This window comes from Microcebus murinus, chromosome 4 (assembly GCF_040939455.1).
Source record: "Microcebus murinus isolate Inina chromosome 4, M.murinus_Inina_mat1.0, whole genome shotgun sequence".
NCBI lineage: Eukaryota > Metazoa > Chordata > Mammalia > Primates > Cheirogaleidae > Microcebus > Microcebus murinus.
Window position 1 is genome coordinate 3853976 of NC_134107.1, and position 121896 is coordinate 3975871.

At 58.0% G+C, this 121896-nt stretch overlaps 7 protein-coding genes across 11 annotated transcripts in view; 3 read left to right on the forward strand and 4 right to left on the reverse strand.

Moving 5' to 3' along the window:
- The window catches only part of RFXANK (regulatory factor X associated ankyrin containing protein), a 6567-nt gene extending 4740 nt beyond the window's left edge, over positions 1–1827 (forward strand). For all 3 annotated transcript variants that reach the window (XM_076001566.1, XM_020283847.2, XM_076001567.1), the window contains exons 8-9: positions 266–346; positions 1608–1827. In XM_076001566.1, the coding sequence (XP_075857681.1) occupies positions 266–346; positions 1608–1678 (152 nt within the window). In that variant the 3' untranslated portion in view covers positions 1679–1827. The remainder of the gene's footprint in view (positions 1–265; positions 347–1607) is intronic.
- NR2C2AP (nuclear receptor 2C2 associated protein) lies at positions 968–3261 on the reverse strand. The gene is made up of 5 exons (XM_076001568.1): positions 2970–3261; positions 2775–2865; positions 2464–2569; positions 2310–2378; positions 968–1994 (listed from the first exon to the last, which is right to left on the reverse strand). The coding sequence occupies exons 1-5, from the start codon at positions 3005–3007 to the stop codon at positions 1876–1878; spliced, it is 423 nt and encodes a 140-aa protein (XP_075857683.1). The 5' UTR covers positions 3008–3261; the 3' UTR covers positions 968–1875.
- A 5973-nt stretch (positions 3262–9234) lies between these two features.
- Positions 9235–41598, forward strand: NCAN (neurocan). The gene is made up of 15 exons (XM_076001569.1): positions 9235–9317; positions 13551–13630; positions 14877–15278; positions 19026–19200; positions 19298–19425; positions 19888–20181; positions 22349–22909; positions 23116–24489; positions 27526–27642; positions 29566–29679; positions 30901–31059; positions 33589–33671; positions 35653–35797; positions 37541–37723; positions 38784–41598. The coding sequence occupies exons 2-15, from the start codon at positions 13558–13560 to the stop codon at positions 38915–38917; spliced, it is 3942 nt and encodes a 1313-aa protein (XP_075857684.1). The 5' UTR covers positions 9235–9317; positions 13551–13557; the 3' UTR covers positions 38918–41598.
- A 3183-nt stretch (positions 41599–44781) lies between these two features.
- HAPLN4 (hyaluronan and proteoglycan link protein 4) lies at positions 44782–52381 on the reverse strand. The gene is made up of 5 exons (XM_020283841.2): positions 52304–52381; positions 50888–50993; positions 50277–50639; positions 48013–48345; positions 44782–47357 (listed from the first exon to the last, which is right to left on the reverse strand). Exons 1-5 carry the CDS (start codon positions 52304–52306, stop codon positions 46966–46968), a joined length of 1197 nt encoding a protein of 398 aa, XP_020139430.2. The 5' UTR covers positions 52307–52381; the 3' UTR covers positions 44782–46965.
- A 1754-nt stretch (positions 52382–54135) lies between these two features.
- TM6SF2 (transmembrane 6 superfamily member 2) lies at positions 54136–62345 on the reverse strand. The gene is made up of 10 exons (XM_020283842.2): positions 62167–62345; positions 60819–60922; positions 59040–59137; positions 58857–58960; positions 58417–58499; positions 57672–57796; positions 57377–57478; positions 56651–56743; positions 55923–56042; positions 54136–54638 (listed from the first exon to the last, which is right to left on the reverse strand). Exons 1-10 carry the CDS (start codon positions 62259–62261, stop codon positions 54429–54431), a joined length of 1134 nt encoding a protein of 377 aa, XP_020139431.2. The 5' UTR covers positions 62262–62345; the 3' UTR covers positions 54136–54428.
- A 2776-nt stretch (positions 62346–65121) lies between these two features.
- Positions 65122–93988, reverse strand: SUGP1 (SURP and G-patch domain containing 1). The gene is made up of 14 exons (XM_076001570.1): positions 93883–93988; positions 92074–92245; positions 87467–87570; positions 85109–85336; positions 82990–83113; positions 82580–82680; positions 81345–81468; positions 77357–77712; positions 69782–69888; positions 68995–69172; positions 68492–68598; positions 67290–67435; positions 66051–66180; positions 65122–65289 (listed from the first exon to the last, which is right to left on the reverse strand). Exons 1-14 carry the CDS (start codon positions 93914–93916, stop codon positions 65263–65265), a joined length of 1938 nt encoding a protein of 645 aa, XP_075857685.1. The 5' UTR covers positions 93917–93988; the 3' UTR covers positions 65122–65262.
- Positions 93989–94224: 236 nt separating this feature from the next.
- On the forward strand, positions 94225–120561 carry MAU2 (MAU2 sister chromatid cohesion factor). Of its 3 annotated transcripts, none has more exons than XM_012741444.3 (19): positions 94225–94558; positions 102951–102968; positions 103364–103429; positions 104463–104558; positions 106095–106189; positions 108217–108244; positions 108507–108662; positions 109840–109986; positions 110069–110159; positions 111440–111543; positions 112099–112176; positions 112550–112615; positions 114422–114508; positions 115709–115758; positions 116102–116179; positions 116274–116385; positions 117544–117634; positions 118321–118448; positions 118765–120561. In XM_012741444.3, exons 1-19 carry the CDS (start codon positions 94283–94285, stop codon positions 118837–118839), a joined length of 1842 nt encoding a protein of 613 aa, XP_012596898.1. In that variant the 5' UTR covers positions 94225–94282; the 3' UTR covers positions 118840–120561. The 3 variants fall into 3 exon arrangements, with proteins under 3 accessions (XP_012596898.1, XP_012596899.1, XP_012596900.1); XM_012741445.3 differs by having other exon boundaries at positions 114422–114505; XM_012741446.3 differs by having other exon boundaries at positions 110093–110159.
- The last annotated feature ends 1335 nt before the right edge of the window (positions 120562–121896 follow it).

Below are 121896 nucleotides of genomic sequence, written 5' to 3' on the forward strand. Positions count from 1 at the left end.
GGGCACGTGGGGACAGGAAATGGCAGGGCAGCACAAGGGTCTGGCCAAGGGGTTGAACACCTCCACCCTCCATGCCTCGGGGACCCTGGACCCACAGTCTGCAGAGGAGACTGAGCCTTGGAGGGGCGGGTCTCTTGTCCAAGGCCACACGGGCAAAGGGCAGGCCCACGGCTGCATCGTGAGGGGTGAGATCACGGGGTCTCCCAAGTCCCCAGGTCCCATTCTGGGCTCGCTCGGCCCCCCTTTCCCCGCTTCTGCTTTGCAGCCCGAGGCGCCGACCTCACCACCGAGGCCGACTCAGGCTACACCCCGATGGACCTCGCCGTGGCCTTGGGATACCGGAAAGGTTGGCCTGAGCCCCACGGAGCAGCAGTGGGGTGCCATAAGCAGGGGGCCACCCGGGGGTACACGGGACATGCCCCTCAGTGGGCAGACGCTGGCAGCAGGAGTGTTCGTGTTAGCTGGCGTTAAGCACCACCGTGTACTTTGCCTGGGCGTGTCCCATTCCTGGCTTTCGGGGCTCCCCATGGGCTGGGGTAGGGAGGCAGTGTGTGTCACTGACTAGGGCCGTGAGAGGCCCAAAGGAGGCCCCAGCCCAGCCTCAGGATCAAGGAGGACTGGGGAACCAGCGGGGCATCCAGGTGGGAGGACAGCACCTGCAGAGGCCTCGCAGGGTGAGGGCCCCGAGAGGGAGGCAGCTGGGCCACACCGGCCAACCCTCTCCATGGCGGGAGGTGGCTTTGAGCAGGTGGGTTTGACCCCCTGCTTCTTCCTTCATAGTGGGACCTCAGTTTTCCCATCTATAAAATGGGGAGCTCCTAACAGAAGTGACTCCCTGGGGTCATGGAGGGATTAAGGGCTCAGGGAATATCCCCCTCCTTTCTTTGGAGTTTTATTCAATTTGGGACAGAAATCATTCCTTGCCACCCCTCTCTCATCTTTTCATAAAAGTCACAGTTCACCAATATTGTTTGGTAGGGAGTATTTTTATAACCCTGAAAACCCCCACAAAAATGCATTTTTAAAAACTCATGAGGGCCGGGTGCGGTGGCTCACGCCTGTAATCCTAGCACTCTGGGAGGCCGAGGCAGGAGGATCGCTCAAGGTCAGGAGTTCAAGACCAGCCTGAGCAAGAGCGAGACCCTGTCTCTACTAAAAATAGAAAGAAGTTAATTGGCTAACTAAAAATATATAGAAAAGATTAGCCAGGCATGGTGGCACATGCCTGTAGTCCCAGCTACTCAGGAGGCTGAGGCAGGAAGATCGCTTGAGCCCAGGAGTTTGAGGTTGCTGTGAGCTAGGCTGATGCCACGGCACTCTAGCCCGGGCAACAGAATGAGTTCTGTCTCAAAAAAAACAAAACAAACAAACAAAAAAACCCCACAACTCATGGGAAGCTGAGCTTCCTGGGATGGGACCTCGGTCCTCCCAGCTTTGCTTGGGAGGGGCATGGATCCCCTGGTCTATGGAGTGGGTCCTCCATCCAGGTGCCAGGGCCGGGAGGCCCCTGTTCGTCCCCTGAGGGGAGAGAGTGCGGGCAGGCCCGTGCCTCTGCAGAACGCGAGTTCAAGCTCACGGCCACCCTTTTCCCTTGCCCCACCCTCTAGTGCAACAGGTGATCGAGAACCACATCCTCAAACTCTTCCAGAGCAACCTGGTGCCCGCGGACCCCAAGTGAAGGCCGCCTGCTGGGAACTCAGACACTCAGGGAACAAAACCGTGGACTCAGAGCTGGGGGCACCCAGAACCGGCTTCAGAGGCAGCTCTCGGACAGGCGGTGGGAGGGGACCTTCCCGACAGGAACCAATAAACCTTCTGTGCAGCGGAGCTCGGAGGAGGACTTTGCTGTGTTTCCCCGAGGGCTTCCCGGAGATCTCACACCTCCTTCTCCCCCAGCACCCGCAGGTGGTAGATGACCAGGCGGCCAAAAAAGTCAGTGGCGTCCTCAAACGTCACTTTCAGCCGGTCCGCCTCAGCAGCCGGCACGGGGAAGGTGTGAGCACGGACAGTCAAGGGAAAACGGGCGGCTTTTTGCTTCTCACCCACCAACCTCGACCCTTCCCAGACCCAGACCAGGCAAGATGCCACCAATGTGCTGGGTGACTTGTGCAAGCTGTGGGCCCCTCTGAGCCTCTCACACAAAACAGGCGGTCACTGCCCTCGTTTTTTTTTTTTTTTTTTTTTTACAGATGGAGGCCTAGGGGTCACTCGTTAAAGGTCACACACACCAGAGTTCCCACTCAGGTCTGGGCGAGCCCAGAGCTTTCAGAAGCCCGGGCTACCCTACCCGCAAAGGCCAGGGCAGGATATCTGAAGCGAGTTGTTGTCCTCGGGGTAGAAATCCACAATCTTGCTCAGAGCTCCGCTCCCCTGTGAGCCTGCAGCAGGGAAAGAGTCGGACAGTGAGCGAGCGTGCAAGGTGCCCCCCCAGAACCCCCACCTCCTCCCAGGGCCTGCCGGTACCTTCTAGGCAGCCCCGGCGGCTGGAGAAGCCCCCCTGGAACTGGATTTGAAGCTGGGAGACACGGATGCGCTGGGGGAACTCCAATATCACCCACTGAGAGGGGCCCTGGAAGCAGACAGGGAAACTGAGGCCCACAGTCCAGGCTCAGAGCGCCTGCCACTTTTCTCTCTCTCATTCACTCAGCACATGAGGGGCAAAGGGGGGGCATTCGGCACACGTTCCTCCCCTGGCCCCCCGGAAGTCCTCGAGGCACCCTGGCCTCCTGAATGTGATTCACAACACGGACGTAGGGGCCGGGGAGGCCCCTTACCTGATCCGAGTTCCAGCACGTCTCCTCGTCCTGATCGAACAGGTGCTTCTTTCCAAACTGCCGGGTGTTGCGGTTCAGCACCGAACTCACCCTAGGGGGCACCCCGGGGTCCAGGCGAGAAGGAGGGGTGCTGAGCCCGGCCTCATTAGGGCCCTGCCCGCGCCGGGCCCCCGAACCCCGGGACGGACTCCTCACCTGCTCACGGTCCCCGGGCAAACCAGAGAGTGGGCCATCGCGGCTGCACAGAGCTCTCAGGCGGCGCTGGGCTCGGGTTCGAGTCCCGACAGCCGCCGGGCCTGCACGTGCCTGGCCCGCACGTGCTCACCGCGGCACTCTGGGCTCGCACGAGCCCCCTCGGCGCCCAGGACGCAAGTTCCCCGCCGGCTTGGGGGCGGCGGCTCCCGGCCCGAGCCTCCGCTTCTCAGCCAACGACACACAGCTCTGGGAACCGGAACCCGGAACCGCGTGGGCGCGGCGCATGCGCGGTGCACTCAGGCCCCGCCCCGCAGCCTGCTCCCGGGGCGGGGCTTGGCTTTTTTACCCCGCCCCTTCACGCCCGCTTCTTAAAGGGCCCGGGTTCAGTGATTGAGTTTTCTTTTTTTTTTTGAGACAGAGTCTTGCTTTGTTGCCCAGGCTAGAGTGAGTGCCGTGGCGTCAGCCTCGCTCACAGCAACCTCAATCTCCTGGGCTCAAGCGATCCTCCTGCCTCAGCCTCCCGAGTAGCTGGGACTACAGGCACGCCACCATGCCCGGCTCATTTTTCTACATATATTAGTTGGCCAATTAATTTCTTTCTATAGTAGAGACGAGGTCTCGCTCTTGCTCAGGCTGGTTTCGAACTCCTGACCTTGAGCAATCCGCCCGTCTCGGCCTCCCAGAGAGCTAGGATTACAGGCGTGAGCCACCCGGCCTCTTTTTTTTTTTTTTTTTGAGACAGAGTCTCACTTTGCTGCCCAGGCTGGAGTGAGTGCCGTGGCGTCAGCCTCGCTCACAGCAACCTCAGACTCCTGGGCTCAGGCCATCCTCCTGCCTCAGCCTCCCGAGTAGCTGGGACTACAGGCACGCGCCGCCATGCCCGGCTCATTTTTTCTATATGTATTAGTTGGCCAATTAATTTCTTTCTATTTATAGTAGCAACAGGGTCTTGCTCTTGCTCAGGCTGGTTTCGAACTCCTGACCTTGAGCAATCCTCCCGTCTCGGCCTCCCAGAGAGCTAGGATTACAGGTGTGAGCCACCGCCCCCGGCCTCGAATCCATTTCCTAGCTGCTAATGCAACCTAGGACCCTTGAGCCTCCTTGCCTCCCAGAGCCCAAAGCAAAAGACAGATGTGGTAAAAGGCCGTGATGTTGGGAATATCAATCTCCTTTGTAATTTGCTGGGGCGCAGAAGGCCCGTGCTCCAAATCTGTCTCTCCCAGAAAATGCTGCCTAGGACCTCAAGGAAGGCTTCCTGGAGGAGGGGGGCATGCAGGTGGGTTTTGAAGCATGAACAGGAGTTTGCCAAGCCAGATCGCACAAAACCTCAGATACCAGGCTAAAAACTTGGTTCAGTGATCCCGCTAGACAGCTCCTGCCGCCCTCTAGTGTCACACCCTTGTGCTTGGCCTGGTGCTGGGTGATGCTGAAGATGGCGAGAGACCTCAGCTCCAGCCCCGTCCCTGAGTGAGGAGCCCCCAGTCTGGGCAAGACAGAGACAGTCACACATTCCACACCCCACGGGGTGAGGGCTGAACCGCAGGAAGAGATACAGCCGGCGGAGCAGGCGTTCTACCTGGACAAGGTTGTCCTGGGAGAGGAGATTTTAGACCTGCACCTTTATTGCGTTGGCAGAAATTCACCAGGGCAAGAAAATATGCAGGCAGGGAGAACAGCAAAAGCAGAGGTCTAGTTGGGTGAAAGACCATGAATTCGAATGAAATATGTGGAGCCATATCCTGCTTGGCCAGGCGGTGGGGGAAGGTGTTTGAGAAAGGGCGGGACACCCTCTGATCTGCATGAATGGAGGGCTCCAGGCAGAGCAGCCACTGGCAGGAGGCTGCCGTTCCTGGCTTCAGCTGAATGATCTGGCATCGAGCCCCTTTCTTCAAGGGCTGGGGGAACGGTCCTCCTGGCATCCTACTAGCGTCTGCCCGAACCCCCTCCGGGAGGGGGCCTGGCGGGGAAACTGGGTCACCCACAGAAAGGCTGCCGCATGAGCCCCTGCCTGCCAGGACGTTGTGCATTCAGACGCAGTCCTGGTGCCATCCAGCTCTGTGCTGGTCTCAGGGATGGGACTGGAGGTGACAGGGAACACCCCACCCTCACCCTCACCCCCAGAGAAAGTTAGGAAGAGCATGGACCCTGGGGAGCCCAGATCTGGTTCGAATCCAGGCTGGACCGCTCACGGGCTGTGTGGACTTAGACAAACATCTTGACCTCTCTCTGAGCCTCACTTTCCTCATCTGCGAAGTGTGGGGGGGTTCTATTTACGGGGCTGCTGGAGGATTCAGTGGGCTCTTTGGGTTGACACGTAGCAACAGTGGCTGGCATTTGTCGAGAGCCCACCGGGTGTCTGACTAGAAGCCACATTTTCTTCTCCACCCATTGGCTCGTTAAACCTGCCCTGGCTGGTCCCTGTCACCCCTACTTTGTAGCCGAGGACCCAGCGGCTTGGCAAAGGGCCCCCAGTGAGGATGTGCATGGTCCCAGGGCTCGCCACCCCACTCCTGGCCTTGGCGTGGGGCCGCCTTGCCCACTGGGACTCGGCCAGCTCCATACTGTCTTCCCGCCTCCTCACCCCACTGGCGCCGGCATGAAAGGGCCTCCTGTCTCTCCGGGGAATTAGCGGCTCCGGGCTCCCAGCGGGGCGGCCAGAAGTGGTCCATTCATTCTCCCGAGTGAGCAGAGACTAGGAACTCCCAACCCCACCCCAGGGGATGGGGCAGGGAGAGCTCTAGAAGCTCTGAAAAGCAGCTCCTCTGGTTTGCTGGGGGAAACTGAGGCAGGGAACAGCAAAGTCATTTAGCCATGGTCACCTAGGGGGACTGGGATGCAAACCCTAGTCTGACTCTAGAGTTTTCCCCGAACCCACACCGAGTTCTGCATTTTTCAGGGGAGAAATTGGAGACTCAGGGAGGGCCAGGGACTCGCTGAAGTCCCCGGCAAGTTTGGGGGGTGGGGACTCTCTCTGCATTGGCCGTCTCTGGGGAAGCCGCCCCACCCATGCAGAAAACATGCTTCTGTTGTCTGGGAGCAGGACAGGGAAAGGCTTTGAGCCTGGGGAACGGGTGTAAGGGTTTCCCCGACATCTCAGCCTGAGGCGACTGCACGGGAGGGAGGGTGTTGCAGGATCCCCCAAGCCTGGAACCCCCAATTGGGCAGGTCTGAGTCTGATTTCTCTGCCAGGGTGCACCTGGATCCAGCAGGCCCAGCTCAGAGTAGGGTGCCTTTGGCCATGCCACGAGCATGACTTGTGCGTGGCCTGGCCAGGTGTGATGGGGCGTGTGGTCAGGTGTGGTCTTGTGTGGCCAGGTGTGATTGTACTCATGGCTAGGTGTGGTTTTGTGTGGCCAGGTGCTGTGGTATGCGTGGTCAGGTGTGGTTTTGTGTGGCCAGGTGTGGTGGTACGTGTGGTCAGGTGTGGTTTTGTATGGCCAGGTGTGGTGGTGCATGTGGTCAGATGTGATCTTGTGTGGCCAGGTGTGATGGCACGTGTGGTCAGATGTGGTCTTGTGTGGCCAGGTGTGATGGCGCGTGTGGTCAGGTGTGGTTTTGTGTGGCCAGGTGCCGTGGTACGCGTGGTCAGGTATGGTTTTGTGTGGCCAGGTGTGGTGGTACTCGTGGTCAGGTGTGGTTTTGTGTGGCCAGGTGTGGTGGTACGCGTGGTCAGGTGTGGTTTTGTGCGGCTGGTGAGACTGTGGCCCAGTAAGGTTGTACGTGAGCTGACGGTGCTATTGCTGTGGCTGCAGTGTGACCGTTTGTCAGTGGTGGTTGGTGACATTGTGCGTGGTTTGTCCATGTGTCACTTTGGGTTTGTTCTGAGGCACCTTGGGGGACACCGTCCACTCCTGAGACGAACCTGTCCTGGAAGGCCCAGCCTCCCTGCCCCAGCTCTGGCCCACCGGCCCCTCCCCCACTGGCATTGGCCCCTGCCCCGGGGCCCCAGTGTTGGGGGGTGGGGTGGGGACAGAGAAGGCACTCAGGGTTGGGGTTGGGGGGGCTTGCCCAATCCCAGCTCAGGCCTATAAATAGCTCTTTGAGCCCCGCAGATTCCCAGGCAAGGGTGCCTCATTCAGTCCCCTGGCAACACCCCGCCCCCCGGGCCCGGGGCCAGCCCCTCTAAGCTGAGCCCTGGCACCAGCTAGGGGAGATGGGGGGCGGGGTGTTTGGGGGGTAATCGGGGGTGGGGGCCAGCTCTGTGGCCACAAACCTGCACTCCCACCAGGTCCCTACACATGCTGGGCAACCTCAAGGGCTGGTGGTCCCATGGCCAGGAGCCTCAGTTTCCCCAGAAAACTGTAAAATGAGCAGCAGCCCCTGCCTATGTGTTAACTTCCCATTTCATTCTCCCAGCCACCTGTAAGATGGGGACGGTTAATTATCCCCATTTCAGACGGGGAAACCAAGGCACAGAAAGACCAGATGGCTCAGCCAGAGCCACACCGTTAGGAGGGACCCGGAGGGGATGCGAACTGGATTTGTGGGGGCCGAACCGCTCCGTTCCCACGCACACAAGCCACACGGCCACCGCCACCACCCTCGTGCCAGCCTGGATGGCCAGCCGTCAGTCACACCCTCCCTGGGTGCTGGTGACACAGCTGTCACGCGCAGTCACTCCCGTCGGCCTCAAACACACTCACAGACGCAAGCCTCCAGGTGGGGGTGGCAGGGAGCCTCCCGCCGGCCTCAGCCAAGACTACGGGAGGGAAAACAGGGGAAGGGGCCACTTCTCCAGGTTTTTTTCCCCTCCTCATTTACATTTTTTTATTGTGATAAAACCTACATAAGCTTTATTTTTTTTGAGACAGAGTCTCACTCTGTTGCCCGGGCTAGAGTGAGCGCTGTGGCATCAGCCTGACTCACAGCAGCCTCAGACTCCTGGGCTCAAGCGATCCTCCTGCCTCAGCCTCCCGAGTAGCCGGGACTACAGGCACGCGCCACCACGCCCGGCTCATTTTTTTCTATATATTTTTAGTTGGCCAACTAATTTCTATTTTTAGTAGAGATGGGGTCTTGCTCTTGCTCAGGCTGGTCTGGAACTCCTGAGCTCAAACGATCCTCCCACCTCGGCCTCCCAGAGTGCTAGGATGACAGGTGAGAGCCACCGCGCCCGGTCCACACATGAGCTGAAAAGACTGGGGTCTTCCCTGGAAGATACACCTATACTCTTGCCCAAAGCAAAAATGTTCCTGTGCCAACGACAGCCCCAGGTCTTTAGCCTGTGCTCCGTCCGTGCTGATTGGACAAAGGTGAGTGAATAAATGATGTCATCTGGCTGGAGCTGCTGGACACGTCTTGCAGAGTGAGACACACCTGGGCTCCCACCCTGCTGCCTCTCGCCAGCCGTGTGGCCAGGCAATCTTGCCATCTTCTCTGAGCCTGTTTCCTATAAACAGTCATGGCAGGCCGGGCGCGGTGGCTCACGCCTGTAATCCTAGCACTCTGGGAGGCCGAGGCCGGAGGATCGCTCGAGGTCAGGAGTTCGAAACCAGCCTCAGCAAGAGCAAAACCCCGTCTCTACTAAAAAATAGAAAGAAATTAATTGGCCAACTAAAGCATATATAGAAAAAACTTACCCAGGCATGGCGGCACGTGCCTGTAGTCCCGGCTACTCGGGAGGCTGAGGCAGGAGGATCGCTTGAGCCCAGGAGTCTGAGGTTGCTGTGAGCTAGGCTGACACCACGGCACTCACTCTAGCCTGGACAACACAGTGAGAGTCTGTCTCAAAAAAAAAAAAAGCTTATACTCTGTCTCAAAAAAAAAAAAAAAAAAAAAAAAAGATGCGATGGAAGAAGTCTTTGGAAAAATAAATTAAAATTAGAAAGAAAATATAAAATTATTTTTATAAATTAAAAAAAAAAAGAAAAAGAAAAAAAAAAACAGCAGCTCAAAGGTGAGCCCTGGAGAGCAGGCAGGCCTGGGTTAGAGTCCCAGTCCGCCCTTCCCTCTTGCGTGACCTTGGGAAGCGACTTTACCTCCTTGGGGCTCAGTTTCCCCACCTGTGAAATGGGGACACTTGGCGCGCTGGGGACACCTGGCGCCGTCCCGGGGCGAGGAGGACGGGGGAGGGGAGGCGGGCAGGTCAGGCACAGTCTTCCCCCGGGCGGGGCGAGTGTCGGAGAAGCGGGGGAGGATTTGGGGCTGGGGTAGCCCCTTCCTCGCGCAGCCCGAGGCCGCTGGCTGGCGGGGGCGCATGCGCACAGCGGCCCCGCGGCCCCTTTATAAGCGCCGAGGCGGCGCTGGCGCGAGCGGAGCGCAGGGGCTGGACCCGGCGCGGAGCGAGCGGAGCCCGGGCGTCCTTTGTGCCGGGCGGTTGCCCCGGGATGCGTCCGAACTAGCAGCCAGGTGGGGGGGTCCGCCGTGGGGAGGGGACCGCGTCGGGGGAGAAAACCTAGGGATTGGGGACACGGCCTGGGATTGGGGCGGGGGCCTGGGATCAGGGAGAAGCCCCCAGAAAGAGGAGGGGGCTGATGGGGGAGGGGAGCCCCAGGCTGGGGAGGGGGCACCAAGTGGGGGGGGGCTTGGGGATGTCAGGGGGACACGCATTTGGGGGGCAAGGTTGTCCAAGCGATGCGGAGACAACCCCAAGCGGGGCGGGGGGGGGGAGGCTGGGCTGGAGGTTGGTCTCGGGATTGGGGAGGGGGCGATGGGAACCTGGGCTAGGGGAGGAGCACCCCGAGTTTGGAGAGAAGAGGAGGACACCCAGATGCTGGGCGTGGGATCCCAGAGCAGGGCGCACGCCCGCGTCTCAGCTGAGACACCCCAGGATTTTAAGTGGGGATTCCCAATTTGCAGGTGAATGGAGGAATCCTGGCTGGACCGCAGTGGGGAGGGGGCCCCCCCAGATCAGCCCGAGCCCAGTGGAGGGGGGTCTGTGCTGAAAGTGAATGGCCATGTGGAGACGGCACCCTGCTGTCTCCCTGTCCTTTGGGGCCATGTCCTGTCACCACATCCCGACTCAGGGGGGAGGCTCCGGGGGCCCCCATCCCAAGGTGGTCCCCGTCTGCTCCCTCGACCTGGAGTTGAGGTGCTGCCCCTTTTCCCAGGGAGCACACTGGCTGTCCCAGGTGAACACTGGGTGGGGGCCCCCTGGGACCCCCAGTTATGGATCCCAGGACCCATGAGGGACACCAGCCCAGAGAGGCGGGCTGCCCCCTCCCCGCACCTCCACATCTGCCCACACCCTCAGAGCATGGCACAGACCCTCCCCTCACCCCTTCAGCTCCCTCTGTCCCTAGGGGCGCATGAGGAAGCCCTGGGTTGGTTTGGGGACACAGACGTAGGGGGCTGGAACCCCAGGCCCAGCCTGGGCAGGAGCGCGCAGGGCTTTGTTCCTCTCCAGCAGCCTGGGTGGGAAACAGCCAGGACCGCTGAGGAGGAGAGGGTTGGAGGGTTGGCGCTGGGCCCCAGCGGGGGGCGGGGGGCAGAGCAGGGAGGGAGGGGCGGGCGCACCCTGGGACCCCAGAAACCAGCAGCCTCAATGGCTCGTGGACATTCCCAAATGGAATTTCCCCCTCAACGAGGCAGGCGGCTTTTTGTGTGTGTGTGTCTGCCCTGGGCAGGCAGGCAGGGGAGGGGAGTGTGCCCAGGGGTGCCCGGGGTCCCCCGTGAGTCTGATGCCACTGCGGTCGGTCGTGCCTTTGTCAGAAAACTTGTGCGGGGGGCCACATCGCCGTGTGGCAGAACGACGAGTGCCGGTCGGTCGGTCACCGGGCCCACATGCGTCCATCCCGGTTTGTGCCGGGGCTGGCACCGCCGTGTTAAGTGTGAATCCGAATGAGGAGCGGTGTCTGTCGGCAATCGGTTCTGGGGGGGGGGGTGTTTCACGTGGGGTCGCCCAGAGACTGTGGGTGTGTGTCTTTGTGCGGGAGCCGCGCTGCCTGCCTGGCGAGTGCTCACACTGACTCCCTTTGTTAATGTCGCCGTGGATCTGTGTGAGTGTGAGTCTCCCCCGGGCTCCGTGTCTGGGGTGTGTGCCTGCGTGTGTGCGTGTCCTCCGTGTGTGCATGTGTGGGGCCAGGGTCCTTTCCCTGTGATCGGCACTGTGGTCCCTGGGCTTGGGGGTGTAGAACGTGGTCTGTGCATGCAGAGTCGGGGAGCTTTATGGGGACAGGTTGGGCAGGGGTCGAAGTCCCCCAGGGGGCAGCCTGGGGTGATGCTTTGCCGAGCCCGTGACTTCATGACTTCCTTTCTGCCCCCAGGAGTTCCACGTTCACACCCGTGCACACTGGCACACGGCCGAAGGCCAGAGACACACACGTGGGGCGCACGGCCCCTGCCGAGGGGGCACTCAGACCCACACATCCGGGAATCACGCCGGGTGCCCCCTGCACTCCACCCAGTGCATGGGCTCTGTCAGCCCACACACGCCACGAGGCACAACTGCATGCATGCCCGTGCCTGGACACGGCACCGGAGACACACGCGCCCGGTCACAAACACACAGAAACCGTCTGCTGGCAACTCACCCGCACTCAGCGCCCACCCAGACAAGAGGTGGGAGTGAAGGAGGAGAGACACACACACACACTCTCTCACATCAATCTGGGCCGCCCCTCCCCCAGCAACCCAAAAGGCCCCTGTTTGCATATGCATGAGGCTCCTGCATTATTCATGAGGGGACGGGCCCTAGACAGCTGTGTAAATGCTCACCTCTGGCAGCCCTGGGGAGGAGGTATTTTAAGAGACGGGTGTGGGCGTGTGAGGGTGCAAGTGGAAGGCCGTGGGAGGGTGTGTGCGGGGCGGGGAGGGGTTGCACCTGAAACCGTGTCTGTCACCATGTTGGACCACCTCACTCCGCCGGTATATTTTTAGTTGCCTACGCGAGGCTTTGTGCATAAAGAGCTGTTTTTAAATTTAACATTTCCAGGACTTTACAAGTCTTAGGTCATTTCATCCTCACAGCAGCCCTATAAGGTACTTGCAGGATCACCTCCATTTTACAGGTGGGGAAACTGAGGCACGGGCCTATTAAAGCAGCTCATCCAGGAGTAGAGGCAGGGCTGTCTGGATGTAGTCTGAGCTCTTAACCATATGGGGTATGTGTGTGTGTGTGTAAGAATTCTCTGGCCTCGTCCCATCCTAAGCCCCTGTCGTGAGCAGGGGCAACCCAGAGTCCTGTCCCGGCCTGGAGCAGCCATCAGGAGGCCCCACACTAGTGCAGGGTTCCCAGGGGAAGAATTGAGGACAGCCCGGGATATAGGCAGACGCTGCCGAGGTTTACAGGTTGATAGGTTGGGGACACCGGCCCAAGGCCTGGCCTGGCCTGGCCCTCAGCCCTGCTGTGCAGCCTAAGGCAAACCACCAGCCCTCTCTGGGCCCCGCCCCGAGGCACTGTGTCAGCAGGCAGGAGGCAGGGACAGACCCAGTGGGCTGTGCGGTGGCCCGCGTTGAAACCTCACAGTTCAGCACCACGGACAGGTCTCTGGCCGGACTCCCAGCTGGGGACTCAGAGCTGGGAAGGACAGCTGTCCCCACAGCTCCCCATTCCAGACACTCTCCAAACCCCGCTCCTCCGGGCTGTTTCCTTATGGGAGCAGGGTGCAAGGGCGGGATTTGCAGATGATGTTCTCATTTCCCATCTGTGCCCACCACCTGACCTCCGGTAAGAAGAACCACCCAGAAGGGTGGGAGGCTTTGGGGAGGGGCCCCCTCCCCAGGATTTCTGGTCTCTGGAAGAATGTGAAGTCCGGAAAGGCAATGCTGTATCTCGGCGCCTGGGAAACGGGCTTTGCTCACAGGAAGCTCTCCGTAACTGCCCACTCTATGCCCAGGGGTCACGGCCCCGATGGAGAACTGGACCTGCAGTTGAAATTTCTCCAGGGGCCTAGGAAAAATCTTCTTCAGGCCGTGTGAAGTCCGAAGGGAGGGTTGGGGGGGGCCAGGGCGAGGCCCCTTCCTCCAGCTGGGAGTTGGCAGCTCCTCAAAAATCCCAGAAACCAAGAATAGAATCTTGGTGACAACCAAATCCTGGAATTGAGGCTGAGAATCGTGTCAGTCAGCAAACCCAGACTACAGGCTGGCTCGGAGGCCAGCCTGCTGCCTGGACGGGGGACCCTGGGACGGAGACCACTGGCCGCTGCCCTGCAGGAGGCCCCGGTCTGATGGCGGGGAGGCTGACTTGGAAAAAAAAATGGGATCTCAGTCTTGGCTGTGTCAAGGTCAACAGTAATAATAGCAACCGATAAAATGTGCTCCTTCATGCCAGGCAGTTAGTTCTAAGCATTTTATATGTATTGACTCATTCCGCCCGGCTACCTGCTGTTATCCCCGTGTGACCCAGGAAGAAAGTGGGGCACAGAGAAGTTAAGCTGCTTGCCCAGGGTCACACAGCAAGGAACAGGTGGCCAGCCGACCCGGCTCCGATTCACTCCAGCACCCAGGCTTTGCTGCTTAGATCCTGAAGTCCAGTGGCCCTGGATTCAAATCCTTGCGCACTTGCTCCGTGACCTTGAACGATACACTAGCCTCTCTGATCCTTGGTTTCCTGACCTTTGTGTGTGTGGGGGGTGGTTCGACTACCCGAGAGGGCTCTGCCTCAGCTCACCCCTCCCTCCCTCCCTCTCCGTTTTGTTCCAGGTCCAGGATGGGGACCGTGTTTGTCTGGGCCTTGGGCCTTTTGATGCTTCAGAGACTGTTCTTTGTGGCCGGGGAACAGGGTGAGTTAGCTTGCGGGGAGGGGACGGATCGGGGCCTGGGAGGTGGCCACGCGGTGGGGCAGCTTTTTAACTCCAGAGACTTCTCCTGCCGGTCCCCCGGGTTGGTTTAGAGAGCAAAATGAGAACGGATGAAAAAGGCCTTTGAACAGTCAGAGGAGAACGAGATACCTGAGAGGTTATTTTTAGTCGCTGTCGGCAGAAGCTGGAGGTTCCCGCCTCTCACCGTTTGCTGAGATGAGCTGAAGAGAGAGAAAGAGAGAGGGAGAGAGAAAAGTGGGGGGGGGGAGAAGGAGAGAGAGAGAAGTGACACAGCAACAGGCTTAGTCTAAAAGAGAAAAGAAACAAAGCAAAAAATAAGAGAGAGAAATGAGAAGAGTGTGAAGATTGATTAATGATGTCTGCCAAGGAAGGGGCAATGGGAATGAAGGTATGTGTGTCTCCCCTGGCATCTCTGCAATAGTGTCAAGAGCCCAGGCTTTAGAAATCCCTCACTGATTTGCTCAGTGGCCTTAGGCAAATACAATTCTCTCTCTGAGCCTCTGTTCCCTCAACTCCCCCCAAAAGAGAATGAGACATTGCTACTGTGCAGATGGTTACGAAAACTAAACAAGGTCAGGTGTGGTGGCTCATACCTGCAATCCTAGCATTCCAGGAGGCCGAGGTGGGAGGATCACTGGACACCAGGAGTTCCAGCCCAGCCGGGCAACATAGCAGAGACCCCCATCTCTACAAAATATTTACAAAAACGGCCAGGGGTAATCACACACGCCGGGCAACATAGCGGAGACCCCCGTCTCTACAAAACATTTACAAAAACAGCCAGGGGTAATCACACACGCCTGTAGACCCAGCTAGTTGGGAGGCTGAGGCAGGAGGATCGCCTGAGCCCAGGAGTTTGAGGCTGCAGTGAGCTACGGTCGTGCCACGGCACTCCAGCCTGGGCAACAGAGCAAGACCCTGTCTCTCTCTCTCTTTTATTTTGCTCAAAAAAAAAAAGAGAGAGAGAGAGAGAGAGAGAGAAAGAAAAGGACAATCAAATGGGCTGATTTACAGGCTGTAAAATGCCTGTTATTGCTATAAAGAAGGTACTCCACACACACCATTTCCCTTCCATGGGACGCTTGTTGCTTGACTTTTGGAGAAACAGGCTCAGAGAAGGAAAGTGACTTTCCCGTAGTTGTACAGTGAGGGAAACAGCGGTCGCTCTTGCATCTGAGTCGCCTTCTCTCTGCCTTCCCCACCCCAGGCACACGGGACGCCTCGGAGGCTGCTGAGAAGGGGCTCCGCATGGAGAAGGTGGGGTCCGGGCCGGTGCGGGCCGCGCTGGCCGAGCTGGTGGCCCTGCCCTGCCTCTTCACCCTGCAGCCCCGGCCAGGCGCCGCCCGGGACGCCCCTCGGATCAAGTGGACCAAGGTGCGGGCCGCCTCGGGCCAGCGGCAGGACTTGCCCATCCTGGTGGCCAAGGACAATGTGGTGCGGGTGGCCAAGGGCTGGCAGGGACGAGTGTCACTGCCCGCCTACCCCCGGCGCCGAGCCAACGCCACGCTGCTGCTGGGGCCGCTGCGGGCCAGCGACTCGGGGCTCTACCGCTGCCAGGTGGTGAGGGGCATCGAGGACGAGCAGGACCTGGTGCCCCTGGAGGTGACGGGTCAGTTGGGACCAGGGAGGGGCTGAGGCCGGGAGGGGGAGGCCCTGAGCCTAGAGCCCACCCACTGAGTGTCACCTCAGAAACCACTCCCTGAACAGGGAATCCTTTGCAATCCACCTGATAAAGTCGTGAAGCCTATATATATACTCACCCGTACTAGCCTATATATATATATATATATATTTTTTTTTTTTTTTTGAGACAGAGTCTCACTCTGTTGCCCAGGCTAGAGTGAGTGCCATGGCGTCAGCCTAGCTCACAGCAAACTCCAACTCCTGGCCTCAAGCGATCCTCCTGCCTCAGCCTCCCGAGTAGCTGGGACTACAGGCATGCGCCACCATGCCCGGCTAATTTTTTCTATATGTAGTAGTTGTCCAATTAATTTCTTTCTATTTATAGTAGAGACGGGGTCTCGCTCTTGCTCAGGCTGGTCTCGAACTCCTGACCTCGAGCTATCCGCCTGCCTCGGCCTCCCAGAGTCTAGCCTATTTTTTAACGCTTCTCTTTTTTAACCAAGAGGGAGCACCCTCCAGCACAGTCTCCTGTGTGTCACAATATCTAGGCAGGATTTTGTAAGTTTTCTTTAAAAGTCAATTTTTACAGTTACCTAATTTTACACAACACAATGGATATTGGCTTTCTATTTAAAACAGGAATACTTAGCCGGGCTTGGTGGCTCATGCCTGAAGTCCTAGCGCTTTGGGAGGCTGAGGGGGGAGGATCACTTGAGGTCAGAAATTTGAGACCAGCCTGAGCAAGAGCGAGACCCCATTTCTACCAAAAGAAGGGGAAAGAAAGAGAGAGAAAGAGAGAAAAAGAAAGAAAGAAAGAAAGAAAGAAAGAGAGAAAGAAAGAAAGAAGGAAAGAAGGAAAGAAAGAAAGAAAGAAAGAAAGAAAGAAAGAAAGAAAGAAAGAAAGAAAGAAAGAAAGAAAGAAAGAAAGAAAGAGAGAAAGACAAGAGAAGAAAAGAGAAAAATTAGCCGGGCGTGGTGGCACATGCTTGTAGCCCTAGCTATTCAGGAGGCTGAGGCAGGAGGATCGCTTGAGCCCAGGAGTTTGAGGTTGCAGTGAGCTATGATGATGCCACTGCACTCTAGCCGGGGCAACAGAGTGAGACCCTGTCTCAAAAAAATAAAAATAGGAATACCCCAGTGGTAAGGGGAGGAATAGAAAAAAATAATAATAAAATAGGAATACAATTTTTTCCATTTTTATTTATTTTTTTCCTAATTCCTGGTTAAGTTCACACAAATTTCCATTTAAAATAAATTTGTTTAAGCTTTTTATAAGTGAGCAATTTTTAAAAAGCAGTTGGGGCCGGGCGCTGTGGCTCACGCCTGTAATCCTAGCTCTTGGGAGGCCGAGGCAGGCGGATTGCTCAAGGTCAGGAGTTCAAAACCAGCCTGAGCAAGAGCGAGACCCCGTCTCTACTACAAATAGAAAGAAATTAATTGGCCAACTGATATATATATAAAAAATTAGCCGGGCATGGTGGCGCATGCCTGTAGTCCCAGCTACCCGGGAGGCTGAGGCAGAAGGATCACTCGAGCCCAGGAGTTTGAGGTTGCTGTGAGCTAGGCTGACGCCACGGCACTCACTCTAGCCTGGGCAACAAAGCGAGACTCTGTCTCAAAAAAAAAAAAAAAAAAAAAAAGCAGTTGGATTGAAAATATATATTAAGGGCCACAAGCAGTGGCTCATGCCTGTAATCCCAGCACTTTGGGAGGCTGAGGCATAAGGCCAGGAGTTTGAGACCAGTCTGGGCAATATAGAGGGGGCAAAAAATTAGCCGGGCGTGGTGGTGCATGCCTGTAGTCCCAGCTACTCAGGAGGCTGAGGTGGGAGGATCGCTCCCAGGAGTTCAAGGCTCTGCTGAACTCCAGCCTGGCTGACAGAGTGAGACTCCATCTCTCTCTCTCTCTCTCTCTCTATATATATATATATAGAGAGAGAGAGAGATAGATGTATAGATATATAGATATATATATATAGATGTATATATATATATACACACATATACATTTTTCTAATACCTCTTTATCCAATTCTTTCATTAAATTATTCCTGTTGAAATACTCAGTACAATTTCTGTTTTCCTAACTGAACAAGGTGGACAAGGTAAAAATTAAAAAATTAATGATTAAAGCAGTCTAGGACAGGGTGTGGCACACAAGCGATGCTCAATACATTTTTTTTTTTTTTTTGAGACAGTCTCACTTTGTTGCCTAGGCTAGAGTGAGTGCCGTGGCATCAGCCTAGCTCACAGCAACCTCCAACTCCTGGGCTCAAGTGATGCTTCTGCCTCAGCCTCCCAAGTAGCTGGGACTACAGGCATGTACCGCCATGCCTGGCTAATTTTTTCTATATATATTAGTTGGCCAATTAATTTCTCTCTATTTATAGTAGAGATAGGGTCTCGCTCTTGCTCAGGCTGGTTTCGAACTCCTGACCTTGAGCGATGTGCCAGCCTCGGCCTCGGCCTCCCAGAGTGCTAGGATTATAGGTGTGAGCCACAGCGCCTGGCTGCTCAATACATTTTTAATGTGTGACTCAATGAATGGATTGTGGTATGGAAAACATCCCGTGGACTTGGAACTCTATTCCCATAATTTATGTTGACCTTGGCCAAGTCCCTACACTCCCTGTCCTGGCCTTAATCCACTCCCCCCAAACTGTGAACTGGGGACATAAATGGTGTTGCATCCCATATTTTATGAGGTCCACCAATTATCCCCGTTCAAAGGCCTCATTTCCCAAAACTGATAAAACTCAAAGAAAACCTGATTAGTGGTGAAAGAAGTAAATTCCACCTCTAGATTTGTTCCATTTCCTTCATTAAGCCAAACATATATTGAACACCTACCACAAGTGGTAGTGACAGGGTCTTGCTATGTTGCCCAGGCTGGTCTCAAATTCCTGGCCTCAAGCAAACCTTTCACCTTGGCCTCCCAAAGCTCTGGAATTATAGCCATTAGCCACTGTGCCCAGCCTTCTCGGTCCTGATTAGATGGAGCAAAATGTTTAATTCTTTTTTTTTTTTTTTTGAGACAGAGTCTCGCTTTGTTGCCCAGGCTAGAGTGAGTGCCGTGGCATCAGCCTAGCTCACAGCAACCTCAAACTCCTGGGCTCAAGCAATCCTGCTGCCTCAGCCTCCCGAGTAGCTGGGACTACAGGCATGCGCCACCATGCCCGGCTCATTTTTTCTATATATATATATTAGTTGGCCAATTAATTTCTTTCTAATTTTATAGTAGAGATGGGGTCTCGCTCTTGCTCAGGCTGCTTTCGAACTCCTGACCTCGAGCAATCCGCCCGCCTCGGTCTCCCAGAGCGCTAGGATTACAGGCGTGAGCCACCGCGCCCGGCCCAAAATGTTTAATTCTTTTATGTTGCTTAGCCATTTCTTTCATGCGTAAATCAGAATTTGAGTCGCAGTGAGCCTGTTACCGGTGCTTCAAATCCTGGCTTCCATGTCAACTCCTCCAGGAAGCCTCCTAGCCCTTTGTGGCCACTGTTATCAGTTTCCTCATCTGTGAAATGGGGACATGTGGCTCTCACTCCCTACCATCACCCTAGCACTGTGTCTGGTGCCGGGTAAATGGGCGTGGTACAAGGCAACTGTAGGGCTATTATTAGGGGTCTATTATTAGGAGACTGGAGGGGGGGGTCATCCTGTAAGAGGGAGGTCTCTATTCTTGAATATTCTGGCGTAAGTTTGACCCTCCCATCCTGGATGTTCCCCCACAGGCGTTGTGTTCCACTACCGGGCAGCCCGGGACCGCTATGTGCTGAGCTTCGCTGAGGCCCAGGAGGCCTGCAGGCTCAGCTCGGCCACCATCGCGGCCCCTCGGCACCTGCAGGCTGCCTTCGAGGACGGCTTCGACAACTGTGATGCTGGCTGGCTCTCTGACCGCACCGTTCGGTGAGGGGGGTACACAGGGTGAGGAGATGGAGGAAGGAAGTTCCCTGGGGGCTCCAGGAGCACACCTGTGAGCCGGACCCTCGCCTTGTGTGGTCAGGTACCCTATCACCCAGTCCCGCCCTGGTTGCTATGGCGACCGCAGCAGCCTCCCAGGGGTTCGGAGCTATGGGAGGCGCAACCCACAGGAACTCTACGATGTGTACTGCTTTGCCCGGGAGCTGGGGGGTAAGTCTGAAGTTGGCAGGACCCTGACCTCCGCCCCTCTCCCTGAGCCCCTGTCACTCTCCGCAGCTCCCATCCCTCCCTAGGTCCTTATGCAACTCTGCTCAGTCTCCTCCTCTCTGAACCTGCAGCCAGCCTCCTCTGAGCTTTCCATCACTCCCGGAGCGCCTGTCCCCTGCCTGTCCCCTGCCAGCCACCCTCCCCCTCCCTGTCCCTCTTCTCCCTCTCTGATCCCCCTGACCAAGCCCTTCCCTCTTTCTCTGAAGCCTGACTCATTTGTAAAAAGAGGCCAAAGCCTCCTCTTGCTCGCTCTGCGTGATGCCCGGCTGCTGCTGTCACCGCCTCCGTTGAACTGCCCCCCAAACCCGGCCGGGCTGGGACCGTTTGGAGGGAGAGCCCCCTTTCCCGGGTTCCCAGGGAGGGTCCCCCAGGCCTCCCTAACCTCCGCCCCGCACCCTCCCGCAGGCGAGGTCTTCTACGTGGGCCCCGCCCGCCGCCTGACCCTGGCGGGCGCGCGCGCCCAGTGCCGCCGCCAGGGCGCCACCCTGGCCTCGGTGGGGCAGCTGCACCTGGCCTGGCACGAGGGCCTGGATCAGTGCGACCCGGGCTGGCTGGCCGACGGCAGCGTGCGCTACCCGATCCAGACGCCGCGCCGGCGCTGCGGGGGCCCGACGCCAGGGGTGCGCACCGTGTACCGCTTCGCCAACCGGACCGGCTTCCCCGCGCCCGCCGCGCGCTTCGACGCCTACTGCTTCCGAGGTGCGTGCGCGGCGCTCGGGGCGCGGGAGGCCACGGCCCGGAGTGCACGTGCGCCCGTGGCCACGCCCTCAGGCCGTTCGCTTTGGTGAAAGCCACGCCCCCAAGAAACGTGCGTCGTGATAGGCCACGCCCGTGAGGCCACGCCCCCGAGAAACATGTTTTGTGGTAGGCCACGCCCCATGGAGACCACGCCCCCATAGGACAGTCTTTGTGATAGGCCACACCCCCTAGAAACGTGCTTTGTGATAGGCCACGCCCCCCCCCGCGAGACAGGCTTTGTGATAGGCCACAGCCCCGTGGAGGCCACGCCCCAGGAGAAGTCTTTGTGATAGGCGACGCCCCCACGAAACCTGCTTTGTGATAGGCCACGCCCCCCACCCGCGAGACACGCTTTGTGATAGGCCACGCCCGTGAGGCCACGCCCCTGAGAAACATGTTTTGTGGTAGGCCACGCCCATGGAGACCACGCCCCCATAGGACAGGCTTTGTGGTAGGCCACACCCCCTAGAAACGTGCTTTGTGATAGGCCACGCCCGCAAGGCCACGCCCCCTAGAGACGTGCTTTGTGATAGGCCACGCCCCCCCGCGAGACAGGCTTTGTGATAGGCCACACACACACCCCCCGTGGAGGAGGCCACGCCCCACGAGAAGTCTTTGTGATAGGCCACGCCCCCACCCGCGAGACACGCTTTGTGATAGGCCGCGCCTGTGAGGCCACGCCCCCGAGAAACATGCTTTGTGATAGGCCACGACCAGGAGAGGCGGGCTTTACCATAGGCCACGCCCTTGTTGAAGACCACACCCCCCTGTAGGGGTCTTTCCCTAGGAGCTGGTCCCAGGGGAGGGACAGGGCTCTGGCTGGAGGCCAAACTCTGGCGCGGGGAGTCATATTTACCGGGTGGGCTTTGTCTCCTGAGGTCCTGGGGCTTGCTAACCCTAAAAGACACGCCCCTGGGCGGGGCATATTCTACGTGGGCGGGGCATATTCTACCTGGAGCCACGCCCATGAGCGCACGCCCTGTAGAAGGGGGAATGCCTCCACGTGCCCTGGACAGGTGGCCACACCAGAAATGACACTGGCCGTGGTGCGGGGGAGGCGGGGCACAGCTTTGGAAGCTGCAAACCTCAGCTCCAAGGAGCCAGGTCCTCTGTGTGAGCTGCCTGCTGCCCTGGGTGGAAAGGAAAAAGGAAACGCCTCCTCCCGCAGCAGGGAGGATCCAGGCCCAAGTGTAGCAGAGCCGTCCCTCAGGCTAAGCTGAGCCAAACTGTCTCTTTTTTTTTTTTTTGAGAGTCTTGCTCTGTTACCCAGACTAGAGTCCCTTGGCGTCAGCCTTGTCTTGTTCACAGCAACCTCCAACTCCTGGGCTCAAGCGATCCTCCTGCCTCAGCCTCCGGAGTAGCTGGGACTACAGGCATGCGCCACCATGCCCGGCTCATTTTCTCTATATATTTTTAGTTGTCCAGCTGATTTCTTTCTATTTATAGTGGAGACGGGGTCTCGCTCTTGCTCAGGCTGGTCTCGAACTCCTGAGCTCAAACGATCCTCCTGCCTCGGCCTCCCAGAGTGCTGGGATGACAGGCGTGAGCCACCGCGCCCTGGCCGCCCCGAACTGTCTCTTGACTCCTCAGTGGGATCAGTTGACTCCAACCCTGGGAGTGGGCTCAGTCCAGCCCCGGCCGGAACAGTGGCCAGTGATAACTTTGCACCTCTTTTCTCAGGCTGGGGGAGTCTCGGAAACCACCGAGAGAGACAGAGACAGAGACAGAGACACAGAGAGACAGAGAGAGACATATACACACAGAGACAGAGAAAGAGAGACAGAGAGACACACACACATACAGAGACAGAGACACACAGAGACAGAGACAGAGAGAGAGACATACACACACAAAGACAGAGAGACAGAGAGAGACACACACACAGAGACAGAGAGAGACACACACAGAGAGACACAGAGAGAGAGAGACAGAGAGACAAAGAGAGAGACAGACACAGAGAGAGAGACAGAGACAGAGACGCAGAGACAGAGAGAGAGAGAGAGAGAGAGACGGGGAGGGGGTGCATGGAAGCTCTGTGCTGCAGCATTCTGGAATGTGTGTAGATTTCAAGCAGAACTTCCCGGGCAGTCCCTGGGCCTAACACAACCTCTTCTGCTCTGTCCCACAGCTCATCACCCCACCCCGCAACACGGAGACCCAGAGGCCCCGTCATCTGGGGACGAAGGGGAGATCCTGTCGGCAGAGGGGCCCCCCGTCCGAGAATCAGGGACGGACCTGGGGGGAGAAGAGGCGGTCACTCCCGACTTCCAGGAGCCTCTGGTGTCCAGCGGGGAAGCAGAGCCCCTGATCTTGGCAGAGAAGCAGGAGACTCAAGAGACCCCCCGCCCTCCCCCCGGGGACCCCACGCCGGCCTCGTGGCCCACCGAGGAAGCGTGGCTGAGCACGGTGGCCCCCAGCCCCAGCAGCACGGAGGCGGCCCCAGCCGGGCCCACGCCCGGGAGGAAGGGGCGCTTCAGAGGCCTGAACGGGCGCCACTTCCAGCAGCAGGAGCCGCCAGAGGGAGGGCTGCAAGGGGGGCTCCCGGCCAGCACCCAGCCCCCCACCCCAGAGGCCGCGGGGAATCTCGTGGAACCCCCCTCAGCCCCCGGAGCCACAGAGGCCTTGGGGAGCGGCCGGAACGGGAGCCACTGGCCGGATCTGACCAATGAGGTGGACATGCCTGCAGCTGGTGAGTGGGACCCGTGGGGGCGGGTTCCTGCCCGAGGATCTGGAGCTGGGAGGGGGCGATATGGCCACAGTCGGGACAGGGGAGGAAGCTCTGAACGCCAGCTGGGTCCCTGGCCTTGGAAGCCAGGCCCAGAGCGGAGGAGGGGACGATGAACAGAGAAGGGTGCCGAGAGACAGTCACAGTCATGGTGGTTGATGTCGTTGCAGGTGCCCCTGGTGGCGGGAGCTCCCCAGAGCCCTGGCTGTGGCCTCCGACTGTCATCCCTCCCAGCATCCCTGGCCCGGAGCTGCAGAAAGCCACGGGCCCCCGCGCCAGGCCGGCTAACCCAGACCTGCCCTGGTCTCCCTCAGAGACCACCGTCCCCGCTCCCAGCCCCTCCGAGGGCCCCAGCCCTGCCCCTTGGGAAGTGTCCCCCAAAAGCACGTCCCCGGACCTCCCTATCATCGCGATGCTGCGAGCCCCCAAGGAGTGGCTCCTGCCACACCCTACCCCCGTCTCCGCCGAGGCCAGTGGGGTCGAGGGGCGCGGCGAGGCCGTGGCCACTGCCCTGCTGTCCCCGGCCCCCTCCTTGGGCCTGCTGGGACAGGGTGGAGAGGTCAGGAGCACGGCACTGGACAGCCACGGGGAGGGAAGTCCCACGGCCCCCTCGGGGGCAGTCTCGGATACAAGAGCTGGGGCCAGCTCCGATGCCCCCAGGGAGGACTTTGGAGGAATCGGGGAGACCAGCCCAACTTGGCCCCCCAACGCCGAGCACCCCAGATCCAGCCCCTGGGCTTCCGTGGACAGGACCGGAGTGGCGGGTGTTGCCTCCACTGAGCCCGTGGGCGTCAGAGGCACCTTGGGGCCTGAGTCTGGGGCCTCCGACACAGCAGACAGCCCCGCTCCCAGCCCCCGGGCCACTGCTGACGGGGCGCAGAGCCCCCGGCCCTCAGCCCACAGCAAAGGACTGGATGCCAGCTCTCCGCCTGCACCCTCGGGGGGTCTCGGGGTCCTCTCGGTGCCCGGAGTCACCTCGAGTTTGCAGCCTTGGGCTGCGACAGGCGAAGGAGCCACGCTGGGTCCCAGGGAGTCCATGGCCACGGCGGGCTCCAGCCAGGCTGGTGGAATTTGGGAACCCGGGTCCCGGGTGTCTGAAGGAGACGAAAGGCCCACCTTGGCCCCTCAGGTGGCTGTGGAGACAGGCATGAGGATGTCCCCCACGTCCCTGGACCAGGGGGACGGGTTTGGGCTCCTGGCCACGTCCACGCTGGCCTCCTCCAGCTCCCAGCCCCTCCTGGAGCTCCGGCCAGAGGCCCAGGGGACCCCGGGAGCTCCAGCCCTCCCGCAGCAGGGCAGCCCCCTGGGGACGCCGGGTCTTCCTCCTTGGACGCCAACCGCAGCCAGCGTGGACGAGGCTGCCTCAGTTTCCTCGGGGGAGCCCACAGCGCCTTGGGACTCCGCCGGCACCCTGCTGCCCGTCTCCCTGGGCGCAGAGGAGTTTGCGCTGGGGGTTCTGAGCGGCAGCCCCTTCTGGGAAGAGGCGGCGAGTGGAGAGGAGCTGGCACTGCCGGGGAGCCCTGCGGATGGGAGCGCCGGGAACCGTAAGTTCCACGGCCCCATCCAGCTCGCTGCTGCGGTCAGGGCCTGGGGACAAGGCCTGGGGCGGCCAGGAGCAGGGAGGGAGGGTTGGGGTCCCGGGGCTCTGGGAGGCAAGAGCTCCAGATGGAAGCCGGGCACGGTGGCTCACGCCTGCAATCCTAGCTCTCTGGGAGGCCGAGGCGGGAGGATCACTAGAGGTCAGGAGTTCAAGACCAGCCTGAGCAAGAGCGAGACCCTGTCTTTACTAAAAATAGAAAGAAATTAATTGGCCAACTAATATATATAATAGAAAAAATGAGCCGGGCATGGTGGCGCATGCCTGTAGTCCCAGCTACTCGGGAGGCTGAGGCAGGAGGATCGCTTGAGCCCAGGAGTCTGAGGTTGCTGTGAGCGAGGCTGACGCCACGGCACTCACTCTAGCCCGGGCAACAGAGCAAGATGCTGTCTCAAAGAAAAAAGAAAAAACAACATGCATGAAGTCCTGGGAGGTGGTGGGCTTGGCCAGGGAAGGGCTGTAGGAAGTCTGCCCGTGAAGGGTGAACAGGGGGTCAATGTCAAAAGGTCAATGTCAAAAGAAACAGAGAAGGGGCTGCAGAGTGCTGGGAGGGAAACCGCTGGGGGGTGGGAGGACACGGGGCTGCAGGGGCACCTGGCGCCAGGGCTGGGTGTGTCCTGGCGTTGCCAGAGTCCTGGCTCCAGACTGAGCTGGTGGGGCGGCGGCGCTGGGGAGACCCGGGGGCCTCCCCGCCAGCCTGTCCGCCACCACCGCCTGCCACCGCTGCCCGCCACCACCACCTGCCACCACTGCCACCCGCCACCACCGCCTGCCACCGCTGCCCGCCACCACCGCCTGCCACCGCTTGCAGCAGAAATGCTAACGACGCCAAAAATAAACGCAGCGCCAGCGAGCGGCTGAATCACCGCCAGTCCGTGGGCAGGTGTTGGCAGCGCCGGGCACCTGGCGGGGCTCACGCGCCCCGTCCCGCGGGCCCCACGCGAGTGCGCGCGCACGTGCCCGCCCTGGTGCGGCCACACGCCCCGTCCCGCGGCGGCCCCACGCGAGTGCGCGCGCACGTGCCCGCCCTGGTGCGGCCACGCGCCCTGTCCCGCGGGCCCCACGCGAGTGCGCGCGCACGTGCCCGCCCTGGTGCGGCCACACGCCCCGTCCCGCGGCGGCCCCACGCGAGTGCGCGCGCACGTGCCCGCCCTGGTGCGGCCACGCGCCCCGTCCCGCGGGCCCCACGCGAGTGCGCGCGCACGTGCCCGCCCTGGTGCGGCCACGCGCCCCGTCCCGCGGCGGCCCCACGCGAGTGCGCGCGCAGGTGCCCGCCCTGGTGCGGCCACGCGCCTCGTCCCGCGGCGGCCCCACGCGAGTGCGCGCGCACGTGCCCGCCCTGGTACGGCCACGCGCCCCGCCACCAGACACCCCCCACACACAGGCCTCGGCTGCCACCCTCCTCCCGTTTAGCAAGCAATTATGGAGCACCTGCTGTGTTCCTGGCCCCAGCTGAAAACAAATCCCCTGTCCTCTGAAAGCTGACATTCTAGAACAACACGGCAGAGCTTTCTCCGTGATGGAAATGTTCTCTGTCTACACTGCCTAACTTGAAATGCAGCTAGTATGACCGAAGAACCGTGTTTTTTACTTTCGTTTCTTTCATTTATTTATTTATTTATTTTGAGATGGCGTCTCGCTCTGTTGCCCAGGCTAGAGTGAGTGCCGTGGCGTCAGCCTCACTCACAGCAACCTCCAACTCCTGGGCTCAAGCGATCCTCCTGCCTCAGCCTCCCGAGTAGCTGGGACTACAGGCATGCGCCACCATGCCCGGCTAATTTTTTTTACATATTTTCAGTTGGCCAATTAATTTCTTTCTGTTTTTAGTAGAGACGGGGTCTCGCTCTTGCACAGGCTGGTCTTGAACTCCCGACCTCAAGCAATCCTCCCGCCTTGGCCTCCCAGAGAGCTAGGATTAAACCACCGCGCCCGGCCGTTTTATTTTTATTTATTTATTTTTTTCAGACAGAGTCTCACTCTGTTGCCCGGGCTAGAGTGAGTGCCGTGGCGTCAGCCTTGCTCACAGCAACCTCAGACTCCTGGGCTCAAACGATCCTCCTGCCTCAGCCTCCCGAGTAGCTGGGACTACAGGCATGCGCCACCATGCCCGGCTAATTTTTTTCTATTTTTGGTAGACATGGGGGTCTTGCTGTTGCTCAGGCTGGTCTTGAACTCTTGAGCTCCAGTGATCCTCCTGCCTTGGCCTCCCAGAGTGCTAGAATTACAGACGGGAGCCACTGCGCCCGGCCCACCTCAATTTCTTGTGAGGCCCGAGACGGAGACAAAACAGAAACAGATTCTAGCTCATAGCGACTAAAGCGAGCCAGGCTTTGACTCTGGCTGCTGCTGGCTTTTGGGCCATCCTGCTGTGTGACCTAGAGCCAGGCCCTGCCTTCTCTGGGCCTTGGTCTTTGTGTCTGTGCAGTGGGCTGGTCAGATGCTGTCCTGGCAAGGGACTGGCGCCAGCGGGGTAGGGTGGGGATTCTTGCCCTCCCCTGCCCCGGCTGCGGGAAGGGGTTTCTTCAAAGGGGTGGAGACCGGCCAGACGCGGTGGTCCACGCCTGTCGTGCCAGCACTCTGGGAGGCCGAGGCCGGCGGATTGCTCGAGTTCAGGAGTTCGAGGCCAGCCTGAGCAAGAGCGAGACCCCGTCTCTACTATAAATAGAAAGAAATTAATTGGCCAACTAATATATATAGAAAAAAATGAGCCGGGCACGGTGGTGCATGCCTGTAGTCCCAACTACTTGGGAGGCTGAGGCAAGAGGATCGCTTGAGCCCAGGAGTGTGAGGTTGCTGTGAGCGAGGCTGACACCACGACACTCACTCTAGCCTGGGCAACACAGTGAGACTCTGTCTCCAAAAAAACAAACAAGAAACAGAGACAGGATGCATGGCAGGAGTTTGGGGGCCTGAGGTCTGGATTCTGGGAAGGCCAGTGACCCGGTGGCCTGACGCCTCCACTCTTCACCCATCTGTCCTTCAGTCCCGTCGGATCCCTGTGAGAACAACCCCTGCCTGCACGGGGGGACCTGCAACGCCAACGGCACCGTGTACCGCTGCAGCTGTGGCCAGGGCTTCGCTGGGGAGAACTGCGAGATCGGTGAGTGCCCCAACCGGGACCTGAGCCTAGATTTGCCTGACTCCAGACGCCTGCTTCCCCTTCCCCAGCTGAATCCGCCCGTCTGACTCCATAGTCCATAGGTATAGTCACTGTGCTCCCCTATCTCTCCACACCATAACCACTAAGGTTGCATCAAAAGAGGTTGAGCCATCAGAAAAAAGGAGGTGATGGTTCCCATTTGCCCCAGTGCTGTCCATACCCCACCTGGAACCTCATGTCCACTCCTGCACCCCAAATTGGGAGAAGTGCAACAATGAGTAGAGCATGTCCAGAACCAAACAGCTGAGCTCTCTTTGTGGGGGCCCAGGCTCTGGTATGTGCTCCCCATCACTACCAGGCACGGGGGTGGGGAGGGGAACAAAAAGGAATGAAATGGCTGAGACTCCTCCCAGAAAAGGGCCCCAGGGGACCCTACCTTCTCCTGGATGGGCAGGAATACAATAAGCACAGCCACCAGAATTATCGGGCTCTAGCCCCAAAGGCCGACACAGGAAACACTACAAATGACAAAATTATAACAACAAATATAAATAACATAATTTCTTGGGTTTTGTGCATCGACTTCTTTTTTCTTTTTGAGACAGAGTCTCACTTTGTTGCCCAGGCTAGAGTGAGTCCCATGGCATCAGGCTAGCTCACAGCAACCTCAAACTCCTGGGCTCAAGCCATCCTCCTGCCTCAGCCTCCCGAGTAGCTGGGACTACAGACATGCGCCACCATGCCTGGCTAATTTTTTCTATATATATATTAGTTGGCCAATTAATTTGTTTCTATTTATAGTAGAGACAGGGTCTCGCTCTTGCTCAGGCTGGTTTCGAACTCCTGACCTCGAGCGATCCGCCCACCTCGGCCTCCCAGAGTGCTAGGATTACAGGCGTGAGCCACCGCGCCCGGCCTGCATCGACTTTTTGACTTGACTCCTTGACTTCACAACTTCACAACTACACAACTAATTATAGCATTATCACAATAAATGTAAATGACATAATTTCGTGAGCTGTTCTGTTGATTTGCCACTCACAACCACCCCTGAGAAGGTGCCATTATTACCATCACTTTCTTTCTTTCTTTTTTTTTTGGAGACAGAGTCTCACTCTGTTGCCCAGGCTAGAGTGAGTGCCGAGGCGTCAGCCTAGCTCACAGCAACCTCAAACTCCTGGGCTCAAGCGATCCTCCTGCCTCAGCCTCCCGAGTAGCTGGGACTACAGGCATGTGCCACCATGCCCAGCTAATTTTTTGTATATATTTTTAGTTGGCCAATTAATTTCTTTCTATTTTTGGTAGAGATGGGGGTCTCGCTCTTGCTCAGGCTGGTCTCGGACTCCTGAGCTCCAGCGATCCTCCCACCTCGGCCTCCCAGAGTGCTGGGATGACAGGCGTGAGCCACCGCACCTGGCCTATCATCACTTTCAAAAATATCAACCGAGTCTCAGGGACGGGGAGTGACTTGCCCAGTATCAGACATGCCTCAGGCACTGTCCCTCGTGGATTGGCAGAAGAGGAGCCCGACCGAATATCCAGCTCTTCCTGCAAACAGCTGTGTGACTCTACCAAGTCCCTCCAAACGCCTAAAAGAGGCTTTGGCTTCAGCCTTCCATGGGCCTGTTTTCTAGAGTGCAGCCTTCACTTTTCTGGGTCCAGGTGGAACATTCTCTGCGTCGCATCCTGGCCCTCGGCTGCCCCAGCCGCACCTGCTCTCCTTAACCCCAACTTAGGTCAATTGTGTGAGGCTGCACCCCCTTGGCTGCAGGGTCCCTGGGCCGGCTGTGCAGACCAAGACGGCCACGCTGGGGCCCCGCGTGGACGGTGGGGTCACGGGGACCCCGTCTTCTGCCCGCTCCCCTGCGACTCGGGGCTCAGGGCCGGGGGAGGCTGTTCCCTGACCCGGCCCCTCTCTGCCAGACCTGGACGACTGCCTGTGCAGCCCCTGTGAGAACGGAGGCACCTGCATCGACGAGGTCAACGGCTTTGTCTGCCTTTGCCTTCCCAGCTACGGGGGCACCCTCTGCGAGAAAGGTGGGTGTCCGCCCCCCCCCCCCCCGAAACGGCAGCAGGGGTGTGGTCGGAGGCTACTAGCTCCCTCCACACGCTCCAGGTCTCTGTCTCTGGTTCCTTACACCAGGCAAATTATTTTTCGGAGGTAAAATGCACATGACATAGAATTAACCGTTTTATTTTTTATTTTTATTTATTTATTTATTTTTTGGAGACAGAGTCTCACTCTGTCGCCCGTGCTAGAGTGCCGTGGCGTCAGCCTCGCTCACAGCAACCTCAGACTCCTGGGCTCGAGCGATCCTCCTGCCTCAGCCTCCCGAGTAGCTGGGACTACAGGCATGCGCCACCATGCCCGGCTCATTTTTTCTATATATTTTCAGTTGGCCAATTAATTTCTTTCTATTTTTAGTAGAGACCGGGTCTTGCTCTTGCTCAGGCTGGTCTTGAACTCATGACCTCGAGCGATCCTCCCGCCTCGGCCTCCCAGAGAGCTAGGATTAAACTACCGCACCCAGCCTTTTTATTTTTATTTTTATTTTGAGACAGAGTCTCACTTTGTTGCCCAGGCTAGAGTGAGTGCCATGGCGTCAGTCTAGCTCACAGCAACCTCCAACTCCTGGGCTCAAGCGATCCTCCTGCCTCAGCCTCCCGAGTAGCCGGGACTACAGGCACTCGCCACCACGCCGGGCTAATTTTTTTTTCTATGTATTTTTAATAAGCCCATTAATTTCTTCCTATATTTGGTGGAGACGGGGGTCTCGCTCTTGCTCAGGCTGGTCTGGAACTCCTGAGCTCGAGCGATCCTCCCGCCTGGGCCTCCCAGAGTGCCGGGATCACAGGCGTGAGCCGCCGCGCCTGGCCCGTATGTCTTCTTTGGAGAGATGAGCATGCGAGCCCTTTGCTATGGAGGGGGATTTCAGGCCTTCCTGCGCTCCTTCGGCTCCACACAGAGGGTGTGACCCCCCCAGAATCAGAGAAGGAAACTCCCACTTTGGAATGGGAAGGGGTGCAGCGTAATGACCTGCCGGTGGAGTCTCTCCCAGCAACAAGGAAAAGCCGTCAGCATGGGAGCTAAAAGGATTGGGGGGTGGGGACGGCTGGGGACACAGACCCCAGGGAGGAGGGACCTGGCTTGGGGAGACCTTGGATTGGGTCCCCTCTCTGGGGGGCTGGCTCAGCTCACGCCTGGCGGGCCTCGGGCCGGGGCCAGCCCCCCGCTCCACGCTCCTATCCCACCCCTAGACACGGAGGGCTGTGACCGGGGCTGGCACAAGTTCCAGGGACACTGCTACCGCTATTTCGCACACCGGCGGGCATGGGAGGACGCCGAGAGGGACTGCCGCCACCGCGCCGGCCATCTGACCAGCGTCCACTCGCCCGAGGAGCACAGCTTCATTAACAGTAGGCACTCTGGGTCTCGGGTCACCAACCAGCGGGGCGGGACGGGGTGGCACTAACAGTCCCTTCACCCCGGCATCCCCCACCCCGGCCCCGAAGAGGCCGCCCTTCCAAATCTGTGCTTGTTCATGCAAGCCCTACTTCTTTTCTTTGTTTTTCTTTTTTGAGACAGAGTCTCACTCTGTCACCCGGGCTAGAGTGCCGTGGCATCAGCCTCACTCACAGCAACCTCAGACTCCTGGGCTCCAGCAATCCTCCTGCCTCAGCCTCCTGAGTAGCTGGGACGACAGGCACATGCCACCATGCCCGGCTAATTTTTTCTTTTCTTTCTTTCTTTTTTTTTTGAGACTCTGTTGCTCTGGCTAGAGTGAGTGCCATGGTGTCAGCCTCACTCACAGCAACCTCAGACTCCTGGGCTCCAGCGATCCTCCTGCCTCAGCCTCCAGAGTAGCTGGGACGACAGGCACGCGCCACCATGCCTGGCTAATCTTTTCTATATATTTTTAGTTGGCCAATTAATGTCTTTCTATTTTTTAGTAGAGACGGGGTCTTGCTCTTGCTCAGGCTGGTTTCGAACTCCTGACCTTGAGCGATCCTCCCGCCTTGGCCTCCCAGAGTGCTGGGATTACAGGCCTGAGCCACCACGCTGGGCCCAAGCCCTGCTTCTTACCTTATCTGTGGGTTCATTTGTTCATTCACACATTCCCTTTGTACATTCATTCGCCAACTATTTACTGAGCACTAGGCGAGTGCCAGCCACTCCTCACGGAGCGAGTGACCCGTTCTTCCAGGGAATGTAGACAAACAAGTAAATATCTAAGTAAATAAGTCTATGCCGTAATCGGGCTGGGTGCCGCGGCTCACGCCTGTAATCCTAGCACTCTGGGAGGCCAAGGCGGGCCACCAATGTGTGCTGGTTGGGGGTGTCTCGAAAACTTTCAGACTTCCTCTGCTCTTGTTCAAAAACATATTCCCTCGGGCCGGGTGCAGTGGCTCACGCCTGTCATCCCAGCACTCTGGGAGGCCGAGGCGGGCGGATTGCTGGAGGTCAGGAGTTTCCGAAACCAGCCTGAGACCCCGTCTCTACTATAAATAGAAAGAAATTAGCTGGCCAACTAATATATATAGAAAAAATGAGCCGGGCATGGTGGCGCATGCCTGCAGTCCCGGCCACTCGGGAGGCTGAGGCAGGAGGATTGCTTGAGCCCAGGAGCCTGAGGTTGCTGTGAGCGAGGCTGAGGCCACGGCACTCACTCTGGCCTGGGCAACAGAGCGAGACTCTGCCTCAAAATAAATAAATAAATAAAATGGATAAATAAGTCTAATGCGGTAATCGAATGGGTCCTCGGAGTGCTGGTCACAGAACAGGGCCAGGGGACGCGGCAGGGTGACGGGGCAGAGCACCTGTGACGAGTGGGAGGGAATTGGGGGTGCGAGCTCTGCAGAGACCTGGGGAGAGAGCAGGTGTCCAGTCAGCTACACCTGGCGTTTATCGATCTGGTCGTTAGCCCTTGGCCCACCCGCTCATTCAGGTCCCCCGTCCCGCCCCTGGTGTATCCTGTCCTTCCTCGGGTCCCTGGTTCCCTCCTTTCTCTTTCTCCAATGTGCTCCGCCCTGTCACCTCTGTCTCCTCCCTCCCTCCCTGCCTGCCTGTCCCTTGCCCGTTTCTGCAAAGATGCGGCCGCCGTGCCCGGGTGTGCTCCTTCCTCTGCCCGCCGCGCGGTGCCGGGCCGGGCGGCATTGCAGCCCTGTCCCTGCGGGTCCGCCCTCTCCCCGCGAGAGGAGGGCGAGGGTGCCGCCTCCAGCCCACGCGGAGGCTGGGGAGGAGGCTCCCGGCCTCCCCTCCCTCCGCTCCTGTCTGGCTCCAGTCCTCGGCTGGGGGAGGGGCTCTGGGTACCCCGCCCCCCTCTATCCCTTTCCCTCCCCCAAGTGGTGGCCACGCCCAGGCTGGGGGAGGGTCTCTGGGTACCCCGCCCCCCTCTCTATCACTTTCCCTTCCCCAACTGCTGCCCACGCCCAGGCTGGGGGAGGGGCTCTGGGTACCCCGCCCCCCATCCCTTTCCCTCCCCCAAGTGGTGGCCACGTCCAGGCTGGGGGAGGGGCTCTAGGTACCCCGCCCCCTCTCTATCCCTTTCCCTCCCCAGAACCGCTGGCCACGCCCAGGCTGGGGGAGGGGCTCCTGGTACCCCGCCCCCCTCTATCCCTTTCCCTCCCCCAAGTGGTGGCCACGCCCAGGCTGGGGGAGGGGCTCTGGGTACCCCGCCCCCCTCTCTATCCCTTTCCCTCCCCCGAACTGGTGGCCACGGCCAGGCTGGGGGAGGGGCTGGGGCTCCCCTCCCCCACGCGGAGCCCGAGAGAGGGGCTCGGTGTCCTCCCCCCTACCGCACCCCTGCTCCCGCCCTCCCCCTTTCATTCTCACCCCATGCCCTTCCCCCCAAGGGGATAAGTCCTCCCCCACCCCCCCACCCCTACCTGCAGCGGGGACAGGGACAGATCAATGGACCACCGCTACTCCCATCCCCCGCCCCGCAGGCTTTGGGCATGAAAACACCTGGATCGGCCTCAACGACAGGATCGTGGAGAGGGATTTCCAGTGGACGGACAACACGGGGCTGGTGAGTGGCGGCGGCTGGCCCTGGCACGCTGGACTCAGTTTACCCTTTTGTGCAAAACACCTGCCGTTTGGCCATCAAAGGTCCCAGTGCCTCTGAGATGCTGAAGTTCGCAAAGGAGGGTCAGCGAATCCCAAATCTTCGCCCCTGGCTTCCCCCTGCCTGGTCAATGAACCACCTCCAGTTGCTGAGGCTACTGGGGTCTCTCCCGCCTCCCCTTGGTCACTCTGCCCAGTCCCCAGCCCTGGTCACTCCCATATTCCTGTTTCTCTATGTCCCCTGCCTGCCCAGCCTCCACCCCTCACTTGGACCCCTGCAGCCGTCGCCACAGGGCCACTTGCTACCTACACTCTTCCTCCTCTCCCCAAGCCAGGGAGATGTTTTTTAAAAAATTGAGGTGAGGCCAGGCGCGGTGGCTCACGCCTGTCATCCCAGCACTCTGGGAGGCCGAGGTGGGAGGATCGCTCGAGGTCAGGAGTTCGAAACCAGCCTGAGCAAGAGCGAGACTCTGTCTCAAAAAAAAAATTTTTTGAGGTGAAATTCATATAACATAAAATTAATGATTATAAAGTCAACAATTCAGTGGCATTTAGGACATACATAATGTGCAACTCTCAGAACATTGCCATCACCCCAAAAGGGGACCCCATACATGGGGACCTTTTAAAAACCATACATCATGGCCAGCCACAGTGGTGCACACCTGGTATCCCATCAACTCAGTAGGTTGGGGTGGGAGGATGGCTTGAGTCCAGGAGTTTGAGACCAGCCTGGGCAACATAGTGAGACACCTTTTCTACCAAACATAAAAGCAAAAAAATTAGCTAGGCATGGCGGTCACACCTGTTAGTCCCAGCTACTATGGAGGCTGAGGTGGGAGGATGGCTTGAGCCCAGGAGTCTGGGGGTGCTGTGAGCTAGGACTGCACCACTGTACTCTATCCAGGGCGACAGAGCAAGATTCTTATCTCAAAAATAAAAAATAAAAATAATAATAGATCAAGGTACGCCAGGGGCTGGGAGCAGAGGAGAATGGGGATTTGGTAGTACTTAATGGGGACAGAGTTTCTGTTTGTCACGATGAGAAAGTTCTGGAAACAGTAGTGATGATCACACAACATTGTGAATGTAACTAATGCCAATGAACTGTACGCTTAAAATGGTTAGAATGGTGAATTTTGTGCTATATATATTTTGCCACGATTTTTTTTTCTTTTCTTTTTTTTTTTTGAGACAGAGTCTCACTTTGTTGTCCAGGCTAGAGTGAGTGCCGTGGCATCAGCCTCGCTCACAACAACCTCAATCTCCTGGGCTCAAGCGATCCTCCTGCCTCAGCCTCCCGAGTAGCTGGGACAACAGGCATGTGCCACCATGCCCGGCTCATTTTGTCTATATATATCAATTGGCCAATTAATTTCTTTCTATTTATAGTAGAGACGGGGTCTCGCTCTTGCTCAGGCTGGTCTCGAACTCCTGACCTTGAGCGATCCGCCCGCCTCGGCCTCCCAGAGAGCTAGGATTACAGGCCTGAGCCACCGCGCCCGGCCTTTTGCCAGGATTTTTAAAACTCCACCTCCTCTCTCTGCCATGAGATCTGGCCTCTGCCCACTTTCTGAACACACCCCAACTCTGCCAAGCAGCCTTAGCCCCACTGGTCTCCATTCAGTTCCTCAAACAGGACAAGCCCCGTCTTGCCTCTGAGCCTTTGCTCTCACCGTTCCCTTTGCTGGGAACTCTGTTCCCTGTCTGGATCCTTCCTGTTCTTCAGTCCTCAGCTCTCCTGCTGCCTCCTCTGGGAAGCCCTCCTAGACTTCCAGGCCGGGGTCACCTTTTGTTCACCTGTGGATCTCACAGGGATCCGTTGTAGAGAATGGATGAGTCTGTGGGGTTTGGCCCCCGGGGAGGGAGTCCCGGGGTGGGCAGTGCCAGACTTGGGCTGGGGCAGGGGCTCCCCCGAACATCTCCCCGGCTCCCCGTTCCTGCAGCAATACGAGAACTGGCGGGAGAACCAGCCGGACAATTTCTTCGCGGGCGGGGAGGACTGCGTGGTGATGGTGGCCCACGAGAGCGGGCGCTGGAACGACGTCCCCTGCAACTACAACCTCCCCTACGTCTGCAAGAAGGGCACAGGTAGGCCCCTTTCCCGCCTGCCTGCCCCGCACGTTGGTGGGTTCGTGTTTCCATGTGTCAGCACACGCCAGCCCAGCGGCTCTCACTTCCCGCCACTGCCTGAGCGTGGCCGTTCCCTCCTCCCTTGCCAGAGTTGCACGTTCTAAGCTTTTTGTTCTTTGTTCATCTCAGTGGTGAAAAAAACGTGTCTCTCTCATTGTTATCTTAGTCTGCACATCTTTAAGGATGAGATTAACCAATGGCTCCTATGTGGACAGGCTATTTGTACGTACTTGTGTTCCTGTCACCTGCCAGCTCATCTCTTTTGCCTAATTTTCTTTTCTTTCTTTCTTTCTTTTTTTTTTTTTTTTTTTTTTGAGACAGTCTCACTCTGTTGCCCAGGCTAGAGTGAGTGCCGTGGTGTCAGCCTCACTCACAGCAACTTTCAACTCCTGGGCTCAAGCAATCCTGCTGCCTCAGCCTCCCGAGTAGCTGGGACTACAGGCATGCAGCACCATGTCCCGCTAATTTTTGTATATAAGCAATTTTTTCTATATAAGCAATCCGCCCGCCTCGGCCTCCCAGAGTGTTAGGATTACAGGCGTGAGCCACCGCGCCCGGCCTTGCCTAATTTTCTATCAGCCCATTGATCTTATTGATTTCTAAGAGTTCTTTACATATGGAGAAATCCTTTGTGTACATTGTCATGTCCACCTTTCTCTTGTACTTTAGTTCATTCTGCTTACATTTCTTTTTCCTTTTTGGGGGGACAGAGTCTCACTCTGTTGCCCAGACTAGAGTGCCGTGGCGTCAGCCTAGCTAACAGCAACCTCAGACTCCTGGGCTCAAGCGATCCTCCTGCCTCAGCCTCCCGAGTAGCTGGGACTACAGGCATGGATTACCATGCCTGGCTAATTTTTTCTATGTATTTTTAGTCGGCCAACTAATTTCTTTCTATTTTTAGTAGAGATGGGGTCTTGCTCTTGCTCAGGCTGGTTTTGAACTCCTGACCTTGAGTGATTTTCCCACCTCATCCTTGCAGAGTGCTGGGATGACAGGCGTGAGCCACCGCGCCCGGCCAGTCCTGCTTCTATTTCTTTGTCAATTTTCATGTCCTGATTTTCCTTTCCATTTGTTCAGATAATTATTCTTGCCTTGCATCTCCTTCTATCCCTTTGTGCCCCGTGCTTGGCATGACATTCGGGAGAGAGCTATGTCCAGAGGGTTCCTGCCCGTAAGGGGCTCCTGATTTGGGTGGAAGAGACAGAGACAGACACAGTCACTTCTAGCCCCGTGAGATCAGAGCTGGGCAGAGGCAGGGACTTGCTGACCTGCTACGGGGACGCATCACTCCCAACCACACATAAGACTAGATTGGTGGCCGGGCGCGGTGGCTCAAGCCTGTCATCCTAGCACTCTGGGAGGCCGAGGGGGGCAGATCGCTCAAGGTCAGGAGTTCAAAACCAGCCGGAGCAAGAGCGAGACCCCCGTCTCTGCTATAAAATAGAAATAAATTAATTGGCCAACTAATATATATGGAAAAAATTAGCCGGGCATGGTGGCGCATGCTTGTAGTTCCAGCTACTTGGGAGGCTGAGGCAGGAGGATCGCTTGAGCCCAGGAGTCTGAGGTTGCTGTGAGGGAGGCTGACGCCACGGCACTCACTCTAGCCTGGGCAACAAAGCGAGACTCTGTCTCAAAAAAAAGGACTGGATTAGCCGCAGACATGGCCACTCCCCTAACTGGAGATTCCTCTGTCCCCAGTGCTGTGTGGTCCCCCTCCCGCAGTGGAGAATGCCTCACTCATCGGCGCCCGCAAGGCCAAGTACAACGTCCACGCCACGGCACGCTACCAGTGCGAGGAAGGGTTTGCCCAGCACCATGTGGCCACCGTCCGGTGCCGGAGCAATGGCAAGTGGGACAGGCCCCAAATTGTCTGCACCAAACGTAAGTGGAAACCCCCACACAGGTTTCCAGCTATTCGTCGTTTCCGATTGAAACATCCTATCGGGGCCGGGCGTGGTGGCTCCCGCTGGTCATCCCGGCACTCTGGCAGGCCCAGGTGGGCGGTTCACTCGAGGTCTGGAGTTCGAGACCAGCCTGAGCAAGAGCGAGACCCCGTCTCTACTAAAAATAGAAACAAATTAACTGGCCAACTAAAAATACATAGAGAGGCCGGGCGCGGTGGCTCACGCCTGTAATCCTATCTCTCTGGGAGGCCGAGGTGGGTGGATTGCTCCAGGTCAGGAGTTCAAAACCAGCCTGAGCAAGAGTGAGACCCCCATCTCTACTATAAATAGAAAGAAATTAATTGGCCAAATAATATATATAGAAAAAATTAGCCGGGCATGGTGGCGCATGCCTGTAGTCCCAGCTACTCGGGAGGCTGAGCCAGGAGGATCATTTGAGCCCAGGAGTCTGAGGTTGCTGTGAGCTAGGCTGACGCCACGGCACTCACTCTAGCCTGGGCAACAAAGCGAGACTCTGTCTCAAAAAATAAGTAAGTAAATAAATAAAAATACATGGAGGCCGGGCACGGTGGCTCACGCCTGTAATCCTAGCTCTTTGGGTGGCCGAGGCAAGGGGATGGCTATCAAGGTCAGGAGTTTGAAACCAGCCTGAGCAAGAGCGGCGAGACCCCGTCTCTACTAAAAATAGAAAGAAATTAATTGGCCAACTAATATATAGAGATGAGCCGGGCGTGGTGGCACATGCCTGTAGTCCCAGCTACTCTGGAGGCTGAGGCAGGAGGATTGCTTGAGCCCAGGAGTCTAAGGTTGCTGTGAGCGAGGCTGACGCCAGGGCACTCTAGCCCAGGCGACAAAGACTCTGTCTCAGTAAAAAACAAACAAACAAACAGGTCCTATGACTACACGCGTCCATTGGCTTAACGCGACAGAGTCAAACAGCCTGCCCCAAGGCAGCCCACTGCATCAGGCCAGGCCCCTCTGGCCACCCTTTCACACCCCTTCCCTGTCTTCCTCCTCCTCCTCCTCCTCCTTTGCAGCCAGACGGTCACACCGGACTCGGCGCCACCACCACCGCCACCACCGCCACCACCACAAATCCCGCAAGGAGCGCAGGAAACACAAGAGACACCCGGGAGAGGACTGGGACAAGGACGAGGGGAATTTCTGCTGAGGAACCAGGCACAGGAAAGCACAGCCCCCACCCCGCACCCTTTCTGGAACCTTCTCCCGGGGAGACGGAGCCCAGAGGGAAGCAAGAGGATCCGGAAGCCCCCGGCCCCGAGCCGCACCCCCCAACACACACATAATCCTTTGTAAAAAGCTCCTGTCTCTCCTTTCTAACGCACACGAGGTTCGCACACCAGGTCCTCCGGGCAGGCAGAGCCAGGTCCGAACGGCCCCCTCCCGCGAGGCTGAAACCCGGCAGCGCCTCCGGCTAGGGAAGCACAGTCAGCCGGCGGCCAGCTGTCCAGATAAGGCTTTGATCCGTGCACGATGAGCAAGTCTCTTGGGATTCACGCCGAGCGTCTGCTCTGCCCGACAGCAGCGGCCCAGGCTCGGTGGACGCCGGCTGTCCGGAGTCCAGGACGAAGGCTTTGTTCACACGCGAGGCCGCTCGCCTTGCGGGGAGAATGGCCGCACGGAAGCACGCCGCTGGGGCTGGACTGCTCTTCCTTCACCCCGGACTTCTCCAGCCCCCCGCGGCAGTCTTCGGTCTTGGCGGACACACACGGTGTTTTGGCGCTCCCGCACGGACTACTGAATCTTAGGGGTGTTTCTAGTGTTTCCAGGACAGCCCCCCTCCACGCCCGCAGAGCTGGGGGTGAAAATAACTGGGCAGCATGTGGGTGGTGGGGGGAGAGCCTGCCGCTCACCAAGTCTGGTCGAGCACTGAGATTTGGGGGAGGGGGGGGTCCGCGTGGCTGACGGATCTCTCCCACGCACGGATGACAGATGTCTTTAGGGCCAGGTGAGGCTAGACTTCTTCCCCCTCCATCTCTCAGGGAGACAAAGACCTCGTTCCTGGGCCAGGGAGATGCCAAGTTTTCTATTCCAGCGCCTGTGCCCATCCCTGAAGCAGACATCGGTAGTTCCCCTGCCCTGGCTCCCTCGCCTGTCCCCGCCCTACCCCTCTCTCCAGCCACTGCCTGGTGGACTAGAAACACATAAAACTTGAAGTAGTGACGCTGACCTGCGGTCATATTGTAGAGAGATGAGCAAGGTTAAAACTGAAACACACACACACATGCACATACGCACTGAGTTTTCTCTTGTAGCTTTTAATGTTTTGTTTAAGTGGGAGAGCGCTCACCTTGTCTTCCTTCCTCCAAATCTGCAAGTTGCAAAACGCCTCCCCACACCAGAGGTCAGGGTCTAGTTCCCTGGTCTCTGGCAGGAAAGATCCCCAGTTTTCCCCTCCATGTCTGTTACCCACGCCGAACCCCTCCCTCCAGTCTGGGGAAAGTCTGTGGATTAGCACCGAAAACCCCCACGGTGGAGAATGAGCCCCGGCAGCAAAGAAAGATAAGCAAATACGTCACCCTCCACCTAGGGGCTCAGTAAGGAAAGAAACGTGGGCCAGGGCCTGGTGGCTCACGCCTGTCATCCCAGCACCCTGCGAGGCCAAGGCGGGAGGATCGCGCTCAAGGTCAGGAGTTCAAAACCAGCCTGAGCAAGAGCGAGACCCCGTCTCTACTAAAAATAGAAAGAAATTAATTGGCCGACTAAAAATATATAGATAAAAAAATGAGCCGGGCGTGGTGGTGCATGCCTGTAGTCCCAGCTACTCTGGAGGCTGAGGCAGGAGGATCACTTGAGCCCAGGAGTCTGAGGTTGCTGTGAGCGAGGCTGACGCCACAGCACTCTAGCCTGGGCAGCAGAGTGAGACTCTGTCTCAAAACAAAAAAAGAAAAGGAAAGGAAAGAAAAGAAAAGAAAAGAGAAAAGGAAAGAAAGGAAAAAAGAAAAGAAAAGAAAAGAGAAAAGAAAAGAGTTAGCTGAGCCTAGATCCCCCATGGGAAGTCCCCCCACGGTTGACAGCAATAGAACAGATACCACGCTAGGGACTTGCACACGATCTCCGTGAATTTTCCCAATAACGCAGTGACATCTTTGGGTCCGTTATTTTCCCACTTTACACACATGGAAACCGAGGCTCGGCTATAAGGGAGAGGCAGGGGTTTGAGGTCCCAGCCAAGACAGGAGTAAGGACTTGCTCCCGCTTTGCTCTGGACTTGGAGGGAAGAGTTGGAAGGGTGACTGCGCTCGCTGTGCCCCCCGGCCGCCCCTCACACACACACACACACCCACACACAGATTTAGGGCGTGGTTGAGTGTGCAGAGTGGACCCCTGAATCCTCATCTTCAATCTCTCCTGCTACAGTCGTTATGCACCCTACGGTTATGGCTGAGAAAACCCAGGGATGTAGGTTTGTTTGGCTTCTTACGTTGATAACTCTTCTTAGTTTAAAATAATAATAATATCTTCATTCACCCATGTCCCAAAAAGTCTTTCCTGTGTTGGGGGGAGGAGATACTGAGGACACAGCTTCTTGGTGGAGAGAGGGGGGCATCTTGGTGTATGTTTCCTGTCCTCGGACCCCCTCAGCCCCTTGCCCTGCCCCCACCCCAGCTCCACGATGGGAGTGGGCTCCGGTCTTTTCTGAAGTGGGCAGTTTGTCTTTTGGCCTTTCCCTCCGGGACACACGTGTGTGTTCGCGTGTGCCAGGTGCGTGGCACGCGTGTGTGCGTGCCCGCGCGCACGTGCAGAACAGCTTTGGGTTCCGGTATTGCCGTGAGCCGCAGTGTTCTGTGGGTCTGTGCTATCTGACACTGTGGACATTAATGTACTTCTTGGACGTTTTAATAAAAATTTTTTAACAGTTCGACCTGCCTGTCGCCCTCCTGACCCACCTTCCTTCCTTTATCCAAATTCACTCGGCAAGTATTTACCGAGTGGCCATGACAGAGCTGGGTGCTGGGGAGATCGTGGGGAACGGGACAGATTTGGTTCCTGGGGCTGGGCAGGGAAGGCTTTCCATAGGAAGGGGACAGGATCTAAAGGAAGAGCAGCATTAACTGGATGAGGAGGCGAAGAAAGGCAGAGTTTCAGGCAGAGGGAGAAGCAAAGCCCTCTTGCAGAAGGGAACGTGATTCGTCTGAGTCCATAGTGGCTGAAGCAGAGGGATGGAGACAGAGTGGAAGGAGATGAGGTCAGAGAGGCAGGGAATGGACCACTCGGGGCCATGCGAGCTGTCATGAAGAGTTTCGGCTTTAGGCCGGGCGCGGTGGCTCACGCCTGTAATCCCAGCACTCTGGGAGGCCGAGGCGGGCGGATTGCTCCAGGTCAGGAGTTCGAAACCAGCCTGAGCAAGAGCGAGACCCGTCTCTACTATAAATACAAAGAAATTAATTGGCCAACTAACATATATAGAAAAAGTCAGCCGGGCATGGTGGCGCATGCCTGTAGTCCCAGCTACTCGGGAGGCTGAGGCAGGAGGATCGCTTGAGCCCAGGAGTTTGAGGCTGCAGCGAGCTATGATGACGCCACTGCACTCCAGCCCGGGTGACAGAGTGAGAGCCCATCTCAAAAAATAAATAAAAAATTACGGAAGAGTTATTTAAAGGTGTATATGGTGCACTGATGTTCATAGCAGCATTATTCACAATAGGCAAAAGGTAGAAACAATCCAAACATTCATCGACAGATGAATGGATTGAAAAAATGTGGCATAGGCCGGGCACGGTGGCTCACACCTGTAATCCTAGCTCTCTGAGAGGCCGAAGCGGGCGGATTGTTTGATCTCAGGATTTCGAAACCAACCTGAGCAAGAGTGAGACCCCGTCTCTACCATAAATAGAAAGAAATTAATTGGCCAATTAATATATATAGAAAAAATTAGCCGGGCATGGTGGCACATGCCTGTAGTCCCAGCTACTCGGGAGGCTGGGGCAGGAGGATTGCTTGAGCCCAGGAGTCTGAGGTTGCTGTGAGCGAGGCTGATGCCATGGCACTCACTCTAGCCTGGGCAACAAAGTGAGACTCTGTCTCAAAAAAAAAAAAAAAATTGTGGCATATACACACCATGACCATGGAATATTATTTATAACAGGGAACAAAGTCGTGGTACTTGCTACAACATAGACGAACCTTGAAAACATGACGCTAAGTGAAAGAAGCCAGACACAAGGCCACATATTCACATATTGCATGATGCTATTTATATGAAATATCAAGAATAGGCAAATCCATAGAGACAGGAAGTAGATTAGCAGTTGCCAGGGGCTGAGGGAGGGAGGAATAGGGAATGATTGCTTAATGGGTATGGGATTTTCTTTTGGGGTGATGAAAATATCTTGGAACTAGAGAGAGGCAGTGGTTTTACAGTATTGGGAAATGTACTAACTGCCCCCAAATTGTTCACTTGAAAATGATTAATTTTATATCATGCTTTTTATATTAGCATAGTTTCATGTTATGTTATGTGTTTGTATTAAAATGGTGAATTTTGTTATTATTTTTAGAGGCAGTGTCTCGCTCTGTCTCTCAGGCACGTGTGCAGTGGTGCAATCACAGCTCAATGGGGCCTCGATCTCCTGGGCTCAAGTGATCCTCCTGCCTCTGCCTCCTGAGTAGCTTGGACTACAGGTGCATGCCAGCACACCCAGCTAATTTTTAAATATTTTGTAGAGCTGGTGGTCTCACTATGTTGCCCAGGCTGATCTTGAACTCCTGGCCTCAAGTGATCCTCCTGCCTCAGCCTCCCAAAGTGCTGGGATGGCGGGTATGAGCCACTGTGCCCAGCCAAAATAGTGAATTTTATGTCACATGAGTTTTACCACAATATAAGAAAGTATAGGTTGCACACTATCATTTGTGTAAAAAAATGGGGAGGAGAAGTATGCACGCATATTTGTTTGAATGAAAATATAACATCTCTGGAAGGACATGTAAGAAATGGGATATTTCTGGGATGTGAACTGGGTGGTGGAGGACAGGAGAGAGACAGGAATGTTTTTCCGAATATCTGGCTTCAGGAAGAGTTCTGCTCAGGTTGCCATTCCTTAGCTGTCCCCAGACTGTCCTTGGAGATATCCACTCTGACGGAATAGAGACCTCAGCTGAAAGGAGGTTCCATTCCTTTGGTCAAACCAGTCCACTAAAATCCCAGGGCCTGAGTCTCATTGGTCTTCTTTGGCCCATGCCTACTCCTGGGCCAATCAGGGTTGCCCAAGAAGATGAGTCACAGTACTTCATTGGCTGAGCCAGAAGTGGGTGGAGTCAGGCCCACTGCCCCTCATGGGAAGAGAAGAGGGAAATTTACATACTCAGGGGAAAACCAGGGAGCTGGAATCCACAGAAGGGAGAAATGATATTGGCAAAAAGGCAGATGGAAGAGATCCCATGCACTTATCTCCGGAAACATGCCCCTTACCATTTTCCCTATTTAAAGAAGCTGGGGCCCAGCTGGAGACCTTGGTAGCCTCACCAAGGGGCTGGACCCCTGCTTCAGACGAGGGATTTGAGTTTCTAGATGCCGCTGGGCAGGATGGCTCATGTAATCCCAGCACTTTGGGAGGCTGAGGCAGGAAGATCGCTTGAGGCCAGGAGTTTGAGAACCCCTCTTGCAGGTGGTATTGAAGGATGAGTGGTCACATTAAGGACTCCTGCAACCTCACCAGGACTTCACACTTTTTTTCTTATCTTGCTTTGTTTGTATTCTAGAAACTCGGATTGCTCTTCAGTCCCCACCACCCCGACACCCCCACGAGAGGGAAAGTGTGTGTGCAATCTCATTGCCTTTCTGGTGCATTGTCCATGACCTAGTCAGGACAGGGTTGATAAGGGGTGGACCCACGGGGGTGGCGAGAGAAAGAGAGAGAGAGAGAGAGAAAGAGAGAGAGAGATTGGGGGACAGGGGAGGGGCCTGAGGAATGAGGGGTGCCGCTTTGCCACCGAATCAAAACCAAGCACCCCCAGCTGCTAAACATTTTGTCCACCGAAGTGCATTTGTAAAGTAATTACTCACTGGCTGCCTCGTTTTCTCATTCATCAAAAGAAACAAGGATTTATTAAGCCCCTGCCGTGTGCTTTGCACTCACAGGGCCCTCAGAACAGCCCTGGTGCACAGGAGGGAACAGGCTCACAGGAGTTTTGTCACTTGGTCACACAGTGAGCAAGAAGAGACAGGATTCGAACCCAAGCCCCCCTGGTTCCAAACCTCAAGAGATGGGTTACCAAGAGATGGGTGTGACTGTAAGGAGGGGTCCAGGAGGGACTCCATGCTCCCCCAGGCAGGACCTCGGAGCCGGGGTTCCCTGCGGCTGGGGTGGCCTTGTCCGCGGACCATCTCCCGTGAGCTGGCTGTCAACCCCGGGGAGTCTGGCCGGGTCCTGACCTCTTGGCGCAAATCGCCCCTTAGAACCCAGTGGACTGTGAAGTTGAGGAAACATGCCACCCCTCCCAGGTCTCTAAGGAGAAAAGTGTGGGTGGGAGTCGGGGAAGGAAGGAGGAACTCAGTGAGGACGAGGACGAGGTCTCAGAGAGCAAGGGGGACCTCAGTGCTTGCACGACGCGAAGGGCTGGGGCGCGCCATGGCCTCAGTGTCCCCGTCCACAGGGCGACGGTGTAAGTGCCCGGGTGTTGCAAGGGCGTTTCGTGCACAGCTGCGGTCTGGCGTGTGGCTGGCGTGCAAATGGAAGGGGGCCAGTGGCTCTGAAGGCCAGCCCTGTCTGGGAATGCTGTCCAGGCTGAGCCCATCTGGGGAAGGGGCAGCCATCAGGCCCCAGACGGGGCACAGGAGGCAGCCCAGTGGGAGACACCAGGGACACTGGGCCCACGGTGAGACGTTCCTGAGAGCTGGGAGGTCGGTTGTCATGGGGACAACACTGACAGTCTCTATGGCGACAGCTTGGCAGGGCTGGGCCCCATCCTCCACAAGAAAAAGCCTAGGGGGACAGGTGTTCTGTTACCTCAGACACCAGAGTCTGGTCTCCATGGCAACGGCTGTGGGGTCCAAGCTGCCCTCCAAAGGGGCGGAGCTTGGGAGATGGCCTGGAACTCCAGCTGGCCCCTGGAAAGGGGCAGCCTGTTTCCATGGTGACAGCGGGAGAACTGAATGTCGGGTCGCCCTGGGGACAGCTAGGGGGTAGGGTGATCTCCCTGGTGGTCAGTCAGGGTGGGGACACCCAGAAGTAGAGTTGTAGGTCTCTGGCCTGCAGGGCTGGGTGAGATGGGAATTACTTGGTATCCATGGTTACAGCTGGAGGAAGGAGGCACCATCTCCGTGGATGTGACTGACTTGGGAAGGGGTGTGTGATTCTAGGTGACAGGTAGAAGCTGGACTGGTCACCATGGTGACAGTGGTAAACCAGCGCAGCTGGCCTCCATAAGGAGGAACATGGGTCTTATGGTCCCTGGGCCTCAGGAGATGGTCTCTTTGGTGACAGCCAGGGAGGGGCTGTCCGGGGCGGGGCGGGTCTGCCCTCCCTCCAGAGAAGTACTTGAGGGGCAGGGATGGCCGCTACATGCCAGCCGGCTGGGGCGTCACCATCTGCCTTTGAGGTGACAGATGAGACTATTCTCCCACGAAACTGGAGGAGTGGGGCTGTCCTCCACAGCCACGTAGGGATGGATTTCTGTCACCCGAAAAACTTCAGGGGACTCTCAGGGAGAAGGGGAGAATGGCAATACCCAGTCCCCAAGTCTCCCTGAGGGACAGGAAGGGCCTGAGCCCAGAGTCTCCACGTGACCACGGGGGTGTGAACCCTGAGGCTTCCACAGTCTCTCCAGGTGGTGGTGGGGCCGGTGTCCCGGTGACCGCCAGGGACCCGCTTTCAGTGTCCAGGGAGACGCAGAGGGGGCGCGGCCAGTCTCCAGACAATCCCGGGGGGTCCAGCCTCCAGGAGGCCGCAGGGGGGCAGTTCGTCTGATGCCAGGTGGTCCTGGGAGGAGACTGCGGGGCTCCTGCGGTCCTCAGGGCAGGTGGCCCTTCTCCTGGCGAAAGTCGGGGCAGGGGCAAAATCCGCCGTCCAGAAGAGACGGGGCTTGGCCAGTCTCCAAGGGATTCCAGGGTAACTAGTCCGCCAGGACTGGCCAGTCTCAAGAAACGCTAGGGGCGTGGTGAGTTTCTGAGGGACCACAGGGCATGCGGCCAGCCTCCAGGAACCCCAGGAAACTAGACCAGCGGCCAAGCGCCCCAGCCGCCTGCCTGCTCCTGCGCTAGACGCGCAGCGGGGTCCAGGCAGCTGGGTCGCGCGCGCCCCCTGCCCACCCGCCACCACCGGCCCAGCCCCAGCCCCAGCCCCCAGGTGCGGGGTCCGGGGCGCCGGGCGCGCGGTAGCAGTAGACGCCAAAGAGGCGCCGGGCGGCGTCCGGGAAGCCGAGGCTGCGCACGCCGGGCCGGCGGCCTCCGCAGCGCGCGCGTGGGTTCACGATGGGGTAGCGCGCGCTGCCGTCGGCCAGCCAGCCCGCGGTGCAGCGGTCCAGCAGCTGCAGCTTCCACGCGGCGAACAGCTGCCCCACCTTGGCCACCGCCGCGCCCCGGGCGGCGCACGCGCGCGCGGCTCCCGCGAAGGGCACCGGCCGCAGCGGCTTCAGGAAGAACACGCGGCCTGAGGGGTGGGAGGGGGCGGGTTGCGGGTTGTTAGGACCGCTGCCCGGACTGGCCTCCGGGTCCGGGACGCCCCCCAGCCCCAGCCACGCATCGGGGCTCCGGTGCAGCCCGGGACCCCATCTGGAGCCAGGGCACCGTTGGTGCCAGGCGTTTTTTTGTTTGTTTGTTTTTGGACACAGAGTCTCACTGCGTAGCCCGGGCTAGAGTGCCGTGGCATCAGCCTCGCTCACAGCAACCTCCAACTCCTGGGCTCAAGCGATCCTCCTGCCTCAGCCTCCCGAGTAGCTGGGACTACAGGCATGCGCCACCATGCCTGGCTAATTTTTTTCTATATATATTAGTTGGCCAATTAATTTCTTTCTATTTTTAGTAGAGCCAGGGTCTCGCTCTTGCTCAGGCTGGTTTCCAACTCCTGACCTTGAGCGATCCGCCCGCCTCGGCCTCCCAGAGAGCTAGGATTACAAGCGTGAGCCACCGCGCCTGGCCCTGTGCCTGGCGATTTTTGACTGCTGCGCTGCGGCAGTCTGGGGAGAGGGATCTCCGGTTTCCAATCGCCCGGGGCTGGGTGGGGAAGGAGGGCCCCGGGTCGCGGGCTGGAGGGAGGGCGGGGTGGGGGTGGGGCCGAGACCCGTCTGGGGGCGGGGCCTACGCACCCGGGAGGTTGGACGTGAAGCAGAAGGCGTCGTAGCGTTCCCCCGCGTTATGGCGATACCCGTAGTTGCGCACGCCCCCGTTGGCGCCTCCGCTGGCCCCGGCGCTCCCGGCGCCGCCCAGGCCGCCGCAGGGCTCCCGGGGCTGGCTCACCGGGTACTGCACGGAGCCGTCGCGCAGCCAGCCCGCGTTGCACCAGTCCAGGCCGTCGCGCCAGGCCGCGTGCAGCTGCTCAGCGGAGGCCAGGATGCCGTCCTGCTCTGCGCAGGCGCGCTGCGCCTCCGCGAAGGTCAGCTTGTAGCGGCCTCCTCGGGGGTGGTAGGGAAAGACCACGCCTGCGGATGGGGGGGCGCCCGGAGATCAGCTGGGGCGTCCCAGCCCGTCCCCATCCACCTGATAGCCGGGGTGCCTGCCACGTGACTTTTCAAGCTGGACATTCTGATCTATCCCTCCCGTTGGCCTCAGACCTGACCATGCACCTCCCCAGCTCATACCCCTGTGGCTGGCCCCCTTTGCCTTAAGCTTGGGATTCACTTGACCTGTCTCCTTAGCATACTTAATCTTGTCCACCCCTCTTCCACCGCTGGAGACCTTTGCTCGTGTTTTTTCCAGTCTATTCCACCCGTTGAACTCCTATTCATCCTTCAAAACCCAGCTCCCAAACTCTCCTCCATTCAGTCTGCCCTGCCTCTGACATTCCCCCAGGACTGGGTCTTTATCCCTCTAGTCCAGTCCTGAGCCCACACAGCTGCGAATGTCTGCATCCAGCGCTGACTCCCGCAGACTGGGAGCCCCTGGAAGAAGACCCCATTAATCTACCTCAGCATTGCCCAAGGCGGTACCCATTGGTGTCCCTTCCACCTTCCGTTTCCAGGAGTCTGGATCTTGTCCCTCATTGGGCTCACAGTCAGCTCAGCTCCAGAGTATTCCGTGTGTCTGTGTTTGAGGGCCGGGGCTTGGGGTGAGCTGGGACACTCAGCAGACCCAGGACAGAGGCAGGCAGGGGCCAGGCCCAGAGCCAGAGCCAACAGACGGGGGACCGAATCCCGGCTCTGCCTCTCACTAGCACGCGCCCCGGGCAGGGCTCTAGCCTCTCCGAGCCAGTCGCCCACTTGCTGGTAATAGCGTCTCCCTGGGAGTCTGGGGAAAATTAAATGAGACTCCAGAGAGCCGAGCGCCTGTCCCATTGAAAACGCTCTTTATGGCCGGGCTTGGTGGCTCACGCCCGTCATCCTAGCTCTCTGGGAGGCCGAGGCGGGTGGATCGTTTGAGTTCAGGAGTTCAAAACCAGCCTGAGCAAGAGCAAGACCCTGTCTCTACTATAAATAGAAATCAATTGGCCAACTAATACACATAGAAAAAATTAGCCGGGCATGGTGGCGCATGCCTGTCGTCCCAGCTACTCAGGAGGCTGAGGCAGGAGGATCGCTTGAGCCCAGGAGTTGGAGGTTGCTGTGAGCTAGGCTGACACCCCAGCACTCACTCTAGCCTGGGCAACAAAGGGAGACTCTGTCTCAAAAAAATAAAAATAAAATAAAACACTCTTTATGGGGAGAGCTGCTGCAATTATTGTTGTCATTTGTAAAAGTTGGGGAGTCCAGCACGGGAAGGCCCTGAAATCTCTCCTAGAAACTTCTAGGGCGCACTGAGGCAGGCAAACCAAGTGGGAAGGGAGTCCTCAGATAGAAACCCCACCTCCCAGCTCCTCGGGCAGCCAATCAGAGCATCCCATCTCTGAGCCGCAGCCATTGGCTCCCACTTGGGCACGTGACTCAAGCTGGGCCAATGAGGGACAACTCTGGGACTCTAGCTGATGCTCTTCTGAAATCAGCCGCTAAGCTGGGAGGTGGAAAGCCTGGAACCATGTTTTTGGCTGCGTTAAGGGGAAACTTTCCTCAGGGAAGCAGAGATGAGGGCCGGGTTTCTGAGTGGTGTGCATCTCATCGTGCCTGAATCCTACCCCGGGATTTCTCAAGGTTCCCACTGGTGGCATTTCCATTTCGAACTGGACCACTCTTTGCTGCGAGGGACTGTCCCTGGCCTCTACACGCTAGGAGCCAGGAGCAGCCCCCTCCTCCAAGTGGGGCGACCCCAAAATGTCTCCAGACACTACCAGTGTCCCTAGGGAGCAAGATCGCCTTGAGTCACATCTGGGTGAGCCCCTAAGCACCTTCGGGCCAGATCGCTTTGGTTTCTGGCTCTCGCGGTTTCCCCCACCGTGTTCCCCCCTCGGAAGCAAGCTTGCTCCTGCCCGCGGGCCGGTCACCTTCCAGGTCCAGCTTGACCATGCCCGCGTCGTCTTCCAACTCGTTGGTGACCTCGCACTCGTAGCGCCCGTAGTCCTGCAGCGTGACGTTGCGGAGGACCAGGGAGGCGTCCCCCGGCCCATCGCCCTGGAGCTCGGCCCGCCCGCGGTAGCTGCCGAACGCCCGGTGTTGGGGGCCCAGGGCCACGAAGACGTCGGTGAAGGCCAGGGGGTCCACCACCTTCGTCCACTTGAGGCGGACGCCGTCGTGGCCGTGGGCGGCTGCCTCGTAGTGGTAGCGGCAGGGCAGGACGATGGTGCCCCCTCGGTGGCTCACCACCTGCCCAGGCGCCGTCTGCACCACCACCGAGCCTGACTCGCCCTCTGCGGGCGACCAAGCAGGGTTCAGAGAGGGCGCTTGGGGGACGGAAGGGGGACCCTGGGGAAGGGGTGCGGGAAGACTTGCGTGGGGTCAGGGGCTCAGGGAGGGGGCGAGGGGCTCAGATGCAGAGGAGCTGAGGGGGGTCGTGGCGGTCAGGAACGCCCTCGCCCCTCCCCCTCCCCGCCCCCGAGTGATCCGTCTTGGCCCCGGCTCCCGCGGGGCAAGACCTGCTCCGGTGGCCCCGACTCACCGAGCACGTGCACGACCTTCTTCCGGCCGCGCTGCGCCCCTGCGGGGGCGGTGAGCAGCAGGACTCCCCAGGCCGCCGCCAAGAGCGCGCGGGGACCAAGGGCCACCTGGGGGCACACGGCGGGCGCTCAGTCCAGCCTCCCAGCCTCTGCCCTCCGGAGGACCGGCTCCCTGGCCCGCCTTCCCCGAGGCCAGGGCCTCCCTCACTCCCAGGCCTCCAGCCTGGCCGGGGTTCCAAAGACCGCCCCCCCTTCCTAAAGAGAAAACTGAAAGTCACTCCCCCCCAGCCCGCACCCTCCAGGGACCTCGCTCCTGCGCGAAGCCCACGCCCCTGGGCTGCCCTCCCTGAGTCCTGCCCTGGCTCCCCGCCGGACCCCGGACCCCCAACACGCCAGGCTCGGAGCTCGCCCTCCCTCCCCCTCCGGCCTGGCCGGGTTGGGATGGGGGAGGAGCGGGAGCGGCGGCAGCGGCAGCAAGGTTATCCGTGCGCCAGGAGACTGCAGCAAACCGGGCCGGCGGGCGCGCAGGGTGCGGGGAGCTGGAGAGGCGCACGGAGAGAGAGGACAGGGACAGACAGAAAGCCGGAGGGACGGAGGAGAGAGTGCGCACGCAGGGAAGGGGAGACAGAGACGGAGAGAGAGGACAGGGACGGACAGAAAGCGGGAGGGACGGAGGAGAGAGTGCGCACGCAGGGAAGGGGAGACAGAGACAGAGACGGAGAGAGAGGACAGGGACGGACAGAAAGCCGGAGGGACGGAGGAGAGAGTGCGCACGCAGGGAAGGGGAGACAGAGACAGAGACGGAGAGAGAGGACAGGGACGGACAGAAAGCCGGAGGGAGGGAGGAGAGAGTGCGCACGCAGGGAAGGGGAGACAGAGACAGAGACGGAGAGAGAGGACAGGTACGGACAGAAAGCCGGAGGAACGGAGGAGAGAGTGCGCACGCAGGGAAGGGGAGACAGAGACGGAGAGAGAGGACAGGGACGGACAGAAAGCGGGAGGGACGGAGGAGAGAGTGCGCACGCAGGGAAGGGGAGACAGAGACGGAGAGAGAGGACAGGGACGGACAGAAAGCGGGAGGGACGGAGGAGAGAGTGCGCACGCAGGGAAGGGGAGACAGAGACGGGGAGGGAGAGGAAGAGGGGCCCAGAGAAGACGGGGCGAGAGACAGGGTAAGGAAAGAGAGACACACGGAGAAGGAGAGAAAAGGGGGAGAAAGAGAGAGATGGAGAGACAGAGAGCTCGGAGAGAGTACCGGAGAGTGAGGAACACAAGACGGCGAGAGACAGCGGAGAAGCGAGAGACGGAGACGGCGACACACACGGAGGGACGCGGATTCCCAGACACGGAGACGGAGTCCCAGATCGGGGACACGGGGACCCACGACGCGCCCGGGCCCCGCGCCCGACCACACTCACCATCCTGCCCTCGCGCCCCCGGCGAGCGGCCCCTGCGCGCCGGACTGCGCCGCGCTCAGCGGGAAGGACTGGGCAGGTCCCTGCGGGCGGGCGGCGCAATCCCGGCGTCTGCCTGCAAGGGGAGGAGGGAGGCGCGCGGTGGGGGGGGCGTTAAAGGGGACGCAGAGCCCTACTGCTCCGGGGAGAGGTGGCCCGGCGCGTGGGATGCGTGGGCCGAGTGAGGGAGTGCAGAGCACTTTGAGCGCAGAGCCAGGGATGTCTCTGCTGGCTGACCGTGGGCAAGGGAAGAACTTCTCTGAGCCTTAATTGATTTAATCGTCTTTATTTATTTTATTTTATTTTATTTATTTACTTATCTTGAGACAGAGTCTCACTTTGTTGCCCAGGCTAGAGTGAGTGCCGTGCAGCCTGGCTCACAGCAACCTCAAACTCCTGGGCTCAAGCGATCCTCCTGCCTCAGCCTCCCGAGTAGCTGGGACTACAGGCACGCACCACCATGCCCGGCTAATTTTTTTTTTCTATATATATTAGTTGGCCAATTAATTTCTTTCTATTTTATAGTAGAGACGGGGTCTCGCCCTTGCTCAGGCTGGTTTCGAACTCCTGACCTTGAGCGATCCACCCACCTCGGCCTCCCAGAGTGCTAGGATGACAGGCGTGAGCCACCTGCCTGGCCTATTTAATCGTCTTTAAAATGGAGGGGGAGGAGGCTGCTGATCGAGTCCCAGTCTTTCATATTGATTACCTGGGTGTAGCAGGAGATCCAAGTGACCTGGTTAAAGAGATTGGCCTGCAGGCCTCAGTTTGCCCATCTGTCCAGTGGGTGACCATCGTGGAGTCCTGGGCTCCAGCACCCAAAAGGTGCTCACTCTGCAGGGTGGGCCCCCCCACCAATGGTCACACTTTGCCTAGGGGGCCTGGAGCCACAAGTCCAAATCCAGGCTGTGGAGCCCCTTGCAGGCTGTGGGACCTGGAGGAGATCGTCGGCTTCCCTGAGCCTGTTTCCACCCGCCGGGAAGCGGACTGCCGGTTCTCTGGTGCAGGTCTGATGGCCAGACACACAGTAGGACCTGGTAAGTGTTGGCAGGGCAGGGAGCAGGGACTTCAAAAACCAGGGCTGGGCATGGTGGCTCACGCCTGTCATCCCAGCACTCTGGGAGGCTGAGGCAGGAGGATCGCTCAAGCTCAGGGGTTCAAAACCAGCCTGAGCAAGAGCGAGACCCCCTTATCTACTAAAAATAGAAAGAAATTAATTGGCCAACTAAAAATATATAGAAAAAATGAGCCAGGCATGGTGGCGCATGCCTGTAGTCCCAGCTACTCGGGAGGCTGAGGCAGAAGGATCGCTTGAGCCCAGGACTTTGAGGTTGCTGTGAGCTAGGCTGATGACACTCACTCTAGCCCGGGCAACAGAGTAAGACTCTGTCTCAAAAAAAATTAAAGAAAGGAGCAACCAGGAAACGGTGAGGCCCTTCCCCCAACCCCTTGGCTGCCTCTCCAGCCTCAGTTTCCCCATCTGGAATATGGGTTGAGATTCAGTACACAGCACTGGAGGTGTGTCCTCAGCACGGGGCTCGGTAACTATGCCATGCTGTCGGTTATGATTGCCTGGCCGAGCAGGGACTTTTCTCTCCTAGCTGTGACCTCAGGCAGGTCCAGCCCGAGCCTCGGTGTCCCCTATCTGGGAGGTGCAGCCGTGTACCCCAACCAGAGGCTCACTTCCGCTGACTCCCCTGGCTCCCCACAGCCACAACCGCAGCGATGGGTGGGCTCCCTGAGGTCCAGGAAGAGGGTCCTTCACCCCTGTCCCCCGAAACACTCAGCTGGCAACGTTTTGGACGTCAAAAGAACTTTTACTAAAAGGCACGGAGGATAAATTCTGGGAGGGGGTGGGGGAGTCCGTGTTGGGGGGTGGTTGGGACGTGGTGACAGCCGTGCAAGGCTGTCTTTGCAGGAACACCTGGCCCCTCGCCCCCCATCCCACCCTCTGGCCTCCAACCACCAGACCCAGGACCGAAGACACCTGGAGACGACCCCTCCTGCCCCCGAAAAACCCACCCCACCCTCCCCGCCGGGCAGGGCCGGCTGGGCCTGTAAACACAGTTCTGGGGGCCCCACGGCCTCCTCACTGCTGCTTCTTAAGGTGCTCCGGGGGCCCGGCGGGTGGTGGCTGCAGGAAGAACGCGGGCCACCGCAGGCAGCGGAAGGCCAGCAGGTGGGGGCCCAACGCGTACAGCAGGTTGCTCAGGAAGAAGCAGGTCCAGGTGTCCTCGGGGACCCGGTAGGTGAAGGGCGTGCGCAGGTGCGTGGAGGCGCCCATGTGCGAGAACTGCGCCTGGTGGCCAGACGGGAAAGGTGGGCGTCAGGGCCAGGAGGGGACTGAAGGCCCAGGACCCCTGACACCCCCCCCAACCCCGGGTCTTCCAGACAGCAGCCAGGCAGAGCCCAGAAGACCACCACCCTCGCTTTGCTGGCTTTGCTAACCTGTCTCCCCTCTGTCTGTCCCTCTCTGTCCTTGTCCACCTGTCTGTGAGCCTCTCCCCAGCTACCTAACCAGAAGACCCATCTTCACCTGTCTGCCAAGCCCTGCACCCCAGCTCTCTGACCCGGGACCCGCCTCTCTTCCCAGTCGCCCCTACCCCCGAGCTCTTGACACAGATCCTGTCGATTCTACCCCGTAGACGGCTGGCTGGGCCCTACTGCCCTGGCCTGGGCCCAGGCCTTAGCCCTCTCCATCAGGAGCCCATACAACAGGCCCCCGACTCTGAACAGGCCCTCCACTGCTCAAACACCCCCCATGGCTCCCTGTTTACCCCCAGCACAATCCCCCTCCAATCCCAGAGTTCAAAGCCTTCACTATCTAGCTGCCAATTTCTCTCATCTCTGCCTTTACCCACATTGTAGCCCTGCCAAATCACTGTTCCCCTCTGTGCTTTTCCTTATGCTGTTCTTGTTCCTGGAATGCCCTTCCCTGCCTGGAGAACTCATCTTCAAACGTCAAAGCCCAGCTGCTATGCCCCTGCTTCTAGGAAACTCTGGAATCCCTCTTGGCCCCTGTCCTTCCTTCTCTCCCATTTCTTTTGTTTTGTTTTGTTTGTTTGTTTGTTTTGAGACAGAGTCTCGCTTTGTTGCCCAGGCTAGAGTGAGTGCCGTGGCGTCAGCCTCGCTCACAGCAACCTCAGACTCCTGGGCTCAAGCGATCCTCCTGCCTCAGCCTCCCAAGTGGCTGGGACTACAGGCATGCGCCACCATGCCCGACTAATTTTTTTCTATATATATTAGTTGGCCAATTAATTTCTTTCTATTTATAGTAGAGACGGGGTCTCGCTCTTGCTCAGGCTGGTTTTCAACTCCTGACCTCGAGCAATCCACCGGCTTCGGCCTCCCAGAGAGCTGGGATGACAGACGTGAGCCACCGTGCCGGGCTCCCTCCCATTTCTGACCCCAATTCTGTCCGTGGCTCTGTGTCCCCCACACGAGAGAATCCTGGAGTATTGGGCCTGGGGCTGGGGTCTCTTGGGGGACTGCCCAGGGAAGACAGAAAAGCGGTTGATGGGCGGGCAGAAACTACCTCCCCTGCATGCCTGCTCACCCCCTCGCCCCCCACCTCCCTGCTCACCTGGCCGAGGGCCCCAGCAAAGACCAAGGCCCAGTCGGGCAGCCAGGAGCAACCAGGGAAGATGAGGGCGTAGGCCGCCAAGCCGTAGAAAGGAAGAACGTAGAACATGCACACCAGCATCTGTCGGGGGGCGCGGGCAGGACAGTCTGTTGGATGAATGGCCACCCCAGCTGGTGGGGCCCAAGGGAGGGTCTGGGCAGCCTCAGGCCCTCTGCAAAGTGCTCCTCTGTTTCCCTTGGGGATCCCTGTCCCCGACCCCCGCCACACATACACACAAACCCACCTTTTCCCAGAAGTGGCACGGGACCCTGGCCTGGCCATTCGGAACATTCCAGCCCCTTGGCCGTGATGACCAGTAAGAGACGGGCACGTGACTCAGGCGGGGACAGTCCAAGCCTGCCTGAGACCTGTGCTTAAGGTCTGGGGCAGGAAGGGCTCATGTTGCTCTGGGGTGCCTGTTGGGTCCTCCAGGTGAATGGCAGCCTGGAGCTGCCCTGGGTAGGCTGGCCCCATCTACCCCACAGAGGGACTGCCCGAGAGTGGAGCCAGACAAAGAAAGCAGAGCCCAGAGACAGAGCTCTCCTCCAGCTCCTGGATCCAGCCATACCTGAAGACCATAACTGTATTTTTTTTTTTTGGTAGATAACACATTCCATTTGTGCTTTTGGCACTTCACCCCTACCTACAGGCAGGAGTAGGGCCCTCTCTTTCCCCATCTGCCTTCTCACCTGCACCTTTGGATAGGCCACGGGGTCCCGCAGGTACGGCTCATACTGGTAGATGTAGGCAAAGCAGGCATCCATGGGGCAGTCAAGTACCACCTGGGGCAGAAAGACGAACCACCGCCCGCCTCAGACGTCTCTCTTATAGGAAGCCTCCTCCACCCTGCTGGGCAGGGACAACAGCCCTCGCTCTGGCCGCTCTCAGCCAGGCTCAGCCCAGGTCACAGGGAAGGGGGCTTTGTCGTGGAGCGCTCAGGTCAGACTTGATGAAGATCTTTTTTTTTTTGAGACAGAGTCTCACTCTGTTGCCTGGGCTAGAGTGCCGTGGCGTCAGCCTCGCTCACAGCAACCTCACACTCCTGGGCTCGAGCGATCCTCCTGCCTCAGCCTCCTCCCAAGTAGCCAGGACTATAGGCATGCGCCACCACGCCCGGCTAATTTTTTCTATATATTTTTAGTTGGCCAATTAATTTCTATTTTTTTTTTTTTTTTTTTTTGGTAGAGATGGGGGTCTCGCTCTTGCTCAGGCTGGTTCCGAACTCCTGACCTTGAGCGATCCTCCCGCCTCGGCCTCCCAGAGTGCTGGGATGACAGGCGTGAGCCACCGCGCCCGGCCTGTCAGTGAAGTGAAGAACTTCCCGGGTTGATCAGACAGCAGAGCGGCGGCTTTTCTGCACAGGCGGCAGAGGTGGGCCGGGCGAGGGAGGCAGGAGGTGGGCAGCGCAGACTCACCAGGCCCCGGAACAGGGTGAAGAAGCCGGCGAGGATGAGGTATGTGACGAGGACCAGGTCCGCCGGGCGCTGCAGAAGGCCCTTTCTTTGCTCCTGCTGCACCTGCCCCAGGTGAGGGACAGACAGACAGACAGCACAAGAGGCAGGGACAGCGTGAGAGGCCTGGCACCCCATAGGCACCCCACAAAGGCTCCTCCCTTCTCGCCTCGTGTCCAAGGAGACAAATACTCTGACCAAATGGGGGAGACATGCAGGCGCCCCGGGACAAGGCCTGCGGGGGGTGGGGGGCACTCACCGCGTCGGGGGTGCAGCAGGGAGGCGCCCGGGACTGGGTGAACACCCTCATGCCGGCCCAGCACGGGGCCAGCACGTAGGGGACGGTGAGGAAGAAGGACGGCCTGACCTCGGAGCTGTACTTGCCTGCCACGGTGGGGGAGAGGCCATCACTCGGCAAGGGCTCCCTGGCCCGGCTGGGCCGTGCCAGAGCCCTGGCTGGGTATCTTTCTTTTTTTTTGGAGACAGAGTCTCATGCTGTTGCCCAGGCTAGAGTGAGTCCGGTGGTGTCAGCCTCGCTCACAGCAACCTCCAACTCCTGGGCTCAAACGATCCTCCTGCCTCAGCCTCCTCCCGAGTAGCTGGGACTACAGGCATGTGCCACCATGCCCGGCTAATTTTTTCTATCTATTCTTAGTTGGCCAATTAATTTCTTTTTTTTTTGATACAGAGTCTTGCTTTGTTGCCCAGACTAGAGTGAGTGCCGTGGCGTCACAGCAACCTCAAACTCCTGGGCTCAAATGATTCTCCTGCCTCAGCTTCCCGAGTAGCTGGGACTACAGGCATGCGCCACCATGCTCAGCTAATTTTTTCTATATATATTAGTTGGCCAATTAGTTTCTTTCTATTTATTGTAGAGACCGGGTTTTGATCTTGCTCAGGCTGGTTTAGAACTCCTGACCTTGAGGGTTCTGCCCGCCTCGGCCTCCCAGAGTGCTAGGATGACAGGCGTGAGCCTCCGCGCCCGGCCAAAGTTGAGTCCTTACCCAGAATGTTCCCTGGGAGGAACACCAGGACGCTCATGACAAAGGATCCCAGCCAGTAGAGTCCAAGGTTCCGGTATCTCTTCCTGGGCAGGGGACCGAGGGTGACGGGCGGGCAGCCGCCCCCAAACCCAGAGCCCCAGCCGGGGGCCCAGCCTGGGTTCCCCAGCTCCCTCTCAGTTTTGCCCAGGATGGAAGGGACGGCAGGGAGCTGAGCTGGAGAACCCACCTGGGCACAGGGTGGGTACAGGTGATGACCGGCCACCGGCACCCACGCTTGATGGCATTCCCCGGAACCTTCTCCCGCCACCCCTGGCTGGAGCCCCAGAGGAAGCCCTCCGGATTTCCCCTGCAGACACCCCCGGCTCCACCCCGGCCCGGCCCCCCACCTGAGGACTCGACCTCCCTCCCAGGGTCAGGAACCGCCCCGCTCAGCCCCGCACCTGCTGCGGATGGCGCCGGCCATGGCCAGGTAGAGGAGGTAGTGAACGGTGCCGTCCCAGTAGCAGGTGAAGACCCCGTGCGCCGTGCGCAGGTAGGGCTCGCCCTGTGCGGGCAGGTGCGGGCAGGTGCTCAGACGGGCGGTGGGGCAGGGGACACCCCCGGCCGCCCCGGCCGCCGCGTACCTCCTTGGTGTAGAAGTCCACGAAGCCCGTCACGTAGCCGTCTTCCTGCAGAGCGATCATGAGGTCCACCGCGGAGGTGCAGGCGAAGACCGCGAAGACTGCGGGGAGAGGGGGCGGGGCTGGGTGGGGGGCGTGGGCGGGGCCGCGGCCGTGTGTGGGCGGGGTTTAGGCTCAGGCCAGCTATAAGGCGGGGCTTGAAGTGAATTTAAGATTCCAGGCCGGGGGCGGGGGCTCACGCCTGTCATGCTAGCACTCTGGGAGGCCCAGGCGGGAGGATCGCTCGAGGTCAGGAGTTCGAAACCAGCCTGAGCGAGACCTCCCCACCCACTAAAAATAGAAAAAAATTAATTGGACAACTAAAAATATATATACAAAAAATTAGCCGGGCATAGTGGAGCATGCCTGTAGTCCCAGCCACTCGGGAGGCTGAGGCAGGAGGATCGCTTGAGCCCAGGAGTTTGAGGTTGCTGTGAGCCAGGCTGATGCCATGGCACTCATTGTAGCCTGGGCAACAAAGCGAGACTCTGTCTCAAAAAAAAAAAAGAAAAAGAAAAAAAGCTTCCAGGCAAGGCCTCCAGCCCGGTCCCCGGCAACACGCAACAGGGTACATGACCACAGCCCCGCTTCATGCCACGTGTCTGATGGAGGAGGCACAGCTTGGCCCTCAGAAGTCCCTGGTCTGGCGGGGGGCACAGTCCCTGCCTTTGGGGGCCCTGTCTCATGTGAGAGGCCCCTGCCCTCCGGAGACCTCGGAGGGATGCAAAGGCCTTTCAGGGGCTGCCAGTCTGATGGGGGGACACAGTCCCTGTTCTCAGACGGCCCAGGTCTGAGGGCGGAGGCTCTTCCAGGTTCCGCACCCTAACTGGGGTGTGCCCGTCTCTTTGGGGTCTCTAGTCTGATGGGGAGACGCAGTCCCTGTTCTCAGACGGCCCAGGTCTGAGGGCGGAGGCTCTTCCAGGTTCCCCACCGTAACGAGGGTGTCCCCGTCTCTTTGGGGTCTCTAGTCTGATGGGGGGACACAGTCCCTGTTCTCAGACGGCCCAGGTCTCAGGGCGGAGGCTCTTCCAGGTTCCCCACCCTAACGGGAGTGTCCCCGTCTCTTTGGGGTCTCTAGTCTGATGGGGGGACACAGTCCCTGGTCTCAGACGACCCAGGTCTGAGGGCAGAGGCTCTTCCAGGTTCCGCACCCTAACGGGGGTGTGCCCGTCTCTTTGGGGTCTCTAGTCTGATGGGGGGACACAGTCCCTGTTCTCAGACACCCCAGGTCTGAGGGCGGAGGCTCTTCCAGGTTCCCCACCCTAAGGGGGGTGTCCCCGTCTCTTTGGGGTCTCTAGTCTGATGGGGGAGACACAGTCCCTGGTCTCAGACACCCCAGGTCTCAGGGCGGAGGCTCTTCCAGGTTCCCCACCCTAACGGGGGTGTCCCCGTCTCTTTGGGGTCTCTAGTCTGATGGGGGAGACACAGTCCCTGGTCTCAGACACCTCAGGTCTCAGGGCGGAGGCTCTTTCAGGTTCCCCACCCTAACGGGGGTGTCCCCGTCTCTTTGGGGGCTCTAGTCTGATGGGGGGACACAGTCCCTGGTCTCAGACACCCCAGGTCTGAGGGCGGAGGCTCTTCCAGGTTCCGCACCCTAACGGGGGTGTCCCCGTCTCTTTGGGGTCTCTAGTCTGAGGGGGCTCTTTAAGCCGCTCCAGTCTGATGGGGGAGGCTCTGCGAGGGCCCCAAGTCTGCAGTGGAGGCCCAGACCGTCTTCCTCCCCACGGCCTCGCGCGGACTCACCGGCGTAGAGTGGGTCGTGGGAGATCTCGCCATGCGACAAGCTGTAGACGACCACAAAGAGCACAGCTAGGATCAGGCCGCTCATCAAAGCCACCGCCAGCGGGCTGTGGGGAGGGAAACCAAGTCAGGGAGGCCAGGGCCCCGTGCTGAGGCCTCACCCCAACCTTTTCCCTGGTGGGAAAAGGGCAGGCTCCAGGAGATGAGGCTCCACTGTCTGCCCGTCAATGCCGTCCCCAAAGCTGCTCTTGCTCGCACTGTTTCTTCCTTCTGAAAACCACTTCCAAAAGGCTTTTCCAGTTGGCAAACTCCTATTCATCCTTCATGGCCCATCTACATTGTTCCTTGTCCAGGAAGCCCTCTCTGAGCCTTGCCCAGCCTGGGCCAGGTACAGAGGAGACGTTTGTTCCGTTATTTGCTGATTCGTGTTTGACTCGGTCTGCTCAGCCTTCAACAACACCAAGCCTCTCTGCGGCCAGGCCCGGCTCCTGTGCTGGAGGGTTCCTCGCGCTCAGTTCTGTGGACCTTACAGAAGCTCCCGGCTCCTCCCTGCTAAAGTCCAAATGCCTCCATCAACTCCACCCTCCCGCTGCCCCGCTCTTTCCCCACTAACCTGATAAGACAGGTCGACTCACTGTGTAGATAACAGGTCTCTGGGCATCCCTCAACACAAGTGGGCAAACCAAGGCCCAGAGAGGGCAGGAGTGGCACACAGCAAGTCTGCCCATCACTTCCCCACGCTCTCCTTCTCACGAACCCCTCTGCCCCTGAGATCTCCATCCCGGTCCCATCCGACCAACAATGACAATTACAGGACTCAAGATTAGACCAGGGCACATTTGGCAAAAATTCTTAGCCATAACTATGGGATGAGATCTAGGATTGCGCCCATTCTACAGACGAAGCAACACAGGCTCCAGAGGCAGCTGGGGTTACCCAGGGTCCCAGGAGGTGGAGACAGGAATTCCTACCCAGGGAGCCAGGCCCGTGGTCGAGACACTACCCCGGGGCTCGGGTTGAGCTGGGTGTGGAAGAGAGTCCCAGGCCGGAGGTGGAGGGCATGTGTGGCACAGGACCTTGTCTGGGACAATACTTTGGCCCTTGGCGACTTTGGAACCTTCTCTGGGAAACACACCCAGAAACCCTCAGGGGGTCTCTGCTCGACACCCCTTCTACCCAGAGCCCAAACGTCCCCAGAGCGCCCGCAACCCCGCAGGAAGGGGGCTTCCGGTTACAGGGGGGGTACTCCTGGCCCAGCCCCCCATGCGCCCTCGCGGGTGGGTCCGAGCCGGGCGGGGGCGCAGGGACCCGGCGGGGACCCTCCCCCTCCCGCCGCCCCACCCGTACGCACTGCGAGAGCGCCGACACGCGGCTGAGCGCGTAGGACACCGGGAGGGCGCCGAGCGACAGCGCCGCGACCTTGCCGGCCAGCGGCGGGGCGTCCATGGCTGCGCCGTCGGGACCCGGCTCGGCCCTGGCGCGGCCTCCAGGGCGCTCGCTCGGCTGCTCCGCGGCGCCGTCCGGGCCGGAGTGGCCAGGGCCCCGCCCCGCGCAAAGGTCGCCCCGGCCCGGACTCCGGGGGAGCCTCCCGGGCCCCGCCCGCTCGCCGCTCCCCTTGCGCACCCCGCGGTCTCTCAGCCTCAGTTTCCCTATCCAAGGCTGGAAAACAGCAATTCTTGGCGCTTCCGCTCCGCTCTCAGCGCCAGGGCTGCGTCCTGGAGGTCCCGGGGCTGCCCCAGCAACTTCGTTCTATTTAGGTCTCCTTTTGCATTTCTTTTTCTTTTGAGACAGAGTCTCACTCTCTCCCCAGGACTAGAGTGCCGTGGTGTCAGCCGCGCTCACAGCAACCTCACACTCCTGGGCTCAAGCGATCCTCCTGCCTCAGCCTCCCAAGTAGCTGGGACTACAGGCATGCGCCACCACGCCCGACTAATTTTTTTCTATGCCTCCCCGAGTTCTGGGGTTACAGGCAGGCGTGAGCCACCCCGCCCGGCCACCTTTTGCACTTCTGACTTGTCAAGTCAAAGAAGGCGTCCCGACCTTTTTTAACTTCCCACATTGCCCAGACACCCTCCGGCCCCAACTCCAGGCCTGGCCCGTGGGGGCTGTTGCCGGAACTTCGTCTGCATGGGCCCAAAGTGCCCTCCAGTGTGCTGAGATGTGAGTTTTCACGCAGTGGCCACTGAGGCACTTGTCCGGGTCACGTGAAGATTTGACTGGGGGGGTGCTGTCTCAACGCAGGAGGCCCGAGTTGGGGGGTCATTCCCGAGGGAAGGGGGTGCAGTGAAGGGGTCCTAAGGAGGAGGGGTGGCAGTTAGCATGTGGGGATGAGCCCGTTTGGTGAAGAGTTTGGGAACAGTCTTCCTGGCAGGCTGACGCAGGCTCAGAGCTGAGCAGTGGCAAGGAGGCCCGCGGAGCTGGGAAGTGGTGCCAGGTGGGGCAGCTGCCGGGAAGGTGCTGGAAGCTGGAAGGAGGCTGGGCAGGCTCCAGGGAGAGGCAGGTGCAGAGAGAGGAGCTGGCCGGGCAGGGGCTGCAGCGTGAGCAGAGTCAGGAGGCCATCTCTCTGTCACCCGCCCCTGCCAGCCTTGGACTCTGGCTCATGCTCACCTCGGCCCCCCTCTCACCCATCCCCGCGGCAGCCCACGGCTGGGCCCAGTTCTAACCCCCTTCCCCTGGGGCCCCCTCCTCCGCCGTGCAGCGCCTGGCCTTATGCCAAACGGGTCTGCCCAAGCCGGGCCGCCAATAGGACCTGACTCCATCACCTTCCCCACGTGCTTGTCGCCCCGGGGTGAAGTTCAGGTTCCTCTGCGCTGACCTTCCCTGGGTGCCAGGACCTCACAGGCCTGTTTCGTGTCTGCCAGACAGACCCTGTCGTAAGCGGGTCGTCTCAGTGTCCCCTCCTCCAGGCAGCCCTCCCGGCCACCCCCGCCCCACTCCTGGCCAGGACACACCTGCACACCCACATGGCATTTGGAGGCCTCCTCTTCCCCCGCCTGGGAGTAAAGTCCGTGCCCTGGGCCTGGTGAGCCTCCGGGTCACTGGGAGCAGAGTGGTGACTTAGATAGCTGGGTGCCCGGGACTAAGCCCCAGGGTCCCGTCTCCCGGACCATGGACCGCCCAGAGCTAACACCCCCGGGCCCCGGGCCACTGCCTGTCGGTAGCCCCACGCGTGGGCACCTGGGCCAAGCCCACCGGTGCGCTTGGCCCGGCTCAGAGCCAGCATCCAGGGAGGGGTGACAGGTAGCCTGGCTCTGCCACCGCCTCGTAAACCTCTTTGGTCCCCAGACCCCCTTAAGACAGTCCCCAGCTGTCTCCAGCAAGGCGCCCCGGCTCCTCTGGTAGCATTCGTCACTGCGTCACTCCTCACGATCACCTCAGCCTCAGCCCCAGCAGACCGGCCACCTGGGGGCAGGTGCCGTCCGCCTGGCTCAGCTGGCACTCGGTGTTTGCTGAGTGACTTTTCGAGTGCTCGCTGGCCAGGGGCCTGTGGATAGGGAGACCCTGGTCCCCGCAGGGCAGCACCTGCCAGGTGTGTGGGGGCAGATGCACGAGACCCCCCGTGGGACTGGCTACCCACTGGGGGGAGTGAGGATTCCCAGGGCTGTGCCCCACCCCCTGGCTCAGCAGCTGCAGCTGAACGAGCCCCCGGGGGGGTTTCTGCACAGATGCTGAGGCTCTGGCCCTGCGGAAACGTGGGAAGTCTAGGCACACGCCTTGGCCTGGGCCACCATCCTGCCTCAAACCCTCCTGCTCTGAGGCTGCCTACCCCCCCCCCAGGTGCCTGATGTGTCAGTCAGCGTGGCACGGCTGCCCCTCAGGGTGTGGGCCTTGGGGACCCGCGTGCCACGACACAGCTGCTGGGGCGGCCTGGCTGCCACCACTGCCGGCTGTGGCGTGTGTGCTGGGCCCTGCCTGCACGGCCTGCCGGGGGGCGAGGGCACAGGCGTGCCCTGCAGGCCTGAGGGCAAACGCTGGACGCTGCATGGAGAGCCCCCAACCTCCTCCTGCATGCGGCACGGAGCTCGCTAGGGGGTCCCGACGCCCCTCTGGCCCAGGCGCGGCCACGTCTCGAGGTTACTGTCCCGAGAAGCCTTTCTCTCCGCCGGAGGGGCCCCGAGGGTCCCCACTCAATGGCAACGCGGACAGCAGGGACGGAGACCCCAGGGCAGACGAGGGCCGACGGCGCTCTGGGATTCCGCGGGTGCCGGAGCCTTCCAGACACCGTCCCGCCCCACCTGCCCGGCCCAGCCCCGCTGCTGAGGAACTGGAGGGGTTGCCGGCGGCTGGCAGCACCAGGCTGCTGCGGTGGGTGAGCACTGGGACTTTAATACACAGCATGACACGGGGACAACAGGAGGACGGGCAGAAATGCAGGCCGGAACATTCCACAGTCCAGGGACCAGGGATGGACGGTCAGCCAGTCGGTCAGTGTGTTTTTCCAGAAGACTCAGTAGTAAGGCCGCCGGGGATTGTTCTACAGAAGGCAAAAAAGATAAAAAGGGGAGGGGCTTAAAGCTGAAGAGAAGCAGTTCCTCCTGTCCAGAACCTTCCGGGGCGGCTAAGCTCACCTGGGGGTCGGAGTGGGGCTTGAGTGCAGGCAGAGTGGCAGGGGTCCCTGCGAGACCTGGCCTGCTGAGCCAGGTAGGGAGGGACCCTCCTGTGACTGCCACCACCCGCGACAGGCAACTGAGACCGGGGCGGCCCGGCCGGAAGGGACAGTGGGGAGCAGGGCTCACACACCAGGAGGTTGGGCGGGAGGGACAGTGGGGAGCAGGGCTCACACACCAGGGGGTTGGGCGGGAGGGACAGTGGGGAGCAGGGCTCACGCACCAGGGGGTTGGGCGGGAGGGACAGTGGGGAGCAGGGCTCACGCACCAGGGGGTTGGGCGGGAGGGACAGTGGGGAGCAGGGCTCACGCACCAGGGGGTTGGGCCGGAAGGGACAGTGGGGAGCAGGGCTCACGCACCAGGGGGTTGGGCCGGAAGGGACAGGGGGAGCAGGGCTCAGGCACCAGGGGGTTGGGCCGGAAGGGACAGTGGGGAGCAGGGCTCACGCACCAGGGGGTTGGGCGGGAGGGACAGTGGGGAGCAGGGCTCACACACCAGGGTGTTGGGCGGGAGGGACAGTGGGGAGCAGGGCTCACGCACCAGGGTGTTGGGTGGAAGGAATGGGGGGAGCAGGGCTCATGCACCAGGGGGTTGGGTGGGAGGGATGGGGGGAGCAGGGCTCACGTACCAGGGGGTTGGGCCGGAAGCGGTAGGCCAACATCATCCTTTTTCGGAAGGCCTCGTACTCGTCGTCTTCCTTGGAGAGTTCCGCCGGCCGGTCGATGCCGAAGCCAGCGCCGTCCACCGTGGTGGTGCCCCTGTGGGAGGGGGTGGGGCCTTGTAAGCAGGGGGTGGTGTGAGCAGGGGGTGGTGTGAGCAGGGGGCGGCGTGAGCAGGGGCTGTGTGAGCAAGGGGCGGTGTGAGCAGGGGGTGGTGTGAGCAGGGGCGGTGTGAGCAGGGGGCTGTGTGAGCAGGGCCCGCTGCCGCCAGCAGGAAGGGAGATGCAGGGCCTGGACTTGGGGTGGGGAGGCCCCTCCTGGCGCTTGCCCCTGGGGGCCATCTGGGCAGAGATGAGCTTGCATCACGAGGGAGGAGCCTCTCCTCCTCCTCTAGGATGACAGGTGGTGGCTCACGCCTGTCACCCTAGCACTCTGGGAGGCCGAGGCAGGAGGATCGCTGGAGGTCAAGAGTTTGAAACCGCCCTGAGCAAGAGCGACTATAAACCAGCCTGAGCAAGAGCGAGACCCTGTCTCTACTATAAATAGAAATTAATTGGCCAACTAAAAATATATATAGAAAAAATTAGCTGGGCATGGTGGCGCATGCCTGTAGTCCCAGCTACTCGGGAGGCTGAGGCAAGAGGATTGCTTGAGCCCAGGAGTTGGAGGTTGCTGTTAGCGAGGCTGACGCCACGGCACTCTAGCCTGGGCAATGGAGTGAGACTCTGTCTCAAAAAAATAAATAAATGAAATAAAATAAAGAGGAGCAAAGAGCCCAAAATGGCCCAGCCCCAGGGTCCCGCAGGGGAAGCAGAGGCCCACAGGGCAGGTTATCACAGCTGTAGGTGTGCGCTGCTCAGCCGGGGAGTGGGGTTGGGGGGCGGGTACAGCACTGAGACCCAGGGGTCACGCCCGGGAGTCTGGGACTGGTTTCCTGCTCGTGGGGAACTCAAACAAGACTCTCACGAGGCAGGCGAGGCCAGCAGGCCCCAGGAGGGCCTGACCCCGGGCTGGGGAGGACCAGGCCCGCACGGCCTACTGCATCGCTGACTTGTGTCTGACGAGGGGTGTGCTGCGGGGTGCTGTGACCACCGGGAAGAGCCCACAAGGAAAAAGGTATCACGTGACCAGGCGGGGGGCAGGGAAGTGGCAGGGGAGCCTGTGACAGCCTCCCCACCCCCACCCCCACCGAGCTTGGCCGCACTCACTTGTTGACCGGGTTCTTGATGCCTTGGCCCTCCGAGCCCAGCCCCTCGCCCTCCTTCCAGCCCATCTTCATCAGCATCTGGTAGCCGATATTCTCCACGGTCAGCTTGAACTCCTTGTACTCGGAGTAGTCAGGCTCTCGGCCTTCCTGCAGGGAAAGGAGCTGCTGTCACCACCCGCCAGGGCTGTAGCTGTCCCCTGGGCCACAGCCCCGTCCACAAATGCGAACCCCCCCATCTGCCTCCCTCCCGCCAGGTCAGAGTCCTCGTGAACAGACCAAGCTCTCTGTTCTTCTCAGGGGACCCCAGGGCCTCAGCGCCAGACTTAGCACTGGGTTTCCTGGCGGCCAGGTCAAAAGGGGCAAGACGATTCGTTCCATAGGCCTCGTCGAACATGGGCTACAGTGACGGCTCACTGGCAAAGCAAAGCCCCGTGTTCGTGTTTTGAGAGCAATCTGTCTCACAGACGTGGTCAGTGATGTTACCACCTTGTCAGATGAGGTTATGGGATACAAAACAGTTTTATTAGAAAAAGAAAAAAGATGGCCGGGCGAGGTGGCTCACACCTGTATCCCAGCACTCTGGGAGGCTGAGGCGGGCGGATTGCTCATGGTCAGGAGTTCGAAACCAGCCTGAGCAAGAGTGAGACCCCGTCTCTACTATAAATAGAAAGAAAATTAATTGGCCAACTAATATATATAGAAAAAAAATTAGCCAGGCATGGTGGCGCATGCCTGTAGTCCCAGCTACTCGGGAGGCTGAGGCAGGAGGATCGCTTGAGCCCAGGAGTTTGAGGTTGCTGTGAGCTAGGCTGACGCCACGGCACTCACTCTAGCCTGGGCAACAAAGTGAGACTCTGTCTCAAAAAAAAAAAAAAAAGACAACGGGGGATGTGCGGCGTCAGCCGTCTCTCCCCAGGAGCCCGGGGGCAGCACGTTAAGCTCTCGTTCTGGAGAGGCTAGTGTGTGGGGGGTCCCGCCAGAGAAACCCTGCCTGTAAACTACACGTAACCGGCTCCACTGGAAGCAGAATCCCCCCCACGGCCCCAGGAACTGTCTCTGAAGCGGCAGCTGAGCTGCTGTTTGCCGATTCCCTGCACAGACGGCATCTGTCACAAACAGACACCTCCCTCGGCGAAAGGGGCTCCTCCTGCTGTGCGTGGGGTGGGTTCGGCTGCAGGAGGGGCCGGGGCCGCCCCCCCTCACCTTCAGGGCCTTGAAGGTCTCCATGAACTTCTCCAGCTCGTCCGGAGGCAGGAAGTCTCCGATGAAGTGCTTGCCCCGGCCCATCTTGGTCAGCTGCTCGGCCCATTCTGCCCAGGGGAGCAGGGGGAGGTGAGAGGGGGTGGGAGGCAGGGGCTGGGCCGGGTGGCTCCCGGGACACAGGCCTGAGTCTTCCTGGGAGCCAGTGGCCTCCAGGGAAGGGGGTCGCTGGCCCAGGACCCCGACCCAGGCCCTGCTCCCCAGGAACCCCTGCCCAGCCTTCTGTTCAAACATTAGTGAACGCCCACGGAGCTCCCCACCCCCAGAGGTCAGCGCTGCCCCCTTTTCACCCCGGAAGAAACTGAGGCACAGAGAGACCGGGTCTCACAGCCAGGGGAGGCAGGCTGGGGGCTGAACCGGGACAGAAGGATCCAGACCCGGGTGCCTTCTCGGGCCCGCGGGGCCCCCCCAAACCCCCCGCACGGCGCCGCCCGGCCCCGGCGCACCCCGCGTCTTGTCCATCTCCATGCGCCGCAACTGGTGCTCCCAGGTGCCCAGCTCGCTGTCCACCTCCTCGTCGCTGTCGTAGCCATGCTGGTGCTGCTGCACCGCCTTCTCCCACAGCAGCTGCATGTCCTGCATGGCCCGCTTGTGCTGCATGATCATGTCGTACATCTGCTGCATCTGCGGGTGCGGCGGACGCCAGTCAGCGAGGGCCCCGCCCGTCACGGCGCCCAGTCCCATGCCGGGGCGCGTCCTGGGCCCCTCACGCCCTGGAGTCGACAGAGCATGCGAGCCCCGTGGCCGCTGGGCAAGGGCGGTCTGGGCTCCCGGCCCCGGGAGGGTGGAGGGTGTGTGACTGGGCGGCAGAGGCCACACGCCTGCCAGGGCCCCTGCGGAGCCAGGCCCTCCCCCAACACAGCCTGACACCAAACAGGCGGCCTCAGGTCCCTCAGGGCGCCTGTGCTAACAGACACCATCCTGAACCACACCGAGGGGACTGCGGAAGGAAAATATGCACAGGGACCACACTGTGGGGAAAAGCCCCTGAGGGGGGCGCCTCCCAGGCGGGTGGAGGCCCTGGGCCCTGTGACCCCTGGCAGGTGGCAGGCCGTTGACACCGGGGGTGGGGTGGGCAGCAGCCCACGGCGCCTGCCTGCTAGGAGCCTGCCCGGCAGCCGTGGGCTCTGCCTGCATACGAGGGCCCGGTGAGCGTGAGCACACGCACACAGCCTCGACCACTGCCCTGCGGAGGGGCAGGTGACACTCCCCGGCCCCCGGCTGTGGCCTTACCTCCTGCTGCTCCTTCAGCTGCTTCTTCTGGGCATCTGACAGCTCTGTGACGCCCACCAGACCCACGGGCTTCCCCTTCTCGTAGCCGAGCCCCTTGAGGTCCTGAACTGGAAACCGGAGACACGGGACAGTCAGCCGCCGACGCGTGCGCCCCGGGGTCTGCTCCGGAGCGTGCTGCAGGCCCGAGTGTGGAGAGCACCCGGGCACCCGGTGCAGGGTGGTCCGGCACACAGTAGGGCCCTCCTGTCACAACGGTCGGCGCCCGCACTGCGTGCTGCTGTGTGCACCCGTGTTCCATTTCCTGGTGGCCTTCCCAAGAGGGCTCTAAGCACCTCCACACTGCAGACGTGGACACCAGGAACCGGAGGCTCCAGGCCTCACTCGGGGTCATGTGTCTCACGGCCGACAGGACAGGGACCTCGCAAAGCCAGAGACCTGAGAGCTGAGACAGGCGCGTAGGCAGGCACGCGTGCACGCCGGCTCTCGGAGGCACCGCCGTGGCTGAGGCACGCGGCGTGAATGCGTGTATTCGGAGTCTGGCCCGAGACTCAGCTGCGCGGCTCCCTTGGGGGCGGCAGCCAGCCACCCTCGAAGCAGCTGACATTTAATTTGGCACCGGCTTTGGAACTGGGCTGGGCCGGCAACGCTGATTTGTGGAGAGGTGCTGCAAGGGCCCCATCTGGGTGGCAGAAACAACCCCCACTTGGGCGGCGGCTGGGTGTCTCAGAGCGGGGGGTGCGTGTGTCAGAGAAGCGCCCAGATGCCGGCCCCCTCCTTGCCAGCCCGCGCTAGGGTTTGGCGCTCGAGAGGCAAACTGATGCTAGGCACCCACGGCCCCAGCAAGTACTAGATCCTCCTCCAGTAGCTTTTCTCCTCAACCGGAAATCCCTGAAGCTCCTGGGCCAGGGGAGAACTGAGCCAGAAACCGTCCTCAGGGGTGGCCAAGAGGCCGGCCACGGGACCCGCGCGGGCTGCCTTCCCTGGCGGTCCCACAGGCGACGGTGCCGAGCGGCACGGCGAGTCTGACTCCTCCGCGCACCTGCGTGTCCAGCTCTGGTGAAGCAGGGGCGGGGTGGGGAGGAGACTCCACCCCGGCGCAGGGAGAGCCGGGCGGCACGAGATGGCCACTCTGCGTGGCTGACTGTCGTCCACAGAGGGCGGCGGAGGAGAGAGACCGCAACCCCCCCACCGCTGTGGGCTTGTGGTAGGAAGCAGAGACGGGGCCACACCCTGACTGTCCCCGAAACTGCTATGGAGGAGGGGGAGGTGACAGGCGATCGCGCAAAACTGTGGGGATTATTACGCTCATCGTCGTGTGCTTCCCGAACTTTCTCTGGCAAGAAACAACCCGAGTGCTTTAAGGTTTGAGGCAGGTAGCAGGACCCTCCTTATGCTCTTTGCAGGGGACTCGCTTCACCCGGATCCAAAGACACAAATACAGTCACTCAATAAAGGGGACCCTTCCAAGAAAGGCACCCTCCGGCAATTTCACCATTGTGTGAGCCTCACAGGCTGTACTCACACAGATCTGGAGGGTGTAGCCTCCTGCACACCTAGGCTGCCCCGTACAGCCGGCAACAGTTCCCACCTGTGAATAACACAGGTGTGAACTGCACGGGTCCACTTAATACATGGGCATTTTTCAATCAATATATTGGAAAATATTTCAGAGATTTGCAACAATTCCAAAAAATGTGCATATGAACTGTGTAGCCTAGAAGTATTGAAAAAATTAAGAAAAAGTTATGTTGTGAATGCATACACTATACACAGACACTAGTCTATTTCATTACTTACTGCCGCAGTAAAACAAATCTATCATAAAAAGTTAGAAAGAGTGATCTCTTGCAGTTCTCGCGTATTTTTCAACATGTTTAGTATGATACCCTAAACCTTGAAAAACATCATAGGACTGACACGAGGCGCCACTAAGGACGCTAGAAGGGCTGTCAAGCAGCAGAGAAAATCAATATTATAAGAAAATCTTGAACTGATGGACAGGTGCTGCAGTTACCCACCATTTTAAGATAAATGAATTTGGCATAAGGACCATGGTTTAAAAAAAAAAAAACAAAAAAACAACTAAATTCATGAAGCCATCACTGCAGCTATGCCAGCAGATGTACAACCGTGCATGTTTTGCAAAATACCTTTTTATCTCCTTTTGAAAATGGAGCTTTTATGTGGGTGCAGGACTGCGGTAAGCAAAGGCACACCGACAGACCCTATGTGAGGTTAAGAACAGGTGAAGTCGTTCCATGGCAGCCTAAAGCTAAAGGAAGGTGAAGGTCTGAAGCTGGAGAACTGAACGTCAGCAAAGGATGGTTTGATAATTCCACAAAGAGGTGTGGCCTTGAAAATGTCAAGATAACAGAAGCAGCTTCTGCCAACCGAGAGGCAGCAGATGAGTTCCCAGGTGCCCTTAAGAAAATCGCCGAGGAAGAAAAGGCAGCTGCCGGAACAGGTTGGTAATGCAGATGAAATGCTGGGAAACGGTGCCGCGGAGGACGTTAAAGTGAGGAAGAAAAGCGGGCGTGAGGACCGAGGCAGGTGGGACAGTCTGACTCCACTGCTGCGTGCGGACCCAGCTGGGTTTTCCGTCAGGACTGCCTCGTCTGTGAAGCTGCTGACCCCTGGGCCATGACGGGAAAAGAGAAACACCAGCTGCCGGTCTTTGGGTTGGATAACAAGGAGGCCTGGACAGTGAGAACCTTCTTCCTGCTTGGTTCCATCCACGCTTCGCCCTTAAGTCAGAAGTGCCTAGCCAGTAAGGGACTGCCTCTTAAAGTTCTTTTGATATTGGACAATGAATGCCCTTGGCCACCCAGAGCCCGTGAGTTCAAAGTGGTCTACACGCCTCCAAACACGCTGCCTCTAATCGAGCCTCTAGATGAAGCGTCACCAGAACGTTCGAGGCTCCTCGCGTGAACACGGCAGTCTGCCGGAAGGATCGCCATGACTGCTGTGGGAGAGAAGCCCACGAGAAAGAACGTCATGGAAGTCTGGAAGGACTATACCACTGGAGAGGGCCCTGTTGCCACAGAAAAAGCTGTGGAAGCCATCGAGGCCAAAGCCGTAAACGCCTGCTGGAGAAAACTGCGTCCGGATGCTGTGCGTGACTTCCCAGGACTGACAACAGAACCCACCAAGGGAATCACGGAGGAGATCGTAGAGATGGCAGGAAAGGCAAGGAGTGAAGGGCTTCGAGATAGGGATCTTGGAGAGACTCAAGAGCCGACAGAGGCCCGGCGCGGTGGCTCACGCCTGTAATCCCAGCTCTCTGGGAGCCCTAGGCGGGCGGATTGCTTGAGGTCAGGATTTCGAGACCAGCCTGGGCAACAGAGCGAGACCCCGTCTCTACTATAAATAGAAGAAATTAATTGGCCAACTACTATATATAGAAAAAACTAGCCGGGCATGGTGGCGCATGCCTGTAGGCCCAGCCACTCGGGAGGCTGAGGCAGGAGGATTGCCTGAGCCCAGGAGTCTGAGGTTGCTGTGAGCGAGGCTGACGCCACGGCACTCACTCTAGCCTGGGCAACAAAGCGAGACTCTGTCTCAAAAAAAAAAAAAAGAAGAAGAAGAGCCGACAGGCACCACCCCAGAGGAATTAACAGAAGACGACGGGTGGAGAGCCCCCGAGCTGGTGCCGGATGAGCAAGACCCCGCAGAGGAAGCAGTGCCGGGAACAAGCTGACCCTGCACAGCCTGGCAGAGGGACTGACTTCCTTCACAACATGGACCCTTCTAAGGTACGGGCACCGAAACTAAACCAAATGCGGGAAGAAAAAGCTTGATGCCGTTCACAGCTTTTTCTAGGACAACGTTCTAAAACGCCATATAAAGACATTCTTTTACAGGAATGAAAAAGCAAGCAAGTCAGACAGAAATTCCAGTGTATTTCCATCAAGTGCACCTGGCTCTCCTGCGCCCCCTTCTGCCTACCTCACCTCTTCTGCCTCTGCCACCCCCGAGACAGCAAAACCAACCCCTCCTCTTCCTCCGCAGCCCGCTCCGTGTGAACACCAGGACGATGAAGACCAGTATGATGATCCACTTCCAGGTAATGAACAGCAAATACACTTTGTCTTCCTTATGATTTTTTTAAAAATATATTTTTAGTTGGCCAATTAATTTCTTTCTATTTTTAGTAGAGACGGGGTCTCGCTCTTGCTCAGGCTGGTTTCGAACTCCTGAGCTCCAGCGATCCTTCCACCTCAGCCTCCCAGAGTGTTAGGATTGCAGATGTGCGCCATCGCGCCCGCCCAATTTTCTTAATGATATTTTCTTTGATAACAATTTTATCTGTAGCTTGCTTTAAGGATACAGTATACAATACATATAACTAGGCAGCAAGCCTTTACAGCATGTTACTGTTCTGAATACTACAGCCAACTGTAACACAATAGTAAGTATTTGTGTATCTAAATATATCTAAAGAGGCCAGGCACCATGGCTCACGCCTGTAATCCTAGTACTCTGGGAGGCCCAGGCAAGAGGATCCCCTGAGCTCAGGAGTTCAAGAACAGCCTGAGCAAAAGCGAGACCCTGTCTCTACTAAAAAAGATAGAAAAAATTAGCTGGGTGTGGCGGTGCATACATGTAGTCCCAGCTACTCAGGAGGCTGAGGCAGGAGGATCTCTTGAGTTTAAGGGACTGCCTTTTAAAATTCTTTTGATATTGGACAATGCCCTTGGCCACACAGAACCCATGAGTTCAAAGTGGTCTACTTGCTTCCAAATACAATGTCTCTAATTAAGTCTCCAGATCAAGGCATCATAAGAACGTTCAAGGCTCACTGCACACAGCAGTCTACGGGAAGGATTGTCAATGTACAGTACAGTAACGTCCTGTAACCTTTGTTTGTTGCCTAGTTATACGTATTATATACTGTATCCTTGAAGTAAGCTAGAGATAAAAATGTTATTGAAGAAAATACCATTTAGAAAATCATAAGAAAAAGTCTCTTAGGAGTTTGAGGTTGCAGTGAGCTATAATGATGCCACTGTACTCTAGCCCAGGTGACAGAGTAAGACTGTCTCAAAAAAAAAAAAATTTATATATATATATAAAACTGAACAAAGAAAAGGTACAGTTAAAATAAGGTATTATAATCTTATGCGACCACCATCATATATGTGTGGTCCATTATTAACTGAAATGTTGATAGACAGCACATGACTACAGTTTGAAAGTCAAAGGGTGGGAAAAGATATTCCATGCTCTCTCCATGAGAGACAGCTGGGATAGCTGTATTAGTATCAGACAACATAGATACCAAGTGAAAAAAAGTTATCAGACAAAAAAGAACATTATATATTAATAAAAGGTTTGATACAGAAATAATATATAACAACTATAAACGTATACAAACCCAACAACAGAGCCCTAAAAATATATAAAGCAAAAATTGACAGAATTGAAGGGAGAAATAGACAGTCCTACAATAATAGGTAGAGATTTTGGCCAGGCGCAGTGGCTCACGCCTGTAATCCTGGCACTCTGGGAGGCCAAGGTGGGAGGATCATTTGAGCTCAGGAGTTTGAGGCCAGCCTGAGCAAGAGTGAGACCTCGTCTCTACCAAAAATAGAAAAAATTAGCCGAGCACAGTGGTGTGAGCCTGTAGTCCCAGCTACTCGGGAGGCTGAGGCAGGAGGATCGCTTGAGCCCAGGAGTCTGAGGCTGCTGTGAGCTAGGCTGACGCCACAGCACTCTAGCCCAGGCAACAGAGTGAGACTCTGTCTCAAAATAAATAAATAAATAAACAAACAAACAAACAAACAATAATAATATTTGGAGATTTCAATACCAAACTCTTAATAATGGATAGCACGCCCAAACAAAACATCAGGAAGGATACAGAGGACTGTATTCCAATTAATAAGGGTGGAAAAAAAGAAAAAAAAGAAAAAGGGACAAAACAAAAAAATAATAAAAAAAAAAGAATATAGAGGACTGAACAACACTATAACCAACTAGACTTAACAGAATATGCAACTCAACAGCAGAATGCGTGGCCTTCTCAAGAGCACATGGAAAGTTCTTCAAGATAGACCATTTAGGCTACAGAACAAGTTTTAATACACTTAAAAAGTATGAAATCACACCAAATCTTTTCCAATCATAATGAACTGAAACCAGAAATCAGTAACAAGGAAAATTAGAACATTCACAAATATGTAGAAATTAAAGAACACACTTTTTAACAACCAATGGATTAAAGACAAAATCACAAGAGAAATTAGAATATATTTAGAGAGAAATAAAAGCGAAATTATAATATACCAAACATTTTTTATTTTTTTTGGAGAAAGGGTCTTGCTTTGTCACCCAGGCTAGAGTGCAGTGGCATCATCATAGCTTACTGTAGCCTCCAAATCCTGGGATCAAGCGATCCTCCTGTGTCAGCCTCTCGAGTAGCTGAGACTACAGGTGTGTGCCACAATGCTGGCTAATTTTTTTTTTTAATTTTTTGTAGAGATGGGGGTCTTGCTATGTTGCCCAGGCTGGTCTTGAACTCCTGGCCTCAAGTGATCCTCCCACTTATCTTCCAATAAATCTATATCACAGGTGTGAGCCACTTTACCTGGCCTAACACATCAAAACATAGAACGCAGCAAAAGCAATGCTAACAGGAAAACTTATAGCTGTAAAAGCATGAAGACCTGACCGGATGCAGTGGCTCACACCTGAAATCTCAGCACTTTGGGAGGCTGAGGCGGGAGGATCACTTGAGTTCAGGAGTTCGAGGTTGCTGTGAGCTAGGCTGATGCCACGGCACTCTAGCCTGGGCAACAGAGTGAGACTCTGTCTCAAAAAAAAGAAAAAAGAAAGAAGATCTAAAATCAATAACTTAACTGTACACTCTAATGAACTAGAAAAAGAGCAAACTAAAGCCACTAACAGAAGGAAAGAAATAATAAAGACTAGAGTGGAGATAAATGAAACAGGGAACAGAAATACAATAGAGAGAGAGAGAGAAAAAAAAATCAATGAAACCAAAAGTTGGTTCTTCAGAAAAACATCAACAAAATTGACAAGGTGCAGATAGCCTAAGAGAAAATGAGAGAACGATGAAGTTACTAAAACCAGAAATGAAAGGAGAGCTATGAGTGTTACTGATGACTAAAAATGAAATACAAATAAAAACCATAAGAAAATATTCAGAACTGTGCACCAACAAATTAGATAACCTAAAAGAAGTAGACAAATTCCTAGAAACACACAAACCATCAAAACTAACTTGAGAAGAAATGAAAAATCTGAATAGACTTGGACCAAGCAAGGAGATTGCATCAGTAATCAGAAACCTCCCAACAAAGAAGCCCAGAATCAGATGGCTTCACTGGTGAAGTCTAACAAATGTTTAAAGGAAGAAATAATACTCCAATTCTTCTAAAATGCTTCCAAAAACCCAGAGAGAGAACATTTCCAAATTTATCTGTGAGGCCAGTATTGCTCTGGTACCGAAGCGAGACACAAAGACTCTACAAGAAAAGGAGAATGTAGATGCAGAAATCCTCAGTGAAATGCTAGGAAACCAAAGTCAGCAGCACGTGAAAAGGGTGAGCCCACCTGACAGAGGTGAGGGGGAGGCGTCCACGTCCTTCTGCACCAGCTCAGCAGGTGGCAGCTCCACCTTGTCCTCCTCGGGCCCCCACCGGCTCTTCCGCTTCCTCTTGGCGGTGGCTGTGGAGGCTGGCTTCCCGGGGGCGGCTGGGGCAGGGGTGACGGTGGTCGTGGGGGTGGACGAGGTGGGGCAGGTGGTGGCCGGGGGCAAGGACCCTGACAGGGCCTCAGGAAGGGACTTGTGCTTCAGGCCGGGGTCGGGTGCCGTGAGGGCGCCCGTGGAGCCGGCCTTGGCTTTCCGGAACTCCTCCAGCTTCTGCCGGTAGTACTTGTACCCTTGGCTGTTGGGTTCGTACAGGAAGCTGCAAAGGAGAGTTGGGGGGCGGGGGAGTGTTGTCAGCGGGGCCTGAGCCCTGGTCCCTGATTCCAGGCAGCTCAGGCCTGGCACGCCCAGGCTGGCCAGGGGCACGGTCTCTACAATGACCCCCTGGCCTTCCGGGCCTCAGTGGCTGCTGGCTCTTCAGTGTGATGTGCCCGCAGGCTCTCACGACGCCCTTCCTTAGAGCTGTGGGCCACTCCGATCCCCATCCCGGTCTTACCCAGGTGCCAACCGCACCGTCATCAATCCCCCTGGCTTTGAAGGGAAAGGGGCAGATGCCCTCCCCAGACACCTAAGAAGAGTAGGGCCTTCACACGAAAAGATCCCGAATTGTGGGGAGACACCAGAAAGGGCATAGCCGACCTGTCCCAAACCTGACGGCTTCTCCAACTCGTCCCCAAGAGGGTTAATAGCAGACGGAGCCAAAACAGAGACACTGAGACCGGTGAGCTAGATTCCAACTACACCTAGGGGCAGGCAGCCCCGGGGCAGAGCAGGTGGCACGGAGTCCAGAGCTGGGTTCCGCATCACACTGTGTATATCCTGAGCCAACAGTCCTGCCTCTGGAGAGGGTCCACGCCTGGACAAGGAGCCAGACCTGCACTTACGAATCTAGAGGGACAGTCATAGCACAGTGTCGTGCTACTAAACAAAGTGTAGGCTGGCATGGTAGCTCATGCCTATAACCCTAGCACTCCGGGAGGGCTGAGGTGGGAGGATCACTTGAGGCCAGCCTGAGCAAGAATAAGACCCCCGTCTCTACTAAAAATAGAAAAATTAGCCAGGCATGGTGGCGCATGCCTGTAGTCTCAGCTACTTGGGAGGCTAAGGCAGGAGGATCACTTGAGCCCAGGAATTTGAGGTTGCAGTGAGCTATGATGATGCCACTGCACTCTAGCCCAGGCAACAGAGCAAGACTGTCCCTAAAAATAAATAAATAAATACAATAGGGTCAAGGGTGCCGTGCACCCCTTTTGTGTATGACAGCAGCAGGGGACCCACTGTGTCCACGTGTCTATGTGAGCCTGTGTCTCCGGCCTGGTAACATGTGGTACCTGGAGAGCGTGGGGAAGGGAGACAGGGAGATGGCGCCAACTTCCTTGCTTTCCTGGGTCATGGTACCAGCATGGCCAGGTGACATAAAAGCAAGGAACTATACAAGAGGGAAGGGAGCAGTTGGCCAGATTTGAAAAAGACATTCAGGCCGGGTGTGGTGGCTCACGCCTGTCATCCTAGCACTCTGGGAGGCCGAGGCAGGCGGATTGCTCGAGGTCAGGAGTTCGAAACCAGCCTGAGTGAGACCTCATCTGCTAAAAATAGAAATAAATTAATTGGCCAAGTAATATAGAAAAAATTAGCCGGGCGTGGTGGCGCATGCCTGTAGTCCCAGCTACTCAGGAAGCTGAGGCAGGAGGAACGCTTGAGACCAGGAGTTTGAGGTTGCTGTGAGCTGGGCTGACACCACGGCACTCTAACCCAGGCAACACAGTGAGACTGTGTCTCAAAAAAAAAAAAAAAAAAATTCCTTACTTGACCCAACTACACGAGCCTTTCTCGCTACAGCAGCGAAGCCATGCTCGGTTTCCTCACCCCCAAGGGCCAGCGTGCCGGTTGCCAGACCACTCGGTACCTCCCAGCACCGTGTGTTCCATGGGGGAGATGCGTTTACGGATTGAGGTTGGACGCTCAATTTGTTACTGACTTTTTCGCTACTATGACTGAGGCTGTATCTAACGTCATTTCTGGGGACGCGTCTCAGAAAGGGGGAGGGTGACCAGGTTGAAGGACTGAGCGTTCCCGGCTTCTTTACGATCAAGTTGTTACAAACTGTTTCCCAAAGCCACCGGGGAGTGCCCGGCCCACGTGAGGAGGAGAGCGGGGACAGGAAAGAGCCTTGAGCAGCAGAACACCAAGTGGCTGTGAGATCTGGGGACGAGGGAAGGCTCTGCCAAGCACACGTGCCCGTCTGGCACTGCTGTGCCTTGGGGCTGACCCCATGTGGAGATTAAACAGTTTGCTTGGTACAAACCTGCACCCCCTGCTGGGGCCTGCACACCTGACTGCCCCTCCCAGTTCCTTCCCAGTCTGGCTCTGGCCTCACCGGTAAGCCTGGGTTGGAGGTCCCTTCCCCGAGCCTCCTCTGGCCACCCTGGGCACCCGCCCCTGGCAACCTCCCCCGGCCCAGGACACCTAACCAGCTGACCCCCATCAACAACACGCCCTGCGCAGGAGGAGGGACGGACGATCAGGAGAACCTGGAGCTGCCTGCACCAGCGTCTCAGTTCTGACGCTGGGGAGGGGGGGGGGCCGGAGCTGCCGGGCCCTGGCCCCCTCCGACCCGGCAGGGCCACCCGGGCCTAGGGCCTCGGACGGAATTCCGTGACCTCATCTGCTTTTCCTGCAATAGCGTCCCACAGTCAGTGTCTGCCTACGGTGGCTGGCAGTAAACTATGTTTCTTACCGTCCTCAGCATCATTAACTAAATAATCGTAATTAGGTAAATGAAGAAAAGATGCAACGACTTATAGCGGACTGGTAACTCAGCGTTGGTTTGGGGGCACAGAGTTATCTCCGACAACTCGATGGTTGTCAGGGCAAGCCCCGAGGGCCAGCCAGACCCCCCCCCCCACCTCCAGACCCAAATGCTCCAAGGCCCCAGTGAGGGCTCCAGACCAGCCAGGTACCAGACTCAGACACACCTCAGCCCCCACGAAGGGCCCTCTCCCTGTCCCAGCCCCCACATAACATCAGCTCCACCTCCTGGTGGCTGCCCACTGCCCGCCTCTGCCTGGCCCTGGCCTGGCCCTGTCTGCCCACCCTCCGTGATGTCGTCCCTGTGACGTTTAGCGTGGCCGAGCCAACCAGCCCAGACTCTGTTGTTCCCGAACTTTTTATCTTCTGAGTCGGGATTTGTTGTACACGGGCCCGAAAACGTCCTCCCACACGCTGTGCTCAGCATCCTACCCCCTCCCAAGCGTGACTCTGCCGGCCACTGCCCATAGCGTCCACAGGCCCCAGGCCCCCACCAGCCTCCCCCAGCAGAGTGGACGCCGAACCCGTCCAATGAATGAATGAGCCAACGAACACAGACCCAGCCTGAGGGCTGCGGCGTGACCATGCATGGCCAGGGACAGCAGGGAGGCTGGGCTGCTCATCACTCACCAGCCTTACTGCAGAGCCTGCACAAAAGCTGGGGGTGGGCGGTTCCCCCGAGATCCTGAGCTCTCACACTCCCTGCTGCTCCCCTCGTCATAAAAGGGAGACCCCGAGAATGCACACGGAATAAACAGCTCTGTGAATTTCCACTGGAGAGCCCGGCCTGCCCCCAGCCGGGTCCTGCTGTGTCACGAAGGCCCCAACACATACACACACACACACCCGCCGCCCTGCTCCTGCCTCAGAGACCTTCTAGGCGTGCTGATGGGTGCCTGGGAAATGCCTGTGGGGTGGCAGAGCTGGGCTCGGGGCAGAAAATTCCAGACTCGAGTCCCAGCCCTGCCAGCTTCTCGGTGGGGAACCCTAGCAGGCAGCTGAACCATGCTGGGCCCCATTTCCTCATCTGCAGGAGGGCTGTGGCCAGGGCTTGGGTCACCTCCCTGGCAAGCACCCGCTTACCTGAAGGCCTGGTTCTCGCGGTTGTTCTGGAGGGCGATAGTTTCCACCTCGGGACCCCCGTCCGCTATGAACCTGGCCAACTTTTCTGCAAGGTTCTTGGCCTCTTCATCCTCTGGGGGTGAAACTTTAAGCAGGCTGTCAGTACTGGGCTCAACTCACCACACCCAACAGCCTAATTTCTGCTAAGAACCCCACAGGCAACGAGTGGGGTTTAGTTTAGGAACGATGCAAAGAAAAACAGGCAAACGGGAATCAGATTACTGTACTGGGACCGAACGCCGGAGTTAACATCACATCACAGCTCAGCTCAAGCCCCATGCCCGCCCCTCCCACCCTGGCGGGCTCCTGGGCCTCAGACTTGAACCGGGAGGGATGAGGACATGGGGGGCTGGGCTGGGCAGGAGGGGAGACGGGGGCATCTGCCCGAGTTTTTCTGCTGGGGGTTATTCCTGTCCCTCACAAGGGGACGCGGAAGGCCCTCCTCTCTCGGGGAGAGGTTCAGGGTAAAGGGCTGCAGGTGACTCCATGAACAGAGCTCTGTGGCCCACACTGTGCCTGAGCATCAGTCCCCCCACTGCCCACCAGCTCCTGGCTGGGATTTTACGTTATTCTGGCTGCAGACCGGCCGGCATCTCCGAGCTTCCCTCAAATCCATCCCAGTGGGAACCTCCCCAGCTGTGTCTGTCTGTCCCTCGGCCCTCCTCCCCTACGGTCAGGCACTGCCCTCATCTGGCTGTGTCTGTCTGTCCCTCGGCCCTCCTCCCCTAGGGTCAGGCGCTGCCCTCATCTGGCTGTGTCTTTAGTGCCCAGCGTGAAGCTGGGGCTCATTAACGCTTGTTCAAATAGCCAGCGAGCCCTGTTTGCACGCAGGGAGCTGATCTCCCGGACGTGACCTTATGCTCCCAGAGCACCCACGCACCCCATGCGCGAGGCCTGTCACTCCGACTGCACCCAGTCCTCAGAGCACTGGCGGGGAGGGCAGTGACAGCCCCGTCTCCAAGGTGACCCACGCACCCCACGCGCGAGGCCTGTCACTCCGACTGCACCCAGTCCTCAGAGCACTGGCGGGGAGGGCAGTGACAGCCCCGTCTCCAAGGTGACCCCAGCTGCCTTGGAGGGCACAGGCCCCAGCCCACCCCACCCCACCCCGCTGTGGCCTCCAGGAACCCCCCACAGGGGGGCATGGTGTGTCTGCATGCCTCCCCCAGAGCCCCCTTCCCCCGCTGTCCACCTACCTTTCTGAGAGGCTGCCTGCGACTTCTGTGCTTCCTTTCTTATCTCAGCCACCTTCTTTCTGTAGTAGAGGAATTCCCTGCTATTCTTATCGTGCAAAAATCTGCAGAGGGGAAGAAGTTTACAGAAGATGGGAGGTGAGCGTCTGCGGCGGGCGCAACCGAGCGGCTCCTGTCGCGCAAAAGCAGGCTGGCAAGCAGAGACGCCGGCCGGGGCCCAAGAGCGAGTCTCCGTGCCCCACGGGAGCCCCTTGCCACCTCTGGGGTGCGCCGACAGCACCTGGGACGGCAGCCGGCAGGCGAGTGCAAACACCCAGCCCTAGTCACAGTGAGTTCACGAGCACACCGGCACGCGCGGCCGTGCAGCAAGCAGGTTAGACGGCTGAGGCCTTCCCGCCCCCGGAGATACTTACGAAAACGCCGGGTTATCCTTGTAGTCCTCCATAGCTACTTTTTCTAACTCGGGGCCTCCTTCTGCCACAAAGCGGGCCAATTTCTCTATCACTTTCCGAGTCTCGGCTCCCTCTGGGGGTGAAACTTTAAGGAGGCTGTCAGTACTGGGGTTCAACTCACACACCCCACAGTCAATAGGCACACTCTCTCTACGGACCACAACGACAGGGGTGGGGGAGAAGAGCGTGAGATGCAGGAGGTTGCCGGGCGTCCCGGGTCCAGGCACAAAGCACACCGTGGCGAGGGGGTCCGGTCTCAGCTGTCTCTGTGAGACACACTGGGCGGGAGAGAAGTGAGGCCGTGGCGGGCCCTGAGCGGGAACCCGGTGGAAAACACATCCAGCTCCCCAGGGTGTCCGGGGGAGGGGAATGCTTAATTCTTTTATTTACCAGTTTTCGGTATAATACATCGGTTCCCTTTCATCCTTCAAAGATGACACATTCGTTTTTAAAAATACCATTACGAACTCTGATTTAAACGCTTTGGGTGGGCTTTCAATCCATGGCAATTAATGTCATCATAGAAGCTCTGTGGCCGGTGGAGCCTCTTCAAGCTTGCTCCTGAGAGCTTTGGACATGACCCCAGGAAGTCTCTGGCGGCCTCCTTGCCATCTGCTGGGACAGGGCGCTCCAGGGTCATCTCATACACTTCCTGCCCCGACCCAGAGCCAGCCATTCCTCCAAGAAGTCCTGGTTCCCGTTAGTGAGAAACTGTGTCTCCAGACCACCATCTGGGCGCTAGGGATGTTCACTGCAACGGGCTTACCCATTACCTCGGGGCCTTTTCAGTGAACAGAGCTATAAAAATATAGTTTTATATATGGATTAGCCTCCCCTTCGAGCCACGTGGAACTTGCTTTTGCATTTTTCACTGGGCTGTCTCTGAGCCTGCGAGTCTGTCAGCCACTATAAGGATCACGTTGCTTTTACGTGAGACTCGCAGGAGGAATTTCCCGCTGGCAGCCGGCGCCTGGCAACCGGGCCGAGATGCCAGACCTGTGGCTAGCTGCGTTCCCCTTGTTGCCTGGGCTCCAGGGAAGCACAGGGCGTCAGGCGTAAACGTGGCCCGAGGAGGGCCTTGTGAGACATCGGGGGGGCATCCCACACCCACCTTTCCCCCAGCCTCACCCTCCTCCCATGTTTGCAGCAACAACCCCAACCTGGCCACTGTTTACAGAACGGGTGCGTCACGGAGGCCACGTGGACAGCGAGTCGTAACAGCCTCGCGGACCACGGCCCCGGGTAGAGCGGTGGTTCCTGGCAGCGTTGCTGGAGCTGCCGGAGCACCTCCTAAGGGAAGGGCTCCACTCTGGCCCTGAGCTGCTCAGGCGGAGCCAGAAGCTGGCACCCTCATTCAGAACTGGCGGTCTCCAAGCTGTCACAGCACAACTACATGGCCACTTCAGTCTGTCCTTGCTGTCAGGGTGACGTGACTGCCGTCCAGCCCTCCACATGGCTCAGGGGTCGCAGATTCTCATTCTGAATGTGGACAGGGCTGGACTCGCTAGGAGTGCCGCCACCGCCGTCCCCCATCCCCCTCCTACGCCTCGGGGACTGGACAAGCTCCCGACACCAGGCCTGCCCTTCCCCGTGGCAGGAGAGAGTGCCCTCCAACCTGCGGCTCACGCCTCCGGCCTGCACTGGTGGGGACACGTCACCCGCAGTGAGGAGCGGGCTCGGGAGCCCTGAGGGCTTGGGGGCGTTCGCCCAGGCAGGGGAGCCTCAGACGCTCCTCCGCTCCTGGCTAAGGAGAAGGGACACGAGGCTGCCCTTCCTGAGCGAACGTTTCCTCAGAGGGGCCACACGTCCACGCCCGGGATGGGGATGAGCCAGGTAAGCGGACAGCGGTTCCCGCTGCTCCCAGGAGGGAGCCCACGCTCTGACGCCCAGGACCTTCCTGAGGCTGCTCCCCGGGCCCTTCCCGCACCCTCCTTTGCTCCCCTCGCCTCAGGGGCCCAAGGCTCGGCCCCAAGGCCCGGAGACCCCAACCTCAACCCCAACAGCTCCACACCCCAGCCGCACTTGCCTGCCGACCGGGGATCGGCCGGTGGAAGGAGGGGTGGCACGCCCCGCCACTCACCTTTGATCTCCAGCCACTGCTCGTAGTCCTCCTCCTCGTCCTCGTCGGGGGACTGGAAGACGCTCGGGCGGTGCGCCACGGGCAGCTGCTTGGCGTGCGAGTAGTTCTTCACCGTGCCCGGCACGCTGCCCAGCCCCAGGCCCGCCCGCTTGCTGATGAGGAAGGGCCTCTTCCCGGCGCTGGGGGCGGGCGTGCTGGGAGGGGCGCTGGCCGCGCTGGGGGGCGCATCTGGGACGGAAGGAAGGACACGGGCCCTCAGGGGCTGCCGGGCACAGCTCCCATGTCCCGGCAAACCCAGTGCTGCGGGCCCCGGGGCCGGGTCCTTGGCTTCCGGCACTCGGACACGAGGCGACCTTCCCAGTGCTGTGGGCCCCGGGGCCGGGTCCTTGGCTTCCGGCACTCGGACACGAGGCGACCTTCCTTTTACAGGAGGTGACGTAGAAGCTCAGAGAGGAATGACTTGCGGTCCCACAGCCACACAGGACAAGCCTGGGGCTCTGCAGGCACCTGGACCGTGCTGCACCCACAGCCCAGCAACATGTCAGCACCTGTAGACAGGACCTGGGCCCTCGAATCCCGCCTTTTAGCCGTCCTCGGCCTGACACCTGGCGGGCAGAGGACTCACACCACCCTTCCCCACTGTGTGCGGAGGAGTCTGGCCTTGGCTTAACTCTTCCTAGCTGCTCCCTAGGAAACCGGAGGAAGGCTGAAGACCACCTGTCTCACCAGCAACGATGCACTTGGACCACACACCACCGACACAGACCGGCTGCCCTCGGCCGGTGATTCCCACACCTGGTGTGTCCCGCTGCGTCTGTGAGCCAGGCTGCCCTGGACCTAGAGAGGGGCCCCGCTCCTTGCATCACCCCGTGGGGAGGTCTGGGCACGCCCCTGGGTTGCTGACAGAGGGGCCAGGGCCCGAAGACCTGGAGAATGCCCACTCCAACCCAAGCCCAAGTCTCCCCAAGAACCCACAGTACGGGAGGGCCGACGGCTAGATGCGGGGCAGGTGCTGCTGGCTCAGTGGAGAGCAGCACCGTGAAATAGCTGGCTCCCGGCCCCGGCAGCGAGACTGGGGCCCACTGGTGGTGCCATAGGTGAGCTCTGCACTTACGGCCTCATCTTTCTAAGCCTCAGTTTCCTCAATGGAAAGAGGGATTGGTAACCAGCTGCTTACGAAAGTTGGATTCGACAAAGGAGATTTATATGTAACCATCTAGATCTAAAAAACACCATGTCAAGCAAAGGGGAAAAAAAGGCGTGGAACAAAACATGAAAGGAGGCCGGGCGCGGTGGCTCACGCCTATAATCCTAGCACTCCGGGAGGCCGAGGCGGGCGGATTGCTCGAGGTCAGGAGTTTGAAACCAGCCTGAGCAAGAGCGAGACCCCATCTCTACTATAAATAGAAAGAAATTAATTGGACAACTAATATATATAGAAAAAATTAGCTGGGCCTGGTGGCGCATGCCTGTAGTCCCAGCTACCTGGGAGGCTGAGGCAACAAGATCGCTTGAGCCCAGGAGTTTGAGGTTGCTGTGAGCGAGGCTACACCACGGCACTCACTCTAGCCTGGACAACAAATCGAGACTCCGTCTCAAAAACAAATAAATAAAAGGAAGGGGGGAAGAGGAGGACTTCAACTTCCTGTGATATTTTTCATTGTTAAATGGAAAAGATAAATGCAAAGGACAAGTGTTGCATCTATAAATTCGGAGTGGAGACAATGCCACGTGCACCGTCAAGTGTCTTTCAAAGAGAAACACGCTGAGGCAGGGACGAGCGTCCCTCCGGAGGATTCGGCGAGAGGACGGGCACTGCCCGCCTGTACAGCACCTGGGATGTGGAGGGCGCCGAGTGCCTGCATTCCCCAGCAGGAGGGCGGTGCTCAATGAATCCGAGTGCCCCTGTGATAATCGCTGGGTGCCCCTGGCCACCTCCAGGCCACCTGCCCAACCTGCACGTCCGCCACAGAAGGCCTTGGAACCCGCTGTCCTCTGACCCATCCTGGGTGTCTCAGGCCAGCCTGGCGCCACCCGCTCTCCCCTGCTGGTGGGCTCAGGCTGGTCCAGCTTGGAGACACAGCCCCCACACCCCTGAGGAGGGCTCCATTGTGGCCCCGACCCCCTGGACCGAAATTTGTCTTGTCTGCCTCTGCTTCTATGGGGTAAGTACCTTGAGGGTGAGGTCTGCGCTTGCCCTCGTGGCATCTGGCGCGGGCATGGACAGAATGAGAGTGCTCAGCCTTCTCAGGGTGGGAGGGATGAGTCTGAGGGGGGACCCATCGCTTTCAACGTACCCAGCGGTCCCCAAGGGACACGCAAGGGCAGTGCAAGGGAAGAGTTGGTGGCTACACTCACCTGTGCTTGTCTGCGCCTTCTGCAACTTCAGAAACTGCTGCAGGAAGCTACCGTCGTTGGCAAACTTGTTGGAGATGCAGGAAGAATTGTGTGCATTTGCAATTCTGGAACCAAGACAGAGGACACAGGGGGTGAGGTGGCCAGGGGAGAGGCAGATGCCCTGCCCGTTGAGGCTCCACACCCACCCTGGTATTCCAAACTGGCCCGAGATGTCCGGGAGCTACTACCAAGTCCACAGAGCAGGCATTGGCGTAGTGAGCTGGGGACAGTCCTGTGCTGATACCAGCAACACCGCGTACTTAGATTATCTCTGCCTGAACACCGACCCCCCGGGTCCAAATGGCCCCCTGACGAGACGGTTCTTGCTATCCCCCTGCCCAGCAGCTAAGCCGCCTTGTTAGCTAACGGCCGATTTGTTACTGAATTTGTTACTGACACATATGTCTGTCTCCCTGCTAGACTTTAGAGCTCTCCCAGGCAGGGCCCGTGTGACTCTACCCACGCGTGACCACAGCTCCAAGCCTGAAGTAGCGAGCGCTTCTGTGGGCACCCGTGTTCACAGGAAAACATCCAAAGCAATCCCTGGGGGGGGGGGGAACCTCATATTTTACTCTCTCCCTCCTTTTTTTTTTTTCTGCAAAGAGTATGTTTTACTTTGTTTTAAAAAAAAATCTATTTTTAACAAATCAACACAAAAGTACACCCAGAGGCCTAAATATGTTTAATTCAAATTTATTTTTCTCCTGTCATGAAAGTAATAGAGGCTCATGGTGGAACAAATGAAATGCAGAAAAACAGAAATACAGAAAGGAAGGGGAAAAAGGCTCCCACCTTGAAACATACCACCCTGACCCAATCTCAGGAATTCCTCCTACAGGGCCAGGCGTGGTGGTGGATCACGCCTGTAATCCTAGCACTTTGGGAGGCCGAGTAAGGAGGATTGCTTGAACCCGGAAGAGTATGACACCAGCCTGGGCAACAGCAAGACCTCATCTCTACAAAAAATAACACTTAGCTGGGCGTGGTAGGGTACGGCTGTGGTCCCAAGCTACTCTAGAGGCTGAGGCTGGAGGATCTCTTCAGCCCAGGAGTTGGAGGCTGCAGTGAGCTATGATGATACCATTGCACTCCAGCTCAGGTGACAGACAGAGCAAGACCCTGTCTCAGAAAAAAAAAAAAAGAAAGAAAGAAATTCCCCCCACATACTGCTTTCTAAAACAGCGTGACATTGTACAATATGGATGCACACAAGAACTGGGAAAAACTCACGGAGCCTACAGGTCTAGCTTTTTTCCTTTAAGTTTTATCCTCCTAGGCATCTGTTCTCATGAGCTAAAAAGGGAAACTACATAGTCAGCAAGAGACTGGTTGAATTATGGGCCAACCAGACGGAAGACGGGACAGCCCAGAAAAGTTAACATTTTAGACAAAGCAATCAAATACAATGTTAAAGGAGGAACAAAAAGACAGGATATAAAACAATTATCTACAGTGTGGTCCTACTTGAGTCAAAATAAATTTTGGTAGAGGCAGGCAACGTCTTGCTACATTGCCCAGGCTAATTCACACCCAGCTCAGAATACATTTGTCAGAAGAACACACCCAGGGGCAACCAGCACTCATCTCTGGGTTGCTAAGTTATGAGTGATTTTGGTTTTTCTTTTTTTGTTGTTTTCTTTAGGGAAAGGGTCTCCCTCTGTTGCCCAGGCTAGATGGAGTGCAGTGGCACGATCATAGCTCAGTGTAACTCCAAACTCCCGGGCTCAAGGGATCCTCCCATCTAAGCCTTCAGAGTAGCTGGGACAACAGGCACACCACCATGCTAGGATAATTTCTGAAATTTTTGCGGAGATGAGATCTTGCTATGTTGTCCAGGCTGGTCTCGAACTCCTGGCCACAAGCAATCCTCCCACCTTGGCTTCCCAAAGTAATAGGATTATAGGTGTGAGCCACCACGCCCAGCCTGGTTTTCTATTTTCCTCTCCTCTATTTCCCAGATTTCCTACTGTGTAAACAAACTATCTTTAAAGTTAAAAAAAAGAAAAAGCAGTAAAAGTTATTTTATATGAAAAAAGATTCTGCTGATAAACCAGGATTGACATTAAAAAGCAGGGCCCTCTGGGGACCCCTCAGTGCCCGGCCTGGGCCCTGTCCTCAACATCATGTGTGGCTTCCTCAGGAGGGACGGGAAGGAGATAGGGACAAGGAAAGATAGGAAAACACAGTCAGGCTACGGAGAGGCAACAAATGACTCCCACTTGAGAAAACCACTGGTAATAAGGCCAGGTGCAGTGGCTTTTGCCTGTAATCCCAACACTTTGGAAGGATGGACCCCCAACTCTACAAAAAAATAACAATTAGCCGGATGTCGTGGCATGTGCCTATAGTCCTAGCTACCTGGAAGCCTAAGGCAGAGGACTCACTTGAGCCCAGGAGTTCGAGGTTGCAGTGAGCTGTGATCAAGCCACTTGCACTGCAGCCTGGGTTACAGAGACCCCATCTCATTCATCCATTCATAAATAAATAAATGTGGGGTGCACAGTAGCATTACTGACAATAGCTAAAACATGGAAGCAACCAGTGTCTGCCCATAGATGGGCAGACAAAGCAAATAAGCAAAATGTTTCCAGACAATGGAATGTTACTCAGCTTTAAACACGAAAGAATCTCTGACACGTTTCAACATGGATGAACCTTGAGGATATTACCTAAATAAAATAAGCCAGTCACAGAAAGACAAGAACTGTAGTATTCCACTTATGTGAGGTCCCTAGAGTTGTCAAAATTAGAGACAGGGCCGGGCGTGGTGGCTCACGCCTGTAATCCTAGCACTCTGGGGCCTGTAATCCTAGCACTCTGGGAGGCCGAGGCAGGCGGATTGCTCAAGGTCAGGAGTTCGAAACCAGCCTGAGCGAGACCCCGTCTCTACCAAAAATAGAAAGAAATTAATTGACCAACTAAAAAATATATATACAAAAAATTAGCCGGGCGTGGTGGCATATGCCTGTAGTCCCAGCTACTCGGGAGGCTGAGACAGGAGGATCGCTTGAGCCCAGGAGTTTGAGGTTGCTGTGAGCTAGGCTGATGCCACAGCACTCACTCGAGCCAGGGCAACAAAGTAAGACTCTGTCTCAAAAAAAAAAAATTAGAGACAGAAAGTAGAATGGTGGGTGCCAGGGAGGGGGCGGAGAGAGGAATGGCAAGTTAGTGTTTAATGGGTAGAGTTGCAGTTTTACAAGATGAAAAAGAGTTTCAGAAATGGATGGTGGTGATGGCTGCACATTATAAATGCATTTACTACCACTGAACTATAAACTTAAAACTGGTTTTAGAACAGTCACCACAAGGGAGAAATAATTAAATAAAAAAAAAAAATAAAAAAAAAAACTGGTTAAGATGGTAAATTTTATGTTACGTGTTTTTAACACAATTTTTTTTTTAAATAATTTTTTAAAAAATGGGGCTAAAAGCAGGATATGGGCCGGATGCATCGGCTCTCACCTGTAATCTTAGCATTTTGGGAGCCCAAAGAGAGAGGATCACTTGAGCTCAGGAGTTTGACACCAGCCTGAGCAACAGTGAGACCCTGTCACTATTATATTTAAAAAAAAAAAAAAAAAAAGCAAGATATGAAATTCATCAGAACTTCACAAAACAAGGCTAAGACGTGAGAAAGGAAGACAGCCACATGACTGTCTTTAGGTGACTTGAAGGTTTTCTGCAAGTCCGCTCCCAAGCCCACGAGCAGACACCCAACACCCAGGCCCCACATTCCTAAGCACCTTGGAGGTGTCACACCCTGTGCCAGGCCTGGAATTCATCGGGAATAAGGGCCTCAAGGAGAAGCCACATACTTTAGAAAACGCAGGAGCTGGGACAGAGCTTTGGAGACAGTTAATATATTCACACTTTAGACTCCAGCGGAAGGGGCCTGCTTCTCTGACCATCAACTTCCTGCCTGAAATGCTCGGATCTCGTTATCCCAATCATGCTACCACCCTCTGCTTAAACCTTTTTTGCCCTCAGTATTTCTCAGCACTGGCAAGTGGAAACCCTGCCTGAGCTACCTCCCGCCTTGCTTCAGGACAGCCCCTTTGTACAGCGGCTCAGGTTGCCCCAACACACAGGGACTCTCTCTTCCTGCCCTCTGCCAGGCAGGCCTGTCCCTGCTTCCTCAACAGGCCAGCTCTACCTGGGCTTCCAGGATGCAAAGCCTCTCTGTGCCCTTATGGTGGCCACTGTGCCTGGGAACTGCCCCATGTTCTCCTCCAGCAGTTCTGGGGTGGGAGAGGCACCCCTTTGCTAGTAGACTGTGAGCCCCATAAGGGCAGAGATGGAATCTGGGTTTTGACTCTGCTACACTTCTACTCCTGCCCCACGGCTGGCTGGCTGGCAGTAAATAACTGCCGAGTGAACAAGTTGGCAGGCCGTCCTCCCACTCACCCCTCATTTCTCTCCTGCCACACTGAGCCTCCTGAGGACACTTGTGTCATGCCCCGGATCATTAGGCTGTGGCCGGGAACAAGCACAGGTCAACTGCTCTCACAAGCAAAACCCTGTACTGGTGACCTGCTAAGACCCCAATCCAGGCCCCAGGAGGCACTTACTCGCCAGGATGTGGTGGCTGAGGGCTGGCCACCTGATTCTGCTTGGCTTTCTGCTCCATTTTGGCTTCAATTTCCCGTTTCTTCTGAGCGATGAGTTCTTCCTGGTGAAGGATGTTCATGTTCATTTTTCCAGATTTGGGGGGAGCAACCCCAAACCACCGGTTAGCCTTCCCTGGGGAGGAAAAAGAAGCACATCAGAAATCGTCTTTACTCCACAAACACCCCAAGAGGTTCTGGCAAGCCAGAGAGCAACCGACATTCAGAGTGATTCATATGTCCACTTTGTCATTTATTCAGAAAACACAGAATGCCTGCTATGCCCTGGTATAGGCACTCTAGCAGGAGCAACAGAGTGAGACTCTGTCTCAAAAAAAAAAAGCTCTGCTAGAAATCAAAAAAGGGTCAGAAAGAGTAATAAATTAGAGTGCCTATACTGGTAGGGCGGCCGGAAAATAAACAGAAGAGGGAACAGTTAAGCTAGAGCCACAGGATAAGCAGCCAGCATCATGAATAAACCAAATGGGGAATGATCTGGGCACAGGAAGCAGACACAAAGACCAAGGCAGGAAGAAGCCTGGTACATCTGAGGATTAGCAAGGGCACAGCATGGCCTGAGTGGACTGCTCCAGCGATGGACAGAGGTGGGGCAGGATAGGGAGTCTAGGTTTTACTTTAAGGGCTTAGGCAAGTGATGGGGAAATATTAAACTGCAGGATGACAAGATCCAGTGGGTCTTTTTAAGATCATCCTGGCTACTGGGTGATCATTCTGCCCAGGGAGTATACAGGCATCAAGGAGACCAAGGAAGCTTGCTGGCTCCAAGCAACGATGATGTCTTCTTCAGACTAGAGTGGTAGCATTGGAGATAGAGAACTCAAAGGTTCCCGATGAAATTCAGGAAAAAATCCAAATTCTGAAAGTTGATTTTTCAAGGGCCTGTCAGAGATGGCTCCCCTCCCACTTCTGCTTCACCCTTGGCATTCTTCAAAAGGACAAGCCTGTCCCAACCCAAGGCCTTTGCACTTGCTGTCCACGCTTTATGTGAAATGCTCAGTCCTTCATGCCTTCCCACAGCTGGCATCCTCTCATTTCAAATGTCCTCTGCTTGAAAAGACCTCCCCTGATCATCCAATATCAGTAGTCTCCACCCACTGCCTCACATCATCACAACTCATGCTTTGTAAATATTTGCTCTTTGGTGCACCGACATCCCCCCAGAAATTAACCTTCAGGGCCCTGTTTTGGTCACTGCTGCATCCCCTGAGCCCAGTAGGTTGCCTGGCACACAGTGAGCACACCCTAAGTATCTGATGAATGGATGAATGCATCCCATTCTGGGGGAGTAGGAACTGCGATGCGTGTTATGGGGTGGCGGGGATAAAAGACGCGGGAAAGTGTGTAAAGAGAGCCTCAGAGCACTTCGGAAAAGCAGCTTTTCCAGAAAGCGGGACACAGGCCAGACCGCAGCTGCTACGAAGAAAGGGGTGCAGGACAGCCCAAGGTTGCCACTGTATTGGGGAGAGGAGTTTGGAGCAGCTCTGAAGGCAGCTATTTCAGAAAAGGGGTGCAAGGCCGAGCCGTGTGGCGGCCTTCACGAAAACGGTGCGTCCTTAGCAAATCAGGCGGGGGCGGCCAGCAACTGGGTCTGGGGTCTGGGGAGACGGGGAGGTACAGAAGCCCCCGCTTTGGGCTGCCCAGGGGCTAAGGTCAGGCATCCGCGGGTAGGAGCAGGACCGACTGGCGGGCGAAGCGGCGACACGTAGCCCCAAACACCCAAGCTAGCGCTTGAGGGGTGGCGGTGGCTGTTACCTGCAACATCCCGGTTGTCCATCTTGAGACTCATCCAATCCCACAATGCTCCGGCGCCACCTAAGGGGGGGGCCTGTTATAGTGCGCATGGCCCGATGGGAGATGTAGTCCGCATTGGCCAGCCACGCCCGCAACTCTGTGGACGCCTAGTGTCGTCCCTCCAGGAACGCAACCCTCCGTCTATTTGGCGATGTTTAAGTCTCAGATCCGATGACCCAAGGCCGTCGCCCTCCTTCACACCTTCCCAGAGCGGTGGCCACCGCAAATACTAACTACATGGTCCAGGATGCTTTGTGCAGTAGCTCTCGCGAGAGCCGGGGGAGGGTGAAAGCGCCCAGCCCCGCCCCGCGCGCTTGCTTCCGCCTCCCTGTGGTGGCTGCTTGTTGTTGTGGAGGCCATAATGGCGGCTCAGGCGGCTGCAGCGGCCCAGGCGGCTGCGGCCCAGGCAGCGCAGGCGGAGGCGGCCGAGTCGTGGTACCTGGCTCTTCTGGGCTTCGCCGAGCACTTCCGCACCTCCAGCCCACCCAAGATCCGCCTGTGTGTGCACTGCCTGCAGGCCGTGTTCCCCTTCAAGCCGCCTCAGCGCATCGAGGCCCGCACGCACCTGCAGCTGGGCTCCGTGCTCTACCACCACACCAAGAACAGCGAGCAGGCGCGCAGCCACCTGGAGAAGGCGGTGAGCGCGGGCCGGGCCGCGAGGGAGGAGGCGTGGGCTCCTTGCAAGGCCCGGGCTGACTGGCGGCGACCCGGCGGGCGGTGTCGCGTCTCGGGGACCTGGGGTGCGATTTCCGTAAGAGCAATGGGACCCTCGTCCGCCTCCGCTGGACCCCGAAGCCACCAGCTTCTCAGGGTGCCGGAGGGCCTCGCCCCCCACCTTATTTCCCGTTTCTGGTGATAGACAGGGCTCCAGGAGCCCCCCCCTCAACTCACACAGGACTCTGAGAGTTGTCTCTTCTCAGGAGCAACAGCGGCCCCACATCGTCAGGATTTGGGGAGTATCCCACCCGTGGGTGGCTGTGGGGACACCCCCAGATCGGTTGCTGAGGAGAATTGGCTTGAATGCCCACACCTGAAGTGACTTGGGATAGCCGAGAGTTGAGGTGAAAGTCGAGGCTCCCCCGGGAGTCTGCAGCCTGGTCTCTCGGGGAAACCTAGGAGGGCATTCCCCTCCTCGGGGCCGTAAGTCTGGTACTCGGGCAGTCTGGAAGGTTTCGTGCCATCTATAATGCCCAGTGTCATAGGTGGGAAGCCAAGACCCAAAGCCTGGAATGAGACATTTCAGGTCGTGTGAGGAAGCCCAGAGCCTGGAATTGGTCATTTGAGTTTCTGTGAAGAGGCAAAACAGGGTTCTGGATTCTAGGATGAATTGCTGAGTAAGAGATCGTGATCTCACAGCTCCTGCTTTCCCTCTGTCCACTTGTGGCTTGTCTTCCTTCCACCTTCCTCTAGTCCGTCCTCTTCAGAGTGAGCCCCTCCCTCCCCCTCAGTCCGACTTGTGACATCTTGGTGCAGCAAAGAATGTGGGAGAGTGACTGTCATTCTGCCCGTTAAACTTTCTTTTCACAGCAACTCTGCTCCTGTGGGACCCCTGCTTCTCTTTTGCTATTTACCCAGTTCTGTTCTGCTTAAAGGAGAGAGTTCTTGGCCGGGCGCGGTGGCTCACGCCTGTAAGGGAGGCTGAGGTGGGCAGATCGCTCAAGGTCAGGAGTTCAAAACCAGCCTGAGCAAGAGCGAGACCCCGTCTCCACTAAAAATAGAAAGAAATTAATTGGCCAACTAAAAAAATATAGAAAAAATTAGCCGGGCCTGGTGGCACGTGCCTGTAGTCCCAGCTACTCCGGAGGCTGAGGCAGGAGGATTGCTTGAGCCTGGGAATTTGAGGTTGCTGTGAGCTAGGCTGATGCCACGGCACTCACTCTAGCCTGGGCAGCAAAATGAGACTCTGTCTCAAAAAAAAAAAAAAAAAAAAATAGTCACTGTGTGTATTTTCTTGTTCCGCCCACTCGGCCTCCATGTAGGGGAAGCAGTCATGTCTTAAGTTGCTCTCTTAACCACTTGGCTTTTGGGCCCATCATTTAAATCCTTATCCTTGTGAAGTACCTTTACTCTATTTAATGGAACTTTGAATCTTGTAGGGTCTTCCCCTTCCACATGGTCCCTTCCGTTTTATGCCTGAAAATTCCTTTCTTTCTGTTGGTTGCATCCCCAGCTGGGAATGTGTCTGGATTTCAGTTAAAGTAACATTGTTTTCCATGCCATTTGTCCTTCTGTAATCATTTGTCATTTCTGGGTTTTTTGTTTGTTTGTTTTTTTGAGACAGGGTTTCACTCTGTTGCACAGGGCAATCTTCCTGTCTCAACCTCCTGAGTAGCTGTGACTACAGGCACACACCACCACACTCAGCTAATTTTTTTTTTTTTTTTTGGTAGAGATGGAGTCTTGCTGTGTTGCCCAGGCTGGTCTCAAACTCCTGACATCAAGCTATCCTCCTATCTTGGCCTCCCTAAAGTGCTGGGATTACAGGCATGAGCCACCATGCCCACCCTATGATTTCCTTTTGTGTTACAACACAAGCATGCTATCTTTAATAGTCTTCACTGTTTATTAATCATACATTTTTCCCAATCAGACAACTGTCAACTTTTATTCTTTCCTTTTCCAAAGCCATTCATTAAAGAATCATGATATGTTTTTACTCCTAGAATTGGTTTGCTTCTTTCTAGTTCTGAAAAGCAAATGGCCAAAGAGGTTCCAGTTTCTTTTCAGGAAGCTAACCCAGAATAACAAAATAAATTTTTTAAGGTAAGAAAATATCTCTTAAGTATTTTGTGACTATTGTCTCCTTGATCATTCTCTCTGCTGTTTGGTTTTTTTTTTTTTTTTTTTTTTTGAGACAGAGTCTCACTCTGTTGCCGGAGCTAGAATGCCATGGCATCAGCCTAGCTCACAGCAACCTCCAACTCCTGCGGTCAAGCGATCCTTTTGTGTCAGCCTCCTGAGTAGCTGAGACTACAGGCATGCACCACCATGCCCCGCTAATGTTTTTCTTAGTGTTTTTTGTTGTCCAGCTAATTTCTTTCTTTCTTTTTTTTTTTAGTAGAGGCGTCTTGCTCTTGCTCAGGCTGGTCTCAGCCTCCTGAGCTCAAAGGATCCGCCTGCCTTGGCCTCCAAGGTCAAACCTTTAGCCACTGAGCTGAGTACACTATCTAGCTTCCCTATTATTTTCGTCTTTCGCCTTCTATCTAAGAGACCTTGAACTCCTTGACAATCACATTTTTGTATAAGGTTAGATTATTTTCTTATCTATCTGCTTCCGACAGTTTTGAACTTTCTCCTCAACTGCATTTGTAAACCATCTAGAAGGAATACACTTACCTGTCTCTTCCATCAAGTGTGCCAGCTTTGAATGTACCCATCAGAGTCAGGGAGAATGTGTCTCCTTGTCTTTCTTTTTCTCTTTCTTTCTCTCTCTTTTTTTTTCCTTGTAATAGATACAAGTTCAAGACCTCAGCAGCTTTTTTGATGTCATGGCCACTGGTCCTCAGTGATTCCTGCTTCTGCAGGCCTTCGGAGCACCTGCTGCTGCCTCATTCCCTGCTCTGCTCAGCAGATTCTGAAGCTGTTAGGATGCCTGACAAGACACTTAACCTGAAAGCCTTGCTTTTTTGATTATGGTTTTAGCAGTGATGGGATGTGTTGTCAGAATTATTGACTCTCTGGGACTCCTTGAGTAAATAGTTTGTGATTATAAGGAGTATCACTTTACTCAGAAATTTCCTTTTTTTTTTTTTTCCTTTTTTTGAGACAGAGTCTCACTCCGTTGCCTGGGCCAGAGTGCCGTGGCATCAACCTAGCTCATGGCAACCTCAAACTCCTGGGGTCAAGCGATCCTTCTGCCTCAGCCTCCCAAGTAGCTGGAACTACAGGCATGTGCCACCATGCCTGGCTAATTTTTTCTATATATTTTTAGTTGGCCAATTAATTTCTTTCTGTTTTTAGTAGGGACGGGGTCTCACTCTTGTTCAGGCTGGTTTCAAACTACTGGCCTTGAGCAATTCTCCCGCCTTGGCCTCCCAGAGTGCTAGGATTACAGGCCCGGCCACTCAGAAATTTCTTGGCTAGAGAATTTGCAAAGCCATTTCTGCAGATCCTGTCGGATTCTGTTCCTTTTTATTTTGCTTTCCTGTCTTCCTGCTGCACACTTATCCCTGTGTGATTTTCTTCAGTCTTCTCATCTTGTAGACCCTGTGGCTTTTGCTTTGTTTCCATACCTGTCTTTCAAGCAGATGGATCCAGTTCAGTCATTTGCACATCTGCTGCGGCATCAAGAGAATATGCCTGTATATCCTTTTCCTTCTTAGCCTCTTTACTTTTGATCACATAGTACTTTTTATCCCCTGGCCTTGAAAGTGCATCATCATTTTTAGATTTTCCTGATTTGAATGCCACTTCTCTAGAAGGAATCATTTGTTATTTTCTATAATCCAGGCAGTTGTTGTTTGAACAGGGCTCTTTACTCACTGTGTATCCCTGTCAATGCCGCGTGTGCATATCTGTGTGTATCTAGAATGTAGCTGCTTTCTGATGGTGGTTTTGCTCATCTGACTTAGAAAGCAGTTCCAAACTGTGCCAGTCAGAAGCTTTTTAATTCTGCATCCAGGTTTAGCCTGAGTGTCTAAGGTTTACTTTCCCAGCAAGTGATGAAACGCCTCCCTTTGTCTTCTCAAGGCCTAGCAGGGCTTAGTTTTGAGCCGCTTCTCATCAGCACAGCTGCAGCAGTTCTCTCGTCTTTGAGGATCATGGCTGCAGCCTGATAAATTCCATCAGCAGGGAGCAGGGACTGTGCAGAGCTGGTCTTTTCGCTTTCATGGAGGAGCGATCTTTGCTCCCTCCTGTTCTCGATTCCATTTCCTTTGCTCTCTGTCTCTGAGTCACGTCTGACTTCAGGATGTGAGATCTGTTTAGGAACTGTCACCTCATGGTTCTACCAACTGGTCTCCTCCACTTCCACCCCAATTCTTCACATTCCCACTTGCGAATTACGGTGATGTCATTGGCGCCTTCTGTATGCCAGGCCCTGCGTTGGTTCTTCTCGGGGCAAGGTCTCACTGGATCCTCAGCAGACCCACAGGGTAAGGCCCACTTACAACTTGTTGATAACCACACCGGGTACCACAGGAGCATGTACGTAGCCGCGTTCACAAAGCAGGAAGAGGCAAGGGAGACTCCTAAGTGCTTTGCTTCCATCTTCTATCCCAGGGGAGTTGTAGTCAGTAACTATTTCTGCATATTGTAGCAGCTTGAAAACCCTGATTTAAAAAAAAAAAGCAAAGTTACTTTGGTTTCAAGAAATAAGAAGCCTTGAAACAGTCAGCCTTGGACTGTATCCTCTAGGCACCAGAGCTGTGCTGACCTGGGCCCTCCCACCCCACGTGGCACCTGTTGGCCATGCAGCAACAGCCCCCCACCCCCCACGAACTGGCTTACCTGGAGAGCCCCAAGGCAACACGGGGGCTTCTGCCAAGGACATTCACATTCCTGCCCTGCTCCCTGCAGGCCACTCAGGGGTGAGGGGGGCTCTCACTTTGGCCTCTTTCCCATCATGAGGAAGGAGACATAAAAGATACCTTTTTCCTGTAATCCTAGCACTCTGAGAGGCCGAGGCGGGTAGATCACTTGAGGTCAGGAGTTTGAAACCAGCCTGAGCAAGAGCGAGACCCCGTCTCTACTAAAAATAGAAAGAAATTAATTGACCAACTAAAAATATATAGAAAAAATTAGCCGGACATGGTGGCTCATGCCTGTTGTCCCAGCTACTCGGGAGGCTGAGGCAGGAGGATTGCTTGAGCCCAGGAGTTCGAGGTTGCTGTGAGTTAGGCTGATGCCACAGCACTCACTCTAGCCTGGGCAACAAAGTGAGACTTTGTCTCAAAAAAAAAAAGAAAGAAAGAAAGATATCTTATAATATTACATAGTAAAAATCATAGCAATGACCTAGCATCCTTGGATAGGATATCCTGCATACTTTATTTGTGAGATGGATATAATTTCTGGTTTCTGTATATTTCTGATTTGCAAATTTATGTTAAAAGTTTTACAAAGGTACAAAAATTAAGTTATTTGATTGGTGTCAGACTGGCAGTTCTGGGGAAGTGACTAGTTCACCGTGATACTCAGCCCAGCCCATCCTTAGGAACAAGTGTCGTCGTGCATATTGTCAAGGTCTCAGTGATGCTGGCCAGGCCCAGTGGCTCACACCTGTAATCCTGGCACTTGGAGAGGCCGAGGCGGGAGGATCACTCAAGGTCAGGAGTTCAAAACCAGCCTGAGCAAGAGTGAGACCCCGTCTCTACTAAAAATAGAAAGAAATTATTGGCCAACTAAAAATATATAGAAAAAAAATTAGCTGGGCATGGTGGCGCACGCCTGTAGTCCTAGCTACTCAGGAGGCTGAGGCGGGAGGATCGCTTGAGCCAAGGAGTTTGAGGTTGTTGTGAGGTAGGCTGATGCCACGGCACTCTGGCCAGGGCAACAGAGTGAGACTGTCTCAAAAAAAACCACAAAAAACCAGGAGACGGTGGCCGTGAGTCTGTGGACTGGATTCTTTATCTGGCTCTCCTGTCAGAACACAGAGGAGCTGGCAGAGAGGGAAGCTGATTGTCAGCAGACACATCTGGCTCATAAAGCATAGGTGTCAGTGGGTCAGAGGAAATTGGGTCCAGCCCAGCTGTCCACTGAACAGCCACCCAAAAGTCCCAAAGGGGGAAGGGACGAAAAGCTGTTTTGGGGAGGAAACATTGGCGGGCCCTTGCAGGCCTGAGCTCTGCGGCACAGGCTGAAGCTTTGCAGGAGTGGCGTGGTGGGGCCCTCCCCAGGCAGCAAGCGACCGGCTGCATCCCTCGAAGTCCACCTGCCACAGACATGCCTGTGTGCACTGTCCTCAGCTCCAAACTGGGAGCGGGCCTTGAGTGGGGGGGCAGGGAGTGTCCCTGGGCCACAGACTTGAAGGAAGGCCTGTCTGCCCACATAGGGTTGGGGGGATTCACCTCTTGTCCTAGCTCCTTGCTTGCCTCTGCTGGGTGCAGTGACACAGAAATGGGGCCGGCTTTATCACAGGTCTGAGGCACGTCCGGGCCTGACCCAGAAGCTCAGCTGTGGGTGCCAGGTTTACATCTTGGTCCCCAGGCTGGGTGTCTGCCTGTCGTACATGGCAGCATGCCATTTATCCACCCTGGACTCTCTGAAGGGCTCCCCTTCCGCGTGGGGGCCTTGCCTGCCCCATGGTGACCAATCACAAAACCACGAGGCACTGGAGATGGATCTCAGGGTTGGGGGGGACCCCAGCCCAGCTCTAGCTCATCTCCTCTGCCTCTTCCAGGTGTCCCCTTTTTCCTCTGTGACCAGGCATCCCTCCCAGTCGGTGGCCTTCTGGAGCTTCTCTTGGTGCTCTGTGCCTATTCTCTTGCTGGTCTGTGGGGAGCAGCTGCTTCTGTGGAAAGCACCCTGACTTCCCCTCCGTCAGCATCACACGTGTTCCTGCTGTCCCCCCAAACATGGCCTCCAGCTGAGGAGCCTCACCACTGGGGCCACACTGCTGGTGGCAGGCCCTTGCCCTGCCCCACTGAAGACCTTCAGCCCCTCCTGTCCCTGCCACGAGGGAGGCCTTAGGAGGGGACCAGCGGAGGCAGACACGTGGGCTGGCTGCAAAGCACCTCTTGCCTGGACCGCTCGGCCTCTGTGCACGTGCTTGTGTGCACGCATGTGACAAGAGCCTGTGGCTCCTGCTCTCGCTCACACTCCCAAAGCCATCCCTCGTGGCCCACTTGTGTCTCATGGACATTTGGTTTCAGAAACAGCTCCATGTCTCCCCAGCCGCTGGTCACCCTCACGCCAGAGGCGTCTCCAGCCCTGGCCCTCACCCCCACCTGCTGACCTCCCGGCCTCCCTGGCTCCTCCTCCCTCTCTTCACTCGTTCTTTTTGGTGCACCCAGGAAGGTGTTAAAATTCAGATTTTGTCGGGTGCTGTCCTTTTCTGCCCCTGACTGGATCAGGCTCCAGGGGTGACATCAGGGACATTCTGACCCACAGCTGGGGACGGGGACTGTGGCCACTGTTGCCATGTGAATAACACAGACCTGTCGGGCCTTCCAGCCTCTCCTCCCTGGACCTCTGTGCCTTTTTCATGGGCTCTTTGCCTGGAACACCTCCTACTCCCCCTTTGCCTTGGGAATCCCCCCTCATTTCCTTTCAAGGCCCGGCCCCAGGTGTCCCCATCCCATACTGTTTTCCCACAAAGCATGGGGAGCTACGTCTTCTCTTCAGCTCCAGATCCACCGTCCGGCAACCGCCAAGGCTCTTGGCAGGCATCAGTTGGCCCACAAATGTCTGTGGTACCTGGCAGGAGCGGCATGGGGTGTGTGTGCTGGGTGGTCTGACCGTGGCCGGCGTGGTGGGCTAGCCCAGGAGCCTTCTGGAACGTGGAACCTGGGCACGGTGGTCCCTGAGTGGGATCCTGTTACGATCTGAACTGCATTCTTGGCTCGTGTCTTCAGCATCATCCCAGCACTTACCCCTCCTTTGTGAGCCTCACTTTGCTCATTTCCACGTTGCTGTTACTTGTCACCTCTTCATGAAGGACTGACACCGTAAGACCCACTCTCCGGTTGTACCTGATTCCTTGTGTAATGCTTTGCCTGAGAGGCGGCCCTACTTCACTGTGGCACATGGGGGCCTTGGTGGGACCAGGTCGCCTTTGCGTTCCTTCCCCCTGAATCGGTCCTGGCCACCGGCGGGTAGGGTCTGACTTCAGAGCACCAGCCTTTCCTCTCTGTCAGAAGGCGGTGTCCCTTCTTCCCCCAAGCCCCTGCCAGGCACTCTGTGGCTTCTGTTCCCCTTGCTGGGTTGGAGGGAAAGCGAGCCCAGCCTCTCAGGCCGAGCAGGCCACCTTCCCACTTACCGCACACTGGGCAGCCTTTGGTAACAGGACAACCTGTGCAAACCCCAGAGCGAGCCATAACCAGATGCCGAGTGTCTGCTTCAGAATTAATTCTTTTTTCTTTCTCTTTCAGTGGTTAATATCACAGCAAGTATCCTTTTCTTGTTCGTGCTGTTCCCTTTAAGGAATTCTCTGTTTGAATAACAAGGTCTTAGAAGCTTGAATCCCATCTCAGGTTGTAGTAACCAGAGAGTGTAGGATTTGCCCCACAGGCCGCCTAGAAAATCCTCACTCAGCCGCCTCTGAGGCCAGCAGCTTCGCCTGGATGCTGTGCTCCTGTGGTCCTCCCTTCACACCCCGGCATCCAGCTCCGAGCCCCGCCCTGCGACAAGCTCAGGTTCGCTGGCGGATGTGAGAACTTGGAATTTCGAGGCAGGCAGGGACAGGCTGCCTGGCAGACATCTGCAGCTCTCGAGCCCCAAACTGTAGCCTTTTAAACTGACCTTTTCTTGCATTCTCGGTACTTCCTTAACTGGATGTCACTAGATCCCGCAGTTTGAAGATGTTAAATTTGAAGCAGCAAGTCTGTTATCTGAATTATATTGTCAAGAGGTAAGAACACATTTAGGTTTCTGAAAGCAAAGTGTGTCTCTCCCTGTCGCCAAGACACGATGGCAGACGGCAGCTCCGGAGAGCTAAAATCCCCTCTGGCTTTTTTTTTTTTTTTTTTTTTTTTTTTTTTTGAGACAGAGTCTCGCTTTGTTGTCCAGGCTAGAGTGAGTGCCGTGGCGTCAGCCTAGCTCACAGCAACCTCAAACTCCTGGGCTCGAGTGATCCTACTGCCTCAGCCTCCCAGGTAGCTGGGACTACAGGCATGCGCCACCATGCCCGGCTAATTTTTTTATATATATATCAGTTGGCCAATTAATTTCTTTCTATTTATAGTAGAGACGGGGTCTCGCTCTTGCTCAGGCTGGTTTTGAACTCCTGACCTTGAGCAATCCGCCCGCCTCGGCCTCCCAAGAGCTAGGATTACAGGCGTGAGCCACAGCGCCCGGCCCCCTCTGGCTTTTAACTTTTCAAATTGCTTTCCTACCTCTCACACCCCGGCACTGGGGCAGTCACATGCTAACAAGGACTGGCAGATTCTTTTTCTGCTGAAGACCAGTGGGAAAGGCAGCCTCGCTCCTAGCCTAACAAGTCCACACAGTTTGCCGCCTTAATCCGGTTTCTTATTTCAGTTGTAGCTGAAAATTCACCTTCCTCCACTTGGAACCGTGACACCCTAAGGTGGCCAGGCGGCAGGGAGGTGTGTCTCACACCCCTGCTACCTCTCTCTGGTCTGAGAACACAGATTTGGAGACCCGCTTCCAATATGACTGCTAAGGATTTTGAACTGAAGCGACTGTCAGTTTAGTGGAACGGGAAGCTATTTTAAGAGTGGCGCAAAAACTTCCCAGCTAGCGAGCCCAATAAAATATCTTTCTTGCTTTTAATAAACTTAATTGGCAATCCAAAAAAATCCTTTGGTGAGCATGAACAGGAACCGCCTTCTGGCACCACAGCTGCCGCTAAGGAACCCGGCTTGTTGTTTTTTTTTTTTTTCTACTTCTCCTTCTCCTCAAACGTGACTGTTTCCTTTCAGAATTCCGTGGATGCAGCAAAGCCGCTGCTGCGGAAGGCGATCCAGATCTCTCAGCAGACGCCGTACTGGCACTGCCGCCTGCTCTTCCAGCTCGCGGTGAGTGCCATGGCCCAGACAGGCCCGCGGGGCCGGGGCACACACCCCCCCCCAGTACAAGTAACAGCAGAACCTGAGACACACAGCCCCCGCCCCCCACAGACACTCAGGGGATGTGGGGATGTTCCTTTAACCGGCTCACAAGCCGCCTCCAGCGTCTGTCCCCAGCAGCACGCCCTGCTCAGGCCCGGCTCTCGGCAGCACCCAGGGGTGATCAGCGGGAGTGCCTGTCTCCCCGGGGACCGGCACAGGGCATGGTGCTCAGCCTCCTCCTGGCTGCTCCTCCCGGCCCGCGCTTATTGAAAGCTGGGGAGCTTCCTGCCAGAGGCTGGCTGCGTTTTTGTAAGAGCTACACTGAGATTCCAAGGGGCTGCCTCTGGGCGACAGATGCCCAAGTCGAGCCTCGTTTCCCAGAGCCCCCATTTCAGGGGCTACTGGGGCATAGCCTCATGCTGGCATCCACAGGGTTCCCCTTCCGGTTCCCTTTAGCTCCCCAGACGTCGGTGGTGCCCCGGTGCCTGCCCTCCAAGATGCTCAGTTGGGGGAGGGGGTGCCTTTCTAGGCCAGGCCTTCCTGGTTGCAGTGACGGGGCCACGGGCACCATCGTGTGGGCACCTCTTCTGTCCTGGGCTCTGCTGTACCTCCCCGTGACTGGGCACCCACAGCTGTCCCTTCTCTGGCTGGCCCCCAGCCTCTCTAGTCCCTCACTCAGCCTGCCCTCCAGGCCATCCCCATGACACAGCCCTGTCCCCCACCTAGGCAGGCAGCATGTGGACCCTGGACTGGGAGTGTCCTCCAGGGAGCCCCTCACCCCAGGAGGGTCTGGCTGGGAAAGTGCCCTAATGGGCAAAGCTCATCCAGCAGTGGGGGCTCCCAAGGCCCTTCTCCCCTGAGGCCCGCTTTGGCCCCACTTGGACATGCTGGCTCCTGTAATCGTCCCATACACACCTGTGCCCACGGGCAGAGGAGGGAGCAGGCCAGGCAGTGAGTGAGTTACCTGTCCTAGGTCACAGAGTTGGTGGGTCGTGTGCTTGTGCCACAGGTGTGCCTTCCAGGGTCAAGCGAGGTGCTTGTCCCCTTTCAGCCTCTTAGGGCTTTTGGATTTGAAACTCCCCTAGACACTTACCCCTGAGGGAGTCTCTCCTTGTGGGCCCTGGAGATGCCCCCAGTGACTCAACCCCACAGGTCACCTAGGATGCGCTCAGACAGCCCTGGGCACGCGCATAGCCGGGAGGAGGGAGGCAGGGGCGGAGTCTGTGTCCAGCAAACATTAACTGCTGGTTCTAGGCACCATTAAGTTTAGACAACGTGTGCTGTAGGTACCATTAAGTTTAGACGACGTATATTCTGTAGGCCGTCTGGAGCTCCATATCCAAAGCAATTAACCTTGATGAGATAATTTGGTTAATTTAGCTCAAAACTGACACTAAGGCAATTTTGTGGGTTTGTGGGGAGGTTTGGTTGAACTTGCAGCCAGGCCAGGCTCTGTAAAACTGAGGGGCTTGGCAGCGAAGGTCATTGCTCTCTCCTTTTTAGCAACTGCATACGCTTGAGAAGGACCTGGTGTCAGCCTGCGACCTCCTGGGCGTGGGGGCCGAGTACGCCCGGGTGGTGGGATCCGAGTACACACGGTAGGCATCGGCTCCCCTCCCCCACCCTTGCGTAGGAAGGGCTCAGCCCTCTTACTCCGGGACAGCAAACAGAATCGGCGTTGCAGCGTGGAAGGATGTCGACCCTCCCGCGTACCGAGAGGCATGGAGACTAAAGCCGCACCGGGACGCTCCTTGCACCGTCGTTCATGGAGTAAAACGTTTGCCAGTCGAGTTCTTGAGGGCAAGGGGCGGCCGGGCTGCTCCACGCCATGGGCACTGCTCGTTTCTAGCGTCCTTGCAATGAAAGGCGCTGGTCTCGTTTGCTCGGCTGTTGGGCGTCACCGCACAGGCGTGTCCTCGTCGGTGTGGGGCATGCACGGCGCTGACCGTAGGCCACGCCAGTGTCCACCCGCTCAGGGGAGCAAGGAGCTTGTCAGTGCCTAGCAGGAGCCGAGCAGGCCGGCGTTAGTGTAGCAGACGGGACGCAGGCTCGCGACGTGCACAGAGCCGCTTAAGCTGTCTGGAGACTGGTACCGTGGGGTCAGAGGTCAGGGAGCTCGGGTGCTCCGGGTGCCCTCTGCGAGGCCTCCTCTCTGTCTCCCCCCACACACAGGAATCCTCTGTAGTGGGCAGGTTCCAGGCAGCACTCTTTCTGCGTGTGGGGGGATTCTAGAAAGTTCCCACAAAGGGCCTTCCTGGCCTGAGCCAGAGTGCTCTGGGACCGGCCCCTGTCTGTCAGAGTGAGCTCGTCCCGTGGAGTTGTCAGGACACAGCAGCCCCCAACTCTGTTCTCGGTCTCCCTCTGAGCTCTAGACCTGTGAGCGCCCACAGGTCACCACGCCACTCCCGACAGCTCCCCAAAGGGCGTCCTTGTCGCTAGCGTGCTGCCAGGGGGCGGGGCAGAGCTGTTGCCTGTACACCCACCTACTGCCCTGCGTGTTTCCCAGGCAGGCTGCTCTGGGCAGCCAGCGTGGAGTGGACATGGGGTCTGTGCAGAGCGGCCGAGGGTCGGCGCCCGCGGGTCTCCCGGCTCAGGGCCTCTAAGCAGGTGCATTCTTTGTGAGACAACATGGGAACCTTGATGTCATGTCTCCTCCCTTAGATTTGAAGAAGCAGAAGATGGGTAGGTAGATCCTGGTGTTCCCTAGTGGATGACAGGGAGCGCAGCTCCCCTGCCTGGGGGCGGGCTGCTCAGCGCGTGTCCCTGCTCTGTCCCTCAAACTCGTAAACTCGACGTCTCTGCCTTGGTCTCCTCACCTGTAATGGGGAGAGCAGCTGCTCCTTGGCAGCGTGTCGGCCACAGCACACGGGTGCCCTGTGAAGGATGGCAGAGGACAGGATTCGGTGTTGAGAAAACGGGGGGCTCCCCAAGATCGGCACTGCACGGTTACAGCTGCTCCTGAAGGCAGGTCCAGGCAGGGCCACCCACCTCCCTCCGCTGTTGCTTTGACTGTTCTCTGAACTCTCCTTGATATTGCTGCATTACCTTTCCCGCCGAGGACAGCTGCACGTGCTGCTCTAGAGAGCGCGGGAGGTTGGAGAGAGACCGTAGATGTCTCCCGAGGGTGGAGGTGGTGGCCAGAGGTGAGGCTGCGATGTGCCCGGGGCTTCCCGACTTCGCCCCCTTCACCCCGAGAGGCACCCGAGGGGGCTCAGCCCAGTTCACGGACCAGGCAGTGAAGGGCAGACGGGCCCAAGGGCGCCGCCCGCCCCCGCCCAGCGTGGCTGCCGACGCCGAGCCCATGTCCACCGCGTCAGCAGGACCGAGATTGGAGCGGCATGCCGTCCTCCACCCCGCCTGGAACTCGGCCTCCCGAGTGCTATGTCTCCTGGGCTCTTGAGCCACGCTGGTGTGTCTGCACCGTGGAAGAAAAGTGAATGCAGATAGAACAAGACAGAGCAGAGCAGTCTGCACATCAAACAAACCCCAGTGGGCACTGTTCCCTGTCATCCGTTTAGCCTCCCCCGAGATGGCACATGAGGTCCCCTGAGCACCGGGGCAGCCACGGTTAGCTTGGGAGGCTCCGGGGCCTTCTCAGACCTGACTCCCTGTCTCTGTTTTCCAGGGCACTGTTCCTCCTCAGCAAGGGGATGGTAAGTCAAGGCTGGGCGGGGTGGCCAGGTGCCCGCAGGTACTGGGGAGATGGGGCTGGGGCCACCACAAGTTGTGCTTCGATTTGTGCCGAGGCAGGAGCCTGGTTTCGAGCTGCTGGGGCTGGGATTTCAGGCTGGCTTTGCCCCCCGGGGCAGGAGTGGCACGCCCAGGGCAGGCGGGCAGGTGGGCAGGTGGCCCCGTGCTCCCAGGAGGGGCTCCCACAAGTCCCACGGCCCAGCTCAGGCGCCTCCCCCTCCACAGTTGCTGCTGATGGAGCGCAAGCTGCAGGAGGTCCACCCGCTGCTCACCCTCTGCGGCCAGATCGTGGAGAACTGGCAGGGGAACCCCATCCAGAAGGAGTCGCTGCGCGTCTTCTTCCTGGTGCTGCAGGTGACCCACTACCTGGATGCGGGGCAGGTGCGTGGCGCCTCTCCGGGGGGGCTGCTAGAGGGCGGCGGGTAGGCACGGGTGGCACGTGGACGGTGGGCCTCCGGCACAAGGCCCGCTCTGTCATCACCTCTCCTCACATGGCAGGGCTGCCATTCCAGCCCCGATACGTACACGCCCCGGCCTGCTCTGGTACACACTTGCCAGATGCTCTTGTCTCTGGGAGCTGGGTCCGTCCTAGTGGCCCTGCCTTCATCCTAGAAGTTGTGACATGTGGCCTCACACACAGTGCACAAAACACCCAAAGCCTCCAAGGCCTCCATTGAATGCTCAGAGAATCCAAGAGAATAAACCATGCGGGTTTGGGGGTGGTGCCTGGCACGGAGCAGGTGCTCAAGCAGTGTCTTCACAGCGCCCCCCAGCTGTGAGGTTGAGTAGGTAGGGACCCAGCCATGTCCTGAGACTGGACTCCTTAACCCCTAGTGGGTGAGGAGCAGCTGTGTTCAAATACCTTGTCCCTGTGTTTTTGTGACCCTCTTGACCCTTTGCAGGGTGGGGCTGTTTGTCCCCCTCAGCCCTACCCCTGTCCCAGTGGGCCAGTCACTGGTGGAGCCCAGTAGCACCAAGGGCCCAGAAAGCGCTGTGTGGGCACCTTGGCAAGGGGCTTCCTCAGTTTCCCCACCCTTTGCCCATTAGGGCAAGCACCAGCTCAGTGTGTAGGAATGCAGAGTGGACTGCAGCCACCCATTCCCACGGGGTGCAGGGGTGCAGAGACATCCCAGGGCCTCAGGGCAGGGCTTCCCAGTGCAGATGGGCCAGTCTGTTAGCCATGGCACCTGCGGGATGCCTGGGCCACTTCCCACCCCTGAGGTGTCCCCGCCTACTCTTCTGCTCCTGCCCTCTCGGGGTCTGGCTGCAGGAAGGCCCAGTGCAGCTCCAGCGGGCTCTGGAGACAGGCCCCTCCTGGGCCTTGGTGTCTCGACGATCTGCCTGGCCCTGCCTTGTGCCCTGAGAGGCCGGTTAATCACAAGGGTGGGGTGGGAGGTGGGTCCCTCTCCCAGGAGGAGGATGTGGCAGGAGGGGAAGGTGCCCCAGGAGGAAGGGGCAGAGGGGTGGCTGAGTCGGGCCTGGCCTCCTCCCGAGGGCCCTGGCTGCTGGTGGGGAGCCACGGCGAGAGCAGGCACTCAGGCGAGGGTGCCCGCCGCAGGTGAAGAGCGTGAAGCCGTGCCTGAAGCAGCTGCAGCAGTGCATCCAGACCATCTCCACACTGCACGACGACGAGATCCTGCCCAGCAACCCCGCCGACCTCTTCCACTGGCTGCCCAAGGAGCACATGTGTGTGCTTGTCTACCTGGTGCGTCCCTGCCGGGCCTGAGGCGGGGGTGGGCGGGTGGGAAAAGGACCCCAGTACCCACTGCCGTCCGTCTCGTCACCAGGTGACCGTGATGCACTCCATGCAGGCCGGCTACCTGGAGAAGGCACAGAAGTACACGGACAAGGCCCTCATGCAGCTGGAGAAGCTCAAGAGTGAGTGTCCAGGCCAGGCGCGGTGGTTCACACCTGTAATCCTAGCTCTCTGGGAGGCTGAGGCCGGAGGATTGCTCAAGGTCAGGAGTTCAAAACCAGCCTGAGCAAGAGCGAGACCTCGTCTCTACTAAAAATAGAAAGAAATTAATTGGCCAGCTAAAAATATATAAAATAGCCGGGCATGGTGGCGCATGCCTGTAGTCCCAGCTACTTGGGAGGCTGAGGCAGAAGGATCGCTTGAGCCCAGGAGTCTGAGGTTACTGTGAGCGAGGCACTCTAGTCCAGGGAACAGAGACTCTGTCTCAAAAAAATAAAAAAGTGAGTGTCCAGTGGCTGTGTGGCCACAGCGCCCCCTGGTGGGCACCCAGCCAGGCGCTGCCTGTGCTGGGGCAGAATGACCCTGACTGACCACAGCTCTGGAGTTGTCCCTGCCTGGGGGTGGTCTCTTCATCCGCAGTTGGTGGGTGTCAGAGCACAGCGGGCCAGGCATGGGGTCAGGGGCCAGGGCCCTGCAGCAAACCGGGTGCTCAGGTGGAGCAATCGGTGGCTGCTTTTGCCAACTATGATCCACATTGTGCCAGGGATGTGCTCAGGGCAGGCTGTGATTGGAACTCAGCTCTCAGACTGACGGCCGGTCCTCTGGAGGTCACAGGTTCCTTCCAGCCACTCACCTACTTAATCCATCCTGTGAGACCAGGGACCTTTGACTGGCACAAACCCAGAGCCCCTGGCGTCCCTGGCTGGCTCAGCATGCGTTAATTTGCCCTTGGGAGTGCTGCTGAGGGAACAGTCGTTAGAAATGGGGAGGACCAAAGCCCGAGGGGCCTGCGTGTCTCTTTCTCCGTGGCCAGACTGGGAAAGAGCCGTGCTGTGTGGTTTCGACACGCAGACAGCTGCTCAGGGCTGCCGGGAGCTGGGCCCCGCCTGGGGCCCCCAACTGCCACCTGGGGCCCCGTCGCAGGCTCTCGTGATCCAAGGCAGCTTCCACGTTTCTAGAACCTGCCATATCCAGATGCCCTTGCGTGCTTAGTGGGGTGAGAATCAAAGACAAATCGCAGATTCCTTGCTCTTAGAACATTCCGGCAGTCAGTCCCCGACTCCCGCGCTGTCTCCTCACCTGGACGCAGAGGAGCTCCCCCGCACTGAGGGTGCAGTGAGGACTGAGGAGGATGGCGGGGCGGGTGCCAGGCTGCCGTGGCAGGAGACGGGCAGGGGTGGGGGCGAGGTGGGGCCGGCCAGCGCCTCCCACCCACATGCTCACCCGCGACTCTCCTCCACAGTGCTCGACTGCAGCCCCATCCTGTCCTCCTTCCAAGTGATCCTCCTGGAGCACATCATCATGTGCCGGCTCGTCACGGGGCACAAGGCCACGGCGCTGCAGGAGGTAGGGCCAGTGGGGCCGTGCAGACGGCGGGGACTGCCAGGTCCTGGAGGTCTCAGACGAAGCTGGGATTCACCAGTCACACGACACAGGACGCTGTGTCGTGCTGTCTCACTGTCACTCAGCAGGTCACAGCCCTGCGTGGGGATGACTGAGTAGAGAACCTGGTGCAAACACCAGTGGCCCCTTTCCCAAAAGCTGGCACGCCCAGGGGGTGTTGTACGTGGCGTCCAGGATTCGAGGTCCTCCGATGGTGACCCTCGTACCCTGTCCTGCCCCAGAGTTTGCAGCCTCAGGTGCCCACCCTGCCGAGAGGGCACGGGGGCCTCAAGTAGGCCGGTGGCACTTCTCAGCCAAGACACACGTTGGGAAGGCGGGAAACGGACAAGGGTCACCGCCCGTGATGGGGTCAGGGCCGTGCTTTGCTGTCGCGTCCAGCTGGACTCTGTGCCCCAGTCTAGGCAGGCAGGCATGGGCACCCTGCCAGCTGTGGGTCCCTCTGGTGCTGCTCGGGCCCGGGCTCCAGGCCGGGTGACAGCGGCACGCTCTCTCCCGCAGATCTCCCAGGTCTGCCAGCTGTGCCAGCAGTCTCCCCGGCTCTTCTCCAACCACGCCGCACAGCTGCACACGCTGCTGGTGAGTGACCCGGAGACAGTACCCCAGGCCGAGTCTGGGACGTTCCCAGTCGATACTCACGCAACCACCTCAGTCAGGATCCAGAACGTTCCTAGCGAAGAACCCCATGACCACCCCCAGGCAGAATCCTGAGTGTCCCCAGTGAGCTTTCTTCCGAGAAGCATCTCATCGAGTCCCAAGTTGACTTAGGTCTGGGGAGGTGGAGCTATCACGCACGTCACCTTTTTCATAGCTGGCTTGGGAGAGTCACCTGCCGTGTTTGTCAGGTGCAGCCCGTGGGGGCCCCGGGCAGGCTGCACGTATGTGGCTCGGATCTGAGCCTCGTTGGGGGCCCCCGGCGGCCGCCCCGGGTGACACCACCTTCTGCCTTCAGGGCCTGTACTGTGTCTCCGTCAACTGCATGGACAACGCGGAAGCCCAGTTCACCACGGCCCTGCGGGTAAGGTGCCGGCCCCCTCACCCCTGGGGCGGGCCGCACTTCCGAGTAAGGACGTGGGCACGGTCCGCGACGAGGACAGCAGCCATGCTAGGTCAGCCACGCGGAGCCACGGTCCAGGAGGGCAGCCCCTCAGCAGCTAGCCCCACGCCGGCCTAACAGGGACGCCGTGCTGTTTGCCCAGCTGTGGGGCGGGCGGGCCTGGCCAGCCAGGGACGGGGCTTCCGGAGTTACCCCCAGGACAGGTGCGAGCGGGAGGCACAGGCACTTCCACGTCCGACTGGGCGCCGTGGCGACGCCCACCACCCCCAGGCTGGGTTGGCTCCTGTCGCAGCTGAAGACGTGGAGTCACCCAGGTTCAGGGGCTCCCTGGAGTCGCCCGTGCAAGTGGCAGAGCTGGATCACCCCCAGGGGCTCTGTGAGCAGAGGAGCCCTGCCCTGCTGCGTCAGGGAGGAGCACACACCCCAGGCTCCCGGGCCCCACCGGGCCCTGGAAGAAGGCTGCTGTTGCCACGCCCCCAAGGGTGACCCAGCCCAGGCCCCGGTCCCAGCTTTGCCTGCCTTGCTCTAAGACCAGACAGTGTGTCCCTGCCTCAGCCTCAGTGTCCTCACAGGAAACGGAGGCCGTGGCTTCCTTCCGGGTGGTTCCGGGAAGGTCCCCAGTAGAGATGTCAGGGAGCGAGCGCTGCTCTAGCCCCATCTCAAGCGAGGTCACGGGGAGTGCAGTGCCCACCCTCTGCCTGTTGAATGGGGCATGGGGGTCTCCCCTCTGCCCCCAGGGGTGTTCCACATGTCTGTGGGTGTCGCCTGCCAGCTGCTGGCCTCAGGTGCACAGGTGCCTTGCAGAGGCGTGCCTGGGCGTGAAGGCGGCCTCGGCGCCTGCTCTTCTGCCCCCGCCCCTCGTTCCCCGGCCCTGGCTGGCTCCTGCCGCAGCAGCGCCCGGACCCCTCCCGGTGCCGCGACGGTCTGGCCACCTCCCCATCTCACTCCCACGAAGGGCTGCTACTGCTGCAGCATCAAAGTGCCCGAGGCCACACACCCCTGCAGTCCTCCCCACCAGGCCAGGAGGGGGCTTCCCTTCCGGGCCCAGCCGGGAAGCAGTGACGCCAGGTGCCAGTCCAAACCCACCTGGCCCCAAGTGTGCTCCTCCTGTGTCCCACAGCAGACATCCCCACCCGTGCTGCTCCCAGAGCATCTTTGCTTGGTTCAGAAGACCCTCTGGTCCTCCTCGGCCGGGCCAGGGTCCCGTGGGGGGGTCCACACCTGCCGGGCTCCCTCAGCCTCTTGCCCAGCCCCGCTGGGAGCCGGGATCTGGGCAGCACTTGAGCCACTTCAACTGGCCCCTCTCCTGACTGTTCTCGTCCCCCCAGAAGAGCCAGGGACGCCACAGTCCCCACACCACTGGTCATCGCCGGCGTTTCCAAGCTCTGACACAGTGTCACGAGCTATGGGGCAGCGCCTGTGCCCCTGGGTGACAGCTCCCCGCCCCGCCACCCTGGGAAGAGCAGTCCTTGTGGGACTGGCGTGTGCCTCTTCCCCAGCATGCACCCGGGTCCCAGAGGTGGCCCGCAGTGGTGTGGGGGACGGGCCGCCAGGTCTCAGTGCAGAGAGACAGCAGGAAATAGGCCCAGAGACAGCACGTTCCCAGGGGGATCAGGAGTGGCCGTTTGCCTTTTCTCTGTTTTCCAACCGTCCCGTCACCCTCGGGCTTAGGGGTGAGCGGGATGCGTCCAAAATGAAGAGAACAGGTTATTTCCGAAGTAGCTGCCGTGGAGCTCCCAGCCCCCTAACGTGGCGTCTCCTTTCCAGCTCACCAACCACCAGGAGCTGTGGGCCTTCATCGTGACCAACCTGGCGAGTGTGTATATACGGGAAGGAAATAGACACCAAGAGGTAGTAGGTGACATGCTTCATGTTTGGTATCCTTTCTCTCCATTCCCCTCTTATCCGGGGTCCGGGGGGCCGTCCGGGCACCAAATCTCAGCAAGCCCCGGGGTGTTCGGGCTCCGACGGGGGCGGCACCCTGTGCGGAAGCACAGCAGCGAGGCCAGAGGTGGGTCGGCGGCCGAGGCTGGGAGAGGCCAGGTCTGGGGAAAAGACATTCCTTCAGCCACGGAACATTTTCCCTGTTCAACAGGAGCCACGCTTTATCAACTCCCACGGGAAAAATCTGCCGCCCAGTAGCCTGAGCTGTCTGCTCCAGCACCTTGCCAGGCCCTGGGGCTCAGTCCCGAGGGGCAGTGGCTTGGGCCGGTCCTGTGCCGCCAGCCTTGGTGGGTGTGCTCAGGTCCACCCTCACAGGCCACGTGCCCTGGCCTCGGCGTCTGAGCCGGCTCTCACAGAGGGGCAGGTTCCTCCTGCCACCGCCCCCCGCCCTGGAGTCACCCTCTAAAGTGTCCCCAACTGGGCCCCTTCCCCCCCACCCACACAGCCGTTGTTCTGGCTCAGGCCCCCTTTGGCTCTTGTCTAACGAAAAAGGTAGCCGACCCCCCAGATTCCTCCCGGGTAGCCGACCCCCCAGATTCCTCCCGGGAGGGGGTTTGGGTCGCAGGAGCAGAAGGCCCAGCCCCGGCTGCCCGAGCAGTCAGGACACAGCCGGCAGGGTGGTCTGGGGCCGGGTGAGTGCGCAGGGTGTCGTGGAGGGGCCAGCTCTGCTGCGTCTCTGCCCCCGGGGGGAGGGGGGGTGTCTGGGTGCAGCCTCAGCCCTCAGGGTCCCCGAATGGGAAAACCCATCACCCCCTGGCCCCCAGGGCCCGTGTAGACCAGCCTTCGGACCTTCCCCCAACCCCCCACCTGGGACGAGGCAGAGTAGGCGGAGTGTGCGGGCCCCACCCCAGGCCCTTTGCACCAGGGACCGCTCTCCTCTCGCCAGTCAGTCACTGGGCCTCAGTGTCCCTGGAGGCCCCTCTCGGGTGTGAAGAAAGCCTCACACTGAGACCCACCCCCTCCCGATCGCTGCTCAGGGGCCGGGAGCCCAGGGTGTGGGATCCAGGCTGCCGGGTCTCGGCAGCCCTGGGCGCCTCAGCCGCACGTGCCGGCCGCCCTTTCCCTCCGCGTGACGGAGCAGCCTGGCCCTAACTGGCGTTTCCCCCCCAGCTGTACAGCCTGCTGGAGAGGATAAACCCCGACCACAGCTTCCCCGTCAGGTGAGCGGCCCAGGGGCCACGCGTGCACCATCACGGGCTCCCTGTGCTCCGTGGGTGGCACAAGCCCCCGTGGGGCCCCAGAGCACCCGTGCGCCCCCACTCTCTGTACGGGGCTTCCCAAGGCTTCCCCACGCACACTGCCCCTTTGCAAACCTGCTGTTTCCTGGGAACCCCTCCTGACATGCTCCGTGGGTGGCATGAGCCCCCGTGGGGCCCCAGAGTGCCCGTGCGCCCCCACTCTCTGTACGGGGCTTCCCAAGGCTTCCCCTCACACACTGCCCCTTTGCAAACCTGCTGTTTCCCGGGAACCCCTCCTGACATGGCGCTCCGCTCCCCACCGCAGCTCACACTGCTTGCGAGCAGCGGCCTTCTACGTCCGCGGGCTCTTCTCCTTCTTCCAGGGCCGCTACAATGAGGCCAAGTGAGTGCCGGGCGGCCCCGTGCTGGGGGTGGGGAGTTGAGGGGGGTGGGGGTGCCTCTCCCCGTCCGGCAGCATCCGTGTTCCCCCCGTGCAGGCGATTTCTGCGAGAAACGCTGAAGATGTCCAACGCGGAGGACCTGAACCGGCTCACGGCCTGCTCCCTCGTTCTGCTGGGCCACATCTTCTACGTGCTGGGGAACCACAGGGTGAGTGCGGGCCTGGGCTCCTCGCTGGGGGCCGGCGGGGCAGGGCGCTTGGCACCCACAGTGGGCACAAGCACAGGGCAGACGGCAGGCCCGGTCGGGGGGGAGGGGGCGCTGGCCTCGTGGTTTCCGCATTGGTCGGGCGCAGCCCCAGGGCTCAGTGGGGCTGCCCTCGCTGGCAGGGACGACAGCGGGTGCCCCTTCCTGCGTGCTCCACCACCACCCGTCACACACAGTGTCCTGCAGGGCACCGAGGGCCCCCAGCGATGGTCCCCTCCTGCAACTGGCAGTCCCCGAGTCTCCCCAGCCCACTCATTGCCTGCGCTGTCCCATCTGATCTCACAGACCTGTACCGTCTCTTTAAAGAAAACATTTTGCCATGTTATGAAACATGACGTGTTCAGAAGAGGCTGAGGGTGGCCGGGCAGGATGGCTCATGCCTGTAATCCTGGCAGTCTGGGAGGCCAAGGCGAGAGGATCATTTGAGGTCAAGAGTTCGATACCAGCCTGAGCAAGAATGAGATCCCGTCTCTACAAAAAATAGAAAAATCAGCTGGGTGTGGTGGTGCGTGCCTGTAGTCCCAGCTACTCGGGAGGCTGAGGCAGGAGGATCACTTGAGCCTAGGAGTTTGAGGTTTCTGTGAGCTAGGCTGATAACACGGCACTCTAGCCTGAGCAACAGAGTGAGACTCTGTCTCAAAAAAAAAAAAGAAAAAGGAAAACACACCTTCCTTTGTCCCTTCTTTACCCATTCGGCCCTTTTGCTCCTGCTGGAACAGGCCTGGGGCAGGCTGCTGCCCCTCCCAGGTCCTGGGTCCCCTGGATGAACTCACGTTTCTAATTGGTTCATATTGTTGGTAGAGAGCTAATTGCCACTGGTGCCTTTTTTTCCACCTGGAAAGACAGGGGCATCCGGAGTTGCCCGTTGGCCAAGCCCCGCTGAGAAGGAACATGCAGAGCCAAGAGTGAGGGTAGTTTGTTTTTCTCAAGGTGGGCCAGGAGTACTTCCGAGAGGGCCATTTGAAATGGGCTGCAAGGTAGGAGTAGGAGTTCTCCAGGCAGCAGCAGAATAGCACGACCCTGGCTGGGTTTGGCAGATGGGTCCCAGGCTGTCCCTGCCACTGTCCCCTTAATCCTGTCGCGGCTGCTCTTGGTTGACAGGAGAGTAACAACATGGTGGTGCCTGCCATGCAGCTGGCCAGCAAGATCCCAGACATGTCGGTGCAGCTGTGGTCGTCGGCCCTGCTGAGGGGTAAGTGCAGCAGCTGCACCTCCTCCCGACCCTGGCCTGGCCCACCGGGAGGTCGGGGCTGCTGGGCAAGCCCTGCTTGGCCTGGCATTGGACCGTGGCCCCAGCCTGGCACGGGTAGCAGGTCCTCCTGTTGGAGTGCGGCAGGCACCGGGCCGGGCCGGTTCCGTCTGCACGTGCCCAGAGGCTTAGCAAGCCCTGGCTCTGCCCCGGCTGCCTCCCCTAGAGGCCGATAGTGGTCGCCCTGTAGGACAGGCCCAGTCAGGGGGCTCTGGGTGCTCAGCGGGACCCAGTGATGTTCACACTGCAGGCCCCCCACCCCCGGCTAGGAAACGGGTCCAGAGCTGTGCCCAGGGCCTGGGGAGGAGGGGCGGTGTAGTCTCACCCACCCCGCAGGACAGGGTGTCGGGCCCCTGCCCGACAGACACCCGAGCGCTGGGGCCCCCTGGGCGGGCTGGTGAGGAGCCCGGCACAGGGCCTTCCCGGTGCTGCCGACCAGCCCTGTCCTGCCCCTCAGGCAGCGGGCACGTGGCTTTGCCATCCCAAGACAGGGCTCGGCCGGTGCCAGGACATGCCAGGCATCCAGAGATGCACTGGTGGAGCCGGGCGCGACCTTAGGGCTCCGCCTGCACCCAGTGGGGAGCAGTGGCTGGGCAGACAGTCGCTGGCACGCACCTGTCTCCCCCCAGACCTGAACAAGGCCTGCGGGAACGCCATGGACGCCCACGAGGCTGCGCAGATGCACCAGAACTTCTCGCAGCAGCTGCTCCAAGACCACATCGAGGCCTGCAGCCTCCCCGAGCACAACCTCATCACGGTATGGGCGTGGGGCAGGGTGGGGCTGGCGGGCTCCCCAGCGGTCCCCCTGCCTGGGGCAGGAAAGGGCCCCCTTGGCTGTGTGTCTTTGCCCGGCAAAGCCTGACTCTGCCCCGGGAGCTCCCCCTGTTGCGGGAGACGGCGACAGACACCGTCACTGGGCAGCGGTGCAGGGGCCTCCTGGCGCCTGTGGCTGGGGCGGGCGTGGAGGACAGAGGGGCCCCGCCGGGCGACGGCCCCAGGGGAGCAGCGTCCAGGCTCGCTGTCCTGGGAACGGCCCGTGCCATCTCACCCAGCGCGTCCTCTCCTCCCCGCAGTGGACGGACGGGCCACCCCCCGTGCAGTTCCAGGCTCAGAATGGACCCAACACCAGCCTGGCCAGTCTCCTGTGAGGCGCCTGGAGGGGCCGCCCGGCTCCCGGCCCGCGCCCACCGCCGCCAGACAGCACTTGCGCCTCCCCGGACGCACTCGCTTCCTTCCCACCGTCTCTAGAGCTTCCGAATCCGGGGCACGAGGAGCCAGTTCCTGCCCACCCAGCAGGGGCAGCCGGCCGCTCCCGCCCGTGCCGAGGCCTGCAGGTGGGCGTGGGAGCTGACTCCAGAGCCGCCTCTGCAGCGGACCCAACGGCCTGTCCTCGGGTGCGGGTCCTGACCCCGTGAGCCAGGTGGGCTTGTCCCCTGCCCCTCCCTCGCCTGGGCCCTGATGCCAGGCAGGGGCCGGAACGTTCCGTCTGCTCACGGCGGTCTCCAGAGCCTGAAGGCGAGAGGCCAGTTTCTGGCCAGATGCGGAGGGAAGAAGTGACGGCCGCGTGGGACAAAGCACGGGTCCCATCGCTCCTCCTGGCTGGCCTTTCCCTCCAGCATCAGCCCTGTGCCACCAGGGCCCCTGGGCACGCACGAACTCAGCTTCCAGACATCATCTGGATTCGCCATCCCGCCCGGGGAGTTGCGCGTGATCGCAGACACAGGCGTGTGCGGTGGAGTTTCACAGAGCTGGGAGCTGAGACCTGTGTTGGCGGCTGCTGCGGGAAGGAGGCGGACAGAGGGGCACCTTGGGCCCACCCGGAGCGCAGGGCCTTCCTCCCGCAGCTCTGCGAGGGCGTCTGGACTGCGGCTCAGGCTCCTGGCCTCCCGCCTCCCTCTCAGGGGAGGGGAAGGCGCCTCCCGGCCTCCCCTGCCAGTCTCGGGGGGCGTGGGCACCTTGTCCCCAGCCGGACCGCGGGGAGCCCTGCTGGGCCCAAACCGCAGCACTTGGTTTTATGCTCTTGAATGACGGGGAGGGGCCGGCGGTGGCAGTGGTATCGGGAGTGGTGGTGGCTGGGATCAGGGATCAAGGCAGCACCCTGCCCGCTTCTGGAGCCCGGGAGCACCCCCTGCGGCCGCGCTGGGGGCCTTTCGTGGGGGAGGGGTGGCCGCTTCAGGCCTTGTGGCCCCAGCCCCACGAGGGCTGCTCCTGGGAGCCTGGACGCCCCTCACCAGAGGGACCTTGGGGTCGATCGGGTCAGCTGCTCGGACCCCTGAGGCCTGGGTGTGCCTTCCCCATAGCAGGGCCACCGCCCACGGCCAGGGTGGTGGCAAGGACAGGCTGGCAGGGGCTTGTCCCGAGAGGACACACAGTCTCTGGGTCACCAGGGAGAGCCTGGCCCTGTCCTGTCTGCCCTGAGGGGCCGTCCCCTTGGCCAACACCCCCTCCCCCGGCCAGCAAGGCCGACAGAAGAGGGTGCAGCCCTGGCCCACAGCTGTCCCTGTCCCGTCTTCCTCCCCAGCCACGGCCTCTGTGGCCCCACCTGGAAGGAGCCCCGGGGTCCCCCGAGTCGGCACCTTCCCTGCCTCCAGGATCTTGTGTCTGCCAGCTCGGACCCCGCAGCGTCCCGCCTCTCCGGACCCGCGTTCGCTCGATCACGTTGTGCATCATGTTCGTTCCTGCCTATTTATTTAAGCCTTTCTTTGCTTCTAGGGCATTTTGTATGTAGAGCAATTGAAAAAAGAACCTCAGAACTTAACATCTGTCCTGATGTTGAAGTGCTTTTAGTGACCACCCTGTTATCTATGTATATGTAAAGTTAAGGATGAGATTTTCAGGTTTACAATTAAAATTCAACACTCAATGTTTAACATTCTGCTCGAGCTTTATGGAAACCAAAGCACATGCGTGTGTGTGTGTGTGTGTGTGTGTGTGCGTGTGCAAGTTTGGGACCTGTCTTCACAGCAGATCCGATCACACAAAGTACCTTCCTGCGAGTCCGGGGTGGGTGCCTCGCTCGCTTGCAAGACGGGACGGCAGGCGGCAAGCTCCCAGGGGGCCGTCACAGTGTCCCACAGCTGCGTGTTTAGGGAAAACAGATACAAACTCCAGACCCTTCAGCAGACAGGGATGAAGGGCTAAAAGAGTCTGTTGGCAGATAAATTGCTGAGGGCCGGTCACGCCCTCGAGTGCACCTCCCACTCCCACCACGCCCCGTGGTCAGGGCTCAAGGGGTCTGGCCCCCAGGAGGCCGGGCACAGCAGGAGCGAGGCTGCTGTGTCCCTCTGCGACACAGCCTGGCCCCACAGTCGCTCTCCAGGGAGGCCAGGGGCCTCTCCCGGGTAAGCGCTCCCAGCCCCGCGTAGCAGGAACTCGAGGGTGATGGGAACCACAGTGGCTAAATGAGCTGGTTGTGTTTTCTGTTTCGTTCAAGTTTTCTAACAAGTACGTTTGGTGTAATGTCCTTTAATGGGTTTGTAATATCTTAACGGTTTTAGCAGCCTGTAACTTTTCAGCTGGTGCTTTTTTTAATCAGGAAAAAAAAATTTTTTTTGTAAATAACAAAACATTGTTTAAAAGATATAAGCATAGAACATAGCTTCCCGTTTGTGGATTTCTCTTCCTATATATTCAAAGTAAAATGACATGCAGGAGCCATTCGCTGTGTCTTTGTCGTTTCGTCTGCCCTTCACCCCCACCCAGAGGCGACCTTCAGCCTCAGCCCACCAGTGGAGCCCCCTCTTTGTGGCAGGGTGTGGGGTCTTCAGCCCACAGGGTGTGAGGACGCAGAGCCCCGTATCCTGAATGGGGTGACCTGAGGCTTGAATCTCCACCTCCTTTTATTGATAATGGTCTGTCTCTACCAGGAGGGGGGCTCATGCCACCATGTCCGGCTAATTTTTTCTATATATATTAGTTGGTCAATTAATTTCTTTCTATTTATAGTAGAGACGGGGTCTCTTGCTCAGGCTGGTTTCAAACTCCTGACCTTGAGCGATCCTCCCGCCTTGGCCTCCCAGAGTGCTAGGATTACAGGCATGAGCCACCGCGCCCGGCCTTTTTTTTTTTTTTTTTTTTTTTGAGACAGAGTCTTACTTTGTTGCCCAGGCTAGAGTGAGTGCCGTGGTGTCAGCCTAGCTCACAGCAACCTCCAACTCCTGGGCTCAAGCGATCCTCCTGCCTCAGCCTCCTGAATAGCTGGAACT

Excerpts from the sequence above, each read along its gene's own strand:
- MAU2 (XM_012741444.3), top strand. The coding sequence starts at position 94,283 with ATGGCGGCTCAGGCGGCTGCAGCGGCCCAGGCGGCTGCGGCCCAGGCA. Across the intron at positions 106,190-108,216 it reads GTGGGATCCGAGTACACACG|GGCACTGTTCCTCCTCAGCA; the intron begins GTAGGCATCGGC and ends TCTGTTTTCCAG. Across the intron at positions 114,509-115,708 it reads GAAATAGACACCAAGAGGTA|CTGTACAGCCTGCTGGAGAG; the intron begins GTAGGTGACATG and ends TTTCCCCCCCAG.
- NCAN (XM_076001569.1), top strand. The coding sequence starts at position 13,558 with ATGGGGACCGTGTTTGTCTGGGCCTTGGGCCTTTTGATGCTTCAGAGA. Across the intron at positions 20,182-22,348 it reads CGACGCCTACTGCTTCCGAG|CTCATCACCCCACCCCGCAA; the intron begins GTGCGTGCGCGG and ends TCTGTCCCACAG. Across the intron at positions 31,060-33,588 it reads GGAGCACAGCTTCATTAACA|GCTTTGGGCATGAAAACACC; the intron begins GTAGGCACTCTG and ends CCCGCCCCGCAG.
- SUGP1 (XM_076001570.1), bottom strand. The coding sequence starts at position 93,916 with ATGAGTCTCAAGATGGACAACCGGGATGTTGCAG. Across the intron at positions 83,114-85,108 it reads GCAGTGGCTGGAGATCAAAG|TTTCACCCCCAGAGGGAGCC; the intron begins GTGAGTGGCGGG and ends GCCTCCTTAAAG. Across the intron at positions 67,436-68,491 it reads AGACCTTCAAGGCCCTGAAG|GAAGGCCGAGAGCCTGACTA; the intron begins GTGAGGGGGGGC and ends CTTTCCCTGCAG.
- NR2C2AP (XM_076001568.1), bottom strand. The coding sequence starts at position 3,007 with ATGGCCCACTCTCTGGTTTGCCCGGGGACCGTGAGCAG. Across the intron at positions 2,379-2,463 it reads CCGCCGGGGCTGCCTAGAAG|GCTCACAGGGGAGCGGAGCT; the intron begins GTACCGGCAGGC and ends TCCCTGCTGCAG. Across the intron at positions 1,995-2,309 it reads GGACAACAACTCGCTTCAGA|CCTTCCCCGTGCCGGCTGCT; the intron begins TATCCTGCCCTG and ends TCCGTGCTCACA.
- HAPLN4 (XM_020283841.2), bottom strand. Across the intron at positions 50,640-50,887 it reads GAAGGTCGTGCACGTGCTCG|AGGGCGAGTCAGGCTCGGTG; the intron begins GTGAGTCGGGGC and ends GGTCGCCCGCAG. Across the intron at positions 48,346-50,276 it reads GGTCAAGCTGGACCTGGAAG|GCGTGGTCTTTCCCTACCAC; the intron begins GTGACCGGCCCG and ends CCCCATCCGCAG.
- TM6SF2 (XM_020283842.2), bottom strand. The coding sequence starts at position 62,261 with ATGGACGCCCCGCCGCTGGCCGGCAAGGTCGCGGCGCTGTCGCTCGGC. Across the intron at positions 59,138-60,818 it reads CCACGACCCACTCTACGCCG|TCTTCGCGGTCTTCGCCTGC; the intron begins GTGAGTCCGCGC and ends CTCTCCCCGCAG. Across the intron at positions 58,500-58,856 it reads GCCGGCGCCATCCGCAGCAG|GAAGAGATACCGGAACCTTG; the intron begins GTGCGGGGCTGA and ends TCCCCTGCCCAG.